Source organism: Stegodyphus dumicola, chromosome 10 (assembly GCF_044657685.1).
Source record: "Stegodyphus dumicola isolate Sdum_Otavi_A_Nest chromosome 10, ASM4465768v1".
Taxonomy (NCBI): domain Eukaryota; kingdom Metazoa; phylum Arthropoda; class Arachnida; order Araneae; family Eresidae; genus Stegodyphus; species Stegodyphus dumicola.
In genome coordinates this window covers 91,822,484-91,966,662 of record NC_140777.1, presented here as the reverse complement: position 1 = coordinate 91,966,662, position 144,179 = coordinate 91,822,484, and the positions used below count along the sequence as shown (strand labels likewise).

At 33.0% G+C, this 144,179-nt stretch overlaps 2 protein-coding genes across 2 annotated transcripts; both read left to right on the top strand.

The window, feature by feature from the left end:
* Positions 1 to 43,756: 43,756 nt before the first annotated feature.
* On the top strand, positions 43,757 to 101,228 carry LOC146995032 (techylectin-5A-like). The gene is made up of 6 exons (XM_085825245.1): positions 43,757 to 43,923; positions 54,308 to 54,439; positions 61,321 to 61,507; positions 82,087 to 82,140; positions 92,662 to 92,767; positions 101,091 to 101,228. The coding sequence occupies exons 4-6, from the start codon at positions 82,108 to 82,110 to the stop codon at positions 101,150 to 101,152; spliced, it is 201 nt and encodes a 66-aa protein (XP_085681371.1). The 5' UTR covers positions 43,757 to 43,923; positions 54,308 to 54,439; positions 61,321 to 61,507; positions 82,087 to 82,107; the 3' UTR covers positions 101,153 to 101,228.
* LOC118205137 (techylectin-5A-like) lies at positions 101,150 to 121,744 on the top strand. Its single transcript, XM_035377425.2, has 6 exons — positions 101,150 to 101,305; positions 102,405 to 102,541; positions 106,252 to 106,415; positions 108,948 to 109,053; positions 114,612 to 114,776; positions 120,305 to 121,744. The coding sequence occupies exons 1-6, from the start codon at positions 101,292 to 101,294 to the stop codon at positions 120,556 to 120,558; spliced, it is 840 nt and encodes a 279-aa protein (XP_035233316.1). The 5' UTR covers positions 101,150 to 101,291; the 3' UTR covers positions 120,559 to 121,744.
* The last annotated feature ends 22,435 nt before the right edge of the window (positions 121,745 to 144,179 follow it).

Here is a 144,179-nt window from a genome sequence, read left to right as displayed (position 1 = left end):
AACACAGCTATAAACTTTTTAAGAAATTTTAATTCATATGAAAGATATCTACAAAATATTTACAAGTTATAATGATTACAAGCATAATTTATACGGAGACGGTCTATCGTTATACGTCTGTTAGACGCGTCAGCCGTTCAACTGACTACTTTTAGTCTCTTTCGCCAGAGGGCGTTCGTGAAAGTAAAGTTCTAGTAAGCAAACGTGACAATGCCCATCGCGGCTTTGTGCGTTCGTATAGAGCTATTTGCAACAATTACAGAGATCTCATTTACTATATCAGGACAGTCGACAAATAATTTGTTCATTATTAAGTAGTAGTAATATTCTTAGGTTAAAAATACTTATATGCTTAAGCATATTATTTAAGAAAGGCGATGGAGACAAAGAAATAGAAAAAGTTTCTATTTTTGTTCCAAATGTGAACGAATACTAACGCGAGGACAGATATTGATAGCGATTGACAATGCATTTCGAAAAATATTTCTAGGCATTGATAACTTTATTGGAAACGGTAGTGGATGGACAATAAAGCGTCTGAACTACATCGACATTCAAGTAGGCAATTTAAGGGAAATAAGAGGCGGATGTAAACACATAGAATTGCCAGCAAAAATTAGAAACAAAAAAGCGGTTTTAAACATTAATTGTTATGATAATAAATGCTTTTTGTATTCTGTTATCGCAAAACTATATCCAAGGAAACAGAATAAAAACACGTTAAGTTATTATAAAAAATATTTGAGATGTCTTAAAATTAACGGGATAAAATTTCCGATTTCCTTAAGTGGAATTCAAAAATTTGAAAAACTGAATGATTTAAAAATTAATGTTTTTGCGTTTGAAGAAAATGAAATCTTTCCTTTAAGTATAAGCAAACAAAAAAATATCGATTCAATGAAATAAATTGATTTACTTTTTTTTAAATCATTTTTTTAATCACAAACTTAAATAGATTATTAAATGTTCGTAAAGGTATTCATCACTATTGTAAAAACTGTTTGTTAGGGTTTCAGTGAGAATGCAGTTTAGAAACCCACATAAAATTGTGCGAAGGCAAAGAACCTCAGAAAGTAAGCATTCCTCAAAATTTACTAGTTAAATTCACTGACTTGTCTAAACAATTATATCATCCATTTTGCATTTTTGCGGATTTCGAGTCTCTCACTAGAAAAGTTTCTTCATCTTTTCCGTCTGAGTTTCAGAGTTTTTCAGTAGCAGTAGAACACCACGAACCTATCAGCTATGCAATTCTTGTCACAAACATTAACGATGAAATAATATTTACAGAATACTACTGCGGAAATAATGTCATTAATAACTTTCTAAAAACTTTGAAATACCTATCACATAAATTGTTACAGAAAATGAAAAGGATTCTACCGATGGTGGAGACGAAATCAAATTTTTGGATTCTTATCAATTTTTAGACGCCTCGCTAGATACATTAGTTGAGAACTTAAAAAAGTCCGAACACAAGTTCGAGATTTTTAATAGTTTTTTCAAAGATGAAACAAACAGTTTTTTACTGCTGAGGAAAGGAGTATTCCCTTACAGTTATCTGGATTCAGAAGCAGTTTTAATGGAAACCTGCTTACCAGATAAAAGTGCTTTTTTTAATATTTTAACAAATAACCATATAACAAACAGATGATGAATATGAACATGCACAACTCGTGTACAAAACATTTCACTGTGAAACAATAAGAGATTATTTAGAGCTTTATCAAAATGTTGATACTGTTCTACTATTAACTCAGAACAGAAAAGTAAAGGTTTTGTTTTTGCTAAATATTGTAAACTTAAGAACAAAGGTGCATCAAATTTTGAGCGACTAGACTTTAATTTTTTAACAGCACCACAAAAAAGTGCTTCTACTTTTTTATCATCACTACAATCTTCAGCTTCGAGCACTTTGTTAACTAAATCAGTGGATTCAACTTCAAGTGCTACTGTATCCCATTCATCACTTTTCACAGTTTCTTTTTTGCTTCTTTCGGCGAATGTCCATGACGTACTATAATTTGGATCCCCTCCATTTCGTGACAGGAGCGAATCTCACATGGAATGCGGGATTTAAATATACAAAAGTAGAATTACAGCTATTCAGCAATGCCAACGATTACATGTGGATAGAATCACAAATGCGTGGGGGGATTTGTGTATTAGGCAAGCGACATGTAATGGCTAATAATCCGTATACTTCAGATTATGACCCATGCAAACCCCATAATTATATTTTAGCACTTGATGCTAACAATTTGTATGGATATGTCATGAGTCAGTCGCTACCATATGGACATTTCACATGGTTGACGACTGACGAAGTACGACATTTCGATATTTTGAACATCGATCCTAATTCAAGCGTTGGATATATTTTAGAGGTAGATCTCCTATATCCATCTGAATTGCATGATATCCACAATGATTTTCCGTTGGCCCCGGAACATTTAACAATAACATATAACATGCTGTATCCGTATGCGAAAAAGGTGTGCGACAAATTAAACATGAAAAGTGTTTTACCCTGCAAAAAATTGACACCGAATTTTATCGAAAAGAAAAATTATATATGCCATTATTTAAATTTAAAATTTTATCTTGAACAAGGACTTGTTCTACAAAAGATACATAAGATTTTGGCTTTTTTCCCAATACAAATGGTTAGAAAGCTATATAGCTTTTAATAACGATAAAAGAACGGCATCCGAAAATGATTTTGAAAAATCGTTCTTTAAAAAAATGAGCAATAGTTTTTACGGCAAAACATGCCAAAACGTAAGAAAGCGTGTTAATGTTAAAGCGGCCTTAAATGAAATTCAAAGCAAAAAATACTTGCAAAGTCCCTTACTGAATTATTTTGAAGTGATAAATGAAAAATTTATCATTATATAAAATGAAAAAAAAATTGTGTTTAGATAAACCAATTTATGTATGTGGGTTTCACTGTGTTAGAATTGTCGAAATTGCATATGTATAATTTATATTATAAGTATTTTAAGAGAGTGTACAATGATAAATGCGAATTGATTTATACTGATACTGACTCATTATATATGAATATTGAAACTCACGATATTTTTAATGACATGAAAAAGTATTTCAATGAAATTTTAGATTGTAGTAATTTCGAAAAACATCATTTTATGTACAGTATAAATAATAAAGGTAAATTAGGGTTTTTGAAAAATGAAAACAATTTACCCATCAAAGAATTTGTGGGGTTAAAGTGCAAAATGTATGCACTCTCTTTCGGAAATACATGTAAAAAAAAGTTAAAAGGAATTGAAAAAGCTAGTGTCGCAGATCTGACCATTGAGTCATATAAAAAGATTTTGTATGATGAAACATTAATGAGACAATATCAATATACAATTACTTCCAAAAAGCATGATATATGCAAAGTAGGATTGTCGCCATTTTACGACAAGAAGTTCTTACAAGCAGACGGCATAAATGCCAATTGCTATGGTCATCATAAAAATCTGCTTTTAGAAGATGAATGTATAGAAAACACATTTTTTAAAAAAAAGTGTATGTAATTAATAATTATTTTTATATAAACAGCAGTCATTTCAAGAAAATTAAAAAAACTATTTCATGTATTTTTTTCCTCTACTTAGAATATAAAAAACAACGTTCCACGAAATGTTGTTCCACGTCGATTATTCGACCCCAAATTTCTTACATCATGTAAAAGAAAGAATCTCACTACGAAAGAACTAATCAACATATTTGTCAATGGATTTTATCCACTCCAGTGAAAAACAGGCTACACACAATACGTTTTTTTAATAATTTTTTTGTATGTATATTTTTGAATGCTATGTTTTTTCATGTTATTTTATGTTATTCATATTCTGTTATGTATTATGATTTGTATAGTTACTTTTTTCATGTAAACTAGTTTTTACGATAAAAGTGTAAAAAACAAAAAAATAAATAAATAAAAAAAAGGGCTTGCATATTCACGATGAAGAGCAATCTGTCGAAATATATCAGATACTTTTTAACGTGAGTATGCCAGACAGAGGGAAAAGATGTGGTATGAAACTTATTATAGTATAATTTGTATATTTTTAAAAATATCTAGTCTGTGTGATTATAAAATAAGAGTGAGTAAAAACATGTTTTGTTAAATATACTTTTTTTTATTTATTGCAGAAAAAAAGAGATTACATAGTTTTTTTTTTTTTTTTTTTTTTTTTTTTTTTTTTTTTTTTTTACATAATAATTCTTTACAAAAGAAGTTCCCGAATAACTTCGTCGTCGGGAAGGATGATGAAGTATCCAATCTTCTTTTTAGTGCAAGGAACTGTATCTGGAACATCTTCACCGCCGCGTATATTTTGTTTCCCCATCATCACACAGTCAAATAAATTGTTAAACAAATTTAGTGATGAATCATGCAATAACATTTTATCGCAGGAGAGTTGCAGTAGTAAATATCCATATTCATTTGCTTTCGAATGAGCATGAATGTGATTCATCACTTTCGAATTGTTCAAAATTTTAAAATAGCATCGTTTTCCAATCATTTCATTTTCAATTGAATTCCTGATACAGCTAGTAATATCTTTAAATAAAACATTATGCACACAATAATATTCTGTGCCATTGGAATCAAACAACAGATATCCGTAACGTTCCATGTTTCATCGATGAACTAATGTTTGGTGGCTTTGCTCATATATATAAGCGCAGTACAACGTTGATTTCCCCGATGAAATGTGTGGTGGCAACATCTATTCAGTTAAAAATTTTTCTTCACTAATAGTTTGATAAATTTTTCATTTTTTCTTGTATTTCTTTTGTTAAGATCCTTTAATGTCAAATTTCTTGAATCGAAATCGAAATGGAGTCAATGGCTAGGCGGCAATTAGTAGCCAACCGCTACTTTAACCGTCTCTGTTGGTAAATTGCCCTAAGGCGTTGGTACTTAAGTTTTTAATTAAGGCGATTTACGCCGCGCCAACTAGGCGAAATTTGTCAAATTTTGTGAAAAGTAGGTGAAGTGGAGGGAGATGATTGGCAGAAGCCTGTCACGTGGGTGGTCACCCACCCAATTTCAGACTCCGAGCAAAGCAGCTTACGCGTGCAATGAGAAATATTGGATATATTAATAATTATCAAGTTTTGAAACAGGTTATCCAGATTAGAATAATTAAACTAATATCGCGATCTAAATGAAGACAAATGGCACAACTAAGTGCAACCCGGTAGATTTTGAGAATCTAAATTCACTATAAAGCTTCTAAATTGATTTTTTACTTTAGGTAAAATATCCGATGCATATACTCCGCCGAAATGTTCCTTGATTTTTAAATCACTACAAGCTAATCTACACAAACTTATCGTATTCATTTCTCCTTTCGTCACAACATATTTTTTTTAGTAATCCGTAAATACGCTTCGAGATTTATCAATCTCTATGACATTACGATATTCTGCAAATGCCAATAAAGCGACTGTCTCTGGTAAACTATTCCGATATTTCCATTTTTATTCACGCTTGTATGTGATTCACTCGCCGCATAATCAGGAGTCAAATCAAAAACATAAAGCATATATCCATTTTTATATTCCTCATAATTAATATTCTGAAAATTATGGTAGCGATTTAAATCAGTAAAAAGATTCATATAACACCTTGCATAACAATCCTGTTGAAAATCAGGTTGGAGAGGCTTAGAAGGAATCATTTGGCTCCCATTTAATATACAGAGATAATTTAAATTATAATGAGAAAATTGAAAAGGATTTTTTGAAACGTTCCCGTTATGTGCTTCATTTGATAAAAAAAAACCTAAAATGATGCGCGTTGATAACTGCCCAATAAATGCATTCGCTATTGTTGTCGATTGTAGCCCATATGATAGAGCAAAGGTCTTAACTTCTATTCGACCGTATTGGCATTTTAATCACGCCACTTTCTAACGCTTTTTCATGCGCCAGAAAAACGGAAGGTGAGACGTTTACCTTACGAACGTATAATTTTCACTAAGTACCTAAATCTAAATGAAGAGGTCCTATTAAATCCATTAAATTGCTTTTAGCACAAATTTCGTGTCGCTTCTTGTATCCTGAGTTGGTTGAATTTTTGCCAAATACATTATGTTGTGATGCCGTATCTTTATGAAACAATGAGAATGTTAACATATTCTCTTGGCTAGATTTAGAAGAAAATAAAAGGCTTTCGAGGATTGAGCGATATGAGTAATTTCCCTGTGACGAAATTTGTCTGTCATTGAGGTAAACACTGCACTCGGAAAACATAGTGTTTAGAAAATAATTAATCGGAGCAACATCATCTGTCTCTGTTAAATCGTGTCCGTTTTTTTTTTCACAATCTTTGCCTGTATATGTATAAGAGTATGTGCCAAATCTAGATAATGCTCTCCATTTCCACTTATATAAAACTCTATCGGAGTTTTATCATTCAGCGAAGCCACAGGATGAATTTCTAAAAATGAGGATTCTTCAATGGCAAGTTGTGTTGGTGAAGATGTAAAAAGATCCAGTTCACTTTTTAAGCACATGGATTCCATCGTGAAAAATATCTTTATGCTGTGTTTTTCGACGTTTTGTTTTAGTAGACTGAGTAGATTTTTTGTTTCCCTTTCTTTTTATACCCTTTCCTTGTTGTAATTGGTTAAAAATATCACCTTTTATTTTTTTGTTGTCTCACGTAATCTAGAGCGCACCGAGTCTTTTAGAGAAGCACCAGATGCGACGTCTGAAAGAACATTTTTTCCAGTTTGTAGCAAATGCCTGCCTAAATAGCCTGAAGCTTTTAATGCCAATGGAGTAATATATCGCCTCAAATCTCCAAAAATTCCACAACCTCGTTGATGTGCTATAACTTGAAAGTAGGGACCTCCTCCACCAACTTGGGAACAGTAATAAAATTCTTACTCTTTTGCGCTCAAATGAGGCGCATTGGCATGTTGTTTCGTTATTTAGGCAGGCATGTTGTTTCGTTTCGGAAACAAAGAATGACAAAATTGCGCTCAAACTATTTAATTTATAGAATGTTTCTTTTTTTAAAGGATAGCACTACAAACGTTTTTCCACCAGTAAATATTATATTATTACCACTACTTGTTTTTAATTCAATTTCAATTGTGTCAACAAAATTCCTTCTGATCGGAAAATAAAGCGGTTTATGATAGTGTTTCACTACTTGTTCTTTCTTTTCATTCATACATGGTATAACTCGAAGAAGAGGCGAGTAAGAATCTCCGACATGATGTGGATGTATTAAACAAAATATATGTAAGTCTATAATAAATCAGACTGGATCAAATGTAAAGTAATAAACAGAGGAGCATTATTCCACACAACGTTTATTGACGAACACCAAAGACGAACTGATACATGTACATAATTATGTCATCACAGTTTCTTTTTATAAACACTACCGCCATCTATTCGCAATCTAACCCTTTCAGGGGCGGTTGTTTCGCCTTGAAAACGCATTTTCAACATTTTTTTAAATTTATTAAATCTGCGTAAACAAATATTTCAGTTATTCCAGCATCCAACTCTAGTGGATAATTACTGATATAATTTCCGGCCTTAAAATGCAGGACATTAAATCCTTACATGTCTGCCAGACCTTTTCCGAAATTTACTTCATGTTCGGAAGGAACGTTTAAAGCAACCTTTTGGTTCGGTAGCTGTTGCAATCGAATGTATTTAAATTCTTCGAATAATTTTAATGCATTTTTATACATTCCCACATTCACTGATAGATGTTCAGTTTGCATTTCTGTCCTTTTTGCTTGATGATATTCTTTTATAATTAACTCCATTTGTTCTCCCTCTGCTATTAAAATCAACGTGTTGCAAGCGAATCGTTGAGTTCTTTCTATGACTGTATCATGATTCAAATTTAGTTTTTGCATTAGTGAATTAGCGTTGCTTTTTTTCAATACCAATTTGACATAATCTGAAAGTTTATGTTCCACTTCTTTTTTTATTTGTTCATATAAAAACTTAACATAATTCTGAAGCTCCAATAATGCGATATTTTCATTTATGATGCTGTAAGCGTCTTTTTCATTATTTACACCACGCTTGATAGGTGTTGCTGGTATTATATGCGAAATTATATTTTTTGGATTTTTAATTATGATTGTAAATGTTTGTTGCATTTGTCTCTGAACTGTCGGTCTAAACTTGAAAGTATGATTCTTTTTTATAATTATATCTTTAAACGGCAAATTCAACATATAAAGTATTATGGGAGCTTGTTTTGTTGTAATATGGACTTCAAATCCTTCTTTGACTTCGACTGTAATCCGACTTGGTCTCCATCGGAAGCAAATCTTACATTCAGATAGACTGTAATCCGACTTTTGTCTCTATCGGAAGCAAATCTTACATTCGAGTTCACACTATTTGTCTTTTCAGTTTCTCCATTCACTTTTAACAAAAAATTCTCGAGACTATCTTTTTATTCACACATTAAAGATATGTCATATTGTATATTTTCCATTACTATGCTTTCCTCTTTTCTAAAAGAAACATAATATTTGTTGTTATAATCACGAATGTTAAACCAATTTCGTGGAATGAATATCTCAGAAAGTCCTACAACATAATTATTATCATTAAAAATAAGAGGTTTGCAGAGTTTGGTACGATATGAAGATTGAGTGTTTTGTGGGAAATATTTTATGCTGGAATTGCTTGGTAAGGTAACATAAAAATCAGTTACTGCTTCATCCATGATGCTTTTACCCAAGAATTAAAACGATGATCAAATCCTTTCCACTTCACATAGAATTCTTTGTTTGCTCCTGTTCCTTTCGTTTTCAGAATCTTTTCTATTCGCCAAAAATCACTTGATCGCTTGTTCACTTTCTGCAGCTCTTCCTCATAGAACCTTCCTTTTAAAATTTCTTTTTTCAAATCTTTCAACACATATGTAAGAGGATTCGAAGGATATAGTTTAACTATGGTAAATATTTCATCAGTCCAATTAGGTAAATATCCACGACGAACAGTCTTCTTTGCTTTCGAAATTCTCACTTGATCACCAATATTGAGCTTATATTCTGACTCTATTTGAAAATTGTAAAATTTTTAAAAATTTCAGGTTCCAGTTCACTGCAGCGGGAGCAAAGCCGGTACTGCGGTGCACACTTTCATTATAACTTTTTAAAACAGATTTTAAGATGTCTAAATATTTATAGGAATTTCGATGTGTAAATATGCGACATAATTTAGATTTTAGAGTACGATTAAATCTTTCTACAACACTAGCTTTATGCTCACTATATGAGGAATAATGGTGTATCTTATTCTTTTTGAGTAATGCTTGTACTTTTTTATTATAGAATTCTTTCCCTTCGTCAGTTTGCAAGTTTACTATTGCTTTAATTGTTTAAATAATTTTTTAAAAGCTTCAACGAGTGCATCAGCATTTTTAGATTTTATTGGGATCGCATAGCCATATTTTGAGAAAACATCTATCGCAGTTAAAAGATATTTTACACCTTTATTGTATCTAGATACTTTTGACATGTCGACTAAATCACACTGGATCAGTTCACCAATTCCAAAAGATAAAACTGTTCTCTTAAACTTGTATCTTATCGGTTTATGGAGTGTATAAGTGTCTTGTGTCATTAACCATTCTTTAGTCTTTTTTTATGAGAATGTCACTCGTTTTTGAAAGACGTAATACACCCCCAAATGCTGCTGGATTATTTATATCATAATATATTTTTTCTAGAATTCTAGCCACTTTTCCGTTTTTTTATCGTGAGCTTTCCATGTTCTTGAATAGGGTCCAAGAAGCGAAGGATGACTTTTAATATTCTTCTTTCCTTTTAATATTCTACTTTCCGGTTCTTGCAAAATTTCTTCACTTCCTCTTTTCTCTCGTGTTAGTTCGCTTTTTGTTTCGCGCAACTTCGATACTAATTTCTTATTTCCTATCCAAGACAGGGGAATATTTATTTCTTTAATAGTTTTTAAAAATTCACTAAAATCATCGAGTTCAATTTGAGATTTTGTATTTCGAAACATGTAGGAGAAGAAATCGGCTACTCTGCTGCCTCTGACAGGAATACCATCATGGGTGAATTCTCCTTTTTCATTCCAGTAATATTGTCTTGTTTTAAGTTTTTCAACAATCAGCGGTACATATTTGGAATACTGATGAGGTGATGAAACCACAATATCTCTCACCTTGGGATCGTTGTCGTAATCCTCTTTCAAATGTCTCTTTTTGTCTTCCTTCTCATCATCTAGTAGTTGTTCATTAGTAATGCTTACCCGCACTGGATTGCAGGCGTATGAATAGTTTTTTGATAGCGAGTGATAAGTTGACTTAATAATTTTACTTTCATATCATCTGGTAATTTGTTTCTTTCTAATAAAGTTTCAATATCGTTCTCAATGCGAATTTCTGGTTTGTGCAAATGATACGATGAAACCAACTCTTCAGGAATAAGTGCTACCTTTCTCGCCATGATTCCCTTTTTCTTTTTTTTTAAACTGTAATGATGTATATCATGAAATTTTTTTTTTTTTTGCTTATAGTGTTTGTTCAATATGTTAATAATTTTTCTTTATATTCTTTTACCAATAGCACTCCCAGCAATACCAGCTAAAGCAGAAATTATAGCAGGAGCTATCAGCGGCAAAAAAACCACCAGTCTGATTTATTAAAAGTCTTTTTTTACTTTGAATCGAAGACGATCGTTTGGCCAATCTTCTCACGATATTTTTATATTTTTGAAGTTTTTTTTACGTTTACAGGAAGATGTCCAGCTAAAATGTTTAAACAAATTTCGCACAAAGAAGCGATTTGTGCGTTATTTGCAATTCTCAGTAAGGCTCGTTTTTGATTAGGAGATGATTTGGCTAACACTTGTAGAAAATGATAGTTCTTTTTCAAATTCTTTTTCATTTTGGACGGTAAATCCAAAAAACTCCTTCATTAGTAGGAAATAAATTTCCTAGCAGACGATACTCTTCCTCCGTCTCGAGAGGTAAATCAATAACTACATATTTATATGGTTCAGCTGTAGCTTTTATATAAGCATCCAATAAAAATTGTGAATTACGTGGATATATTTGTCTTCCTAGACAATTACTTTGGCTCATATCTCCTGCATTTTTAAATAAAATAATGTAATGAGAATTAAGACTGATGTCTCTCATAACTTTTAAACGAAGAAATAAATTTTGTATTATTATTATTACACTGATATTGCAATGATGAGATGCGGCTGTGAATAAATCTGCAATTTTTTCATTTAATCGATGCATTAAATCATCTATGATTATCAAATCTCCATTTTCATATACTTCTGGCAACCCGTGTATAAATTCAATATTTGGTTCTTCTAGAAACCACGGTGCACTATATAAATAACACCACTTAATTTTTTGTTTCGGAATATCGAAGATATTATTTTTTATCATTTGTCGAACTAGTGATGTTTTTCCAGATTGACTCGGACCAACAATCAAACACGAACTTGGATGTTTTAACTTTAACATCTTCTCAACAGTGTTTTTTTTTTTTTATATATATATATATAAATTATAAGTTTTTTTATAAATTGTTTTTTAATACCGTTTAACAACAACGGAAGGTAATGTATCTCATCTCCGCATAATGTTTCCCGAATAAATAAATTTTTTGTTGCTATATATCTGTTTTTATCACTGTGGATTTCTCTCTTTTTAAAAAATGTTTCAGACCCTATTCCTTATTGACTATTTGATTGTATATGGTTTTTCGAATTTTTTAGGAAAAAAAATAAATGTATAATTCCAAAAAAAAATGTTACTGTAGAATGAAAAGTGTGCTTTTTAAAAATAAATAAATAAAGATAGAAGAGAGTAAAGAAAAACAACACAAGAGTTTTGCAATTTATCCATATCTTTTTTATTATTTTTTCTTTAGATTACATTGATAACAAACTTTCTTAAATTCATTTTGGTTTAACTGTACTCCAATAATGTCGGGTTTCAAATAATCAATTTCATTTCTCCAAAAGTAACGCAAATCGTATATCCTTTTCCCATCCTTAATACAAATATGTAGAAATATTCTTCTCCCAACATGTTCAGAATATATGCAAGCTGTTTTGTTCAAATCTACTTTTGGTTCCTCTTCTTTCTGTCTTTCCACACAGTTTAAACATATGTATATTAGAATTTCTATGATACAAACACAGAGACAAATTAAGATTATTTTTTTTTTCGATCTTGTAACGTCCACTTCATTTTTATAGTCTTTCTATTACGACAGCAACAACTCAGATGAACCTTCTCCAAACATTTCATGAAAATTATATTAAAAAACACAAGAAAAATCATTTTTTTTCTTTACAATTTCTTGCAAATATGTGCTAAATATTTAAAACCAATCGCTTGTATAACGTATTTATTACATTTTCAGAAAAATGCTTGTTTAGTATTACATCGCATTCAGATATTTTATGCATATTTCTTGAGATAAACTCTTCTGATATTTCTTGATGAATTAGTACTTGATTCCAGTCTTCTAGCTCCTCAATTGTATCTTCATCCAGCTTTTGATATTTTGCAATATGCGACATATCCAAAACTGCTGCATTATCTCTGATGAATTTTCCACTCAGATCCTGATACTCAGAAATTTCTTTCCAATCAACTTTGGGAGCAAACTGAACCATAAAATCTTCTGATAAAGACTGACATCTAGATATAAATTTCCAATTCACGACATATTGATGGGCTTCAATAAATGATTGAGATAAAGTTTGATATCCTGAAATGTTATCCCAATCCACCAGGTGTTGAAATTCAAGAATAAAACTTTCACTTAATTTCTGAACAGTCGACCAATTCATCATGTTCTGTAGATCTCTAATAATCTCTTCGCTTAGTTCATTTTCCTTCCCAAAATTTTCCCAATTCATTTCTGTTTTCGACATTTTCATTAATTAAAAAGCGCTCGTCAAATCATGTTATCTAATCGTTACACCTTATTAATATAGTCTTTTTTCCGAACATTTCTTCACTTCTTTTCTTTCTGCATGTCAAACATGTCTATTAAAAAATATTTCAAATTCCGCAATTCTTTGACGAAAACGCTCAGCGTCTATTTCCCAAAAACCTCTCCGTTCTTCATTTTCAGGGATATAGACCCCATCGACATGATCCGAAAATCTCACACATTTGCTCATTTTTTAATATATTTCTATGATATGTACAAAATTAAAAAAAATGTATTCACTATGCAGCAGTCAAATTTTGTTTCCCTTCCCATTTATAAAACATCAAAATAAATGTTTGTTTTGCAGAGCGAATACGGAAGATTTCATGAAGATGGAAAAGGAAAATACAGAAGGAAAAAGCGATATTTTCCAACGAATGTCTACAATTAATATGCGTTTCTTTTCGTGTCAGTACACACATAAATTTGATATTTGAAATAGTTTATGTGCGTACTGGCATGCCAAGCAATGCACACATCAACACTCCATCCAAGACGAAGATATCTCCATATCGAAAAAAAATCTTAAAGTATTCAGAGAAGAAGAATTTCACAGTTAATATGCGTTTCTTTTCGTGTCAGTACGCGCATAAATTTGATATTTGAAATAGTTTATGCGCGTACTTGCACGCCAAGCAATGCACATATCAACAATTTCTCCAAAACATTCCCAAGAATCGAAAATATAAGTATGTCTTATTATGCCAATATGCTCACTAAAAGCTTGATATTCGAAAACAGCTTTGTGGGCGTATTGGCATGGTTATACATGCAACAACAACTTTGTGCGAGGAGGGGGGAACCTCGGTGCATTTCCAAGAATTTTGTAAGTATTCTGATTTTAGTTTTTCCTTCCAAAACTCATATATACGTCTAACAATACAACCGCTTTTTTTTCATACTTAACAAAATGTACTTCTCCCACCATAAAAGCATATCTTTCTTTTCATATAAGTATGATCATAAAATCAGAGAAAAAGAGAGTATGTATCTTTTCACACGACTGGATTTCTAAACAATTTGAAGGGAAAAAACCTGAAATTATTACGTATTTTAACTTATCTCCGACAACAACTCCATAGCACACACATCCACATATCATCCGCAATCAAGTTTCCTTACACACCATCGCCACCATAGCCACCATCGCCAGCATAGCCACTAAAGAGAGTAAAAATCTATCTAGTAACCATCAAGGATATACTACGTTTAATAAACATCGTACTCTCGTTGTTAATTGAATCCAGAATGTTGGGTGTCGTTTATATAATTATTCTTACTTGTCCACAGAACCTGCTAACTTATCCATCCATTAAGTAGCTGCAAATCATTTCTACATAACCACTGAACTTCCATTAATTCGGTCTCTAGAGGGTTGTATGTTTATATCATAATTTGACTTTTATAAAAATGATTATTCTAGATCTTATGTTTCTATAAAAATATACTGTGCTTTAAAAATATGGGTGATAGGATCAGCCGCTCTTTCAGCCACTTCAAATGCAACGGCTTGTTTAGAAATAAATTATGTAGTTAATGTCATAAAATTCAAATAAACATCAAACGAAAGTTCTCAGCTTTAGACATTTCGATTTAAACGAAGTTAAAGTAGCAGACGATAAAACGCCGCAGATAAAAATTTACTCTCACAAATATTTTTTTAAAAAATCTGATGTGTACACCACATGACCTCCTTGTACGGAATATTAAATGGTGCTACTTTGGTAGACGGTTGCACGGATTTTTGACGATTTACATTGGCGCAATTGTTGGCGCGGTTTTTACAGTCGTCTTCCATCTTGAAAAATGCTGTTTTTACGTATTTTACGCATATAGTAAATTATTCGAAACTTTAAAAAAATATCTTTAAAAATAATGGATTAATTTTTTGTTGAAAATCTTGTTTTTTAAGATGGCAGGCAAATGTAAATAAATACATTTACTAAGACTATAAAATGCTAAAGTAAGGTTAAATTATTACTTTCATATAATAGAATAAAAACACCGCTATAAAAACATTGCGCAACATTTAATTGGATTAAAATATTACTTAAATTGAATATCGAATTAAAAACATCATACCAACTTTTAAAAGAATTAAAATATTACTTAAATACTTTAAAATAAGTTTTATAGGATTTAATTATTTAACATTAAAACATATACGGCAATAAATATCTCAGGAATTTTTTAAAACATTGTATTAATTTTTTAATAAAAATTGAAGTATACAATTATAAAGTAAAAGAAAATTGTACTCACATTTTTTAACCTGTCGTATATTGATACCAAAAAAAAGGTCCGCTAACGATCTTCATATGTGTGATCCACATCTCTCACACTTCATTGAAGAAGCAATTAGGCAGGTTTTCTCCAAAAATTTAAAATAAATTTTCTCTGACGCTATTAACAATTTATAAATTAATCTTGATTAGGAAAGCAAGGTTGGCCAAAAAAAGGTCTCAAACGGCATTTTTTTTTATTCTGATACCAGTAATCTTGGTAATTACCAATAACAACATTCATATTCGAAGCGGACACATCCATTCGCTTTGAAATCTGAGGAATTCGAAAAGATGAATAATAAAATTTTTAAATTGCGCGATAATGCACAAATATTCAGTAACCAATCAGGGAGCTGATTACATCACGCATAGAATTAAAAATATTTAAATAGTCATTCATAATACAATCATATTTTTAAAAAATGCAAAATTAAATTGTATTTTAATATTTAATAGCCATAAATAATGTTTAAAACATTTTATGGCATTGTTTTTATGGATATTGGTTTTAATATCTATAAACATTAAATTTATAGATATTAAAACCAATTACTTTAAAAATAATGTGACATCATTCATTACATCATTCACAACATAAAATTCCATAAAATATCATAAACAATAAAATTTTTATTTCAAATAAAAATGAAAAATTAAATTCATTTTTATTATTTTGAAGTCATAAATAATATTTAAAACACGGAATTTATGCATAATAAAAGGCATCATTTTTGAAATAAAATGACAACAAAACATCGGTTACCATAAACAGCTTGTCTAGCAATGGGTTTACCATAAGTCGTATTGCTCGCCAAAAAAATATCGCCCAAAAATCGCCAAAATCCGTGCAACCGTCTACCAAAGTAGCACTTATTAAATTATATGCATTTTTTCTTGCATTTCATTTAAACTTATTGGACTGAATTAAATCTACTTCGCCGACAACGCATAAACCACAATAGAATATTTGCATTCTTTAAAATTCACTCTAGTATTTGTTTACCATAGCGACACTCTGGAGCTAGATTCACTTAACAGTATTATACTTCGTTCATATTATAACTCAGAATGCACAAAATTTATATCATTTAAAGAATAGAATTATCTAATCGTTGCCATATGTTTTATTCAAATACTATAATAAAGCTAGAATGATGTATAAAAGAAATTAAGAAAACAAAACAAAAAAGAAACAGTTTTTCACAGACGATTGAGTATTTCTCATTCAATTAATTCAGTTCTCATTTCGCGAGAAGGCAAAAATACATAAAAACTCAAAATATCCATATTAAAAATTACGAAGTAAATCTTAAACACTTATTTCCTCGAAAAAATTCCAGAAAGGATTAAGCATAATTTAATTGGCAATAATAAACGAAGGCGTTATCTTTGTTGTTTCAAAGCTAAGTTTCTCTAGATTGGCAACAAATCCACTATTCTGCTGTTTCAAATGTAAACAATCAATGGCCGCTGTAAAAAAAAGGCTTAGCGGCACTTAGACAACTTTAAAATTGATGATAATTCTAAAAATATTGCACACGGATTTACTAAAGGCATAAAAACCTTAACCGGAAGATAAAAACAACATGATTCAATTATTTTTAAAGCAAAAAATGTACAATTTACAAACATATAGATGTAAAACGGTGTCCGCCGATAACATCGCGGCAAAATCATCGCGGGCGAAAACGTCGCAGAGAAAACAACGCAAGGCGAAAACGTCGTGCTACAAAACATCGTGGGAGAAAACATCGCAAAGAGAGAACATCGCAGTTCTAAAACATCGTGGTACAAAATATCGTCGTCGAAAATAAAGGGGTTCCAAAACTTCGCAGTTTAAAAACATCGTTGTCGAAAATATCGCGGCAAAAAATAATGTATCAACAAATCATCGCAGGACGATAACATCGCAGATCTGCTTTTTTCAGGCTTTAATAATTGTAAATGGATATTCCCATAATGATTTGTGAGCGCGAGATGGAAAGAAAGATAATTTTTACTTTCATATTTTTTATTAACTAATCAATTCTTGCTAAAAAAGTAAGAAGGAAACTTAATACTTAAGAATAAACTGAAGCAGCAGAAGAAATAATTTTCATTAAGAGTATTAGATTGATAAAAGTGAAGAAAATAATCTCATAATTAGCAATTTTTTATAGATAAGTTCATGCAGTTACGTAGCTTCCTTTTTCTAAACATTTTTAGATTATACTTTTAATGAAAAATTACCAGTACAAACTTTATAAAAAAATGATTTATTAATGACCTTTGTTAGTTAACTATGTCAGTTTAAAATTATATTAAGTGCTATAAGTTTCCTTGATTTTCTATGCTTAAATTTCCTTCTTACTTTTTCAGCAAAAATTTATTAGTTAATAAAAAATATGAAAGTAAAGAATGTCCTTCTTTCCATCTTGCGCTCACAAATCATTATGGAAATATCCATTTACAATTATTAAAGCCTGAAAAAAAAATGTCTGCGATGTTATCGTCATGCGATGATTTGTAGATACTTTATTTTTTACCACGATATTTTCGACGACGATGTTTTTAAACTGCGAAATTTTTGAACCGCTTTATTTTGGACGACGATATTTTGTATCACGATGTTTTAGAACTGCGATGTTTTCTCTTTGTGATGTTTTCTCCCACGATGTTTTGTATCACGACGTTTTCGCCTTGCGTTGTTTTCTCCGCGACATTTTCGTCCGCGATGTTTTTGCCGCGATGTTTTCGGCTGTAACCGAGTAAAACAGATCACTGAGCCGGGTAACAGAAATGATATATATATATAAATATTTTTATATACGTTTGGTGCGGCCGATTGCAACCAAAATACGAGGTGCACATCTACATGTTATAGCAGTCCTATATACAAAATTTCAACGTTCTGAGGCTACTCGTTTTTGAGTTATGTGAGATACGTACGTACAGGCGCCATGAAAAATTCTCTTCAGAATTAATTTTAAAGCAGTTTTATAATTTTTTTCGAGAAAGCGAGTCTTTTAATCTGTCCTTACGTGCAGATATCACGCGAAAACATCGTTAAATTGCATTCGATAGCGGTCAAAATGGATATTTTCTTTGAAATATGCTGCCTGAAACTTTTCACGATTTCAATACTTCCTTTTTACTTCGTACAAGGAAGTAAAGAAGGAAGAAAGATAGAAATTTAAAATACCTACGTTAGAATAGTGCTATATATAAATCTAATATATATCCTAAGTCGCGCTTTCGAGACATGAAAAACGCAGTTTGAATTTTGTCAATCGGCCGAGTTTTTTTTAGCAGTGTACATTCACATAAAAGTGAAACAAAAAAATATATATGTACAGGGAGCATGCTTTAACCCTTTCCGGCGCAGTGTGTTCGGTATGAACACACCAAAAATATTCCCTCTTTAGACGCTGAAAATAATCCATAAATATCACGAAAACTACACTAATGGTTACTGTTTGAAATTAATCAATTTCTTTACTTATTTAATAACTTCGGACGAATGGTAATATATTTCACAGAGAAAACCTTTTTAATTAACAACGAACTTATTTATTTAGCATTCTAAATATTACAAAAAGAATAACAGTCCATGCGTTATCACGCTCAAAGTAATACATAAAGCAACATCACTGTTGCCACAAAAAATCTACATTATAATGAACATATTAAATTATTGTGTACTTCTTTGGCAGGTGCTACTCTTGATTTACATAATACCAAATGTACTGAAGTTTTGACCTCAAAATATGCACGTAAGAAAATGCATGCTGCATAAGATACCTTACTAGCATCACTAAAAGAATGTAGAGAGATAGAGCAGTCATCGTAGGATCCAATCACAAGTCTTCTTGAAATTTTACAATAATTCAAGAAGTGTAGTCTTTTGAGCCAAGTCTGAAATTCTCTTTTTATACCATGTGGAAGATTTTCATCCGAGAAAAGTTTCATCTTCCATGTTTTTTGCAGAATGAGTTTTGGAATTAACGTAGTTGGACTTGTACATCCGATGGTGTCGATTATCCTCTGTGAGACTGACAGAAGAGATCGTTTTCTGTGGGCACTCTCCGAAAACGTCAAAGGTTTTAAATTGCAATAAATTTCATCATTCTCGGTGTCCCATGAGAGTCCCAGAATTGGAATGATCTTCTGATAGGAAGTCATGCTTCTATATTTGAATGGTGCGGCAGTCCACCCTCTAATGTCAAAACCTCCTGAAAACATTAGAGTTTGGGACTCTTCTTTGAACTTGACTACTACTTCTTCGATTTCGAAACTAGCTATACAATTGCCGACATAAAAGGATTTCTTCAATCAAAGTGCCGTTTCTCTTAAATCTTGTGGAGCATTATCCAAATGGTAAATAATCGTTGCTCCCAACAGGAATGGACTCGAAGAAATGCCGAACACGAGATGACAGTGTCTGTAGGTAACAATCTCGGTTTTATATGAATCTTTCTACCACAGGAATTTCAAAAAGTCTCTGTCTCTGGCACACAAATTGATTTGTAAGAAAGCTTTTCTCATATCGGCAGTAACACCAATTGCATATTGCCGGAATTGTATCAAAAGTTTTGGAAGCATTTCTATTAAATTCGGCCCCTTTTCAAGACAAGCATTCAAGGAATTCCCATTTTTATCCTTCAATGATGCATCGAATAGAGGTCCACTTTCTTAGTCAAACTGGAATCCTTGATTACTGCTTAATGAGATAAATAGTGACTAGTATCACTATTATTCGGAGCTATTTCAATTATAACTTCCTCGTGCCAGCCTTTAATAATACCATTATATTCATCGAAAAATCCCATCTTCTGCAGTCTTCGTGTATTGGCGGAAAGTCTTTTTCCACTTTATCTTTATTATCTCCAAGAATCCGATGACTATCCTTCCAAGGCAAACAGACTTCACACCTATTGCCGTCAATTACTTTAATGTTCTCTAGGAAAAATTTGATCGTTTCAGTGGCAATAAGTTTTTTGTCAATTGGAATGATATTATTCGTCATCAACAGTCCGGAATACTCGGCTCCTATTAACAATCCGATATCTGGTGTAACTCTACCAGAATCACTGATTTTGATTTTATGTTCTGGAAGTGAGGAACATATATGTTTGAGTTTCACTCTAAGAATGTATACACAAATCTTGTCTTTATCTAAAACCGATAATTCGTATTTGAATTTATTTTCCGTTCCTTGTATTTCGATATCAAAAATACCATGGACCTGAGATTCAGTTTCAACTCCACCAAACAAATTATGGCTCAAAGTCTCTTGATCTAATGGGACTAAATCGATTCTCTTTATTGTGTCTTTCTGTAAGTAAGATCTTTGCAACCCACTGTCAAAAAGCGTTCTCACAAGCTTCTTTTTTCCATTACGGACAATCTTCACCATAATAGTTTGGAGAAGAATTTGCAGTTTTTGGTTAGACAATAAAGTCTCACTCGTTTCGTTAGGTACTTTAGGTGCTTCCTTTTTTGAACTTCTAGAACCTTTTAGTTCTCTGTATATCACCGTTACATCACGTCTGTTGCAAACTAGGCATTTCACAGAACGTTTACACTTTTCGGCAGCATGCCCAATTTTTAGGCAGTTAAAACAAGCTTTTGTCTTTCTTAATAAATTTTTCTTATCTTCCAATGAAAGGCTGTGCAGCTTAAAGCACTCATAAGAATTATGTATTTCCTTGTCACACCAAACACAAAAATTAAGCTGTTTCTTCTTTGAATCTCCTTCATAATTACAAGCTGCTGTGGCTGAAACCGAGTCATATTTGTCTGGAGCAGAAAAACTTGTACGGGCCAACTGAAGACGCTCTTCACTTTCAACTTCAATTCGGAGAAAATGCAATAAATTTTCCAAGTTTTCAGTGTGTGCAACAGTTTCCCTACGCTGGCGAGATCGCTCCCATGCCCTCAGAATTTCTTCAGGTAGTGAAGACTCTACAAGGGGATACAGCATAGCTGCATAAATCTCACTTTTTACCCCCAACGTCTCCAAAGCTCTGAGTTGCGTCTCTAACTTATCATACGAGGCGTATTCGGAAACTAAGTATCGTTTTGAAAAAAAAATATAGTAAAACAATTTTTTCGAATCCAATTTTATTTTTACATGAAAATACATGTCTTAAACTATTTTTCAACATAGTTTCCGCCAATGATCAAACACTTGTCAAAGCGGGTGACCAGGTTTTGTATACTATCGTCAAAAAAACTTCCCGCCAGTTTCGATAACCACGACTCCACAGCATTTTTCGTGTCATCGTCAGATCCAAAGCGCTTGCCACCAAGCTCGGCGCTTCATGTGCAGGAACAAGTGATAGTCGGACGGTGCCAAGTCCGGGCTGTACCGCGGGTGATCGAACTGCTCCCAATGAAACTGTCGAATTAACGATTGAGTGACACAGCAGTATGGGGCCGAGCATTGTCATGGAGCAACACAATTCCTTTACTGAGCATTCCTCTTCGTTTGTTTTGAATGGCACGCCTTAGTTTTGTTAAAGTCTCACAATATCGTGCCGCATTAATGGTTTCACTTCTGGGAAGAAATTCAGTGAGCAAAAAGCCTTTCCTATCCCAGAAGACAGTGTACATGATTTTTGTGATGACATTGTCACTTTGAACTTTTGTTTTTTCGGAGAATGAGCGTGTCTCCACTTCATCGATTGTCGTTTCGATTCTGGTGTGAAATGACACACCCAAGTTTCATCGCCTGTCACAATTTAGTTTAAAACGTTTTCTCCCTCATCACTGTACCGCGTGAGAAATATCAGGGCACTACCAAGTAGCTTTTTTTTGTGAACATCAGTGAGCATTTTTGGAACCCATCGGGAACACAGTTTGCGATAATTCAAGCGGTCAGACACAATTTCTAACAAAACAATACGTGAAATTTGTGGAAATGCCTCTGAAAGAGTTGTCATTGTGAAGCGTCTGTTCTCATGAATTGCTTCAACTTTCCTTACCAAATCATCGGTGACAACAGAAGGCCGACCACTCCGAGCCTTGGCGTGGACATTTGTTTGACCTGCATTAAACATTCTTACCCACTTTCTCACCATTCCATCACTTATCGCATATTCACCGTGAACTTCTGTCACTTGACGATAAATTTCGGCAGTTTAACATTCCTCGCGTTCAAAAATTTAATCATGGCACGAATCTCACAGTCAGAGGGAGAATTAACTGTTTTAAACATTTTGAATGTGCACAGCAAACTGAAAACACAACATAGAGCAACCAAAATGGCGACAATTGAAAGTCAATGAACAAGAAAGACTAGTGCGCATGCGCGGGATGCCTACCACAGCGCTGCGACGGCGCTAGAATGAAACGGTCCTTAGTTTCCGAATACGTTACGTATAAGTTGGATAGAATCATATTTCCTTTTTTGCTAGCTTGAGCCAAAACCAACTTTAATAATTCGCGAACATAGATTTCTACGAGTAATTCGTCGCGTGCAAATCGAGATTTTAGCTGCTTGATAGCTTCTTTATAATTCGCGCCTGAGGGAGGATAACTATCTATGAGCTCTCTCGCTGGGGATCCAACGACCGTTGCCTGCAATAGGTACTGAAATTTATCATCGTCATCTATATTTACATCTTCTTCGATCTTCTTAAACTGTCCCCATCCTAACCAATTTCGGGTCTCCCCATTGAATTTTTGAAGCTCCAACTTTGGTAATTTAAAGTTCCTTTTCGCGGAATTTTCTAAAGTTCCAGGTGTAATTACAGGAGTGGAATTCAACATTTTATTTTCTACTTTTGTTTTTAAACTGATATATTTATTACGATATGTTTCATTCGTGTCAAAATCAGCCAAATATTCACTTTCGTTTTCACTTTTCAACAAAAGTTCGGAAATTTGTGATTGAATTTCATCTAATCTGTTGAATTTTCCTTCCAACTGTAAGCTCAATACTTGGAGTTGATTAACCTCCACGTCAGGCTTTAGAATTTCAGCATCTAAAGCACTGACAGTAATCGTAAACGATTGCCTTAGAGGCTTACGCTTTCGTAATAAAAATTCCATGATTTTAAATTCAATATGTCCAATATAATCAGATAATAATAGATATAATCAAATAAATCATAAACTCACTTGATAAGTTCCAATACGAAATCAATGTTTCGTTTTCAAACCGTTGTTTCATTTTCTTCAAATAGCCATTCCGTCCTGTCACCGGACGCCAGTTGTTTGAAATTAAGGTGCTACTTTGGTAGACGGTTGCACGGATTTTGGCGATTTACGTTGGCGCGATTATTACAAACGTCAGCCATCTTGAAAAACGATGTTTTTACGCATAGTAAAGTATTCGAAACTTAAAAAAATAAATATCGTTAGAAGTAATTGATTAACTTTTTGTTGAAAATGTCGTTTTCTAAGATGGCAGGCAAGTGTAAATAAATACATTTAGTATGAGTATAAAATACTAAAGTAAGGTTATTATTAATTTCATATAGCAAAGAAGAGAATAAAAACACCGCTATAAAAACATTGTGCCAACGTTTAATTAGATTAAAATATTACTGAAATTGAATATCGAATTAAAAACCATCATACCAACATTTAAAAGAATAAGAATATTATTAAATTCAAATACTTTAAAATACGTTTTATAGAATATAATTAACATTAAAGCATATGGACAATAATTATCTCAGCAATTTTTGAAAATAGTGTATTAATTTTTTTAACAAAAATTGAAGTATACAATTATAAAATAAAAGAAAAATATGTACTTACATTTTTTTTAGTCATTTCACCTGTTGTTTATTGATAAGTACTAAAAAAAATCGGAATCATAATTTAGATAACATCTTTGAAGACATCTTTGAAGCAATTCGAAGATAAGAATTAAATTTTAAAACGGCGCGGAAATGCACAAATTGTCAGTAACCAATCAGGGAGCTGATTACAGCTTGTTAATGCACAAATATTCTATAACCAATCAGAGAGCTTATTACATCACGAATAGAATTAAAATTATTTAAAAATTCATACATAATAAAATCATTTTTTAAAAAAATGCAAAATTAAATTGTATTTTAATATTTAACAGCCATAAATAATGTTTAAAACATTAGATTAAATTTATACATATTAAAACCAATTACTTTCAAATCACAGCCAACTCTATAATGGCCTTGAAGCGCAAAAGTCACGTGATCGAGATGGTCGATGTGTTGTTGTGGTAGTGTATGGTTGTGAATCCGTGGTCGCGGATTTTTTAGATGTATATTTTGCTATTAAGTGATTTTAAATCACTTACGCTAAGGTAAATAATATTTTTATCTATACTTCGTTTTATACTTTTTTAATTTTTAGATTTATTTGGGAAAATTCGTAGCTGTTCTCAATCCTATTCAAGTAATTTCGTTTTAACATATCATCGAATACATTAGTTTGGACGTTTCGCATAGTGTTGTTTTGAATATTTGTTTGGAATAGTACATTAGGAATTCCTTATTTTGATTATTTCTTTCTAATGGCATATTTGACATTCTGGGTGCTACTTTGGTAGACGGTTGCACGGATTTTGGCGAGTTCTTGGCAGTTTTTCTTTTGGCGAGTAATACGACTTATGGTAAACCCATTGCTGGATAAGTTATTTATGGTAACCGATACTTTGTTGACATTTATTTAAAAAATAATGCGTGTTATTATGCATAAATTCCGTGTTTTAAATATTATTTATGGCTTCTAAATATTAAAAATCAATTTAATTTTGCATTTTTATTTGAAATAAAAATTTTATTCTTTATCATATTTTATGAAATTTTATGCTGTGGATGATGTAATTAGTGACGTCACCTTACTTTAAAAGTAATTGGTTTTAATATCTATAAATTTAATCTAATGTTTTAAACATTATTTATGGCTGTTAAATATTAAAATACAATTTAATTTTGCATTTCTTTTTTAAAATGATTTTATTATGTATGATTATTTAAATAATTTTAATTCTAGGCGTGATGTAATCAGCTCTCTGATTGGTTTCAGAATATTTGTGCATTAATGAGCTGTAATCAGCTCCCTGATAGGTTGCTGAAAATTTGTGCATTACCGCGCCATTTTAAAATTTAATTCATATCTTCGAATTCCTTCAAAGATGAATGTTGTTTTTGATAACTACCAAGAATTTTTGGTTTCGGAATCAAAAAATTGTCCTTTGAGACCTTATTTTCGCCAGCCTGGCTTTCCTAATCAAAGATTTATTTATAAATTCTTACAAGGGTCAGAGGAAATTTATTTTAAATTTTTGAAGGAAACGTCGCTAATTGTTTCTTCAATGAAGTGCGAAAATGTAGATCACAGATGAAGACCGTTAGAAGAGCCGATTCTGAGACGGCCGTATATGATATTGGGGTCATGTTGGAAGAAATAACCGCTGTAACGGTAAGAAAATTATTAGACATTCCTCCATTTTTACCAACAATAAACTAATTGCTGTCATTTTAGCTCTAGTGTACGAAGCGTTCTTATTTACTTATTTTAAAGTATTTAATTTAAGTAATATTTTAATTCTTTTAAACGTTGGTATGATGGTTTTTAATTCGATATTCAATTTACGTAATATTTTAATCCAATTAAACGTTGGCGCAATGTTTTTATAGTGGTATTTTTATTCTATTTCTATGCTATATGAAAGTAATAATTTAACCTTTCTCTAGTATTTTATACTCGTAGTAAATGTATTTATTCTATATAATACCGTATTTATGCGAATCTAATGCGCCATCGAATCTAATGCTCATCCCCATTTTAAAACTTTAAATAATAAAAAAAAAAATTGTTTGTCGGCGAATGTAATGCGCATCAATGATATAAGGAATTTATTGAATCTTATTTTATACAACAATGGATTTGTATATAAACTACCAATTAATGGTATGATAATTTTATTTAAATTTAGATACCATATTTTATACAACAATGGATTTATACATAAAGTAGCAGAACATAGAATTAACCTATTAGTGGGCTATTGTCATGTGAAACAATCATTGTTAATTAGCATTACCGTATATACGGTACCTATAGTAAAATATGAACATGAAATAAATCGTAACATTTCTATCTAGCTAACAGTTTCTACAATCAGTGATTAATAGTAAACGTCTTTATTCACTAATGTTTTCATCACATTGTTGTACGGCGTTTTAGAGATAAACCCATCCGCTTCATAAACCGATCCACCCATCCACGGCTAGCCTTAAACTCTTGTTTCGGTATTCCAAGAACTTCAGCCTCCTCTTTTGCTTTACTTCTTATGGTGTCACTAGTCACAGGTTGTCCATTCTTCCTCCTTTCATGTACAAATTCCAAAACGTTTTCTTCAATTTTAGGGTGTCTTCCTTTCTACTAGCTTTTTCTACTAGCTTCTTTCTACTAGCTTTAGTTACAAACAGTGCCAATTTCTGTTGCCGCCACAAGCGAACATTGCTCTCAGCTACGTTGAACTCTCTCCCTGTCTTTCTATTGCCATTTTTTTTTCAGCATAAAGAATTACTTTACGTTTGAAAGTAGCGTCATATGACATTCTTCTCTGTTTGTCCTCCATTTCGTGACTACGTACTCTGCAGTTTGTATCCTCTATGCAATAATGTATCAACGATAAATGTAACAGTAAACGTAGTCGAGAAATTTGGTTGACGTCATCGGCGAACTTTGCACTCGAATCTAATGCGCCATCGAATCTAATGCGCACCCCAATTTTGAATACTACATTTGGCCAAAAACGATGCGCATTAGATTCGCGTAAATACGGTATATATATATATTCTATATAACGTATTTTAAAGTATTTAAATTTAATAATATTCTAATTCTTTTAAATGTTGGATGATGTTTTTTATTTCGATATTCAATTTCAGTAATATTTTAATCTAATTAAACGTTGGCACAATGTTTTTATAGCGGTGTTTTTATTATCTTCTTTGCTTACTTTAGTATTTATACTCATAGTAAATGTATTCATAGTCTTACTTTAGTATTTTATACTCATAGTAAATGTATTTATTTGCACTTGCCTGCCATCTTTAAAAACGACATTTTCAACAAAAAAATTAATCCATTATTTCTAACGATATTTATTTTTTTTTTTAAGTTTCGAATACTTTACTATGCGTAAAAACAGCGTTTTTCAAGATGGCTGACGTTTGTAGAAATCGCGCCAACAATTGCGCCAACGTAAATCTCCAAAAATCCGTGCAACCGTCTACCAAAGTAGCACCACATTCTGTCCCAATAAAATAAACTTTATCACCACAAACATTTCAGGCATTAATAACAACTATAGATGCATTCATTCAATTGATTCCATGTTTGTTTCAAAAGTATGAAGCTGAATACATATTGTTAGGAAAATTTCAAACTGATGCTCCTGAATCACGTTTTGAAATGTATCGGCAAATGTCAGGTTCAGATTATTAAATAAATGACCTACAATTATTAGAAAATGAGAAGAAGCTTCGTTTTATAATTTCATCATCAAATATGAATGTCTCTTTTACCAGATTATGATAAGGATTCTATCTTTACTTTTGCGAATATTAATTGATTATTCAAATTTACTTATTAATGATTTTTTTATAGAAACTGTTTTTTCTGATATTTTAGCAGTGCTAGTTTATGTTTCAGGTTATGATGCCATGAAAAAATTAAGGGTGATAAAATGCAATATTTGCCAGGACTTGTTGCAAAGTACTCATTCAGTAGATACAGCAGATGATATTTTAGGTTTTCTTAAAGAATTAGATAAGGGAGAAATTAAAAATTTTCCATCTGAAGTTACTCTATTAAAATCTTCAATTGTATATTTCTTATTTGGTGAAATTCTTAAAAACATGGAAAACGCATTTCTTATGTCAGGAAAGCAAATGGATATTTTATATAAGTTATCTTGCATACGGTTAGTACACTATACAGTTACTTTAATTTAACAGATTCTTGCACTTGTGGAATGACTTTACAAACTCGGTTAGAAAATATGTTTGATAACTTGTAAAATAATGTTAAATAATTATACAAAATATAAAAATGACAAAATTAATATAAAATGTTCATATAAAAATGTTAAAAAATTTAATTAATTTCAGTTAATAACTCTTGTTTATTTTGATTTATGCTTTGTTTCTGCATAGATTATGTATAATATGTAGCATGTATGTATATGGTACAGCTCCAAGTTTTATGAATTTATTTTTAATAGTGGTATAGGCCTGTAGTTTGGGGAAATCACTTTAAAAAAAACCAAGCCTAATCACTTATCTGTTGGATGGTTTGGAAAAAGTGATTCAACATAAAATTGGAACTGGTACAAATAGATGGCTATCCTTTTTATGAATGCAATTAGCATTTAGCTCTTTGAAATTATCTTGAAAGATTTATTTATAGTATAACGTGCATGTAATTTCATCTTTATATTCAAATTTTCTAGCATTTAAGGAATTTTAATTCATTTTCCTGTTTCGATAAAATTGAGATATGCAGATTTTATTAGTGAATGGAGTGAAGAGAGATGACTATGGGTATTTGACTTCTAAAAATTTATATAGCTGATGCGATGGTAGCGGCATGGAGTTTTACAAAATAATTCTTCCCTTAATATTTATCTTAATATTTATTTTACTAGTAAGAAAATCTAAAATTTGCATCCATAAATCTATTGAATTCCCCACTTATGCGGATTTTATATTATTTTGGCAATAAATTTGATTCAGATTACATAAATGAATTTCATTTTTATCAAAATTACATAAATAAAGTTCGCATGAGGTGATTCTCAATGATATTTTTAGTTACATAAACGAAGTACAAATTGTTTAAAAAATTATTGAAGATATGCATTTTTACCGCCTGTAAAAATATTGCACTATGAAAAATTTAATGTTAATCATACGACCTACTCACGTTTATTAATTTTACTTATATTTATTTTAAGACAAACTACTATTTTCGGTAAAGTTTAACTCCGGGATTATGGTAAAGAGAAAGAAATCGACTATTTCGATCACGTGACCTTCCGAAACTGATTTCGCTTCAAGGCCATGATACAGTCGGCTGTGTTTTAAAGTAAGGTGACGTCATTGATTACATCAACGACAACATACAATTTCATAAAATATGATAAACAATAAAATTTTTATTTCAAATAAAAATGCAAAATTAAATTGAGTTTTAATATTTAGAAGCCATAAATAATATTTAAAACACGGAATTTATGCATAATAAAACACATTATTTTTTGAATAAAATGACAACAAAGTATCGGTTACCATAAATAACTTATCCACCAATGGGTTTACCATAAGTTGTATTACTCGCCAAAAGAAAATCGCCAAAATCCGTGCAACCGTCTACCAAAGTAGCACCGAAATTAATCAATTTCTTGACTTACTTAATAACTTCGGACGAATGGTAATATATTTCACAGAGAAAACCTTTTTAATTAACAACGAACTTATTTATTTAGCATTCTAAACATTACAAAAAGAATAACATTCCATGCGTTATCACGCTCAAAGTAATATATAAAACAACATCACTGTTGCCACAAAAAATCTACATTATAATGAACATATTAAATTATTGTGTATTAATTGAGTTCATGCACGTTCCTGAACAGTTACTACTAATCTCTTTTATGAATAATAGATGGCAGCACCACACAAGCAAATCATTAACATTAAGATGTATTCTGTTTTAAAGACACTGATTTTTCAAAGAAATGTTTCAGATTTTTTTTAAGTATAAAGAATATAAATGAGAAAAAATCTTTATATAATTTTGTTGTTTGTATGCTAATCTGCCTATTCTGTATTACTTTTAAATTTTATCTTTGAAATGTATATAGTGAAGCCATTAGTGTATGGTGTGATCCAAGGAGGTTAGAATAGATGGAGTAAGCCTTCTCCGTATATCCCCATGCAATGAAAATGAAGCCATGAAACGTCACGATGTGACGTCACGACTGATAATGGGACCGGACTTCAGAAGTAAACAAAACGGCGTGCCGGCGAAGGAATTCTATCAGTAGTCGTATTGGTAATCTTTTACTGTGTCTGAAGCTTCGAAAAATTTATCAAATATAAAGATGGATCATGTTAGATCGCAAGACAATGATCACCGTAATTCAATTCATTCCTATTTCTGTAAGTTAAGCTTTATTTTTAAATTTTACTGAGCTTTATACTTTAAAACTGTGGTATATATTTAGTATAGACTTTAAAATCGATAGAATACTTTGCACAGTTATTATTTTTGATTCTGAAGCTCCAAAAATATTTTTTTCTCTCATCATACAACACAGCAGATGGATTTTCATTCTTAAATTACTTAATACATTAGCTTTGCATTATATTATATGAATCATGTTATTTTATGTAATCAGTAATCAGTTTTTTGAAGCTGTATTGCTAATGTAAAAGTCATTTTTTAACAAGGTTAAGTTTATAGTGATAGTGAAAATAGTAGCTACACTACTTCTGGTTTGTTAAGATTTAGCATAGAGTATTCTGAAGAGCTATCTTTAAAACAGTTTTATACAGTTTTAACGCATAAAACTGTTTTAAAGTTATGCAGTTTTAATATTTGTTAATGCGATGTAGTAGCATTAACATACGCCACAACATACGGGTAAAGTTTTTATGCATATGAACCAAAAAAAAATAAGACAATTAACTAGCCAACTTTCTTATTTAGAAAAAAAAAATACCAATGAAGAATAAATCACTCTTTTAAGTGATATACGCCAGATGGCTAGATCTAGTGTATGTAATTTCATTAAAGGGCAATTAAGAGCATCCTCTGTTTCAAATTATGGATGATGTTGGTCTCTGGAGGACAAAATATGCACATATTAACGATTTTTTTTTTTTTTTTTTTTTTTGAAATTCTGAGCATTTGTTCCATTTTCAGTAAAAGTTCTTCAAAACTCAGTAAAAGTTCTCCAAAGGCATGCAGTTGCTTTTGGAGCTTTCTGTTAACTCATTTTGAATTACAATCCTTTTGTAAGCGCTCATGAATTGCCTAACTGTAGGATTATTATTCCATCCACCACGTGCACGTATCAAGCCAAAAAAATAATTCAATGTGATTCTGACTGATTTTATGCGCAGGCAAGTAATTTAGTACTAGTTCTGAACACTGTATAACATTTCCATAGAGTCCCAGGATACTTTCCGCACATACAATCAAACCCAGGAATCCAGTTCTTCTGTTCGTTTGTACCAAGCGAATTTTCTCTGGATGTGTTTTTAAAGAAGAAAGGTATTTTATAGCATCTCTTAAGTATTCAGAAACATTCTGAAAATTCTGAGGACATAACGGCTTCTTTCATCCTTGCTGATGCATATTTCGAGAGTTCAAAATATCGAAAATACGATTGATGTGCCTAAGAAATTTCACTGTTGCTTCTGAATTTTCAAAATTTTTTAAGCCCATACTTTGGCACTCTTCAGTTGCATCAGCAACTGAATCACTCATTAGTTGTGCTGCAAGTTTTACAATCATTTTTCGCCGGAACCATTCGAAATGGCGTTTCCGCAACTTATTTGATAGATGCAATCCTTTTGCATCTTGTAGTTCTTGCAGTTTCACAAGGAAATTCCAATTTATCAATTGATTTTCATTATCTATTATACATTTATTTTCTCCTAATGTATTCCTTACTAATTTCAACATGTGACATGGGTCCAGAAATACAAAAATTTTATCTTCATTGGAAGGATGCTGAAAAGAAGTTAACAAAGATTTGTTAGTATCAAAGGAACATCCTAAGTGTTTGGCCATGCTCATTTTGCATGCAGCCCCATCAAATGTTAATGATACTACATTGATACCAGTGTTTGCAACTAATATTAGACACTGCTTAACTAAATTGCTTAACTGAAGTCCAGAAATACCATCTACAAGAAAATAACCTAATGGTAATTTCCAACTGTCATTTATGCACACAAGCATAAAAGCTACGGCTTCCTTCGCAACAGGCAGGCAGTCATCATTTAGATCTGTCCCCATATCGACATAGCCATAACATTTCTTGCCATCCCACTCTACATGTTGTCTAATAGCCCTTCCATCAATAAGCAAACTGCATACAACTGGGTATTTAGCAGATAGTGGTTCATGTTTAAGTAGTCCTAAAATTTCATCACTGAAGCCTGGTGAACCATAAACACATTTATACCAATTGCAGAAAGTCTGTGGATGTGGCAAACACGTGTCAAATATTTTCCTAACATAAATATATGCCTTAGGAGAGTAAAAATGTAACGTCATTGCAAAAGATCGCAACTCTGGTGTATATTTAGTAAAGGCAGGGTTTCCTTTCATCTTGGCTGTCTGTCGTTTCAATATTTCTTTATTTGCACCCCCCAGTCTCTCTAATATATCCACAGTATCTTCCTCTAAAAGCATTCCTTTTCTAAGCTCAGAAATAATAGTCTTCATTTGTGCACTTTTTTCTTTTGTCGACGACACTTTTGTTGCAATAATTTTATTTTTTTGGTTTTCATTTCATTTATCTTTGTTAATTCATTAATTATCTTTGTTAATTCATCATTTATCTTTGTTAATTCTTCTATTTTCCGTTTAAGTTTCCATTTCCGTGGAGTATCCATTTCGGAAATTTTTGGATTTACATTTTCTTGATCCTGAATTTCAATTTCTTCTTCATCACAAATTGGTGTATACGTTGTCTGTTTGATCATACTGTCTTCATTGATGTGGCTTCCTTCTTCTAATGAACTCTCTAAAACATTAAAAATATGATCTTGCTCAGAATTCATCCTTTCATTTGAAGGATCTTTTGCCACTTCCGCCTGTAAAAATAAAGGAATTAATGTATTATATATATATTTGCATGATGTTTTTCTATTGCATATATATATAAGATAAAAAGTATGTAAATCAAAATTATAATTTAAAAAGTCTCTATTCTAAAAATTGTAATAACTTCTCTGGATTGCATCATTTCTGGCTTGCGTAACATTGATGATGTAGCTAATTGGGAACCTAAGCTCAGAATTTTGAGAACTGAAACCTTTCTGACTTAATACTAAATCTTCCGCTTCCTGAGCTTCCATATTGGATAAATGCACGTTTTTAGCTTCACCCTCTGTGCTGCTTGGGCGGAATTTTGCTGTGCTTGCAACAGTGTCAAAAATCTGTGGCGCAGTGAGGGGGGGCAAGGGGTTGTATGATGCCACGGACGCCGCTCACAGAGGGGAGCCAAATGGCCAGATTTTCAAATAGACATGGTTAGAGTGCAAAGAGAATTGTGGCATTTCATTTTTATTATTATTATTACATTTATTATTTTAAAACGGCTACATAAGCTATTTAGAGAATGAAGCATCAAAATTAATAAAAATCAACCATATACTAACTTTTTCTGATACTTTCAATTTTTAATTTGGCACACATTTTTTATAAACTATCATTATGTACTTAAAACTATCATTATGTAAATCAAAGGAAGAAATTTAAATATAAAATAATAAGTTCTTTCTCAGCCTTTAAATTTGCAACTATGGAATCTTTATTAAAAAAAGCTATGAAATTCATAATGTAAACATTAAAATGTATTAACAATGAAATAAATTATGAAACGTAATAAAGTAAATTATGAAATTATAAAAGGTGGTTGCAAATATGTATCTTAATGACATAAAACTGTATTTGGGAAAAGCTGTATGTATGTCAAATTGTTATTTCGAAACTTTTAGTATGCTGCTGATCATCTTCAGACTATGAACTAGCAACCTTTATTGTCATAAAAACTATCATTATCTAAATCATCTGGTATGTATTCCGAAGATCGATTGCATATTTTTCCTTCAAAATTTTGAATTTCAAGAAATATGTTGAAATAGTAAAATAATCAATTTATAAGGTATTTCTCCCGCTTTCCAAGCGTCCTTCGTGGTGTAGTGGTTCTGCACGCTGGGCCGGTATTCCAGAGGTCCGTGGTTCGATTCCCGGCGAAGGCGTTTGCTAATTTTTCATCTCTCTGGCTTCCAAAAAATCCTAATGACTCTACAAGTGGCGCCCGAACTAAAAGGGTTGTGGATGATGATTCTCCACACCCAGGATTTGGCGACTAGGTCCCCTAAAACCCTAGTCGCCCTTTAAAAAGGGGAGTAAGATATTTAAGATATTTCTCCCGCTTTCCAAGCGTCCTTCGTGGTGTAGTGGTTCTGCACGCTGGCCCGGTATTCCAGAGGTCCGTGGTTCGATTCCCGGCGAAGGCGTTGTTAATTTTTCATCTCTCCGGCCTCCAAAAATATCCTAATGTCTCTACAAGTTTATGGCATTTACCTATGAAATGTAACATTAGATGGTGAATAGCCGGAATGATTGTTGCATCCTGGAGCAGTGCACTGACCCATTTTATTTCGCTGAGCAGTTTCAATGCAAATATAAACAAAACTTTCGTCTTATCCCCACGCTACACAGCGGCCATTATCATCAGTCGTGACGTCACGTTTCTGACATTTCTTCGGCTTCAATTTTGTGACGTCATGCTTACTCCATCTATTCTAACCTCCTTGGTGTGATCGGTATGAACACACTGTACTGGTAGCGGCTGTCACGTGGGAGTGAGTTACAGAATCTGGTCTCGTGCTTCAAACATGGGAGAGGCTGAGAGCGCAGATTTATTTATATTTGTTTTTATTCTTTTCTGTTTTTGGTTTTGAAGATACCGGTGCTTTGCTTTCACTTAGCTATTTGATTTTCAGCAACAACAGACCCTTTTTTTTCTCTTGCTTCCATCGGGCGTAGTTTGCTTAGTTTTGATTTTTGTAGATTTTTTTTTGTATAAATATTTAATAATTACTTTTTCTAGTCAATAATTAATTGTAAATATTATAGTATTTTAATTATTTTTCTTATAAATTTTAAAATTGTGTAAATGGCTCGGAGAGACCTCAGAATTTCCAAAACAATGAGAGTTTCCCTTTTTCCCCCCGGTTTTTTTGGGGGTGTAGAAGAGCAGGCCTCCTCGTGGTGCACCCTGGGTTATGCTAAATCTGCTACATAGATCAGGTTCTACTGTTTTTAAATCATAGGCAAAGTATTTTACTGTAATACGTGCTTCACAGCAATGCTCACCTATCGCAGCTCGTGCGGCTCAGTGTGTTCGCTTCGGACACACCCACAAAATGGAAACAGTTTGTGCAGTCTTTGTAAAATTATACCTGCATATTCTCCTAGGCCTAAATAGACTGCCTAAAAATTTTTCTGGTAAAATTTCAACTTTAAAGAGTAGCGTGCCGGAAAGGGTTAAATTTGTATTATATAATTTTCAAAATAAATTTCTTGCAGGGAAAATTTAAATAAATAAGAGCATGAATAAAACATTATATTTACTGCATATAATAATATAAGAAGCTTAGAAAGTTGCGGACAGGGTGGAGAAAGCGTACAGGATTCGAACTCATGACCCCAGAAGTTAAACCTTGTTGCCGTTAACTTTACCACTAAAAACTATCATCATACGTGTATGACATGCAATTTTGGCTTATATACATCATCAAGTAAATGAATTCTTAAAAACTAAATTTTTTGGTCCTATTCCAGTGTGCTGTTGTCTAAAATATTTACCAGAGTTTGTTCTTCAGCTTCTAGGACATTTCTTACAAAAAACATTATCTTTTAAAGTGGCGTTCCAATTAAACTTAAACAGGCTTCTAAAAATATATTTCAGGTGCTTACAAATATGTTAGCCAAAAAGGTATATTTATAAATAGAGAAATACAAATTTAACATACTCTTTTGCAATGTAATGGCCTAAATACTAGGTTATTTTGTAACAATTCAGAGTATTTTCTAAAAATTTCACAAAATACACAAAACTTAAAAAAAATTCTATGCTAAATGCAGCATTTCCTGAAACGTTAAAGAAACATGAAGAATGGTTGAGTAATATATAAACCTTTTTTCAAAACGTTAACAAAGATCAAAATTTTTTTCCTAAAAAGTCAGAAAATCTAAACAAACAAAAAAAAAAAAAAAAAAAATTGCAGACTAATCCTACCAAATTATAAAGTATCTTAATTTGAGTGGTAGCCAATAAATAGAAGAAAAAAAATTAAAGGAGGGGAGAAGAATTAAATAAAGGGTGTTTGTCTACTGTAATGGTATCGATGAGAAAGTTAACTTGGTATGCTTCTGCATAGGTGAAAATTAGATCGTTGCCGATTTGCGCATGTGCAAGATACAAACGGTTAGCGGTCTAACTAGTTTTTTGTTATAGCATTGTGTTAGTGATATGATACGTACTGCGCGAAATTTATTTGAAGATCCCCCCTTTATCTAATCCATGAATTTCGCAACGTTTTCCTGTCCCCTCTTTCTGAGAACCTGAATTCGCAAGAAGATGGGTGCTACAAAAAGTCATTTATTGCCATTAATGGGACATTTTATTGAGACTACAAGCATCTATTTTCGTTTATCAGATTTTGTAAAAATTGTGCATACAAAACAAATATTAATTTAAAATCTGGTGTGCGCTTAGTGAAAATAATTAGGCTTAGCCGTACTTAACCTTCCAGCGGGCGCGCATATGTGTGAGATATACTACATATTAATTTCGCATTTGTTTCATAGGCCAGAGGGCGGTATGACCGCGTGTCCTTCGCTATTCTCTCCTCTTTATTCTCCTTTCTTCCAGTCGTCTGCTGGATTTCGAGGGGCTAATGGGAGTCTGCAGATTTACTATTTGTATTCCGGAAATACGCGTGACCCTTGAAGTAAGTTTTTGTTACAGCTAATTTCCTTTTTTATTATAGAAAATTTTCTTTTGCATCTAAGTCTTATGATTTTATATAATTTGTGTGCATAATTACTTTTAATGATAAAATGCAAGCACTGTATGCGTCAGATACGCACGGCTATGTTGTTTGTTTTTGTTCTTTTCTTTTTAGTTATAGCGAATAAAAGTAAAATGCTCGACATGAATGATCCGAAGGATCTTGAGATTATAAAAAATATGCTTTTATGTGACAGTGGTGATGATGAGGACATTATTTTAGATGAAAGCATTACCGATGAAGAAGAGCGAATTTCAGAAAGAAAAGATGGTTCAGAATCAGAGATAAGTGCAGAGAGCAATTCTGAAGAGGAAAATAATGATGATAATTCTTCCGAAGTGTATATAGCTCATCAAAAGAAAAACAGAAAAGTCATCGATTTTTGGACATGGCATAAAGAACCGTTTAAGAAAACTAAACGAGCGCCTCGTAACATATGTGTGTTTTTGTTAATGTTTCACAATGCCTAGTGATCAGAGTACTTTCTTACAAATTATAGGCACGTGTTTTCAGCCGTTTTGAGTTTCATATTGAAATTGTGTTTACGATTAAATTCTAATTGCTACATAATATATTTTGTAAACATTATTTTAGATACTTTTCTAATATCTTTGAACACAAATATTATTTACGTTACAGGTTAGCTCAGAAAACCTTTCAGGAAGACATTTATCCTATGAACAGATGGGCATCATGTACATCCATGCCTTATCTGGTATTCGAACTTGAGCCCTTCTGTACGGCAATCTGTCACTAATCACTTACTCGTCTCTGAGGCACTAATCAGAAATATCAAGTTATAAAAGTATTCTATTAAATTCCTCGATAGTTCTTAACATAGAAATAACTATACTTTGAAACTGCAAAAGAAAAAATACTTTTTGATCTGTTACACTATTATATTAGTAATGAATGATGTTTAGTGCTGTGTAGTAATTAGTAACAATAACTTTTTTTTAACAAACGAAATTTTAGTTTACAGACGCAGTTAAAAACTAGTCTGTACGAGGTTTAACTTGCTTTAATTTGAATTTATAAACAGAAGAATAATTTTATTGGGCTAAAAAATTCATTGCAGTTTCTTCGTTCATTTTCTGGTAAGTTCTTTAATAATGAGAATTAGTCTTTCAAAGCGACTGAGGTAAAATGTAACTTATTTTTTACCTCTCTGTAATAAGAAAATGAGGTTTAAGAATGGGAAAAACTAACATTAAGTTCTTACTCTCCTCAAACCTCACTTTGCTACCTCTTTAACCATATAAATATTCGATCTTTGCTAAACAAAGCGCGAAAAAAATATATCCAGCGCTCTGCAGTCTTATACGTTATGCCGGCAATGCTACATGACTCCTCATAATTTAACAATATTTATTGCTTTATTAATTTATTTGTAACATCCAGAAAATGCAGTAAACACGTTTGTTCAAGGTATATAACACAAAGTTAAATGTTGTTATGAAAACTCAAAATTAGATAACAGATTATATAGATGTTCAAACTTTAAATTAAAATGATATAATTTTAAAATTAAACGCGTTCTTTAAACTCAGCAGTTTTATTACTTTATTTTATACTATAAATAAAAATTGAAGTTGAAAATCTTAAATCTTTGTTTAAATTATTTATCATTGTTTGTAAAACTGCTTCTCAACTTTTCTTTGCTTTTGAGAAACCGAGCTCCGCTAAGAATGTAACACCTCTAAGCACTTTTTCTGTAGCCGATGGCCCAAGAAGATTTCTCTTTTGTTAACGTGGCAGATTTATGTGTCAGACTTTCCTTCTTTGTATAACCCTACAAGGGAAACCATGGAGGTAGGAACCATGAGGGAAGCATCCCTTCACAACAAAGGACGCAGAATGCCCCCAACGGTTTTTATTGCTTCGTTATAGTGATATCCTTGAAGAACCCCACAAAGTGGAAAGTACACGTGCTTACTTTCTGATTTCCAGAATTCAGCTATTCTGCTAAACGTTAATGGCCGTCTTTCCAAATTCTCTTTTAGTTACGAACTGACTTGCTGACGCTTGCAAGCGTTACATTGAGAGAGTGTGAAAAGTAAGTTTCAAAAATTTTCCTTTATTCTACAAAAATGATCAGAACTAAAAAAACTTATCTCAGATATCTAAAAGACGGATTTATAGCAGAATAAATCAACGTATATAATCGGATTTGTCAGAAGATGAAGAAGCATTTAATTATGAAAAAAAGCCTGTGTCGAATTTTCGCGCTAGCAAATATTCTTTTCAAACTGTGATTCGAAATATGAACTTTTATGTCTCAAGAAGAACTGACTGATTACGATTACCAAAACGATTATCCCATTTTAAGAAATATTCCAAATATAGGACTAAAAATATTCCGTTAGACTTTATGCTTCTTGTGTGCTTAGAAGTAGTACAAAAAATGATTACTATTAGGATAGGCGGAGGCACCTTACAAGCACGATTACCACATAAAAATGTTAAACTACCACATAAAACTGGTCTAAAACTAATTTTTTAAAAAAAATTAGTTTTAGACCAGTTTTTAATTAAATTAGACCAGTTTTTAAAGCCTTATGTATCAATTGAATTTGCAAAAAAATCAAGGAACCAACACTAAAAAAATTGAAACACTGGAAAGCTACAGAATACCGTCAATTTTTACTGTACACTAGCCCACTTATTTGTTTTACAAAATTTAACAAAAAGCTATATGATCATTTTTTACTACTTCACATTTCGATTAGACTCATATGCAAAATACAGAATTAGACGGCAATTGATGAATACGCACAGTCTCTATTAAAACTCTTCGTAGTAAATTTTGGGATTTATTATGAAAAACAGTATATTTCTTATAATGTTCACGGCCTACTGCATATTTGCGAAGATGTAAAAATGTTAGCGCCGTTAGATAATTACAGTGCATTTAAATTTGAAAGCTATATATCTTCTATAAAAAAATTGATTAGAAAATCTTTCGTTCCATTACAGCAAATAGCAAGACGAACTCATGAACTGTTTAATTATACTGTAGCCATGAATAATGATTCAATCAACGTTCTAATTTCTTACAATATCCCTTTATCCCTTTTTCGACTTAAGTTCAGAATTTCAAAATTTACACACATCTGGTCCACTACTTAAAGGTTATTAAATGCTTAATTTTATTATTGAATTTTGAATACAAATTAACTGAAGTCAGAACTGAATTTGTAGAATAATTTATATATCGAAGAATTCAGTTTTGGGCTGTTGAATGGTTAAGAATGATCGAAAGATTTTTAATATTTTAAAGCAAAATTTTTTTTATAATATTTTGTATTATTAATTCATTTCAAATCTCTTGCTCAATTTTAGTTATATTTGCAAATTATTAAATAAATTTAAATTCAATTTAGAAAAATAAATTGTATAAATATTCTTAACATTTCTTATTTTTCCATAGTAACCACAGATGGAGGACCTGAGACTATCTGTGAAAAATAAGTAAGTTTCAGGTTATCACACCTTCACACACTTTCACTGGAATATAAAGAAGATTTCTGGGGATTTACTGGGATGTAACATCAAGCAGTTGAGAGTATGTATTTAAGAGGTTAAAGGGATATTGTAACTAGTATTTCAAATCCTGATAACATCCCATACGCTGTCAGTGGGACCTAGATAGGATGTCCTAAAGATATACTGGGATGTGACATAAAGCACTCGGGAGGTTGAGTTTAGGAGGAAACTGGAATATTACGGGGTGTCCTGAGGATGTAGCAAGTAGAACTTTAAATCCTAATAACATATAACATCCCATACGCTGTCGATGGGACATAGATAGGATGTTCTTAGGATATGATGGGATGTGTTTAGGAGGTTAGTGGGATATCCCGGGATGTCCTGAGGATGTAGTAAGTAGGAGTTCAGATGCTAAAAACATCCCGTACGCTGTCGATGGGATTTTTTAGGATGTCCTGAGGATGTACTTGGATGTGACATTAAGCACTCGGGAGGAGGTGTTTGGGAGGTGTTACAGTTTATGTAGCTGGCCACGAGAGGGCGCAGCGTTTTTTACTTTTAGCTTGTTATATTTTTCTTACCGCATTGCGGATTTTTGAGATAGATGTAGTGGCAACCAAAAAAAAAAAAAAACATGACGAATGTTCTAATGTAGGCATACAATTCTTGTACATAGCTGTAAATAAAGCTTCTGTGTGATAAAAATGAAAAGGAATTCCAAGCGTTCCTGTGGATATTCATTAAGAAAGGTAAGCAAAAATTTCACTTATCGATGTTGTTAAATGTAAATAATAAGAATAAGAAAAAAAGATCATAAGTTGCAACAGGAGGTTTGCGGGATATTCCGGGATGTCCTGAGGATGTGCGCATATCCCGCGAGCAACATCCTCGGGATATCCCAAGGATGTTTTTGTGCTATGTGGGATTCATAACACTGGAAGAAATGTAACCACAGACAACTGGTTTTTCAAATTTTGAGTTAGTACGAGATTTAGATGAAAAAGAAAAAAAAAATGTCATTTTTAGATACTTTGAAAAAAAAAAAAAATAAACCTCAAATTCCGGATCAGCTCAAGCTGACGAAAACTCGGGAACCCAATACAAGTCTTTTTGGATTTAGAAAAAAATATGACACTTCTCTCCTATGTACCAAAGTTATAGAAACGTCATATTGATTTCAAGTCTTCATGATGACGTAGCAATAGATGAAGATACCCAGGATAAAATAAAGCCTGATATTATCACATTTTACAATAGTACCAAAGGAGGTGTGGATACAGTGGACAAACTCTGTGCTTCCTACAATGTTGCCAGGAACATCAGGCATTGCCTCTTGTAGTTTTCGTTTCTATGCTGAATATAGCAGCAATCAACAGCTACATAATTCATTCAACGAATAAGAGTAAAAAATTATTTAGAAGGCAATACCTGCGAAAGCTATCAAATGCTCTTGTAAAGGAAAACGTTGAAAGAAGAAGCCCTACCTCTCTTCAGACTGAGCTGAAATTAAAACTGTTAAAAGCAGAATTAGGTGCAGAATTGTTAAAAAGCAGAATTAGGTGTTGTTGAAGAAATGACTTCAGGGAAGAAAAGATGCAAACTCTGCCAAAATGACAAGCGCACTAGAATTCCGAGGTTCAGCTGTGAGATTTGTTTAAAATTCATTTGTCTAGAGCAGGGGTAGGCAACACGACGCACGGGGGGCCATTGCGACCCCGATCGATTTTTAATGCGCCCTCGCTGGACTAATGTAAATGTATGATAGCCAAAGCGATTTACTTACTCTTGCCAAACGGCGATATACAGTAAGCAGTGTCTGACCACGTATTCCAGATCTATGTAAACATCCGGTTTGGGGCGGAAGTGGGCACATCTATCAGTTATGTAGGGGTGAGTAGACACTAAATGTCCCCTGACCTTCGATTTCACCCACACCCTTCGACCTTCGAGAGGGAAAAATACCCGCGCTTTTCGCCCACACACCCCTTTAATTAAACTGACCCATCTTGGCCCTCAGCCAAACTGCTCTCGCTAGCGTGGTTAGACAGTAGTCAGTTGAGTTTAAGATTGTGTATAGATTAGCAGTTTGCTAACCTTGAGCGTATCTAATAACATGCACGTATTTTTTGTTAGTGTGTGATCGTATTTCGAATAGACCACGCGTAGACCGTGCATTTAAAACTACCAAGTAATCCGAAATAATTCTTTCTTTCAAAACCCTTCATGGATAAATGTAAAAGAAAAAGAACATATTATTTTAACGATGAATGGGAACATCTGTATTGTTTCGTTGATTACAAAGGGAAGTGTATTTGTTTGTTGTGTAATAATAGTGTTGCGATTCCCAAGAAAAGTAATATTGAACGACATTTTAAGACCGTTCATACCAATTTTGATAGTGACTATCCAATGAACTCTGAAATTAGAAGAAAAAAAAATATTTCTTTAAAATCTTCAATAATTAACCAGCAAAGTTTTTTTACTAAACCACTGCAACAACATAAAGCAGCAACGATCGCGTCATATAAAATATCGCATTTGGTAGCTAAGAATAAAAAAACATTTACAGATGGAGAATTAGTGAAAGAAGCCATGTTAGAAGCTGCTGATTAACTTTTTGAAGAATTTAAAAATAAAAAGGAAATAGTTTCAGCTATAAACACGTTGCAATTATCAGCACGAACTGTTACTAGAAGAATTGAAGTAATTGCGGAGAATTTGGAGGCAGAATTAGCAAATGATATGGAAAATTGTATTTTCTTTTCGCTACAGATGGATGAATCGGCAGACAGGGCCGACGGAAGCGGGCCCACAAGGCCTTCTTTGCAGGCGGGCGCCGACCAGCGAACGACACAGAGCTTTTTTTAATGAAAAAGAATGTGCACTTATCGGGGAAGAAGAAAAATATTCCTTGAATGCTTACACAGGACAGAGGGGAGTTCGCGCCCCCTCCCAACACCTCCTAACAGAAGGTGTTGCCCTTCCCCACCTTTCCTCTCCAGCTCATCCATCAATGCCTTGTCACCCATCCGTCAATCGTCAGGGATAGTATCATACAAAGAAGTTCGAGTTGGGAATTCACGCTGTGAGCAAGTTTAAATCTAGATAATACCCTTAGACGTTGTTCATCACTCACAATGATCCTTCTGCGCATCTAGTACCAGATAACGGTCATTTTCCATGTGTCTAGAAAGCCACGTGTTATGTATCATCTACACATTCCATTTTCGTATTTACTGAGTATCACTGAGTGGTTGGCGAAAATTTTCGATGCACAATAACCTTACTACCATTGGAAAAGAAAAGTCCATTTGATGAAGTACGTTCTTATTTTATTTTACTTAATATAATTTCTATTTATCCTTATTTTATCGTTTTTATTATATTTTATTTAAAATGTATACAGTGAACTACGGCTTTTTTTTTCTTGAAAATTTCTGTGAGGGTGGGAAGGGGGGAACGGATTAGCTCTTTCTATCAGGGAAAATTTGCCGTTTTGCCATATGTAAGAATGAACACAGGCACCAAATTTTCATATTTTTCACGGGAGTTGGAAGGGGGGCAAGATTTGCATGGACGAAAACGCAGAAGTCTATAGAGAAGTGCTTCTCAACCTTTTTTGGTCTGCTGACCGGTAAAACTTACGAAAAAATTTCGCGGACCAGTGTGTTTTTTTCCCTCCCCCCCAAAAAAAAACTTTACAAAGTATTCAAGAATTACTACATAAGTTAATTGTAATATTCTTATTACCATTTGCCTACAATCATATTTAAATATTTCCTTCTCATCCTGGTTATTGATTTTTAATCTACGTATAGTTAAAGAAATAGTAGTTATAGCACAGTATTAAATTCCATGGTTATTAAAAACTTACGCTGATGTATAGTTTTCAGTTGTCCAAGCATGCAGAAGAATGCAAGCAAGATAAAAAGCGAAACCTAACTTAAGACGCCTTAAACACTACGATAGATATTCATCGTTCAAGTAATCAGCGATACTCAAGGTAAACAGGAGCACACTAACTGGTGTACTAAGTGTACGGCACGGCAATTTATAAAAGGCAATTAGGTACCTAGTTGCGGGTTGCTATATTTTTCATCACCGATCATATTATTTTATAAACTAGTAAACTATTTTTATTGTAATGTTGCGTGCGTACGGGTTCGTTACGAAATGAATGCACAAGTCCGATCAAAAATTAAGAAATTTATTATTATCACAACAAATATGATTAAATGTCCTCAAATAATTGCGCAGTATCACAATATATCACAGTAGTATCTTCTAACTACTCAAACGTTCAAGAGAACTTAATTCAAAACAGCTAAAGAAAGCTAATCCGCGAATTCGCTACAATCAACAAGAGCAGTTTTCTAAACAAACTCTTAAAACAACAACAAACTAACTCTCGAATTGAGAGGTTTTTCTCCTATTTATATGATTTTAAAATCGCGCGCGAGAATTTTCTAGTACTTTCTCGAAATCAAAAAGAGATATTTATTAAATGTTACATGCACGCGCTCTTGTATTTTCAATTTTCCGACTTAGCTTTCTTTTAATATTCGTCACGCGCTTCACTGCGCGGGAAATAAAACCATTTAATTTACAATTCAACTAACATTAGCTATTTAAATACCAAATCCGTAACACTGCCCCCTTCCCAAGGACTTCCAGTCCCGGGCAGTACAATCCCTGGGCAGGAAGCCAAACTTACAACTGTGGCATAAATACAATAAACAACATAAACACTAAATGCAACAACTAACTTAAACAAATCAAAGGCTAAGTACAAGTCAAATCAAATACAAAATACAAGTCAAATCAAATACAAAATACAAGTCAAATCAAATACAAAATACAAAACAAATACTAAATACACATTTAGAAACAAAAAGGACCATGGTCTTACACTATTTACAATTGTTTACATTACGTACTATGGCCATAGTAATGAGCTAACCTGTCGTAACGAACGACTTTAGGTTTAGTGTTCTAGAGTTCGAAGACTTACGGATCCGAACCACGACGTTATTCAGCCTGTTTAGGACTGTGTACGGACCATCCCAAGATGACTGTAATTTCGGACCGAGTCCCTTCCGTCGAGTCGGATTCCACAACCAAACCTTGTCTCCATCGTGGAATTGATGTTTAGTAGCTCTTGTGTCGTATCGGGTCTTCATCTTCTCCGTCGCCAAGTTGACTCGCTCTCGTGCAAAGTTATGCATCACTTTAAACCGGACCTGGAGATCTTGAATATATTCCTCAGGCGATGAAGGAACATCCAGAGGACGACCAAACAAGAGATCACAAGGCAGACAAAGGTCACGACCGAAGAGCATCTGTGATGGGGAATAGTCGATAGTCTCATGGACATCACGCCAATAAAAACAGTGGTAATTTCTTGTCCCAGTCCTGTTGGTTTCTGGAAATCACTAATGAGAGGTTATTAAGGATGGTTCGATTGAACCTCTCTACCATGCCGTCCGACTGGGGATGTAAGGGCATCGTTTGGGTTTTGTCAATGCCGAGTAGTTTGCAGAGTTCTTTGATTACTGCCGACGTAAAATTCCTTCCTTGATATCAACTAGGACCCTTTAAGATATCAACTAGGAGAAATATATGATGCTGTCTTTGAAATATCCGAAGGTGAATGCTTTTCAAACGAAGTGCAACATGAAGCACGAAGTCTGTGCACCAAAATCAAGGATTATAAATTTGTTGGTTCCTTGATAGTTTGGCACGATTTGCTTAACAGAATTAATCCTGTCAGCAAACAATTGCAAGAAAAGGGTCTGAGTGTTACACTAGCCTTAAAGGCAATAAGTAACTTAAAAACATTCATTGAAGAATATAGAAGTGATATTAATTACAAAAGTATTCTTGAGAAAGCCAAAGAACTTAGTGAAGAAGTGGATGGCGAGCTACAATTTAAAACTGTTGAAGAAGTCCGAAGAAGGAAAAAGAAATGTCACTTCGATTACGAACATGCTGACGAATTTCCCCAATGTCCAGAAGAGAAGTTTAGGGCAAATGCCTTTTTTAGAATTTTGGATACTGCTTGGACATCATTAAACGAAAGATTTGATTCAATGAAAAATCACTACGATAATTTTAGTTTCCTGGGTAATTTATCAGAAATCGATAACGCAAATTTGAAAATAAAATGTGATAAATTAGAAAATTTGTTACAGTGTGGTGACAATAAAGATATTAACGCAAAAGAACTCTATGACGAAATAATAGCTTCGAAAGACATTTTTACAGCCGGTATGAATGACTCATTCGATATTTTGAACTTAATTGTGTCAAATAATTTGTGCTTCCCGAACTTGAAGATCGTACTGAGAATACTACTTAGAATTCCTGTTAGTGTTGCTAGTAGCGAAAGATCATTCTCCAAATTAAAATTGATCAAGACATATTTACGTTCAAGTATATCGCAGGAAAGACTCATATAGTATTTAGCTTTGATTGCCATTAAAAATGAAATCTGTCAAGAACTAGGTGCGAAAGAAATTATAGAAAAATTTGTAAATATGAAATGCAGAAAAAAAAATTATTCTCAATAAATTGTTAAAATCAATTTCAACAAATGCTTTCTTCAAAACTTCCTTCTCCCGATGCGTGAACGAAGTTCAGGTGTCAGTGGGCTCCTGGGTTAGAAAACCCTCATCCCAGTCGAATGCATGGATCTGTTTCCGAACTTTGTTGATCGTGAATGAAACAAGGATTAGCATTGAGGTAAGGCATAAGTTCTTTTTCATGTATGTTGTAGAAGATCTTGAGATTCAGTTCGAGTCTGGGAAGCAGAATAAGCAATATGGCAACGGGAACGTCAATTAAGGATGGTTACCATCGGAGAGTGTCGATCGAAGGAGCTCGCAGGCTGCAGTGGTGGCGGCTGAGGGCTGAATGAGTTAAAGTCAGGAAAGCATCGAAGTAGACCAGGAGAAGAACGTTGATTGGGGTGCGTTAGTCACGTGTGCTAGGGGGGAGGGGCAAAGGCTCTTTCCAGTCCATACGAAATTTTGAAGGGAAGGCCAAAAAGTAATGGGGAAGGGGGTTAAAATTGAGGAAAGCCTGCTGGACTTAGAAAATAATTTGAGCTGAAAAAATTATTTCTAACTTTCATTTTGTCTGAGGAGGAATATTTCCTTTAAGCATTACTTTGAAATCACTTAAGCGTTTGTAGTTGGTTGACAGTGCATTTAAGTTATAATTATTTATGTATAAATATTTTAATTACTTTTATTTATTTATTTATTTATTTTTAATAATATTTTTATAATCACTAATTAGTGATAGTTTCTTAATAAGGCACCTGGCCTCCTTCTGTTGCGCTGGTCATTAACGTTATACTGTAATGAGGGAATGGTAGGATTGTTAACGTTAATGATGTTTGCAAGGAATCGCTTTGAGATTTTAATCATAATCTCAACTAGTTGAGGTGTGTTTGTTTCTCTGTGTAAGGCTTCGTTTCTTATGTAATAGTGCTGTTGGTGATTTGTCTTAATGTGATGTTTTGAAGTCGTTGTAGTCTTATCAGTGTAGTGTTACAGACATAGCCCCATACTGGGCAGGCATAAGTAATTATTGGAACGAGCATGGCTTTATAAATGAGTAGTTTTTGATCTAGTGCTAAAATGCTGTTTCGAGCGATTAGGGGGTGAAGTGTTATTTTACTGACTCGAAACTTTGTAATTATGTGTTTAATGTGGGGCTTCCATGTGAGTCTCTGGTCAAGTACAACGCCTAGGTATTTGACTTCCTTGGCCCAAGGGATGGGAGTATTGTAGAACACTAGATTTCCTCCAATTTTCCTTTTCTTGGAAAACATGACAGCAACAGTTTTGTTGATGTTTACTTTAATTTTCCACTGAGAGAGCCAGAGTTCAAGTGCATGTATGTGTGTTTGTAGCTGTTGGATAGATGAGGTAGGAGATGCATTTTGTGCGAGGATCGCAGTATCGTCCGCGTACATAGCGAGTGTTGTGTTATGCACGTGTGGAATATCGTTCGTATATAAATTAAATATAAAGGGATCGACGAGCGAGCCCTGAGGCGTGCCCGCGCGGATAATTCGCTTAGTGGAGAGTGTTTGATTGATACGAACGATAAAATATCTATCGGTTAGATAGGAGCGAAGTGTTGTTATGATGAATTCTGGGAATCCCAGAATGATTAATTTGTAGATAAGGCCATCGAGCCAAACACGGTCGAATGCCTTGGCTATATCTAGGAAGATAGAAGCTGTGCAGAGCTTATTTTGAATTCCAGATGAAATTAATTCAGTCAGTCTGAATAATTGATGAAATGTAGAATGTTTGCTGCGAAAACCATATTGTTGTGGGATGATGATTCTTCTGTTTTCGGCAATTTTTTTTATTTCTAGGAGGATGATATGCTCAGCAATTTTGCTACATAATGGCAGGAGGCTGATTGGCCGATATGATTCAGGTTCATGAGGAGATTTTCCAGGCTTTGGGATCGATGAGATAATGGCAATTTTCCAGCATGAAGGAAAGTGGCGTAAGTCGATGATGAGTTGAATGATTTTAATGAGGCGACAAATCATCAGGAGTCCCATTTTTTTAATCATAATGTTGGTAATGTTATCATATCCAGGGCTCTTTTTCGTCTTTAATTTTTCAATATAGCCAAGAACATCCGATGGGTTGACTGCGATGCTGTTGTTAGCGTGTGTTTTTGAGAAAAATTGGGTAATGGTATTTGTGACTTAAGTTTTCAGTGTATGGGTCAGAAATGTTGTTTGTGACAAATTGAGTAGCATAGTAATCTGCTAGAAACTGAGCTTTCTCAGTTTCTGTGTATGCGATCCTGTTTTGGCCTTTAAGGGGCGGAATAGTTTTGTAGCATCAAGTCGTTTAACTCATCACTCGGATGTATTGTGGGGGTAGAGTACTGGGTGTTGTTTAGAGCTTTGGTATAGTTTGACCAATTCGTGAGAAGGGCTCTTTTGTCTGGTGTGCTATGGCAACTTATGTCTAATTCAATTTCGACTGGGCCCACCAGCGGCCGAGCGGTAAAGTCGCTGAACACTGGTAGTTCGGTCCGAGGTTCGAATCCCGCGAACGGGCTGGCTGCATGAATGTTTTCGTGGTTTTCCCCATGTTAACGTGTATACGAACCAGTTTCCCTTAGAAAGTCCTCCACGAAGGCATCCCTCCTCTTAGGCATATAGCCCTCGAGGCTTTGCCATAAACACACGCACACAATTTCGACTGGGTTGTGGTCCGAGGAAAGCTTATCTAATGTTTGATTTTAGATGGAGCTTGGATATTTTTTAAAATGAAGAAGTGGAGGGTAGAAGCATAAGTAGATCCATAGCATGTTGGGGTGGGTGGAGCTGCAATATGAAGGTTGGCTGTATTAGCAAATTTTCGTAGTGTGGTGCCTAGGAAATTAGTAGAACTGCAGTTCCAAGCGCGGAGTCTGGCGTTAAAGTCTCCTCCAACAATGATTCGATTGTTGAGTTTGAATATCATGCTTAAATCTGCAATGATATCGGTTGTAGGTTTGGATGGTGGTACGTAGAGAGAGACTAAAGTGTATGATGGTGTGGCGGGTGGTATGATAGTGATAGCTACTGCCTCGGTGGCTAAAAGCTGTGGAATTGTGATTCAGTAATGAGTGATGGAGCGCTTAATCAAAATGATGACACCTCCAGCTGTACGATTCGTGCGTGGTCTGTCATATCTATGTAAATCATAGTATGCAACGTGAAAAGTGAAGTTTGGACCAAGGATGTGTTCCTGTATGAGGAGTGCATCAGGGTTATACTCATTTATAAATTCTTTTAGTTCTGAAATTTTCGTGTTGAGGCCTTGCGCGTTCCAAGTAATTATTCTCGTATCTCTGGTGTGATTATTCATGATCGGGTTCGTTAAGCTCTTCTATTATCAGAAAAAAAATGTACATTTTTTTCCATTTGTGTTTGTGCTGATCTGAGGTTGTTGAGGTTTTTCTTGAGTAAGTTTGTTAGTTTAGTGATTTGCTTTTGGCCAAAGATGGATTCAATTTCTTTCATTATTTGGAAAAGTTCTAAAAATACAGACGTGTTTAAATTTTGATTTCCTTTGGAGTTAATTTGTCCTGTGGTTTTATTTGAGCGATTATGTTCAATTTTGTTACTGTTGGGGGTGTGTGTAGCCGGAGCTGTGTTCTGATTGGTTGATGTATCAAATTGTATATTTTCTTGTGTTTTTTGAGTTTTTGGATTTAGAGTTTCGGAATAAAGTTTTCTGGGGCCTTGTGAATTAATGTTTCGTGGTTTGGGAAATTTTTCGCATCCTCTGTAGCAAGCTGGATGTGAATTTTGGCAATTGGCACATACTGGATCTTCAATGAATCCTTTTTTTGGACATGAGATAGATTTGTGATCCCCTGCGCATTTGACACAACGAGGTGTAAGGAAGCAATTTTCGGATGAGTGGTGCCATTTCTGGCAGTTGTGACATTGTGGTATGAGGTTTTTGTTAACATATTTTTCAATTTGTACTATGAATAGTGATATGTGTGTGATGTAAATTTCTTCAATGTTGGGTGTGGGTATGAGTTGTGTTTGAAATAGAGGCATGGGCTGTCGTGTACGGTTTCGTGTCATCTGAGTAATTTTATGTACTTTGGATCCTTGTTCTGTGAGAATGTCATGAATTTCATCCGTGTCCATGTCTATGGGGAGTCCTCTGATTACAACCTTCACAGGTTTGAGATGTCGTGCGTTTATGATGTAGTGTTCTATGTTTTTGTCTTTAAGGAATTGTGTGAGTATTCTGTGATCTTCGGATGAGTTTGGGTGTATTTTTAGAAATTCGCCGTTGATACGGCCAAAGAACTTTGCTTTGGATTGGTCTGCTAGCTGTTTTAAATAGTTGTTGTATTTTGTGTTATCTGGTGGTTTCACCATGACTGGGGGTACCGATTTGTGTTGTGGAGGTGTAATTGTTTGTTGAGTGTCAGAATCATTTTGTGTTTCTGGATTGTTGTCATTTTGGGAAATAGTGCCGTCAGTATTGTTATCCAGGGGGCTAAATATAATTTTGGTAGCAATGCAGTTTGATGCGTCTTTTAAATTGGCAAATTGTTTGGTATGTTTGCTAGTTCTGGATGGTTTAACAAATCCTACATTCTGCTCATTGCAGTCATCTGAGTTTTCTGAAATGTCATGCTGTTTTCTTTTTTGATTCATGCTACAAGTATTAGCGTTAGAATTATCTAAGTTTCACTCAGGTGAACAATGATTTGGGTTATTTACAGGGGTTCTAGCACACAATGACATAAAATGATCGCACTTACCCCTAAGGTGCTCCATTTCCAATTTCATCTGTCGTATATTTGTTGCCATTAGAGGAGCCTACTGGTCCGGGTCCGGGTCCGAAACAGCACGAATGGCGTCCATTTGCTTCTTCAGGGATTTGGTCATTTCGATCTTGGCTTCGAATGCGTGAATTTGGTTCTTTATCTGCATAACGATGAGTTCGGGTTTTATATCCAATTGCTTGGTTTCCGATGCTGTCGAGGTGTCCATGGAATCTTGGTCAGTAGTATTAGCCATACTCCAGTCGCTAGTAGGTTTGTCCGGCGGTATAGCGGCGCAAACCGGCGTCAGATCATGGGCTGATGCCATAAGCAAAAAGAGCGTTCTTCACCCACGAAGGCTGAAGGCAGATCCAACTTCCTTCTCCTATACAAAAATTTAGAAAAAGGGGTGGGGACGACTTCAGGTACTTTACAGGCGGGCGCCGGATAACCTTGCGCCGGCGCTGCGTACATTGGTAGAACAACAGAAACTGCTATAATTTCATGGCCATTCCTTCTATCTTCATTAATGTAGCAGGATTGCAGCGTATTTTTAACAAAAATTGCAGTCCCTCCTCCATTGTAACTTAACCTATCGCATCGATGGCAGCGATAATTAGCAATTTTCATACTAATGCCTAGATTAGCATGTGCCTCGGATATGAGAGCGATATCAATCTGATTCGTAATGAAATAATTTTGAAAATTCTGAATTTTGTGCTGAATGCTTCTAGCATTCCATATCATCATTCGTATGGGTGCTCTGCTAATAGAGTTATGACCCATTGTCAGCAGTATTATTAGAAGATTTTTCCTGATTTTTGCTATTTAGTTCTATCATTTGTTGGGTAATTTGTAGAAAGCCTGCGCTTTCTATAACCGTAACTAATTCGGCAAAGTCTGCAAAAATCTTTTTAGCTTCAGTGATTGTGTCTGAATAGACCTGAGGATAAGGGCTGTGAAAAAGATTTGCCTTCTATAATTCTGCTAGAAAAGAGTTTTGGCTTGTACTCTTTTTTTTTTCCTTGGGAAATTTACTGCAACCTTTAAAACTTACGGTGTGCGCTTTTCTTTCTGACTGACTGACTGACTGATTAGGTATCGCCGGAATACCACACGAAGTGCGGTTTCTCCGGCTCAGTCAATTTATTGCCACATGGGCGCATCACGTAAGCCCTTTTTTTCTTATGCTTATGCTTTACGTTTACTATAGGCATCAACTTCTTAGAGTTTAAACCTGATCATTCTAACTTGCCATACGGCCATTCACGGTTGTAGAAAAAATTTAGGGCGCTATCACGTCATTTACCCGAAGGCGAAAATAAGAGTCTGAGAGATCAGACAATTAGAGCTTTAAGGTGGCAAGTCAAGGTGGCGTACACTAACATAATAAAATTTCAAATGACTTAAAAATTTCAATTTTCAAGTCATGAAAATCATCTGAGTCCTGACTAAAGATATATCTAAAACTGCTTTGTGAGAGATTCGAGATAATAATATCTACTTCTTGAGAATTCATTGTATGAGTATCACGTGACCGGTACTAGCCAATACGGTTGGATCCACAGTGGTAGGCATGGTGAGTTCAATTATTTACACTTTGTACAAATAACACTAAAAGTCTTTGCCTGTCGAGGCACTAAGTCCATATTCTTAGTAGTAAACACAAACACAAATTCACAAACATGAAATAAATCTTGGTTAAATACTTGGATAAATACTAGGATTAAATACTTGTTTAAATACTTCAATAAAATGAGATACGTTGGATAATACTATATACATATTTACAGCTACCACTTTACATTGCGGTGAATTGACCTAGGTCGTTTCACGACGCTTTCCACAGTGGGATCATAGTTCGTAAGTTCTCTCAAAGTACTGACTGGCGAATTCTCCATTTTCTCAAAAACGTTGTGAGCATCCATTAGGATCTGCTTCGGTATTGGTTTAATTTTTAAATCTTCATAAATGATCGTATTTCTAACATACCAAGGCGCATTAACCATCGCTCTTAGTATTTTATTTTGCAGGAGGTTAACTTTCCTTCGTTCAGTCTTTAAGCTCAGGCCGGGGCTGCATAAAGCAAAATTGGTCTAATAAGTGCTAAATACAGAGTACGTTTAATTTTTAAGGCTAAGTTTAGATTTCTGACCTATGAGATTATAGAGAGACATGTAAGCTCTATTTGCTTTGGTAACTTGGTTAATTACATGGTCTTTAAAGCTAAGTCGTTCATCAAGAATCACTCCGAATATTTAGCGGACGAAGAGACTGAGATGATATCATTTCCAATTTTTATGTCACTATTTGTTCTCTCATTTTTCCTGTAACGACGAAAGTGAACAATATTGCATTTTGAGGTATTAATTTTTACCTTCCAGAGCTGACACCAGGCGGCGACAACATGTTCATGTAGAGTTGGAGGTTGTTTAGAGCTAACTGCGGGCTTCTTGATTGCGACAAAATCACTGTGTCATCTGCATATTTTAGTGTTTTAGACCCCAATGGATTAGGTAAGTCATTTATAAAAATATTAATATAATAAGCTTTGGTGCGATAACTGAGCCTTGCGGGACCCCACTTTGTATTACTTTCTTCTGCGACAGAGTATCTCCAACCCGAACTTGAAAAGTTCTTCTCTTCAGATAAGAAGTTATGAGCTTCACAAAACTGATGGGAAACATGTAATTATTGATTTTATAGATCAGGCCGTCGTGCCAGACTCTGTCGAACGCTTTCTCCAGTTCTAGGAAACACGCCGCAACTCCTGTCTTGTGGAAAAAAGCTCTGGAAATAAATTCTACAACTTTAAGTACTTGGTGGGTCGTGCTGTGGTGCTTTCTGAAGCCGAACTGCGCTGGGTCGATCAGATCAAGGCGTCCTATGTGACTTGTGATTCTTGAGTTAAGAGCTCTTTCGAATACTTTGCCAATCGCCGGTAAAAAGCTGATGGGACGATAACTGGTAGCTTCCGATGGATTTTCCCCCGGTTTTTAAGATCGTAATAATTATAGAGTGTTTCCACTGAGAGGGGAAGTAGCAGTTTCTTATGCACGCATTAAAAATGTTAGCAAGTAATACGAAACATCTGTGGGGAAGGGCTTTCAAGGCTCTTGTTTATTACATCAAAACCTCTGGCTTTCCTGATGTTAAGTAAATTGATGATGTACTGAATTTCACGTGGTGAAACAAATTTAATAAAATCTTGGTTATCTCTGCCTTTGATGCTATTAATTTCATTGTTGATCTCCTCTTCGTGTTGTGGGTCGGTTGTAGGGTTTGGCTGAAAAGTCTCCTCCAGCGTATCAGCGAAGACATTCGCAATGTCAGCTTCGGAGTGGTGGGTCAAGCCCACGTGATTTAACGCCGCGATATGATTCGTCTTTTCTTTCCGCATAGCATTAGCAATTTTCCAAACTGTGTTTGTATCTGCGCCTATGTTATCCAATAAATCTTCCCAACTACTTGATTTAAAATCATTAATATCAATAGAAATTTTTCTGCTTAAATAATTAATTTGCCTTTTTAAGGTAGGGTCTTAAGTGATACTGTGACTTTTCCTTAATCTATTCCTTTCTTTTATTGTATTTAGGATATCGACTGGGAGTTTTCTAGTGTAGGAATTCTTACATTCATAAGACGAACTTTTTGATTGCATTTTGAATTTTTAAGGGGAGGGAGTAGATTTCGCTTTCGATTTCACCACAGTCTCTGAGTAGGGGATTGCAGGCCAGATTGTTCATATGTTCCGTGAAACGATTCCAGTTAACTTTAGTGCGGATTTTTGGCGGAGTAGGGTAGAACCCATAAAAATCAAAGATCACGGGAAAATGATCAGAAGAAAGCTCCTCCAGAACTTCTAAATATGGGGTCTGGGTAATTCCCTTGAACAAAGCAATATCCAGGATGTCTCCATTATTCCTCCAATAATGAGTATACATATTAGGTGCAACAAGCTTAATATTTCTTGGGTTTAAATAATTTAAAAGTAGTCTTCCATTTCTGTTATTTCTTCTGGCTTCCCAGGAGCAATCTTTCGCGTTCAGGTAGCCGGCCAGGTTCGTCGGAAAATTAAAAGTCTTGCAGATTACTATCTATCGGGGGTTATAAGCCGCTATAATTAGAAGATTTTCATTTGAGGTGATATTTACAAGTATTGCGATATATTCTATCCTAGCAGTACTCTGCAAATTTATTGTGTTATGCTTTATATGATTTTTTATAAGAACTGCAATCCCTCCTCCTCTGCCTCGGAGTCTATCATTTCTAATACGATAGCCATGAATTTTAAACTTCTCACTAGGCCGTAGACGCGTTTCACTTAGTAACATGACATCAACATCGTGATTAGTCAGGAACTCAGTTAATTCAAGGTTTTGCCTGAAAACGCCATTAGCGTTAAAAAATGCGATTCTGAGATAAGAATGAATTATATCGATATTATTATTCGCTCTCGTATGGGCGTTAAAATTCATAGTTTAAATTGGTAAAATATTCAATGGCTTCCATGCCGATTTCAATTTTAGTCATCAATGACCTGGAGGTTTTGAACCTTGTAAAAAGTTCTTTCGCTTTAGATAAGTGGGTCTTAATCCAGTCAAAAACGTTAGCTTCGTTATTAACCCAGCTCGATTTATTGGTATTCTCTGTACTTTTTCCTGTCGGAAGGGCAGGGAAATCTTCCTTATTTAAGCTAATTTTTCCTTTTTGCTCGCCCGCTTTGGGAGGAATTTAAGCTTTCCTAATTGTTGGGTATTTCTTGCAACCCTTATAGGACGATACATGAGAACCATCGCAGAGGGCCCAGCGTGTTGGTAGTTTTTCCTTCGGATCTTTTCAAGTATACGTTTCATGGGGGCCTGCACATTTTAAGCATCTGACAGCGTAGTTACATAGTTCTCTCGTATGTCCGTAACGCTGGCACCTGTGGAATTGCACAGGACAAGGTTTTTTCTTATAGAGTCTTACAAGAATATCCAATCCTCTCAATTTTTCTAGCTTACATACTTTCTTTCCTGCTTCATTTTTCTTAGTTTCAACTAGGAATAGGGGTGTGATGAGGGGAATATGCTTGGCTGTCTTTTTGGGGGTTAAGAATTCTCCCTCTTCTGTGCTATCCATTTTATCATCGTCAAGTAATTCCGCAAATTTATTTTTCTGCGGTGGCTCGGCTATTTCACTTTCCGAACGCGTTCGTTTTAGCGTGCTTCTTGGGGAACTAAAACCCTCATCATCAATTACTTTTTTCCTTTTAGTCTTAGAATTAACTCGTTTAATTTTAACATTTTCCTGATTCGGAGCTTTCATTGTGCTAGTACTTTCCTGATTTTTGGCTTTAAGCTGAAAGTCATTAAGTTTGATAGTTATGAATTCTCTCAGTAACCTGCGGAGCTTTTAAACCTGAAGTTATTAGCTGTTCACGTACTTTAACGAGATCGTACAGTTGACTAACTTCTGTCGGCGATAAATTCTTTCCGCCTAAATCTCCTAAACACTTTCTCAATTCCTCTTCCTTCATAATTTTAACAAGCTCTTATTCTACACTAATGTGCTGGCTGCATCCTGATAGAATAGAAACATGACTTACCAATGCAGGGGAAAATATAGTGTTAGATGTAGCACGTGGCTATGTTTTTTTTTTTTTTTCTTCAGGAAACCACTTTATATATCTCCTTGTGTTTACTTGCGTTGAACTCCCAGGGGGGGGGGAATGATTCTGTCACTCATGCATAACAAAAGGTCCATCTCCTGACCTTGATGAAAAGACTTCTTTTACTTTGTCCACTGAAGTGAGCAACAAGTCTGCAACCGGAATTATTAACAAAGGCACAGGATTGCAAACCAGATATGAGCGTATTGCACTCTGAAAACTCATCCTAGAAAAAGAACCTTTATGCCACCTTATCACAACTACCTCCCCTCATAGAAGAATTTTCCTAGACTATGAAAGGCAAAATTCTAAATACTTTTCATTGCTTTCAAAACACTAAGTGGTAACCATTTAAAAACATAAAAATTAGAATACAAATAATAATAATAATAATAATAATAATTTAAACTACTTCTAATGTCTCCTTCATACAAAGTACATTCCTCAAATTTTACAAAATGCTAATACTTAAGATAAAACATTTAATTCTAACAACTTTGACAAAGAAACGCACAATGCAAACAAATTTTAATCTGAAAAAATATAATTCAAAAATACTACAAAAATCATTTACAGCAATTATCCGTTTCCTAAAATCTATGTGCGTAGGATCAGCCAAAGGATAAAGAATATAAACCTCTCTCTCGGCCTCTACCACAACCTCCTCCATCATAAGATTTACAAACTCATTTTTGCATCTAATGGTTCTGTGAGACTAAATAAGGTGCATCCAAGAGGTAATAAAAGGTTTTGTAAACAATAACATTTATTTACAAGAAAATATATAAAAATTTCAAACAGTTACAGATATATTATTAGGCATCTCTGCTTTCCTTATCCTACACCTTTAGTATCCTGCCTGCCACTACTAGCGTCTACATCCCAAAACGACAGCCTATGAGAGAGGCGATTCTATTATTTTCATCGGGGAGTTGGAAAAGTTAGAATGGTTTTTTGAGGAAAGCAACGGCAGTGGGCGATCTTTGTTTACATTAGGATTTCAATATTAGTTCAGGGTTCAATATTACATAGAATCAGTTAAATTAGGTTTCAATATTAATTAGAATATGGCAAGCATATGCATCGCCATGAGTGCCAGTTTAAGGGTGGCACCAAGAATGAAAAAAGTGTATATGTATCTGAATAACAACGACGAAAACCAAATGTTAAAAGCGGCATCATTTTACATTTATTTTGGCAATTCACTTAAAACATTTGTGTAAAAGTTTTGTGAAGAGAAACCCTGCTTTAGATCTCATTCTTTTAGAAGAAGTCAAAGACACTCAAAGGGCAACTGTAAGTCATTTTCTTCCTCTCACTACATTCTAGGTTCTAATAACAGTTTTGTTTCAAGAGTGGCATCGAATGCCATAGTAACTTATAAATTGCTTCATTTCCAATATTAACGTTCTGAGACAGTGAAAGTATTTTTTTCCTTTTTGGTTCACAATTTTTATCTAGTCGATAGGACATCGTGTGCTTTCAGATTTCAGATAGAGTTTTAAAAGAAAATGTTAGGCAGGGTATGTTTTAAATAACATATTTCAATAATAAAATGTATATTTATGTTCGTTAACTGTCTTTCGCTTGCATTTTTCAAATATGAGTATTACTTATGTTTCTTATTAATGTTTAATAATATTTCTGATATTTTTTTTTCTTATATCCAGTTAATGTATAAGAAAAAGTAGTTTGTTCACTTATAATTTAACCTAAAATGAAATAATTTTATTTGATGAATTAATTAATTGAAAATTTATCTATCGCCTTAATTTTATTGACTGTATTTTTAAAATGGAAAGTTGCAATAATTAAATGCCGTAATTGTTACATTGGTGAAAAAAAAGCAAATTATATTACTGTTAAGTTTGAGTGGTAGAAAGCTCGAGCTTCTAATCTAAAACTGTATCTCAGAGGAATGTTTAATTGCATTATATAAAATTTAATCTAAATTTATTTATCTAAAAATCAGAAAAAAATTTCTGGCATTTCTGAGAGTATATATTATATAATAATAAACACATTAATAAATCTCATCCAGCAATGCGGAATTAAAATAAATATATTTTTAATTATTTGAATAATTCATAATTTATCCATTATCGTCAAAAGCAAGTTGCTCTCAATTTCAAATTCTTTTTTGTTCATTTTCAGAGTAAATCGGCCCGATTGGGCCAAATCGCCCTTTATTCCGCCCTGATTTACAAATAGTTTGACTCTCTATTTTAAGCGGAAATCATGAACGCAGAGTATTTTCCCTTTTACTATGGCGGAGGCATTTAATACGATTAATGTACAAAATATTTGTTAAGTCATTCATTCAAGGCAATTTTTTTATGCTTGTTAAATTTTCGTTTTGCTGTACGGTAGTTACGTATTATCCCGTCAGTCATGAAACTGTTGTCAAGCACTGCGACTTAACGCCAATTATGGATGAGCGTCTCATTTAATCAGCGCTTTGGTTTGATATTACACCGATTGATTGGTTTGGTTTGATTTAGTTGATTATGGCAAAGAACTCGAGGTTTATTTGACTAAGGAAAGGGATGCCTTTATGCAGGACTTACTAAGAGAAACTGGCTCGTAAACACTTTACACATCAGGAAAACCATGAATACGCCCATGCAGCCAGTTCGTTCGCCGGTATTCGAATTCCAAATCGAACTAGCAGCGTTCAGCGATTTTACCGCTCGACCGCTGGTAGCTTAACCTCAACTGATTCTGCATAAAGCTTGGGATCTGCTATTTGCAGAAGACTATTTTCGAAGTTATGAAAACCTACCACCAGAAAAGTATGTATTATTGGACACGATGGGGGGTGGTCAGTTGAATATGGCAGACAAAGCAGTAATAGATTGGAACAATTACCTTTGAGTAGTTTGTATTCGTAGCGTTCTAAACAGAGCTTCCGGTAAAATCAAGAGGGCTAACAAAATAGTAGAAACTGACGAAAGCCTTTCTATGAAGCGCAAAAACGAAGGGAGTTCAATACTAATTGTTTTTTAAATAAAGAGGCGTCAGTTACGTCAGAACTCCGCAGGAATGATTGGCGTAATTTTGATAGGATCTTCTTCAGGTTTTATGGTCGACATTATAATATGTAAGTACCCTTAAAATATAGCTTTCGGGTTTGCTTTCCACACAAAACAATTGTTAAGTGCAGCTGTTTTGTCAGGATAGATAAAGCAGTAATGCAGCCTACCAGTGGTCCAGTGAGTAAGAATATAGAAAACTGGTCATTTATCTCGGTTCAGTTTCCAGTAGCGGTGCTGACTGCCTTTGGCTTCATGCTTATACACAGCTTAACATGTATACGAGCCAGTTTCTCATGTAAAACCCAATACGAAAGCAGTCCGTTTAGGCTAAAGCATATAATTTTGCCGTACTTTAAATAAACACTTAACGTGTAACGCTTTGAATAATGAGTATGCTTAGCAGACCTGAGCTTCATCTTGAAAATTTAATGATCAGTTTTAAAATACCAAAAATATAATTAAAAATATAGTGATTCATAAAACATTTTTCTAGAAGTGTTATGGATATCATGAACAGTCGATTGCACATATGTATACACAATTAAAGTAAAGAAAATGAAATATTATTAATAAAGACATAATTATGTTAATTTATGAAACAGTTCAATTATATGCAGCTATATGTAAATTATGTGTAATTATATGCATTTAAGTAACTATAGCTTTTACATAGTGGTATTTCTTCATGGCTTCTGTTATATTATTGTAGACAATTCGAAAATCTATGGACATAACAGCTACATAAAATCATCCTTCAAACTTTAGGCGGAACTGAGCAAAGTTGTATTGTCACCTGTATGGTGCTCAAGGCTATTGCCAACGACAGGCGCAATCTTGCACTTCTTGTCACGATGAATTTCATGGGCTCAATCTGATGTTACAGTCAGACAAGTGAGGTAAGTGCCAGGAACAACAACCAAAAATTAAGATGAAAACTAAAGTTTATTCTTTCATATTATATTATTCAATTTATTATTATTTCAGTTATTTTAAACACAGAATATTCTATGGCATATTTTTTCTTTATTTTAATTATTTCCACTGTGTTTCTATCATTTTTTCATTTCTATTTTCAGTATTCTAAGAATGATATTTTAAACTCTGTATAATTATGTAAATTTGATTTTTAAATAAATGTCAGTAGTTTCCTTCACCTAGTGAGCAATAACAGCTAAAACTTCCGGTGGTACAGCTGCTCATTTTATAGTAACTAACTAACAGTGAAATGCCCGTTTTTTTTCCCATTTCATCTTTCTGGGTTTTGCTTCAGCAGCTGCATACTTTCTATGGTATAATTGGAAATTCTAATTTTTTACGGTGGTCGCTTCCCTTCAACAGTGAATTTACTTTAAGCTATGTTCGTAGAAATTGTAGAAGATAAACACAAATGGGAAGTGTTTAATTACCCTTTATTCTTCACAGTTTATAGCTCGTCCCGCACTTCGGGATACAAAGACCAGTACTTGTGGTCTGAACGTAATAAAAAAAATAAGAACTACAAATTAACTAAATTAAGTAAGAATTAAACTCAAATGCTTTACAAAGACTATTAACGGGAAAATTGGACTTTTAATCTTTACGGAAAATTTCAATACGTCTTCAGTATCAAGAGGACTAAATTTCTGGCCTTAAAGGCGGACAGCAACTGATTGAAAAGCGCGCGTGAAATAAGGTGACGAGAGGTCTCTTTCTCAAACTCCTTCTTGGCTAAAAGCCACAACTTAAATACTTAAGAGTTTGCAAGCTCAATTTGCATACTAAAACTAACCGCGTTTATTCTGGCCGGAAGTGGAAAACAAAAGGGTCAGTAAAGTTTTAAAATAAAATAAACGTTAGTAAATCTTAAAATCCTTGCAATGTAAGATATTTATCTTTAAAATTTAATCTGTCTCTTTTTATTAACAAATTAAGCTGTTTAAACACAACAGATGCACATCTTAAAAGTATTATTGTTATTATTATTATTATTTTGTATTTTGTTCTGATTCATTTAATAAAATGCATTTTGTTCATGATATATCTAAGCGAAAATATTAAATATTTTTATAGAATAACGTTACATATATTTTCTCTTTTCAAATACAAGTAGTTTTTCTACAAAACGGTATCCTGGAACACTGTTTCGCTGCAATACTATTAAAAAATCGCCGGAACCTTCCTATAATACGGCATTCTATGTATAACATGGTTTCTCTATAATACGATAAGAAAATTGTTCAAGAAATCCCAAGAGATTAACAAATTCTGCATGGTTTTTCCACATTGAACAAAGCACCCATATAGTCATTTAACACGTAAGAATCCTTGTTTAGTAAGGCCAACTAGTAGCTTAAGATCCGGTTCCCGTTAGAACAAATATCCTCAGGAAGTCTAGCCACGTGGTGGAAATCAACCGTTGAATTCTTAAACGCTAAGGGCAGAACATTGTTTTCCTCCATGACCTTCAAAGTATAGCACAATAGAAACAATACACAGTCTCAAGAGAGCACAGTCACCAGATAATAATGAAAAATATCTCACTGTCGCACAAGGAGAGCAACATGAGGTCACAATATGAGCTTCAAAACACACAGCCTACACGTTTAGTTTCCAAAATTCGAATCCTCAATTCCGCGGCCTGAAACCAAAAGTGTCTCACGCTGCTAATCGGGAGTCTGCGTCAAGTCACGGTGGGTTAAATAAGAACTTTTTCGTCTTTAAGACAGAAAGTTTCGGTCTCATACCATGTCTGATAAGGATGAAAAACAATGTTAAGGAGAAATTAATTGCTTTAGAAGTAAAGATACAAATCTTAGATCATCTTATAAATGTAAAAAAAAAAAAAAAAAAAGTGCATCTTACATTGGAAAAAATCTTTTAATTTGAATGAAGCAGCAGTCCAGACTATTAAGAAAAATGAAAAAGAAATAGTAAGTGCAATTGCTGCAGGATGTTCGACATCCGCAATACGTGCAGCTCGCCGCTGGTTGCCAGTAGCTCATAAGCTAGAGAAGGCAGTCAGCATGTGGATTGATAATAACTGTCAAAAAGAATTCCATTGGATGGTAATTATCATTAAACGAAAAGCACTCAAAACTTACAAGTACCATAATTATGGTACATGTAAGTTCTTTGTTCTTTAAAGAACATGGAGAATCATCTGTAAATCCAGATTTTGTGACAAATAAGGGTTGGGTCGAATATTTCAAATCCTTGCTAATTTATCGATCTTTAAATCCTCGTGTACTTAAAGGAGTAAATAAAAACACCTTACTGGTATATAGGAAAACAAATTCAAGAGTTTGGGTAACTGGAAATTTATTTAAAGATTGGCTTTTAAATTGTTTTTGCCAAACGCTTTTTTAAAGCAGAAAAATTTGAGCTTCGAGGCGCTGTTGATTATTATATAATGCTCCATTTCAGCCACAGGATTTGAATCCTGCCAACGCCAAAATACTGTTCCTATCACCTAACACGTTTAAAAGATATAAATAATACCTTGATCCAATGGTTCGTTGCTTGAACTATTGGATCAAGGTATTATTTATATCTTTTAAACGTCTTATATAAGAAGAGCGTTGTAGTGTATTTTAGACGTAACCAATTCAAAATCATTTAATGTAATGGAAACTTGGAAAAAAATTTTCTATCAAGCACTGCATCAACATCGTAATTTTGTAACTGAATGAACTGAAAACATCAACGTTAAATGCGTGTTGGAATAAGATATGGCCCTCTTCAGCCGAGAAAAACGTGCGTGAATTGTCAGAAAATGATTTGGTGGCATATAAGAACTTATTAAATCAATCGGAAATGTAGTTAATAATTTAACGTTAAAAAATTAAAAGAAAGCTTAGCTGAAAATCTCAAGTCAATTTTCTTGAATGCATAATCTTCTGCTGAAGGAAGCGAAAATTCGAAAGGGAGGTGCAAAACAGTCTAGCTCCATTCCTAGAAAATTACAACGAGCTGGTGAGAACCAGCAAACTAAGTAAAATTACAGATTTTTAAAATAAAGGAAGAAGATGCAAAAACTTTAAATGAAGAAAAAAGCTCTGAAAGTGAAAGCAATGTCATTCCACCAAAGAAACGTTCTCGGTTGATTATACTGAAGAGTGACGACGAATAAATTTATTAAATGAAAGTTGCTTTAAATTAAAATAAGATTTATTTTATTTTATATTGTACATATATTTATTTTTAATAAAAATTTAGCTGTTTATGTAGAATTAAAAAAATACTTTTTTAATAAGTATTCGAAACGTAACCCCTCTTTTAATACTAGCTCTGGATTTCATATAACACGATTTTCACAACACAGCATTTTCTAGCAGCCTATCTACCGTATTATAGGAGGGTTATTTGTATTCAGAACATATATAAAGTTCCATGTTAGTCTAAACGTATACTCGTTTAGTGTCCTATCAAATGTTTCACTATTCAGTTTGGGCCCTCTCATTTGGTAATGTATAGCGATAAATCATATTAAGTTTTAAAAAGCCTTCTAAAATGTGATAATTAAAATATGATCCCTCTCAGAATCTTTAGTTTTCTTCTTGCGATAACTCACCTTTACAACTGAGCCAGATTAAACCATTATCCTCAAGTTTAAGACATGTTCGATGAGTATAGAATTTAAATATAGAGCAGAAAAATGTTAGAAGCAGGAAGATATACATGTACAACACGGTATTGTATTTATCTGTTCCTAATTACAGAGTCATCAGAAATATTTTCCTGATTTTAAGCCACTTTATTTAAGATTTCGCTTTATAAGAAATTAATCTTTTTAGTTTTTATACCTAAGTAGTTGGAAAGTGTCCATGTTTCGACTTGTAAACTTTCCAATCATATTTAATTTTCAAAAATATGACGAGTAAGATAATTTTAACATGTTCAGGAGTTTTTCATAAGAGTAATAATGTAACCGAGCGAGTTCACATGAAGATAGCGACGTTGCAACAAAAAATGGTGCATTAATAATCTGAAGTTTGTAATCTGTAACTAAATGGTTAATGCAGTTTAGGTTAATTTTTATGAAATACAGCCAATTGCTGCAAAATTATCAGTCGTTGCTTTATCACAGTTAAATGAGACAATATCCTGCGTACGCGGTTGGAAATAAAATGACACTTGATATCAGCACGACAATCTATATTGTTCATGGTAGTATGAGTGGTTGCATGAGAGCAGCTACTAGTCAATGCGACTGAAGAAAATGGCAAAGGTTTAATTCACACGGACTGCAATATCGCATACTGCCATCCAAAATGCCATATCTTGGATATTATAATTTATTTAGTTACTTTGTTAATTAAACGACAATTCAGTTAAAATAAATCTGATTTACTAATGTTGCCATCTAATACTGAAAATATGGAAAAAATATAATAACCGACAATACAATATATCCTTGACAAACGCGGCGCATTAAAACCTTGTGCGTATGGGCAAAATCACTCGCCACAGAGTTAAATTTCTATGGAAAAAACAAGTTATGTTTCAGATTAAGAAATTATGTATAATTTATACAAATTAAATGTTTTTGTAATTAAAAGAGTAAAAATTAAATCTCAATTGAAAGGATTTGTATTACTCTTTAAATAAAATTCTTGTAATGGAAAAATTAAATTTAGACAAATGCATTGTCTATTACGAGAAATTCAATCATTCGTAGTACGCTGCACGGTTTCGATCGCGTTGCGATAGTGCTCTTTAATAACTGGTTTGAAAATTCATTCATCATATTACTTAGAATAGCAAAACCTGAGTTTTAAAAATTCTTCTAATTCTGGATAATGGACACGGCACTGAAGATCTCAAACATTCCATCCAAATGCAGAGGTTTTATTCCTTTCATCGAACATCACTTCCTTAACTTAAACATTGGATGAAGGAAAGATAAAAATATTCAAAGCCTATTATGTTCGCACGTTTATACTTATGCAAATAAAGTGCTAAACGCTGGTGGCATTTTGTAAGTAATCCAACATACGGATGCACTTAGAAATGATTAAACTCTCATGGGAATACGTGATCTCATTAACAATGAATGCTTACTGGCAACAGCATTGCCTAGAATTTGTCAATAAAGGATAGTTTGAATATGATATCTGTAACTGAAACTGCAAACTTGAGAGAATACAGCACTATTTAATTCATTTTAGATTTAGATTATTTTTATAGTAATTGCATTGTTGTGCAGAGCTACATTCAAAATTTTCTATGTATCTATAGATTCCCTACTTTTGCGAAAAGCTGGCTCACGTGAGCTCTATAACTTAGTAGAATGAGAAAAGAAATTTATATTTGAGAATTGGTGACTTTTTACTACATGCGATACAAAAATATCCAAATGAATGTCAGATATTATAAGTGCTGAAACAAGTGGTACATGCGCTACATGTAGTCAATAGAGAATTTCCCTGCAAAATTTATTAGGGAAGCAGAAATATTTTCTAAAGGATGCATTTACTATTCATTCTCCGAGATGAAGTCTGAATATCATGCAATTAAATGCATACACAGAAATAATATATTAAATTTATTACTTAACATATTAAATGCAGATACCAAATTTTGACAAGCACGTTTTACGCGCATAAAGGATTGTTTTAATTACCAAAAAATGAATCATATTTTACGCAAACTAAAAAACAAGAGCTGATTTAAAACTTTTAAAACTAGCTCAAAGTTGGAAGAAATGATAACATTTACAGAGGAATTTCCTTGGAAAATATTAACATGGTAAGTTAATTGGAACCTTTTATTTGTTACCAAGGTGTCTTTCAAGCAGAAAAGATTCTGTATTTCAATGTCAATTGTTCGCTTGTGGCGGGCGAAATCTGTACTAATGTTCATAATTAAGATAATTTACATATATTTGGGATTTCACGAAAAGTAATAATGAAATATACAATTGTACTTGAAAAAAATGCAGATCTTTAGCTGCGAACATGAAAGCGTGCACCTGCATGAGCGCGCAGTATTTAAAGGAAATGTTAAAAAAGCGCGTAGCATTTTCCGCGTTTCGTTCGCTCTTAAAAAGCGTTATCACATTAGCTGTTTGTTGCCGGAACAAAACGTTTGCAGCAACAGTTCTGAGAAACGGCCTTTGGCGAAATAGGTTTAATATCTTCAATTGGTAAACAGGCTGAAAGCCAAACAAGAATCAGTTATCGCTCAGATTGGCGAAAGTTTCCTTTCAAGTGACATTCGCTTCTTCGTGTTGTTTTGTATCGCTGACACGCTTTTCGTTTTAAACTTTATTGTTAGTAATGGAAGATAATAGAAAGGTGATTGCTATCAAGTTAATCACTTTGATCTCCACTCTGGCACTTCATGTAACAGATAAACATACTTCTGGTTATAGCAATCAATTACATCAGTAATAGCCAAATTCTGTATACACTAAGAATAGTTTAAAAACATGTGCTGGATAAGTCTATTTTTCACACATCGCTTATGTGTATTTTCTGTTGTCTGCATTTCAATGAAATTTGATGGCTCACTGGAAAATTTGTGAATTGGTGAAAGCATTTTCTGACTAACTTTATGGCTCATAATTACTGTTCTGTCCATTCAAACAAACAGACAAAAAAAAAAAAAAAAAAAAAAAAGACCTATGACAAAAATCTATATGGCTGATATTTACCTCTCACAGCCAGCAGATACTATTCAGCAAAATGAAGATCAAATAAAGCATATGAATACATCAGCAATCAAACATGTGCGAGTTGTTTACTATCCCATAGAACACTCGGTAATATACCTAAAACACATTAACTATACCAACCCTAGAAATTAGGTGTTCACATCATGAGTTTGTTTTATGGTTTGGTTTATTGAGATTACAGCATATATATATTTAATGAATATACACACATTTAAAAAATGACTCAAGCAGTTGTATTACAACAAAACAGCAATAATTAAATCGGCCTCTATTTCCACCGTCCATCACTTCACAGTGAGAGCCATCGCTATATTGAAAGTTACCCGTGATCCTTCAGAAGCAGAACTTTCGTCTGATTGGTTGAACGTTCGAGGAACACGTCTCCAGCCGGAACATTTTCGGATAAATTTTAAAATGTTGCTCGTAGCAGAGACAGGTTCCTCCAAGCTAGAGGAAACATTTCTCGGAAGCCTGCCGCTTAAAGCCGTGCTTCTAGAATCTCGTTTCTCGGAATTGTCCCGGGTAAGCGCGCGTGTCCATAGAAGTGATAGGACCAATACGCTTCCGCCTCACTCTAAGAGTTTCTTTTCAGCATTTAGGAAAATTCAAAAGAACACTGGAAAAGTGAATAACCACCAACATTTGGATTATCCAAGGAAATGAAGAATCATTAAGAAAGCGTTATCAATAGAAAGATTTGAATGTATCCCCCTTCTGTTTATATCTATATCCCCTACTATCAATTGATGGAACGATTTAAGAGTACTGAATCCGCATATAGAAAGTTTAGCCAGAATCACCTATGAGCCAAAATGACCAATGAAGATCAATACTTGTCCATTTATGCTAAGTGTAATAAGTATGGAAGAAATTCTTACCTCCATGCAACCACAGGAAGCCGAATTTCAATGGTCACTTCTTCGTAAAGGTTACATCAAAAGAATCTGTTTACAAAAAGCCATTCTGTTTGAGTCCGGCCCAATTCTATAAACAAGAGAGAACTTGTAGGAGTACGAAAAGATTAACTACTCTGGATTAAGCATCCGTAATAGGCCATTCACTTCCGAGATGAACCCCAATGGTCAAAACAAGCATCATGTTGGACGGACGCTTAAGACCTTTATATCTCGAACAGAGGCCCTGTGACTGCTGCGAGATATAACGAAGGAAATTTAGAACTTTAATTTTGCATTTACAGGGAAGCAGTTGGAGCTCAATTCCTTTTTATGGACAACAAAGATCGTCAATAGAAGGAAAGTCTAAGGTAAAATGCACCGTCATTGAAGCACTCCTCGATTAAAAAAAAATGCATCTTAAATGAAGGCTTTCCTCTCAAAGAATAAAACATTAAAATTTTATTATTTAATTACATTCATAAATTAAACTTGTTACTTAATATATATTTTTATGTGTTCGGCTTTTAATGTGTCCGATTTCAGTTTGGATGTATATTAGAAGAAAAGGGATCAAGGTATAAAGTGAAAGAATCATTTTTTAAATGTAATTAAGATAATAATTAGTGTATCGTTTTTCTGTATTTTCAATTAACTTTTCAGTTGGTGAGAAATTATTTTCCTACAGGAACGCTTTAATGCTAATAATGAAGTAAAATGTCTTGCTTTCATTTCTTTTATTATACATTCTAGTTTTTTTTTCCCAGTTGCACTTTAATCACGTAAAGACAGTTATTTAAATTGGACCTAGTAAACCAGAATTCAGTTTGTTAAATTTTATGCAAATATCGAACAAGTAGGTTCAACATGGAAACTAGAATTCTTCGGTAAAGAAATTATGGAGTTCAGATTTAGATTCTGTCAGGAACACTTGAGAAACGTAAGTGTGAACCACTGTATTCAGATCTATTTGTGTGCATGTATTTTACTAACACAGTGCGAGTAAGGGAAAAGTGATGATATAGTTCACCAGGTTAAATTCTTTGAAAACTCTACTCCTACTCGTTTCAATATTAATTAGAATATGGCAAGCTTGGGCATCGCCATGAGTGCCAGTTTAACGGTGGCACCAAGAATGAAAAAAGTGTATATGTATCTGAATAACAACGACGAAAACCAAATGTTAAAAGCGGCATCATTTTACATTTATTTTGACAATTCACTTAAAACTTTTGTGTAAAAATTTTGCGAAGAGAAACCCTGCTTTAGACCTCATTCTTATAGAATAAGTCTAGGACACTCTTGAAAGGGCAACTGTAAGTCATTTTCTTCCTCTCGGTATATTCTAGGTTCTGAAAACGGTTTTGTTTCAAGAGTGGGATCGAATGCCACAGTAACTCATAAACTGCATCATTTCCAATATTAACGTTCTGAGACTGTGAAAGTATTTTTTTTCCGTTTTGGTTCACAATTTGTAACTTCTCTTTTCCACCTTCCATGCCGATGAGTGTTACACATGATCTTGCGTGTGAACCCTGTCTTTTGTGCTATACATTAATTTTTGTGTTACAGTACAGTGCCCTTTCAATTATCTAAATGCGCATTAGCCGTTTTGCGTGGCTGTATTTACTCACGCACACTCAACGGTATGCGCGAGAATGTGTAGAAGACGAGTAAGCGCAAGTAAGTGCTTGCATCTAAATATCGCTACATTGCATCTATAGGTTTAGTTTCACTGATGACCTCTTACAATTCCTTCTGCGACTGTACAGTCGACCAACGGACCAAAGCGGATTCGAATATGATGATAAAGTAGCACTTCAAATAATACACAGTGAAAATTGGTTAAATATTTTGATGTTCTCGAAAACAAAATAAAATTACTAATTTTTTTAAAGAAATAAACATATACGATATGTTTGTAAAGTCTAAAAACAATTATAAACTATCAATATAAAACTGATAGTTTGGATTATGCGCGTTTTTTAGTTATCCGCAACCTGCTTCCGCGGGATTAGCCTAGATAATGGAGAGTGAAATGTATATCGACTCATGTTAATATTAAATTTCATTGAAATCTCTTAATGAGTTCTTTGGGTAATCGAGAGATATGGAAATTATATTAAATTAATGTACGAGTGTGGTACATACTGGGTTCCTTATCAGCTCTATAATTTAGGCTATGTAAGTTTATTTGAATTTGGGAATGGCTAAAAATGCTTTCGTGGAAGAATTCTAAAGACAAATGGGTAGAGTTCACATTACACACGCACAAAATCGCGAAAACCGAAAATATAGACAGTCTGTTTTCCTACGACTAAATACGAACAGGTCAAACCAATAGTACTCAGCGGGAAGATTCAGCATTGAATGTAGGTTAGAATTTATCCAGTTTCATTGAATATAGCAAAAGAAATTATTATGAAAACTATTCATAAAGATCCTATTCAGGTTCCGAGGCTCTTAAAGAAGATCTTATCTATCCGGAAAAAAAATTATTTGCATAGAAAGTGTGTTCCTGTGAAATTATTACAAGTCTTATTATACTGAACTCTTGCACTCTGGATCACGAGTCGATCAGCTTTTGCTGTGACTGTTGGAAGAGAGATGATATTCTTCTCTTAAAATTTGAATGATATATTTTGTCGAATTTTAAACTTGAAAGGCAGAACATTTCCTTCGTCGTGACGAAATTCTCTTCGGAAACATAAAAGTAAACGTAAATTGGGTAATGTCTTCAAATTAATGCAAATGAAGAATTTCAAAATATTTTTCAAATTTCAAATTTAAGCGTACATGACACCAAATGCAAATTTCTGGAAGTTTGAAAGTTATCACAGTTCTCTAGAAGTAGTTCGGGTTATGAAAATGTAGCATTCGAGTCAAGTTTAATTTGCGCACAAAATAATTGTATCACAGACTGTCCCACGTGTTGTGGTGGCTAAGTCCATTTGTCTGACCTAATAAAGAAATTCTCAAGAATTTTATTATGGCGAGAAGTGCAAGATTGCATCAATTGTTGGCAGGAGTTTGTACTACGTATATAGATGACAGTACACAGTTCCGCTCCAATAGTGAAGAAGAGCATTCCGGCGGACGGGCCGGGGATCTGGCCCCCTCCTTCTCTACCACCAAACTACTCGAAAAGATTTAAAGCTCACTCTTTATTTTAAGTGCCCCTTGTCACGCAGGCGCTAAAACATTTACCAACATCCACGCCTTCTCAGATATTACAAGTCAGGTCCTTCGATACGACAAGTTGCTTCACTGAAAACTATCCTGTCTTAATAAAAGCAAGTACATCAAAGAACAGCTTGCGAAATACAAATATTTTTAAAACGGCGGAACATTTTGTATCAGATGCATAAGCAATCACATTTGTAAGGTATTTAAGTTATTTAACCAGTGATTTTATATTATGAATCTTTACTGTTACTTCTGTCTTTCTGTTTACCTACTAGAATGCAAATTTAGCTCGCACGTTTTAAGTAAGTTTTAAAATTGCTCACAATTCTGCCTGTAGGCCGCAATACTTGTTGTTCTGCGATAAGCTTTCCTGTCTAAGTCGCAGCTTTGTTACTGTCGACGGTGCTGTCACACTGGTGTAAATTCAGAGCCAACTTATGCGCTTAAATATCTCTGAGTAGCCGTTGGCTAAAGAAGATCTCTGGATCACGAGTCGATCAGTTTTTGCTGTGACTGTTGGAAGAAAGATGATCTTCTGCCCTTAAAATTTGAATGATATATTTTGTCGAATTTTAAACTTGAATGGCAGAACATTTCCTTCGTCGTGACAAAATTCCCTTGGGAAACTTGAAAATAAAGGTAAATTGGATAAGGATTTAATAATATCAAATTTAAAAAATCACTAGGCTGCTTTCCATAGTTTCTGAGAGTGACAAAAGCTTAGTCTTCTTGATAAATTCAGCTTTCTCGCTTCAGTCAGCTGGTAATAATATGAACCTTGCGATGGAATTCATGACAACGAGATTTTTTTTTTTTTTTTTTTTTCTGGAATGTTTTTCTCGGATAGGAAAGAATCTAAAAATTACGTTGTCTGAGGAGCAGCTCATGTAAATCAGACCCAGATAAATAATTCTGAGCTACTAACGTTCAAAGTCTTAACAATGCTTTCAAACAGTCCTGTGAAAATCTGCGTCCAAAATCTTTGGTCTTTTGTGACAGTGAATGGGAATAGCTAATCATGATTACCATGAAGGATAAGAAAGACATATTTGCAACTATGTGGTAGAAGTGTGATTTACACTGGTGTGCAAAAATTAAGGACGAGACGGTTTTTTCAATATAACTTTGTACAAAAGCTTTCCATTTAATACCGTAAGATCCTCAATACGTAAGGACATGAGTAATGTAAGCAACACTTACTAAAAGAGAAATCAGAGAGATAAAAAGAAGCTTTATTGAAAAAGTAGCATGGAGCGCAATGCGACTGAAGGCCGAAACATCCCTGTGATGGGCGTCCAGCAAGAAACATTCGGTCTTTAATAGGGATATGATCTCCCCTGACTGCTAGGCAGGTTTCACAGCGTCTGCCCATACTGAGAATGAGGGTGTCAATGAGTTGTTGAGGCATTGCTGCCCATTCGTCTTGCAGCGCCAATCGAAGCTTCGGAATCGTTACTGGTGGTAAGGTACGAGCTGCCAAGCATCTGCCTAGAAAATCCCATACATGCTCGATGGGATTGAGATCCGGAGATCGTGCCGGCCAATCCATACGTTCAATATCCTCACTCTCTAAGAGCTGTTCGGCAGCTACTGTGCGATGACATGGTGCATTGTCGTCTATGAAAAGGAACTGCGGACCCATAGCGCCTCTAAAAGACGCACATATGGAAGAAGAATCTCGTTACAATAACGGGTCCCGTTGACTGAACCTGCGTCGAAGATGTGAAGGTCTGTACGACTACCAAGCATGATGCCTCCTCAAACGAGAACACCGCCACCTCCATACCTATCCCTTTCAATGATGTTCGAGGGATGATTGCGGCTTCCCCGCTCTCTCCAGATGAGTATGCGATGAGAATCGCTACTCAGACTGAATCTGCTCTCATCTGTAAAGAGTACTTGTCCCCATTCATTGTCTCTCCAATTCCGGTGTTCCCGGCACCACAGAGAACGCCTTCTCCGATGGGCAGGCTTTAGACCGTACAGGTCGTACAGGGCCGTACAGGCACACCGTACAGGCGTCGTGCAGACAGACCACCACCATGCAGTCTTCTGGCCACGGTAAAACGCGATATCGGTCGTCCAGTCGCCTGTGTCATGTGTCTAGCGATTTCTCCCTCTGTCTGCCGCCTGTTTCTTCTGGCCTGTAATGCAATATACCGGTCATCTGCGGGTGTGGTTCCTCGTGGACGACCACTACGGAACCCCCGGATAGCTGTTCCTGTAGTTTGAAATTGTCTCCAAAGTCGTGAAACGATGCTGTGAGCAATTCCGAACTCTGCAGCCACACTTGTCACACTGCGGCCTTCCTCCAACTTCCCAATGATTCGACCTCGAGTAAAAGCATCCAGATGTCGTGTAACAGATTGATTATTCGCCATTTCTCGCTGAGGCAGCAACTCGGTGTGATTTTAACTGCTATACGGCGTGCAATCTCTTTGCCAGAAATACTGATCCTACACCGACAACATGCTTTATACTACTCAGACACTCCCCCATTACGTCTACCTGCATATCTGCGCATGTCCTACCGTACATCACCTTACTTAATCTCCTGATTGGTCTTTCTGTCCGCTCTGCCTCTTCGTTCAGCTGATATGCTAATTTTTCGACTTCGTCCTTAATTTTTGCACACCAGTGTAGTTTCATGTTAAATGGAAGAATGATAATGGAACACTTTACAGCATACTCATTGAATCAGTTTTAAAACTTTCCAATTACCCTATGTAAAATTATGAAAATTCTTATAAAAAAAGTGCGTTATAAATTTAATTTCTTGATAGATGACATATTTTTTTATACTGACCTATGAACTAAAAGAAACTATACATTATGGTAACTAAGATAAAGTGACTTTCATGAATACATACCTTACACTTTGAAATATATATTGAGCATAATAAACTCATTAACATATTCCTAAAAATCGGAATACATCATAACTTTAAATACAATTGGGCTATTATTTTATTAACAAAAGATAATGAGCTTATTATATTTACACAATTTAATACTTATTTTAAAGAACCCTATAATCTTTTGCACTTAAAGTAATATGACAAATTTAGAATACTATTTAAAGAGGATTTTAAAATTTAATTAAAGAAAATTACTCTTTTATTAAGGCTAATAATTTTAATACAATGCATAGCAACACTAAAAATTATTTTTGGTTCTTACCAAACTTTTTGACTGAAATGTTTGAAAATAATTCGTTTAGGAGATGTCAAAAAATTTTTCCAAATTTCTAAAAAGATATTAAATTATTTCAATAAAACTTGAAATATTCTATTTTGAAGCGTCTCTGCGATATACGTATTTCGTTAAAATGTCCGAAGCATAGCTAAATGATAAATAATATCCTATTATCAAGAGAAGTTTCATTTCCAAGCACAAAGTTTTTTGTCAGCTTACTTTATGTGAGAAAATGGATAATTCTTGCGACACTTTCTTGCAAGAAATGTATTAATTGATAAAAACATATTGATCGCTTAACTGGAAACGTTTTTATGAAAGGGAATACTTTAGTAGAATTATTTCATCATCATTTAGAAAACTCTGAAGTGTACTTGAAATTTTATCACCAGGATGTTCTATTGCAGATTAAGTTGCTATTGTTTTTTCTACTTACATTTTCAGATAGTGAAAATTTCTACTTGGTAGAAACCTTGAAAATTTACGTGCTGATATTAGTAAGAAATTGCTCCTTTAAGCTCACATTTTGATCCTTGTGCAAAAAGATGTAATATTGCAGTTTTCCTATTTAGCATTTTTTCTTACGAATGGTAATTTTAAACTATATGCAAAGAGTTACATATGCATTACATTAAATATTAATACATAATAACGATTCAGAATTTTTTTTTCAACAACCGTACACTTACTTGAAACTTTATATCGAGAATATTACGAGATCGGTGTCCAAGGTGCACTACAGGGACAAGATCGATATTATATACTCGAGAAAGACAGAGACAGAAACAGCTTATGTGAGATTCGAAGTTTTGCTTAGAAAGTACCCCACGAAGGTATCCTTTCCCTTAGACAGATAGCCCTTTGCCATAAATAAATCAAACATCCCTACCAGCATTCACGTTGGAGCCTGTTGGGAAGGTCTACCATAGCCGTTGCTTGGAGAGGCAAGAGTGACTCTTTTTCTTCTGAAAATTAGCTGAAATTTGTCAGGAGATTATGTATGGGTTGCAAACAAATTCTGAAGTATTTATCGCCTAATGATATAATGTTAAGATTTAAGGAAAATTGCAAATATTTCCCCTTAATTTCTTAGTTTATTAAGATTCCAGGTGTAACTGGAAGCCAGAATCAATGCCCTGCAGTCTCTGCTAGACAAATAGCGATTATTGCCCCCTCTTAAACAACTAACAGAAAACAGGAGAAGGTAAAAACTACCTTTTCATTTCATCTTACTTTTTGTGCCTATTTCAACAGAATAGGCACAAAAAGTGCTGCAGACGAAACGTCTATCAATTCTGGATCTTTAAATTAACAAAATACACAGTTCAAATTAAACTGTGATTAAGTAGTCTAGCATTGCACATTAGGTAATCTAGAAATAAGCTGGGGTGCGTATTTAAATCATCGGTTAATGAGAATATATCCGGAATTTCATATTTAAGCAAAGCGAAATTAGTAATAGCAAAACACGATTTGCCGAAGCTCCTTCTTAAAGAATCAAAATTTCTCAGGTTAAGTACAAATAAAACTAATTTTTATTCTGGTAAGGAATATGGAAAGGATACGTTATAGTGAAGATATAGAACATAACAACTGGGTAATTAACATAAGACGTTTTATACAGTGATGGCCAAAATTGTGGACACTTTTGGAAATTTTTAGGTTTTTGAACTTTGTATGCTTATAAAAAATGTTACGTTTCGCAAAACGCAAACTTGTATATGTCATTTTGAAGAGAATTTATGACTGAATTCAATACAAAACAGAAAATTCAATTATTTGCAATACAAAAAAGTTATATGTATTTTATAATGGGGGGAGGGGGAGTCAAAGATTTATTTGCTGTTTGGAGCCAATTAAAAAGAATGCATAAAGACAAAACTATAAAGAAAAAAAAAGTTCCAGTATTTCAGTCACAGGCTCTTACTTTTTGGGCTTTATGGCTTTTTGGGCGATATCACTAGCGTCTCGCTCTGGCAATATTTTTTTCATAATTGTAACTTCCATTGTTTTGCGACGAATATACAGATTTTAGCCACTCATAGGTAAACACGCAAGTCTGTGTCCAGTGTTTTAATAATGAGAAATTTAATGGAAATGCATTTAATATGCAAAAAATAGATTTCTGAATGATATTCATAGGCCAAAATTTTACTGTAACATTTAATACTGTTTGAATTAAAAATTACACTGAATGAAGTCTTATATACTGAACTCTTGCACTCTGGATCACGAGTCGATCCGTTTTTGCTGTGACTGTTGGAAGAGAGATGATCTTCTTCCCTTAAAATTTGAATGATACACTTTGTCGAATTTTAAACTTGAATGTCAGAACATTTCCTTCGTCGTGACGAAATTCCCTTCGGAAACATAAAAGTAAACGTAAATTGGGTAATGTCTTCAAATTAATGCAAATGAAGAATTTCAAAATATTTTTCAAATTTCAAATTTAAGCGTACATGACACCAAATGCAAATTTCTGGAAGTTTGAAAGTTATCACAGTTCTCTAGAAGTAGTTCGGGTTATGAAAATGTAGCATTCGAGTCAAGTTTAATTTGCGCACAAAATAATTGTATCACAGACTGTCCCACGTGTTGTGGTGGCTAAGTCCATTTGTCTGACCTAATAAAGAAATTCTCAAGAATTTTATTATGGCGAGAAGTGCAAGATTGCATCAATTGTTGGCAGGAGTTTGTACTACGTATATAGATGACAGTACACAGTTCCGCTCCAATAGTGAAGAAGAGCATTCCGGCGGACGGGCCGAGGATCTGGCCCCCTCCTTCTCTACCACCAAACTACTCGAAAAGATTTAAAGCTCACTCTTTATTTTAAGTGCCCCTTGTCACGCAGGCGCTAAAACATTTACCAACATCCACGCCTTCTCAGATATTACAAGTCAGGTCCTTCGATACGACAAGTTGCTTCACTGAAAACTATCCTGTCTTAATAAAAGCAAGTACATCAAAGAACAGCTTGCGAAATACAAATATTTTTAAAACGGCGGAACATTTTGTATCAGATGCATAAGCAATCACATTTGTAAGGTATTTAAGTTATTTAACCGGTTATTTTATATTATGAATCTTTACTGTTACTTCTGTCTTTCTGTTTACCTACTAGAATGCAAATTTAGCTCGCACGTTTTAAGTGAGTTTTAAAATTGCTCACAATTCTGCCTGAAGCCCGCAATACTTGTTGTTCTGCGATAAGCGTTCCTGTCTAAGCCGCAGCTTTGTTACTGCCGACGGTGCTGTCACACTGGTGTAAGTTCAGAGCCAACTTATGCGCTTAAATATCTCTGAGTAGCCGTTTGCTAAAGAAGACTTAGTATTAATTTAAAATTCTACTTTTAAATTCCCACAATAAATGCTGGCTGGTTTGTAAGAGTGCCTTTTGTTCAACTTCTGATTTGAGTTCTTAATAAGAGGGTCTTTTACAGCCTTAGTTACCGTTTTGTTAACTCAGCCATAAGTTGCATATGTTTAGATAGTAGTCTTGACTTAGTGTATGTTACCAAAAAAGTGAGACTGTAAACATTGATTAATGAATTAAAAACGTAAAAGTTTGCAATTATAAGAGAAAGAAATGGCATGAATTTTTTAAAAACCATAACATTTCTTAACGTTTTTTGCGAGACAAATATGTAATATCTTTTCATAATCTTTCAAAAATGTCCGCTATGTTGTGGACAGACATGAATATATCTATGTTGTTTTTCTATGTTGCGCTGTGCGGCAGTTTATATCTTACAGCGTTTTTTGATTGGCATCTTTCGCTACATTTTTAATATTTTTTTCTAATAGTTATAAATTTTAAACCTTAGTAACATCTTTATAAAATTAGAAATACCACAACGAGTCCACTGTTATAAACATCCTTTCTGAATATGCCAATAAATCATATTTCACGTTTCCATTGCTATTTAAGTTGTAAGCGTTTTACCAGCAATGGTAGTAATCCGAGTTGATTGGCATATTTCGCTACGTTTTTAATATTTTTTCTTATAGTTATAAATTTTAAACCTTAATAATATCTTTATAAAATTAGAAATATCACAACGAGTCCCATCTTATAAACAACATTTCTGAATATGCCAATAAATTATATTTCACGTTTCCATTGCGGCCCACCAGCGGCCGAGCGGTAAAGTCGCTGAACACTGGTAGTTCGATCCGAGGTTCGAATCCCGCGAACGGGATGCCTGCAAGGCCGTTTTCGTGGTTTTCCCCATCTGTAACATGTATACGAGCCAGTTTCCCTTAGAAAGTCCTCCACGAAGGCATCCCTTCCGTTAGGCAGATAGCCCTCGAGGCTTTGCCATAATCACATACACACACATACACACTTTTCCATTGCTGTTTAAGTTGTAAGCGTTTTACCAGCAATGTTGGTAATTCGAGTTGATTGGCATCTTTTGCTACATTTTTAATATTTATTCCTAATAGTTATAAATTTTAAACCTTAGTAACATCTTTATAAAATTAGAAATACCACAACGAGCCCACTGTTATAAACATCCTTTCTGAATATGCCATTAAATCATATTTCACGTTTTCATTGTTGTTTAAGTTGTAAGCGTTTTATCAGCAATGGTGGTAATCTGAGTTGATTGGCATCTTTTGCTACATTTTTAATAATTTTCTTAATAGTTATAGCCCACCAGTGGCCGAGCGGTAAAGTCGCTGAACACTGGTAGTTCGGTCCGAGGTTCGAATCCCGCGAACGGGCATGGCTGCATGGGCGTTTTCGTGGTTTTCCCCATGTGTAACGTGTATACGAGCCAGTTTCCCTTAGAAAGTCCTCCACGAAGGCATCCCTCCTCTTAGGCAGATAGCCCTCGAGCCTTTGCCATAATTACGCACACACACTTAATAGTTATAAATTTTAAACCTTAGTAACATCTTTATAAAATTAGAAATACCACAACGAGTCCCATGTTATAAACATCCTTTGTGAATATGCCAATAAATCATATTTCACGTTTCCATTGCTTTTGAAGTTGTAAGCGTTTTACCAGAAATGTTGGTAACTCGAGTTGATTGGCATCTTTTGCTACATTTTTAATATTTTTTCTTAATAGTTATAAATTTTAAACCTTAGTAACATCTTTATAAAATTAGAAATACCACAACGAGTCCCATGTTATAAACTCCTTTCTGAATATGCCAATAAATCACATTTCAGGTTTCCATTTCTGTTTAAGTTGTCAGCGTTTTACCAGCAATGTTGGTAATCCGAGTTGATTGGCATCTTTTGCTACATTTTTAATATTTTTTCCTAATAGTTATAAATTTTAAACCTTAGTAACATCTTCATAAAATTAGAAATACCACAACGAGTCTAATGTAATAAACATCCTTTCTGAATATGCCAATAAATCATAATTCACGTTTCCATTCCTAATTAAGTTGTAAGCGTTTTATCAGCAATGGTGGTAATCTGAGTTGATTGGCATCTTTTGATACATTTTTAATATTTTTCATAATCCATAAATTTCATAAAAGCAGAGATAAGCATAGAAATGCAAATGATAAATATATTTAAATATGATAAATATATTAAATATATTTAAACAGAGTTGTTAAGCCGAAAGTTTCATTGATTCTTCACCCCTTGAAAAACAAAATTTGCCGAAGATCGAATGTTAGAAATTTTTTTTGGGGCGGGGAGGGGAATCAAAGATTGGTTTGCTGTTTGGAGCCAATTAAAAAGAATGCATAAAGCAAAACTATTAAGAAAAAATAAGTTCCAGTATTTCAGTCACAGGCTCTTACTTTTTGGGCTTTATGGCTTTTTGGGCGATATCACTAGCGTCTCGCTCTGGCAATATTATTTTCATACTGAAGCATGGTAACTTTCATTGCTTTGCGACGAATATACAGATTTTAGCCACTCGTAGGTAAACACGCAAATCTGTGTCCAGTGTTTTAATAATGAGAAATTTAATGGAAACGCATTTAATATGCTAAAAATAGACCTCTGCATGATATTCATAGGCCAAAATTTTGCTGTAACATTTAATACTGTTTGAATTAAGAAATACTGATTTGATTTTCAAATAAAATTTAAGCAAATTTAGAAATAAATTGTTTTCTTTTGACTCTTGTTTATGTTTTTGAATTGCTTTGTTTATCTACAGTTTTATACCGCAAACAATAAAATATCTTTAAATAATGAAACCTATTAATTTTCTTTAGACGTATAATGCTTTTGTGATCCCCGATTATAAAACTGTAGATGAATTGTATAAATAGAAATATTTAATATATTATTCCTATTAAATTAATATAAATAATTTTTCTTCTTTTAGTGTATAATTTATTATATCTATTTTAAATACAAGCTTACATTACAGAAATTTTTTTAATTATAGATTATGAAATTTAAAAAGATGACTTTTTTAAAAATGTGTATCTAAATCACATATCCGTTATCCTGTAACTTATTAACATTTTTATTTAGCGCTCTTCAAATTTTGCTCTTTAAATTATAAAGTGCTTTATTATTTTTACTAGCTATTTATTTCCTTTCGACTTTTCATAGGTCTCTGTTTCTTCGAATTGTATGATGCAATATCTTAACCGTAGATATAAAACCGTAAATATTGTATTACTATACAATATTTCATCGATGGAATACTATTCCGAATAAATAACAGGCTAGAAAGCTTCTTCATTAAAACTATTTTTTTTCTGCGAAACTTCCTAACGATATTACGCAAAGATTAATAAGAATGTAACCAAATATTTCGAATAAAATAATTGTACCATTAGTGTAAAGTTCAATTTTTCCTTCGCTCTTAATTAAAAAAAATATCTAGAATTTTCTCACTGCTATTATAGCTGCTCAGTGCTTTATTGCCATAAACTGTTACGATAAAATATACAAATACTTGATTTTGTAGAGATTAAAAATTTAATTTATTGCTCATGAATTACAGATTTCCTCAAAATGGGATAGGTAATTTTAACAAAATCATTCTCTAGAAAGTTTCCTAAAAATGAAAAAAAAAAAAAAAAAAACAAAAAACCCTAACGTTTTATAAATTAGTAACGAATTCATCAATAAAAAGCTTCGCACCATTAAATACTAATTTGATAACATTACTGAGACTGAATTTATTTATACGTCATATACTACATAATAATAAGAAAACTGGTCTTTACAAAACTTACAGACTATCTGCCTTTGGCAACAAAATATAACTTTGTGAAAATTGCGCTCTTATGCGTTATAATATCAAAAAATTCTGTAAAATTTACTTCTAAAATTCTGAAATATTTTGAATGTACCTTGTACAATGATCAAGAATAATTTAAGATGTATGAAAACAAGGTGGAATTTTACGTTTTCACATTTATGTAACATTTCCTCTCAATGCTGAGATTTGTTTTCTTAAAAATCTCCAGGTATAGCAAAAAACTTTATTATAAAAAAACGTATTTTAAACAAGAAACTAATTTTAAGCACATATCAGCGATAATCCTCTAAGGAAACAAAGGGAGTTTATTCAAATATGTATGCTTAATATTTATATCCACGTTTTTTGCGTTAAAATTTAGAACTTCAGAGAATAAAAGGAGGAAACTTCATACTTATTTTTTATGAAAGAAAAATAAAATATTATTAAAAATGTTTTTCTGCAATAAGCTTTGTTTTCAAAAATGGTATGATAATTAATGCACTAAAAGAAAACAAATTAACATAGAATTTAATCGGAATAGTATGTCTATAATGCGTCTAAAATTTTACATTGCGAATAATAAAAGCTTGGTTAGCCTAATTAACGAAATTTATTAATTTAATTGCATTGTCAGATGCAGCCGTTATATTTTTAAACTTGATATTTATATTTTAATTTATCATGGACGCCCTCAGCTTTTATTAGTCGCGATCTAAAACTGTAGATGAATTCTGTAAATAGAATTATTTAACCTATTATTCTCATTAGACTGTATGATTAATTATTTTTCTGTTTTCAGAATATTAATTACAATATGCATTGTAAATAAGCTTATTGCATAAAAAATCTTTTTAAATTACATGCTATTTTCTGTTTTTTAATCTCAGTTACACATTATCAATAAAAAAAAAATGTACAAAAACGAGTATCTCTTTATCGTCACTAACCACACCAACGCGGCAACGTCGTGTATTCGTCGGAGTAAACAGTAAAATACTGAAATGTTTAGTTTGATCGTTAAACGAAGATATGTTTGAAAAATCAATAAACATTAAATAAAAAAATATAAATTGAATTTTTAAAAAACATGTCTTAATTGTATTGCATTGTCGTCGATCAACAGAATATGTGTATAAAATTTGAACTCGATAGGAAGTGAATTAAAAACCGATGATAAAAATCCCACTCACAGTGAAGCCTCAATTTGAATCTCCGGAAGACAGCAGCGTGGTTTGGCCATTCTCTTTGCTTGAGATACTGAATATTAACATCAGTAATATGACGCCACGATAAGAAATTGCTATATTACGGGATTACTCTTTCTCGATTAATATGCTGTCTTTCGAAAAATGGGAAAAGAAGCATTTCTAAATTTTAAGGAACTACATTTGCAGATGTAATTTTTAAAAAAATATTAAGCATATTTATAAGCATTTAATAACTAGCTATTATTTAGTCAGGGCATCAAAAAGAGAGAAATATGCAATGAAACCTGACACTAGTAAGAATAATTAACTTTAGACTACGTTCAATTTATTAGCATATTTCACACCACGTATTTCTTCCTGCATATATAATTCAAGGCAAAATAATAACTTTCCCATTTGCCCTGTTTTACACGTGCTTTGAGCAGGAAAGTATTACAAGCAAAATTTAAAAGTTTTCTTTTATATGATGGGGTAGGTTTTTGCAAGCCTTCCTAGAAATTATATGCAACAGAACGTGGATAGCAGCATATAGTTTCCGAGAAACTATATGCTGCTTTTGCAAGCCTTCCGAGAAACTATATGCTATGAAAGCAATCCGAGAAACTATATGCTGAACCGCATTATGGATAATTACGGGTTTCTTTATTATATAATTGCACATGTTTCAACGTAGCGATAAATACCTTTGAAATAATATGTGAAATTACTGGTAGAAACTCCAACACACTTTAGACTAAATTTCCGTATATTAGAAATTTAAAAAAAATATATATTTTTTTATTCCTGATAGAGAATTTTTCACAGTGGCAATTCAACAATTTCAACCAACGGGACAGTATTTGAAAACCGCTTATTTATTATTATTATTTCATTTTAAACAGGAAATCTTTGAAACTGGAAATCCTCTCGCCAAGACTGTAAGCCTGAACTTCTCGAATCATATAACTTCTTAAACAAAACTTGAGAACTTTGAATAAGAAAAGCAATTAAGATCATTTTGGACGTTTTCCTGTTACACAGTGAAAATATTACAAATCGAAAGAGCGAAAAAAAATTACGAAATCTCTCCATTTCATAAAACACCTCGTTTAACTATAACTTATTTTCGAAGGAAGCGGAAAATGAAAACATATAATTCAAAAATATAAATACCACTTACAATAAGAAATATTTTCACAATTTATATTCCAGTGATAATATAACATATTAATTACTCATGAGAATAAATAACTACACAAATTAGGCTGCTACTGCCCGCAATAATTTATTCAAAACCACGTGGTCTGCATGATATATTTTGGAACACGTGGATATTTCAATGCATAAAGCTTTCATTAATGCGTGTCGTGGCAAAATAAAATGTTTTCTTAATTAACAGAAATACTCCTATTTTTGGAAATTTCATGGACAAGTGATCCAGTAAAATCGATGTAGATGCATTTAAAAATAAGTAAAACATTCCATAATTAAACAAGGAAAAGAATTCCCACGTGGCATAAATTTACGAAACTATAATACCACAACAAACATTTCTTAGTTTCCAGTTATTGTTTTAAAAACTATTTTTAAATGCATTATTTTATATTATTCTATATCTTGATTTTTCTCGCCGATAACTTAAGCTGGTAAGCTAGTAGTTATTTGTTTATTTGTACACATTTTTCAAAATTAGGGTATCGAACGTAGTCGGATACCTTCTATTCTTCCCTTTGATCAATATACAAAATAAAATTTTAAAACTGCTGAATCATTTGACTTTAGAAATTTCAGTAGTGGAGTATTTTCAAAATATTTGAAGCATTGCGTTTTGTTACACTAAGAAGCACATACCTTATTTCCTTGTTTACTTTTCCCTTTTTTTAAAAGAGTTTTATCGTCCAAAAATCGAGGTGGGGGAATTATGCGAATAAATTTATTTCCGACGGTCTACGTAACAGTAAGAACATAACAAATAAAAAGTAATCATGAATAAACCACAGATAAATATCACGATATTATTTCCTTAAAAGATCTACTAATAATTAAATGAAGTAATATTAACAATATAATATCCAATAAGATATCTTCATTTCTACTTTTTTGACTTCTGACCGTCTTATTATTAAAGTTTCTGCTACTCCTGAGGCCTCAAACTAATAATTAGGGAATGAATAATGAGAAAAACTGAATGCGCAGCTGACTTGGTAAAATTTTAGAGTGAATGTGCATTCTTATTTGCTCCATTGTGATTGGCCTGTTCTTGTATTAGACTGGCATAAATTTTCAACAGTTAGAAGAAAAAAGTTCGGCGTACAGTATTATCCATTGCTTTGACGAATGTTTTGAATCTACCATATTTTTCATTTTGTCGTTAATTTTAAATATTTAATTAAAATTTTCTGCACCGCCCTACTCCATTGATGATATGGGATGACCACCAATGTTCATAACTGATCGGAGAACGATGTAGTATGTCACTAATAATTTGCGTCTTTCTGGTATACTTTAGTTTATTTTGATTTCAAACTTTCTTCACATTTACTCCACTTCTCAATACTAGGGGCCTACACGTTGACCTAAAGTGATTGTCAACAAGTAGGTTACAGATAACCAGCAAACTTAATTAGCTCTGGTAGGCTTTATTTTCATTTTAATTTTTAAGTTCATCTAAATTTAATGCTCCATATTGGGGGATCCGTTGGTTACTGGTTAGGGTGGTAACCGTCAGCATTAATTTCACTCGACAATGGGATCAACCTATAGGTCAAAGACATACAGCCTTATCCTGTAAATTTGCGCTTCCTTTAATTTAAACTCTATCAAATCTACAGCTCACCTCTCACTGGTAACCCACTGATTAACATAAAGTAACCACCCTTAGTCTCCACAATGACCAACGATTTTAATAAGATTTTGGAAACTGGCAGCTTTCAAGGGCACCAGCTTTTTAAATTTACTGCACTGTAATGGACTGTAAATCTTTATCGCTGACGTATATGCTGATCGCTAGCGAAGTAAAACTGTAAGTTTCCAATGAACAACATCTTTGACCATTTATTTATCTATTTAGATTTACACTATATTTGAAACATTTATCCAAATCTGCTGCATTCCAAATACTGATGACATAGATTTGACGGGATGGGTTGACTCGTCCTTCGTTAGGTGGACGTAACCAAAAACCTTGATGGACACTGATGCCTTTCGATTAAATTTTTATATAAAAAATGTTAACGGCTTACCGGCCGTTAACATTTGTTACTTACCGGCCGTTAACAAATGTTTACGGCTTAACAAAATTATATCCATCATTTTTTATGTTAGAAGGAGAGTGTTTCCAAACACTTTGAATCGTTACGTTATTTTCATGAACGTATTCATTTGGGATCGTTACGTTATTTTCAGTTACCATGAGCAATATCATCAACAGCTTTCGTAAAAATTGCTATTGTGGAATACATAAATCGCTCGTTTTGACTTGGTTGTCTTGTAATACTGTTTAATATTATATATAAGGCTCTAAATGGATTTTTTCTATATAATTCTAAAAACCAAATCACTCTACACATTGACAGTTTAACGTAGACGCAATTGAACATGAAATTATTTGCACGTTACTTCAAAAGCTTCAAATTTTCATAAATGTGAAATGTGTTTTACAAAGAAAAAGCACAATATTATTCCGCAAGGGGAAAGAAATAAATATGAAATGAAGAGAATGACTCTACTCTTGAAAGGAGCAGAATTGAAATCTTAAATTAAAAATTTTATTATCGTCAAAAATTGCAAAAATGTCATTCACATAATGAGCGCAGACAGGTGACAGGTGAGAGCGGGTTCGGACATCCGAGCGGCTTCTTAGGACTATTCGAGTATCGTCATGAGTCTCCAAAATTTTGCGTGTAAATGTCGGAACATACTGTATTGCGGCGATTATATATAAGATAATCTTTAGTCATAGTGGTTTTGGAAAGCGAAGGAATTCTGGCTCAGAAAGGTGTTATTACGGAGAGAAATTAAATTCTCATTTTCAGTTTATGCGAAATAATCTTCTCAAAATTTGGTTTTGAATATATTTACAATGCTCATGGTCCAGGTTTCGATTTCCGGCAAACAGGCTGGCTGCTTCGGAATTTTTGTAATTTTCCCCATGTGTAAAGTGGATACGAGCCAATTTTCCTTCAAAAAGTCCTCCACGGGCATCCCTCCCTTTCCTTATGGTATCTAAAGGCGAAGCATGTAATAGTAAACAATAAACAATATATTTACAATCAGTGACGTTCAAGGATTTACAACCTAGACTATCTCAGCTCTCTAATTCCAGCCTATTATTATTAAAATAAATAAATAAATAAAAAGTTTATGAACGTCAAAAGCGCAATATATCTGCCAAGCAATCACCCGGCTATGCAAACTACAGGTATAGAACAGATTTATTTCGTTAAGCTGTAGAATAGATCTATTTCATTAATGCATTCCTAATGATATTTCGGAAAATTTATTTACAAAGTGGTTTTATTCATTCATTTGTAATAAATTTATAAATTAACAGTAAACATTTACACATATTTGGATTTTATTGTCCTTTCGTTTTTTGTTAATTTAAATATAAAGTCTTAAAGATTTTAATCATAGTTTTATTTTCACGCTTATTCTAATGTTCTTTTTTATCGATGAAATAATAACGTCCGTCGGACTCTCTTATCGTTTTGCACCCTAAATTTTTTCTACTTATAAGCTAGAATAATACCAGTGCTATTCTATCTGCATTAGATTCAGAAAACGCTGCAATTTTTTTTTCTAATTTGTTTGACATTGACGCACTTCAGAAATAGCAGATAACTAAATTTTATTTGTCATGTAAGGTTTCCCTTATTTTGCATAAAAAATTGTTTTAAGTTTGATACCTTTCCTGAACTCATCAACTTCCCTCCTCACTTCCTCACCAGGATGTAAATTTAAAGTTAAGTGAAATGAGTATTTAAACGGGTGAATCTGTGAGTTTATTCAGAGCGTGTTTTCGCTAGCCAGCTCGCCTTTCGTTGGTATCTCGCTGTTACGCTAGTACGCCTCTTGGCCACTTCGGATTTTCGTCGCACCTGTTAGGCTTTGTTGAGTCAACCCAAGTGGACGTAATGTAACGTGCTACTCCAGCACTGTTCTATTTTAGATCTGAATTGGCTTCTATTCTACTTGTGAGTTTCACCGCAAGTTGAGGGTGTTATTGTAAAATACGAAGATCGTGTTTTTCTTTTATTTGTTGGAATTAAATAAAGGGTTATTTTCACACTTCTTCTATGCTGGTACTTCATTTACGCTTGTGAGAGAATTCGCCAGTTTCACTGTAGGATCTGGTTTAGTTTATGTGGAATAGAACAGACAAATCTTACAGTCATACGCCATTTCATTAAGCAAAATTCAACTTAAGATGTCTCAGACATCTTAAGATTTGATTTAGTAGATCTAAGGAATAAACTAGTAAATCAAATAATATATTTTTTCTTTATCTACGTGCAATAGATTTCTATTTTATTTTTTATATTTAAAGAATAAAATTTCTTTGTCTCCTAAATATTTAAAAGCACTATAAAAGACAAGGAGATTTTAAAAACAGTATTTACTCTCAAGCAATAATTACTTTTATTCCCTGTGAAACTAAAAGTATTAACCAAGATATCTGTCATATAACTGATTTACAAAAAAGAAGTCCATCACTGCTTTTACTTTGTGAAGCTAAGCTAACTAACCCGAAAAATATGTCAAAGGTTTTAATGCACACCACCTGAACATTATTAAATAGTGATTGTAATTGAACACTTGAGAGAAATAACCAAATATATACTTTTTGACTATTTAAAAAACTTGACAATGTAAATATTGCTACAGAGTAATAGAGGAAATCTGAAAACCAAATTTTCTAAGCTGTAATTATAGAAAGAAATAGAATTATAATTCTGTTAATTTTGGAGAAAAAAAAAAGTTATATATGGAATTTATATAAACGAGTTGGGAGCATATGCGATAGCTTAATAACGGTTTTAAACTTCTAAAGAAGCTGAAAGATGTTAAGTTATTGAGCAATAAATGTTCAATCCAAATGAGCCTTCAACAATCAGTTAGTAATAGTTCATTTATCAATTTAATGATTCATCAGTATATTCATTTTCTATCCATACCAACACCAACAAGCTATTTGTGCTTGTCAGCTTTGAAAATAATGCTGTTTCGTTTGGAATCAATTTCACGTACTGTCTTATTCTCCTTCTGTTAAAATTAGAAATGAAAAATTTGTTATAAAGTAAAAGCAGTGAGTAATTAAACGACGAACTGTAACTTTTGGAGTTCCGCTGAATTGAATCATCGCCGAGGATAGAGTTATCCACTATCTAGTGAATGTGATATTTGAATGAATCATCAATACCTGCTCAAACCACCCGCAGCTTGATGGAAGGCCCATTAGTCACTTCCTATCCAGGAACTTTGCTTCCCCTCTAACCTATCGAGGTGGAACCTGACAGGGGATTCTCCCTTCCATACCATTAGCGTGGTATACGCTAATAATAAGACACCAAAAATCAGTAAAAGCATACTGCAACATGGATATTGACGGTGGCGGCTGAACGGTAAATATTTTATAAATGTTTAGCTAGTATTTTTGACAAATTTTTTAATAGATCACACATGATAACTCAAAATATTATAATATTCTTGAAATCGATGGGGTGCTATTAACAATAGATGAGTTAATGCATTAACAGCCTTTTGTTTATTTGTTTGTGATTTTAGAAAAATCTAATAATTAATATAAGCAGACAGTTTAATGTGGAAGGATTTATTCGCCTTATTTTTCATGACGCCAATATTACGCTCTACAACATGTATACTATTTTTACAAATCTTAGTAGTTTTTTAGTAAGTTATGTTCATATGTAGACTATTTGCTGTTTAAAATTTATACACCAAGAATCATCAGCTTCCGGTGTTTAGAAATCAGTAATAAAGTTCTATAATTATGTGCTTTATTGCTTGAATAAATTGCAGATGAAAAATTGCTACTAACTACAGAAAAATATGATTATTTTCTTGAGAAAGATAAGGTTATTTATTTTTTCTTGGCTATTACATATCCTAGAATAATTACGGACCTTTTTTATGAAGTCTAATATAAGGTATCCTGATAACATAAAATTTGGTCTAATAGTTTATGGTAAAATTGGCTTTTAGTTTTACTAGCGTCGAAATCTGTCAGTTTTTTGTCAATTTCTGGATATTCAAAATAAAAGTGTAAAAAAATGACGCAATTGTGCAAAAATATTGCACCATCCTTTCGAAATTGCTGAAAAATGAGATTTTAGTAGTCCATTTAAGTTAGCTACATTTAACTCCATAGTCCATTTAACACTGAGCTGAACTAAGATAAAATTGAGGAAAATTGAATTAAAAATTGAGGGTTTCTCGCCAAAGCATCAAGCTGACAATAGTTTGAGCGATAATGTTTATCGCAAAATTCGGGAAGAAAGCACCAAAAGTCATGAAACTTGGTCCGATCTATGTCACCCTAACTGTATCCGGCTCTATGTAACAAAGTGTGTGTGCCTTCCAGCAATTTCATGAAATCTACGGTAATGAAAATTTCTTGGGGGACGCGATTAAACTATGTAAGATGGAACAATACATCAATTTTCAGTTTAGTTCGGAGTTTAGTCCAGAATTCAGCTCAGAATATTGGGAGTTCAGAATACTGAGAGATCAGTTACCAGTTAGCTCTTATTCACTCCTGGTGTGAATTTCTAAGAATTTTAACCAGTTCAGTCAGTATAGGCCGTGTAAGGCCATTCGCGGTAGTGAATTAATTTAAAGGTGTAAGAACACCTCGCCCGAAGGCGCAACAAAAGTCCATTAAAGTGCAATCTGCCTAAGGTGTTAACAGTCGGTGGCAAAGTCAGATATCGAGTCACATACGGAAAAACTGCACAGAGTCCAAACATTGTAAAAGCTCAAAAGTCCGTCTAAATGCGTTCAAAGTAGAAAGGTTATTCAATGCATTCTAGAAGGAGTCGCTGAGAGAATTGAGATCACGTGAAGCGGCGAGCGAAAAGGATTTGAACCACTGCGGTAGGCGTGGTGAATTCATTACACGTAGCATAAGATAGTATTTACACAAGTAGAGTGTCCTGCTAAGTCCATTTTTTAGTAAAGACACGAAAGAAAATAATAAACACTAAACACAGCACTAAACACGTCACAAAATCTTGACTAATATCTTGGTTAAAAAGGGTGAATAAGTAAATAAAATATTTATACTATATACAGTATATACAATCACCACTTAACGTTGTGATGTATAGACCGAGGCCTCTTCACAACATTTTCCAACGTAGGGTCATAGTAATTTCACGTAAGGTACTAATCGAGGAATTTTCCATCTTCTCAAAGGAATTATGCGCTACCATTAGGATCTGCTCCGAGATAGGATTGATTTTTAAGCCAGCGTGAATGATCGAGTTCCTAATGAACGCGCGTTGGTAATGCATCTCAGAATTTTGTTTTGTAAAAAGTCTAATTTTTTCCTTTCAGTTTTGTGCGACAAAACATTTTATGAGTCACATTCAAATATAGGGTTGAATTTAAGATGACAAATAATTAATAACATATTATTAACGTAAAGTTTAACTATAATTATTTCTTAATAGCATCATTATTCATAATGTTACTATTAACAATGATTATTTTACATTGTGTTTTTAGGTAATTCAAAGAAGGGGAAATTTTTCAAAGCAAGAAGACTACTTCTATAGGAACTGGGAGAACTATAAAAAAGGATTTGGAAAATTAGACGAAGATTTTTGGTTCGGTAAATATTAAAGCTGCTCTAAAACGTTTCAGAATAATCATACTCATAAACAGTAACTCATTTTTATTTGGGTATTTTCCCATTTCTGAACTGGTTTTCAATATTTAGTGATGTAAGAACTTTAAGTATTATTTATTGTCTGCTAGAAACATTGATTCGTTTTATGAACTTCTGTTCATGCTCAATTAAACTATATTTTATTCTTAATAGTATTTTTTCCTTGACATAAAATTACTCGGTTTACAATTGTTCTGGATGCTAATGCGGAAACTTATCATAAAGCTTGTTAAAAAAACTTTTAGTTTAAGACCTTGTTTAATGTGCAAAGTTCAAAATCTTATAACCAATCTGTGTTAGATATTGAAAATTTAAAATCATGAACGTCAACAATAGAAAAAATTTGAGCAATTTTCTAAAATTCGCTAAAACACTCAGGCGTTAAAACTTTGATACAATTTGATATGAAAATTGCACACGGTAAATTTCTGAGATTTTTAGTTAGTTCGTGATATTCGCTAAAAATCGTTTAAATGTTAAATTAAACTAAATCTAAAGGAAGTTTTGAAAATCGTTTCACCACATTGCATTGCAATTAACAAAAAGTGTGTACAAAATTTGAAGTGGCTAATTTATTGGGGAAAAGTTAAAAATTGATACGAAACTTCTGACCATAGCGACAAAAATCATGAATGATGTAATTAAAGCTTATAATCAATTCAAACAGAAGTTTTTCTCGGTAGATTTTGTATAAAGTTCTAATTGTTTTAAAAGTGCTATCTGTATACGAAATTAGTAATGGAACGGAAAAATTAAGATATGATAATATTAACTTTAAGAAGTACTGAAGATAAATTTTTGTGAATGTATAAAGCTTTGATGAATATTCAGTTCACTTACAGAATAAGCTTTATGGAGAATTTTTGGCTGAACCAAAGTTAAAACTTTGATTAAATCTTTGACTGTGATCAGCATAAGCTTATTTTTTGTTTCATTTTTAATTTCATTACTAGGTAGCGTAACATACGTGTTCGCTTTTTCTGGCCTTAAGTTTCCAGGTTTCATTAATAGTTTCGACGACAGATGCCGCTACATTCGTTTTATCCTTGCTGCGCCCATTGCTTTCGATACAATACGGTCATCGCTCCTCCTATCTTGCAGATTTCTTTTCCTTTCTTTAAGACTTCGTCGTTCAACAAGATGGAGCTCTATCTTAGATTCTGCGGGTTGTGCGTTAGTATCTTAACGCAAAATTAACTCGACGTTAGATTGGCGAGCTTCTGAAGATGGTGTACTTCTTTGGCCATGGCCCTACGCTCACCGGATTTGACACCGTGTGACTTTTTATCGCGCGGCTATGTAAAAGTATTCGTTTTCTTACCTCCTTTGTAGCGTGATTTGCAGCTTGAAATGATCACACGTGCTATCAATATCGTTGATTGTGCCATGTGGGATAGAGTCTGGCATGAACTGGACTATCGCACTGATGTATGCCGTATAACCAAGGGTTCACGCATAGAACTCTTGTAAGGGATTTGTTTCTGTATTTAGGGCAATGTTCACGTTTGCTGTATTCGTCTTAGGTAATTTAATATAGCGTTCGGAAACTCCGGAGGGTGTTAAATATAACCGGGTTAGTATGCATTAGACTCCTTTTGCTATCATTTCAGACGATTCTCGAGCTATAAACGGCCAAAAGAACTTCGCAAAGCCCACAGACGTTGCTAAAGTTCAAACAACTTAATAGGGGATTAGAGATTTTAAAGTTAAATATTCTACAAAACATGTAGTACCACACCGCAGATACTCCCAGGTTATCCCGCAGAAGAACAGTGGGGATACATTAATAAAAGCGATAACTATTTTATGACCATTCTATCCAACATCCATAGAATATACCAATGGTGTCAAACAGGTGGCACCCGAAGCAAATTTTTTACTTAATTAAATAGCATTATTATGACAGGAATATAAAGAAAGTCTTATGATTTTAATGATTTAGAATTCACTTTTTATCAAAACATTTCATTACCATAAAAAATGAGCGTCTCCCAAAAACAATCTACGAATTAATCTCATTAATTAGCATTATAGAAATATACCTTATTCAAATATTTAAAGAGGCAAATTTGATTAGCTTTTTGTCCCACTTTTTAAAATATAAATAACCTAACTACGAAATTTGCAGTAAGAATAATCGCTTAAATACGTTTATGCTTGAACACACCTTTTTCGAAGTTAAAAATTTATAAATCTAAAAACAAGATTTTTTTTATTTGCACTTAATCTTTGAAAAAGTAAGAGAAAATAATGTTTTCTCTTTACTTTTGTGGACACATTCAGTTGATTTCCGCTGCGGGTTGCAACAATTTTCAGGGTTTAGCGCATATATGGTCCAGACGTCAACAAATCCCAAATTTCGCCAAGTACCACTAACGAAAACGTCCCTTATATTTATACCCTATTTTTCACATATTTTTCCCCCATAGCTTTTAAGCTCTACGTGCTGAAAATTTTAAAAGTATTTGCATAATTTCCCCCTTCCTTTATTGTATACAGCTTTCCATCTGAGAGCTAGTTTAATAGCAAATTGTCTTTCTTAGAGTATTAGCATTTTATCCCTTTTATTTTCTCTAGAATTTATTATATCATACGTATTTTGTGCAGATTCTTTACTAAGACACACGGACATGGCAAGTGATCTCACATTTAAGAAACTTTCGAAATATATGATTCCACCTTACTTCTCTTATTTAAGTTGCAGCTCATTATAGCCTTATCTATTGCTGTTGAGTTCTATCTTTTGAAATCTAGGCCTTTTGTTCGTCCTATGTCTTTTTCCACAGCGAACCACGATTAAAATTGGTAAATGAGCAAGACAAGTCGCGCACCAGCTCACTTACCGTTAGATGTCCGTACGATAACAACTGAATAACCATCGGATATTGTAATGCTAATATTCCTGTGTATTCTGATTGGAATGAAGGTTTCTTTTAAAGAAATAATATTGTGATAGTTTATCCATGACTGCTTTTTATTACGTCTTTACTGTAACTTCATTCATCGGAAATTAAATTACTCGCAAAATTTTCCTCCCTTGCTTTTCAGAAGATAATATGAGAAAAAATCTGATGTGACACCGCATGATTTCCTTGCAGGACTTTTTAACTATACACAATTTTTGCTGCGTTTCATTTAAACTTATTTCCTCGAATTTAATTGGAGATATATTTCTCATTGGAATAATTCAGTACTTATTTCATGGGAAGGCAAAAATACATAAAAACTCAAAATATCTTCATTAAGAATTTAAAAGTATGTGAAAACATAAAATAACAAATACAGTTACAATTAATAATTAATAATTACAAAAAAATTTACATTTAAAATTAAAGTTTCTACAAAAAATAAATTCTACGATTCGACAAGGGAGAAAGGAGGCAAGAGGAATTCTGTCAGCTTCGTATTTCTGGCTTAAGAATTTAGTTTTAGTTTGTGAATATAAGCAAACTACTTTTATTCAAGTTAGTATTTATCAACTTGAATAAATGTACGACGATTAAAGCGTAGAATAAATTTATTTATTTTTTACATTTTCTGCACTCTTTGTATTTAACTAACAGTTAAAACATCATCTAAATATATATTTAGTTTTCGAATATTGGAAAGGAGTGGAATGATCTTCTTGCAGCTGTGAATGGGTGCAGGGTTTAAGAAAGGTTGAGAACTCTAATATAGAGCTTTATAGTATGTCTCTGTTTCCTTAAAGCCCTTTATTATAAATACATCATAAAACAGAAGTCCCATGGATCCAAAATCCACGAAGAAATCAGTTATTAAGGCGAAAATAACCACTATCTAGAGGAATTTATTCAAAAAATGTTTGGAGTTCAATCTCTGAACGTTTTCAGGATGGGAGTTAAATCAATATTTAAAAAGTTTTCAGAATGTTGTATTAAAAAAAAGTTAAGGGGAGGGTACAAGCAAGTAAATAGGGTAGGCAGGGAAATGCATGCTTGCTTGTCCTAATTATGCATCAAATATAAGAAGTAAAATCTCTTTCTTTAACATACTACTTTTTGTTCATGATTTCAAAACATTCTTCATCCGAAAAATTATATGTCATTTTATCACTGATACAGCATTCAGCTATAATATTTTATGGTATATGATTTACATTAACTTAAAGAAACACGTTTTATACAGGTCGTCCGTTGGCATATTGTTAATATATAAACCTACTTCGTCAAGCTTCCATTCCACTATTAGCAGCATCTGTACTGTACAACGGTACCTCGATATACGTCATTAATCCAGTTCAGATCGTTCGATGTATACCAAAGCAACATTTTCTATAAGAAATAAAAGGACAATAATCAGTTCGTTCGTATAAAAAATCCATTTGTTTTCATTTTAATACTGAATATAAATGCAGTAGTTTCGTGTTTCACTCACTACATTCATAATGGTTATATACTGTATATAAATGCAGCATGGTACACGATACTGTATACAAAGGTTTTGCTGCTATCCAAATAAAGAGCAATACGTCTTTGATCTTTGTTTGTAAATCGATTCTCCATCTTCGTAACGTTAACCGATTTAATAGCATCTTTTCGTTTCATATTTCTAGGTACCATAGAATTCAATAATCAAATCCCAGGGAAGCATGCCGCCCTCATATTTTTCAACAATCTCTTTTTTCTCCTGCATGATAATGTTATCGTTAATACTTCTTCGTTGACTGTGCATATTAACTTTCTTAAAAGTCACTGTTAACGAATTTACAAAAAACATTACGCGAAAACACAACACAAAATCTCCTGAAAATTTGGGAGTTATCAATCATCTAACTGAAGTCGTATTCCAAAGAAATGTTTTACACTAAAGAGATTTTCACTCTAGAAACGTAGCGTTTCAGTCTAGCTAGGTTTCTACTATGGAAAATACTGTCTTGACAATGATATGAACTGTTAAATTATTAACGAAATAAAGAATTATTAGAAGGTTCAGCGTGACTGTCCGAATTTGACAAATTCCCACCTGGATTATTATCTCGGTTGTGTTTGGATTTTTTGGGATAAAAATGTTAACTAGACAGATCATAGAACTTGAAGCTACGTGCGAACTTTACTTAGCGACTACTTCCAAATTGACAATTTTTCATAATTCTGTTGCCAATAGCTTTTAGAGCCTTAAACGGCTGCACGTGGTTCAGGTAAAAATAAAAATTGGAAATTCAGATTCTGATTTAACTGATAACGATGGTGATTTTAAGAAACCAAAATAACTGTAAAGCCAAAATTTGCTAAAACTAAGAATGTACTCGTTTCACATAGTTTTGATGTCTTGGCTAATACTGTTCATGTAAGTAACAATTATGACTGAAATGTTCATATGAATAATAGTTGTAATAGCGGTAATAATTGTGATTTTAATTGTCAGGCGAGTACTAGCTTGAAGAAGAAAAAGCAATAAACATTGTCATGTTGAAAACAACAGAAAATGAAAAATTTGAGGATTTTGCGAAACTCTCACAGGAAATCTATGTGATGTAAAATTTTTCTATTGCCTCGGCGGTGAGTTTTTGAGAGTTTTACCAGAAATTGAGAATGGTCTTTGTACTATTAGTAAATATTTTGTTGAAAATTCCGTTGATCATTTTGTAGTCAATTTTCAGCGAGAAAGCCTATTAAAGGTTTATTACGGGAGTTTCATCTACTATGACTCTACTATGACTAGCATTAATAAACCTGCACTTGAAGGAAACATTTTGAGTTATAAAGTGCACGAGGTAGTACAGTTAACGAAAAATCGGACCAAGGTACTTAGGCCTTTATTTTAAACCTAGTTACTTAGAATCTAATGAGTTGAGGATATTTATAAGCTTACTGTACTTTTGAAAAATAAACTGTTTAAAATAAAATAACTGTTTTTAATATCAAATACCCCAATAATTTAATTGCCCAAAGAAGCACCATTCTTCGGAAACCTCACATGGCGCCAAGTTGTGTGAAATGTGGGGGGTTCCATGAAAGTTTTAATTGTGACATTAAATGCAGAAATGGATACATACTATTCGATCTGCAACAAGTTCAGAAAAAGTTGCAAATATGTTTTGTTAATTTGTTTGACAGCGACATATCTCAGTATAGCAAATAACTGAATTTTTGTCATATGTCATTTCATTATGAAAAATTCAACTTAAGTTAGCTTAGAAATTTCTAATTGTTATTTTAGCGAGTAACTCTAATAGTATTAATATCAATATATATTGCAGTTTATATGGTCAAACTTATACAGCAGAGATAAATTGAAATCGGATCATAAGTCAATTAGAATTATAGCATCTCTCTAAACATGACTGTTCGATGATTTTTCGGACTCTTTATGATAACTAACTGCTTCCTTAGAAATAAACTGTATCAAACAATATTTGCTTTCCTTTCTTTAAGTATTATCTATGCGAAATCGATTCCTATTTTATTTTTTATATTTAAAGAATAAAATTTCTTTTGCATCCTAAATATTTAAAAGCACTGTAAACTTTCAAGAGACAAAAAGACTTTAGAAACAACATTTAATTGCAAACAATAATTACTTTTATTCTCTGGGAAACTAAAAGTATTAACCAAGAGATCTGTTTATAATTGATTGACAAAAAACAAGCTGCGTAACTGCTTTCTCTCTGTGAAGCTAAGCGAACAAGCCCTGAAAATATGCCACGGGTTTAAATGCTCATTCCGCCAGAACATTATCAAATAGTGATTCAACATAAAAAAAAATTATAATATAACTCTTGAGAGAAATATCACGAATAATAATTATTAAATATTCTAAAAACTTTTCAGCGTAAAGACTGCTAGAATGTAATAGAGGAAATTTTAAAAACAAAATTCCTAAGTTGAAATTATAAATCTATTAATTTTGGAAAAAAAAAAAAAAAAAAAAAACATAAAATCTAGTATAGTTAGCCAGAAGTGAAATAAAGAATTTATTTTATTCAGTTGGAAGCATATTAGAGAGCTTAACAACGGTTTTAAATTTCGAAAGAATCTTAAGATATTGAGCAGCAAATGTTCAATTCAAACGAGGTTTCAACAATCAGTTAGTAATAATTCCTTTATCAATTTAGTGACTCAACAGTATAGTATGCATTTTCTGTCCATACTAACAAGCTAGCTGTGCTTGTCAGCTTTGAAAATAATGCTGTTTTGTTTAGAATCGATTCCACCTAAGGTATTCTTCTCCTTCTGTTAAAATTAGAAATGAAAAATTTGTTATAAAGTAAACGCTATGAGTAACTAAACGACAAATTGTAACTTCTGAAGTTTTGCCGAATTTAAAACCATTTTCAATAGAAGCAATGATTTTTAGAACAGAAGCTTTGCTATTTTTCAGAACAATTGTAGAGACATTAGATACTTTTTTGGAAGCAAAACAGATGAAAGCCACGCCTTCGCCGAGAAACGAACCACGGACCTTTCAATTTACGCGCTGAGCGTAATTGAACCATTACACCACGAAGGCACGCCAAGAAGGTGGAAGAAATACCTTATACACTGGTAAAAGAATTGCCCCAATGATCACTGAAAAAGACTTGAGAACATTTGCCGCTTTGCTACACAAAGACCTTCTTCTATTACAAATAACATTTTATTTGCAATGCACAAAATTTACTCACTTGTGACATATAAACTAATATCTAATCAAAATGCTGCAATTTTTCATATTATATGTTTGAATTACTTTCTAATTCCACATAATGGCATTTAACGTTAGTGTGAAATTTATTTCAAGCATTATAGGAGCTTAACTGCTCTTCTAATTTTCCATCGTTATTTTCAATATGTTTATAAGTCACAGACGTTTTAAGTTTTCTTACCACCTTTAGAATTATTTTGGTATATTTTTTACGTAAAAATGGTGCTTCCGATTTGTGTGTACATTGACACTTCGTAACATTTTAACTCCTTGGTACTTCAAAAGTATGTGTCATTCAAAAGTCTTACATTTTGTTTCCTTTTCTTCAACTTCTTTTTTTTTAAAAATACGAAGTAAATTTTTTTAAAAATTATTGCTATAACAGCAACAACAGTTTTAAATAGAGGACCGTTTATGAAATAGTGAAGGAGAATATTTTCCCCTCCAAAATGCTTGACTAAAAATACGCTAAAATGTACAAAGTAGTTCCTGGATTTTAGTCAAAATACTAAAATAATTACAATAACGATCAAATATTAATCTTTTAAAAGCTGTAAAGCTTACAAAGGCATCGAAGTAAAAGTAAATAACATATGATATCATTTTTCTTTATTATCTACAGGAACTGATTTTGAAGTGGAGGAGTATGTTTCGAGTACTCGACACGTAAATCTACTTTCATAGATATCTTTTGTGAAAGAATATTTTAATCTATTAGAGCTTATCAGTCCGGTATCTGAAATGCATATAAATTAAGTGCACTAATCAACAGACTTACTTGACAAAAAGCTGTGCAGCCAGATCTGAAAATCATATATTCACGATGCTTCGATATACGTAAGTTTTCCATTCACTTTTTAAAATTAAATATTACGAATGCTGTAAATTTCTGTTAAAAGATAATTTAAAAATATTTTGCATAAATAAAAATATTTTTGCTTAAAAATGATTTTACTAATAAACGACCAGGTTTTAGAATTAGATATAATTAATTTTTTATTAAGGATTTGCTGATATTTTATTTGCTATTTAAGTTTTATAAAATTAAATTTTGTAAAATAAAACTGAACTGCAATTAATTTACGTAATCGCAGAAATATTTATGTTTCTTTTTGCACAGTTGTTTAATTTACCTTTGCATCTGTTCGAAGTTTGCTTACGTAGTGAACATAAGTTTTGATAGTTTGCAAATTCTTTTACACATTTTAACTTAGATTATAAAAAGTTTTTTAGTAGGATTTTTTAAAATGCTGAATTAGTAAAATTACCACTACTAATTAAAATTCATACATGATATAGTATCGATAAAATTATCTATGCCAGTTCTTTAAATGTCAACATTCATAACTGCATACTTTACGGCTAACAGGGATAAGATTTGATAATAGAAATTCATACGGGAAAAAATTTAAAAAATCAAAAAATATCAAGATTAAGGAAGTTATATAAAAACATTTTATGCATTTCCAAAAGTAAATATGTAAAATCATTTTTAAATGGATTATGTAACAACTTTTATTCGCGATATTTTAAAACGCGTGCAAGAAAATTTAAGCTGCATAAGTTAATCTTAGTTAATATGATGAACAAATTATAAATTTCATTACTATCTTTATAAAACGTACCCATCACATCTACAAGCTATTTAAGTAAAAGAAAATATTGGCGTTGACTTCGGATTTTGAGAAGAAAATATTGGGGGTTGGCTTCGGATTTTAAGTGACATTGTGATTGTTTCAGCGATGTGGATTCTTGGAGGTAAGGCTGAAGTCTACGTCTTTGCAAATTCAAATCTAAATGGTTATATTCCTTATATGCATCAAACGATAAGTAATATTTATTTAAAAATCGCTCTTGAACTTGAAATGTTTCTGAAATTTAATCATTTTCAAACAGAAAGAAAAATGATTTAATTAATCAATTTTTTCTTTGACAGGTGGTTGTTGTGTACTTGCATGGTATTCTTCATAGAATCTGAAATAGGTTTCTGTGAAAATACAAAGGAAGGAAAGAAAAATTTTTTCCAAATTTTAGAGAATGCTGTGTATCCAGCAAAGCAAGAAAATCGTCCATGTAAGTTCATACTTTTATAATTATATATATTGATCAAGAAAATATTTGCAAAGAAACTGAATTTTAAAAAGCAGCCAAAGATTTATGAATAAAATTTAATTACTAATAGTACTCTGCTACGATATATTATTCACTAACTAGATGTTTATTTATTTCCTTCAATAAGATAAAATACTGAGAGGGAAGGAATGCTTTTGTGAAAGTTTCCGCATTTAAAATACACTTGAAGAACAGCACGAAATTTCCAGCCAACGCATTAGCTACGATTAGAGCCCCTATCACTATACAGAAAATACTTGCGTTTGTGATCATAACCACCCTTGACACGAATTATTTCAAGTATGCAAATAGTAAATTTGAACTACTCAGCAATTTCTTTTATATTGCCACAGATACTTTCTCTATTACACGCGTATTTTCATTGCAATGCATAGTTATGAATACCACACTTAAGTATGTACGTCTGTCTACAGCGTTACAATAAATGTATTTACAATTGCAATATCTTAGAAAGAGCCTCGAAACAATAATTTGCATTGCATGCAATTATACGAAAACTGGTCTTATTGTCATATGTTTCTTACTGAAGTCATATTCCTTAATTATTGTCTTGGTTACTTAACTGCATTAAAAAACGCTAGGCTCTTTCCTCATCGATAGATATATCTTTTAGTACCCTTAGCCTTCATAGCTGACATAATCCCAAGACTTGTTTTTCCATAACGACTAAAAAAAAAATGTTCCTAAATAAGCATAGGCAGCGGGAGACCGCATAAAGTTTAGATTTCTTTATTTGTAAAAAATTAATTTTTTTTAACTGGGCATTGCCGAAACATGAATATTTCCTTCATTTAAAACACTGCTATAACTGGAAATATACGACTACTATCAATGCTTGCAAAAACTGAGATCGGGGGAAAATTTTTAAGCCGGGTAACGGGGATGGGCATATTGGTAGTGTAGCCTGCAATAAAAAAATGGAAGATGCACAACTAGATGTTATATCAGTTCCATACACAAAATTTCGACGCTCTGCGGCTAATCCTTTTGAGCTATGCTAGATAGGTAAGTACAGAAGTCACGAAAACATCCATTTTGAATCCATGTTACGATCCGTTTCGGGTAAAAGGGTTCTTTATTCTCTTCGTACCCACAGCTGTCAGGCAAAAAGATAGTCAAAATAGATTCAGAAACTATCAAAACTGTTTATGAGAAAATTTTTGTTGAGAAATTCTCATCTCAACACGTCATATTCTCGCCTTAACTCCGTTTGTCTGCTGATATATATATGAAAACAATTCGTGTTATTCCCGTGGCAATGCAAACACAAAGTTTTGTTCCGCTGGACAACGACATGTTATAAGTTCGCTTTTAATACTGTGACATGACTTGCTTCATTCGGTGTTACCAGATAAAAAGATTTTCAATGTTGTACTTGTATACGATTTCAGTAATAATAAAACGCAATGGAAAATGTCTGTATCAATTCTTAAAGTTATGATTCCTAACTGAAAGGTTAATATGAAAGATTAAATTAATGTGAGATTACCGGTGAAGCTAATGCATAACAGACAGTATGTCCGGTTATAAACAGTTTAAGTTCTCTTAAGCATAAAAGGCAAAGAAATAAGTTTCCGGTGGACTCGTAAGCATACAAATTAAAAAGTAGTTGATTGGTCCTAAGTAGTTTTCAGAGATGAGTAAAGATTTACGACGGGATATGTTTATCTGTGTGTGAAGATTTGAAGACACTAATGAACACGAAACAAGTCTAATAATGAAACTGAATACTACACTTTTAATTCAATCAAAACCAAAGGTGAGGACTGGACAAACCTAATGTGTGATTATTTCGAGAAAGAAGACATTTATTACATGGAATATTCATGATATTCGTATGTTATCAAACACATACAAGGCCTTTGAGATACCTACGGATGTGTGGTGTCTATTCCTGCATTCTTCTCCGATCATTATTTAAGAGCTTGAAATGACTGCATGAGATAAATGGCAAACATTATTCTCTAAGGGTGTACTTTAAAGTAATTTAAGTATTAATACTTAGTTGATGAAATGCAACTCCGTTACCGAATCTACTTAAAGTTCAGCAATGTCATATTACTTATCAGTTTCGTTTGATTGTAAAAACTGTGATGCACATTTATAAATATATTTAAATAGTTTAATAGTTAAATATATTTAATTTAATACAAGTTTTCGGTCACGGATGCATAGTCCATTTGGTTACTTCATGTGAAATTTTAAGATTAACAGTGCATTAACCAGCTATACTGAATTTACTGTTACATTCATAATGTAATAACAGTATAGTTAGGGACTCCTGTTGTCATACACGCAAATCTATCGGTTCTCCAACAGTTCAGTCTAAATATTTGCAAAAGTGCGAATTTTATGAAAGGTTTAATATTTCGAAAATTGGTTTGAGGTTGCTATAGTAAAGATATGAGGTAAAATTTGACCAGATGGATTTATGCGAAAGTCTTTCCTATATGATACCACTATAGTATTAATCGCTAAATGTAACACAATGAAGGAAGTATCTAAAAAGCTTTAAATTTTCTTCATGAGCAGTTCTCGACAGGACATGAAAATGTTTACTATTGCAATGCAACTCCAGATCATATACGTCAGAAACGCCACCTAGAAATACTATAAAATGGAAAAAAACTAAGCTGTTCTAAGGATCGAAATTATGTCTATTGGGGAAATTTTCAGGGAAACTTCAGAATGGTTTGTTGAAAAACACGACAGTAATTCGTGCACGTTTCTGAGTTTGACAGAGGAAGAATTGCAGCTGATAGAGACCACTGGTAATCCTGTCGAGATAATCCGTAGGACAAGATGGAGTCTTTACATACTTGTGTCGAACAAAATTAAGCTACACTAATGTGGATATGAAATAGATGGATACAAGAAACACGGATGACCAACGGAAAAAGTGCACCAGTCTCCTCACAGCACCGAATGGGAGAACAAGCATGTTCTCCGTAATCCAGTAACTGTTGGAAGAATAGCATCGGTAATTCTAGGGCATGGATTACAATCGTTTTAGAACAACTGTGTGAGCGTTTACCAGTCGACTTTGTCTGAACCTTTGCAGGGCGTCCTTTACTGTCTATGATTACCGCTGATTTTGCACCACACGTGCATGCGACTGCAATGGTGCATTGAAATGGCATATGAATGGGTCGACATTTTACATTCAGATGAATATTGATTCTCTCTACAACATAGTTGTCTCGCAGTTCCGTTAGTCGCTCCCCGTCCCGTGAAAGTTGCCACCCCTCGAAGGAGTCGAGGTGAAACCTCAGAAGGGGGATTCTCCTTACAATACCACTTTGGTCATAAGACACAATGTTCATAAGACTCCACGTTTGGCAAATCAAACAGGTTGTAACTTTTATTAATTTGCTATTGTACTTTATACTTTATACTTATATTTGTCAATACCTTGTTCTTCATGGTGGTAAATTTTGGCACATTGGCTATCGATGTATATACAGCGATTCTTACATGCAAATATTTGTTAAGAATAATTTTAATTTCGAATTCAAGTGAATTTTTGCAAACATACAAACCTCTTAGAATTGGAAATTAGTCCACTTCGTTGGAATTTATTTATACATAGATCTATTACAGGAATTATATCAAATTAAAATGTATAAATGAAAACATTTTTATTTTAACAGATCCATGTCCAAAAGTATTCGACAGACCTATGGACTGTGCAGAAATTCGATTGAATGGACATAACACTAGTGGAGTGTACACTATTTGGCCTAAGAGTAGAGTTTTGACTTGCGAATCAGTAAAAGCATACTGCAACATGGATATTGACGGTGGCGGCTGGACGGTAAATATTTTATAAATGTTTAACTAGTATTTTTGACAAATTTTTTAATAGATCACACATGATAACTCAAAATATTATAATATTCTTGAAATCGATGGAGGGGATATTAACAATAGATGAGTTAATGCATTAACAGCCTTTTGTTTATTTGTTTGTGATTTTAGAAAAATCTAATAATTAATATAAGCAGACAGTTTAACGTGGAAGGATTTATTCGCCTTATTTTTCATGATGCCAATATTACGCTCTACAACATGTATACTATTTTTACAAATCTTAGCAATTTTTTAGTAAGTTATGTTCGTATGCATACTATTTGCTGTTTAAATTTTATACACGAAAATTCAGCAGTTTCCCGTATTCAGAAATCCATACTAAAATTCTACGATTATGTGCCGTATTACTTTAATAAATTGCAACTAAGAGAAAAATGTCATTATTTCCATGCAAAAGAAAAGGATATTTATTCATTTTTTTCAATTTCCTATTTTTTTATTATCCTAGAATAATTGCAGACCTTTTTTTATTAAGTCTTAATATAAGCATAAACTTTTTTCCGATAGTTTTATCTGATGGTGTAATGGATTTTGGTAGAATTGCCTTTTAATTTTACTAGTGTCGAAGCTATCAGTTTTTTTGCCAATTCCTATATATTAATAATAAAAGTATAGAAAAATGACAAAGTTGCGCAAAAATATTGCAACATCCTCATTAAGCTGCTGAAAAATATGATTATAGGATTAAGTCCATTTAACTCCATATTCCATTTAACATTGCGGAAAACTGAGGCTAACATTGAAGTAAATTGAATAAAAAATTGAGGGTTTCTCGCCAAAGAACCAAGCTGGTGATAGTTTGAGTGATAATTTCTAGCGCAAAATTTGGGAAGAAAGCACCAAAAGTTATTAAACTTAGAGACCATTTGGAGACATTTGGGTTCAATCCCTTTGTAATGGTTACTGGTCCAATCTCTATGTCACCGTAAATGTAAATAAATAACTGTGTGTGCCTACCAGCAATATCATGAAATTGAAAGTAGTGGACATACGAAGGAAAATATATAACATGGGGAAAAACTATAAAAGACGGGGGAATCTCTATAAGTCTGGAGAGAGCCTCAGTTTTCAGTTTAGTTCAGAGTTTATTCCAGAATTCAGCTCGAGTATTGGGAGTTCAGAATACTGAGAGATCACTGTGCAAGTTTAGGCATTTGAAGCTTTTTGTATTGCCTTTGAAGTGGTAACTATAGATTGGGCTGTGGTATACTTAGAAGAACTATACGAGTATTTTTGTGGAGAAATGTTCCAGAACTGGAAACTGTTTTCGGAAAAATAAATTTCATCAACCAATTATCGATTCCGTGTGCATACAATCCACTACGAACCCATATGTACATAACAAAAACTAAACTTTATCTACTGAGACTAAATATGCGACGTAGAAAATTTAGCTAATTGTCAAAGACAGAATGCAAATTTTGCATACCAATCAAACTTTTGTTTAATAAATAGATGAGGAGTGTATCGCAATTTCTGAGCCTGTGAATATGCTGTAGTGCGGTTGTATTTAAACCGCAGCTCAATTTGCCAGCCTAACCAAAATTATTTAAATAATAATTATGCTACTTTTTGACTGAAACAAAATTACTATCTCATAGAATGTTTAATGTAAAGCAAGAATAAATTTTACAAATGAACGAGAAGCATTCAACTTGAAATAGAAATTTAACAAAATGCAATCTCAAGTTGAAACTGACTTTAATACAGTATTTTGATAGAATATAGTTTATATCTTATTCTTCTCATTAGTGAAATGTATTATTCATTTCCTAGAAAACGTAATTCAGATTTTAATACTTGCGGATTATCTAATATCTCTTGTTTATGCACTATGCTAGTCAAATTAAAATAGTGGTAAAATGTATTTTTGGGAAAATGAATGTTATAGTAAAAAAGGCAAATTAATGAATTTTCCTTACAAGTTCATATATTATTAATTATTTTCTTAAATGCTAAAGCTATAAAAGAAAGTTACTCAACTACCCAAAATTATTGGAAAATTTTACAGCTAATGTATTCACTGTTCTTGATCTTCTTTTTATCATGTCATCAAAATCTATCATCTTTCATGATTTTGAATAAATTCCAGCTGTTTCTGATATTAAAAAAATCCACAAGTTTTCATTCTTTTGTTTATATTTTATTCAATAGATGCACTACAATCATTACGTTTTCCTTTTTCTTAGTTTTACTTTACTTTTTAAATTGTAAACTTCTAACTAAATGACTCAAACTTTTCAGTTCTTCAATACGAAGGACTGTTGTGTCATCCGTTCTCGAAATGCGACAACAGATTTTATGAATTCCATTCAAATATAGAGTTTATTTGTATGAAATTTAAATGAATTTAGGATGACAAATAGTTAATGAGATATTACTATTAACATACGAAGTTTAAGTATAAATATTTATTAATAGTATTATTGTTCATAATGTTTCTATTAACAATAATTGCTTTGCATTGTGATTTTAGGTAATTCAAAGAAGGGGAAATTTTTCAAAGAAAGAAGACTACTTCTATAGGAACTGGGAGGAATATAAGAAAGGATTTGGAAAATTAGACGAAGATTTTTGGTTCGGTAAATATTAAAGTTATTCAAACAATTTTAACAGTAGTTATACTCATAAAAATAACTCGTTTTTTTAGTTGGGTAGTTTACCATTTCTAAATTTGTTGTCAATATTTAGTGAAGAAAAAGCTTTAAGGAATATTTATGAATTGCTCGAACCATTGACTCGTTTTATGGACTTCTTTTCACCTTTCAATTGAACGCAATTAATAGCGTCTTTTCCTTGACATAAAAATACTCGGTTTCGAATTATTTTGGACGCTATTGCGGAAAGGCATCAGAAAATGTTAAACGTGTTAAAAAACCTTGATTTAAGAGCTTGGTTTATGTGAAAAGTTCAAAATCTAATAACTAATATATTTTATACATTAAAAATTTAAAATCATTACGTCAAAGAATCGAAAAAATTCGCTAAAAAATCAAGCGATAAAACTTTCATTCAAATTGATTTGAAAATTGGAAACAGCAAATTTCTGAGATTTTTACTTGCTTCGTGATATTCGCTAAAAATTGTTTAAAAATTAAATTAAACAAAATTTAGAGGAAGTTTTGAAAATCGTTTCACCGTATCGCACTGTCATTAACAAAATGTGTGTACAAAATTTGAACTGGGTAATTAATTAGAGGAAAGTTAAAAATTAATGAGAATCTTCTGACCATAGCGACAAAAATCATGAATAAGGTAAACAAAAGCTTAAAATTAATCAAAATAGCAATTAATAAATCATATACGTAGGATCGGTACTTACAGTTTAGGAATATGATGTCTGTAAACTTACTTCCGATGTGGCTGTCTAGGGGTTTGAAATCACTAATCCGACTTATGAATAACTCGAATATTTAATGAAACACGAATAATTGCTACAAAGTACAAAATGATTACATGTGTAGAAAGAAATAGATGGGATTATTTGCATATGAAGAGAATCAGCCATCTTTTACATGCAAACGTCTTTCAATCGCGTCATCGTCTTAATGAGAAATCGTCTGACTTCTATCATCGGGAAAGTCAAAGATTTATTTTCACAGCTTATCGCGTCATCGGATTATAATGGACGATGTCATCTTACATATATTTTGAGTAAAATTATATCTGTTTCAAAAGCGATCTGACAAAGATCCCTCTTACTAAGGCAAAAAAAGTAAAATTCTGCAAATGGAAGGAACGGCAACCGTATTTATATCGAAAGTAATGATCATGAGTGGAGCAAATTCAATACGAATATAATCCTATCTGTTGACTAAATTAGTAATGGAACGGAAAAATTAATGTATAATAATATTATAAATATTTAAAAGTACTGAATATAAGTGTTTGTGAATGCGAAAAGCTTCGATGAAAATCCACTTCACGAATAGAACAAGCTTTATGGATAATTTCTTGCTGAGCCGAAGCACCAAGTTAAAACTGTGATTAAGTGTCTGACTAGCCATCTTGCAGATGTCTTTTGTCTCCTTTAAAAAAGTATTGGTCTCTTAATGTACCGGTTATTCACAATTCTCCCCGGGCTTCAAACGCTATAACAAAAAAATCTGATGTGTACACCACTTGACTTCCTTGTACGGAATATTAAATTAGGTGCATTTTTCCTTGCATTCATTTAAACTTATTGGATTAAATTAAATTTACTTCGTCGATAGCGCATAAATCACAATAGAATAAATGCACTCTTTAAAGTTCACTATATTTGTTTACCATAGAGACACTCTGGTGCTAGATTTACATTTCGTTAATATTGTAACTCAGAATGCACAAAATTTATATCATTTGAAGAATTATCTAATCATTTCCACATGTTTTATGCAAGTACTACAATAAATCTAAAACGATGTATAAAAGAAATTAAGCAAACAAAACAAAAAATAAACAGTTTTTCACAGACGATTGAGTATTTCTCATTCAATTAATTCAGTTCTCACTTCGCGAGAAGGCAAAAATACAGAAAAACTCAAAATAACTATATTAAAAATTACGAAGTAAATCTTAAACACTTATTTCCTCGAAAATATTCCAGAATAGATTAAGCATGATTTAATTCGCAATAATAAAAGAAGGCGTTATCTTTGTCGTTTCGAAGCTTAATTTCTCTAGATTGGCAACAAATACACTATTCTGCTGTTTCAAATATAAACAAACATGGCCACCATGGTAATCAAACATTAGTCGCACTTAAATAACTTTTAATTTGTTGATAATTCTACAAATATTGCTTGCAGATTTCCCAAAGCCTATGAAAACCTTAAGTGGAAGATAAGAACAACATATTTCAATCATTTTTAAAGCAAAAAATGCACAATTTACAAGCATATAAGTGTAAGCTGAGATCACTAAGCCGGTAACAGAGGGGATATATGTATATATATTTATATATTCTTGGTGCAGCCGATTGCAACCAAAGTACGAGGTGCACATCTACATGTTATAGCAGTCCTATATATAAAATTTCAAAGTTCTGACGCTACTCGTTTTTGAGTTATGCGAGATACGTACGTACACACAGACGCAGTGAAACTTTTTTCTTCAGAATTTATTCTAAATTAGTTTTATAATTTTTTTTCGGGGGGGGGAGAGTCTTTTATTCTGTCCTTATGTACAGATGTACAGATGTGTGTACAGATGTTAAATTGCATTCGATAGCGATCAAAATGGATATTTTTTTTTAAATATTGATGCGTGAAACTTTTCGCGTTTACAATACTTCCTTTTTACTTCGCGGAAGGAAATAAAAAATTAAGATGAATACAGCAAAAAGGAACCTTGCACTAAATACAGAAACTATTCAAGTTTTATTATAATTACAGCTGGCAGCAGTCATATGGATTGCATTTCCCACATTTTGCCAAGTACTGCTAACGAAAACGTCCTCTGTATGTATATCTTATTTCCTCAGGAATGTTTTCTCCTAGCGTTTTAGCGTTTTGAAACGTTCTGAAAATTTTGCGCTACGTTCTGAAAATTTTTAAAACATTCGCATAATTTTCCCCTTCTTTTATTTGATAGAGATTTCCCTCTGAGAACCAATTTATTAGCAAATTGTATTCCTTAGATTATTTTTACAGTGTATTCAATTAATATTTGCATTTTTGTTTTAGACTTTTATACCTTTTATTTTATGTTGAATTTATTACTTATTTTGTACTTCTTTATTAAGCTACACTGACATGGCAAGTGATCTCACACTTAAGAAACTTTCCAAACATACGATTCCACCTTACTTCTATTATTTACGTTCTAGCTCATTATGACCTTATATACTGCTGATGAGTTCGATCTTTTGAAGTCTGGGCATTTTGCTCGCCCTCTGTCTTTTTTCATTCCTCCGATGACTCTTTTGGGAACCGAGGTCAATTCATTCATCTGATGCTTTACAAGGTAATTGAGCAAGTTAAGTCACGCACCAGTTCAGTTACCGTCAGATACCTGTCAGGCAACGGCTCATTAACGATCAGATATTATAATGTTAATATTACTGTGTATTCTGATTCGAATGTAGGTTTGTTCTAAGGAAATAATATTTTGATATTTACCCGTAGTTTATCTATGAATACTTTTATTATGTCCTTAATGGAACTTCGTTCTTCAAAAATTAGTTTATTCTCAAGATTTTTCTCTCCAGATTTTCAGACGATAAAATTAGTTGAAAAAGGAGAAAATTCGCTAAAAAATAAAGTATATCTTATAATAGAAAAGCTGAAGAAAAAAAAAAAAAGGTGTATTTAGTAAAAACACACTCGCCGATCAGTGTTTAACAACGTTTGAACCCGAAACATTGTTTATTATACAGTAACGTTTTCGATTAATTTCATGAGTTGATTTTTTTAAATTTTACTACTCATTGTTTGCTCATTTTTTATTTTTACTGCTAAGTTTGATTTATGCTGTGAAGTAGAACAATAAAAGAACAGATCCATCTTTGTTTTTTAATATTATTTATTTATTATTTAATTTCGTTTAATTTTAAAATTTTATTACAAAGCTTCAAAGTACGTATATATACAGCTTTAAAGTTGGATTTATTCTCTAGGTTTTAATTCCTCTCATTCCCATGAAACTCATATAGTAGCCAGTTTTAACGCATCCGCTTATTGGATTTGTTAGAGAATCCGGGATTTAATATGATGTATGTATAAATATGAACAATAATAATACCATATAAATATGGTATTACCATATAAATATGCCATATACCATGTACATGGCAATATCGTATAAATATATAATATAAATATGCCATATAAAGATGCATACTGAAATACAATACGCACTTTTATATACACTGACTACCAGTAAGTATTTGGACACCTATGCAAATCACGATATCTGCGGTCCTAAGTACGTCACGGACTCCGCCGGTATATATCGTGTAGGAAACCGCATCGGCTTTAGTCGCATGCAAGATGCCTCGCAGTTCGGAGCTCTCTGATTTCGAGAAAGGTATAATTATCGGGTATCACAAATGTGGCCTATCCTTAAGAGACATATCTAGCGATCTGAAGTATCCAAAATCGACAGTGGCCTATGTGATTAAGAAGTGGAAGGTGAGCGCTGATTGTCGGAATGTGCCCCGATTCGGCAGACCAACGAAACTGGGAGATAGAGACCGACGAGTGCTGTCCAGAGAAATTCGGAAGAACCGCACCCAACCGATGGCCCTCATCCGCGAGGAGTTTCAACAGGCATCCGGGAGTATTGTTTCAATGAATACCTTCCGTAAGGAAGCACATCCGCTTGGTTTTCATGGTCGTGCTGCTGCCCTTAAGCCTTTGATCACAAAGTCCAACCGCGCTGCTCGGTTAATGTGGTGCAAAGCACATCGAAATTGGACCGTAGATCAGTGGAAACGGGTTCTTTGGAGTGACGAATCAAGGTTCACCCTTTACTGTTCGGATGGCAGGATGTGGGTCTGGCGTCTACCTGGAGAACGTCTCCTGCCAGAATGCATTACGCCAACAGTCAAGTTCGGCGGAGGTGGAATTATGGTCTGGGGGTGTTTCTCCTGGTATGGGCTGGGACCCTTGGTCCCCTTTCATGGTAAGCTCAACTCCGATGCCTACTGCACTATTTTGGATGACAATGTGCTTCCTACGTTGTGGCAGTTTTACGGGTTGGACCCCTGTTACTTTCAGGGCGACAATGCCAGTTGTCTTGTTTCGACGTTAACCAAGGCTTAGTATGGTGCCAATGGAGTTCATCGAATGGACTGGCCTGCCCAGAGTCCAGACCTGAACCCTATCGAGAACCTCTGGGACGAGTTGCATCGCTGAATTCAGGAGTGCACTACCCGTGAAAAATCGGTGAAGGAACTTCTATGTCTTCTCCAAGCCGAGTGGAAGAAAATACCGCTAGCTGTCATACAAAGACTTGTGGAAAGTATGCCCCGGAGGGTCCACGCTGTAATTACCTCTCGTGGAGGCTCTACCAACTATTGATTTTGAATAAAGTTAGTTTTTCTTTTCTATCACAGGTGTCCAAATACTTATTGGTAGTCAGTTTAGTATGCGTGTGTGTACATAGGCAAAATATATATAATAAAATATCTAAAATAAAATATACATCTTTCATTTAGGTAATGAAAACATATACGCTGTGACTAATCAGAAGTTATATTCTGTCCGTTTTGATCTCACTGATTTCGAAGAGGTGAAAGCATATGCCGTATATGAAAAGTTTTGGATCGATAGGGAAGACGAAAGCTATCTTTTACACATCGACGGATATTATGGAGATGCTGGTAAGAAGTTCACTTTATTTCGATAGACATCTAGCTTTAGGCCTTTTAAAAATAAAATTTGGTTTCTAGTACATTAATAGATAATTGAAAGCCCAGTGTTGAAATATAAATCAAAAAATTACCTTCAGATTTTTAATAACGAAGTACTTAACGTCCACATCAAATAATATATATATATATATATATATTATGGTGATACTTAGATTATTAAAAAAGATGGAATATGTTTTAATGCTATGATGAAAGGGGGAAAATGGCGTGATTGATTATTTCGAACGGGGAATAGACTGAAAATGTCAGATTAAAAAATACCGGCATTTTGCAGAAATTTGTTATTACGGAAAAATATTAAGGTTTTTATATGTTAGAGATCAGAAAAGTGTCTGAAACAGTGATTAATCATTTAAATTAATTTAAAGTGAACGAGAGATATCTGAGTAAGAAGGGCTATATGCATGTTATACTTAGGGAAAGAGCACAAACAACCCTCATGCAGCCAAACTGTTTAGCGGGGTTTCAAAGCAGTTCGAATTAGCAGTGCTCAGCGATCTTACCACTCTGCTACTGTTGGGTCATAGATACAACATATCTTCATTTCATTAGCGTAATTTTGTAATAAAACAACTTGTTTGCACTCTTAAGTTCTGTCAAATTTCGTCAAAAATTTATCGATACTAGCGAAATTTAAAAACCACTGGGAAAATTTCTCATAATTTAAGTTTAAAAGATCTTTCATGGCACTTAATGATTTCAGATTAAATAATTATTTTAAGGTTCCGTTATTAGTGATAAAGGGAAAAAACAAATCTTTGACTAATTTAGATCATTGCCGCGGCGCGATCTTGCAAACAAATATTTATTTTTTCTCGGGTATCACATGATAGCAATCATGTTTTATCGTTTGTGATAAAACGGTGCAGAAAAGAAGACATTGGTTTAGAGTTTTAATTAAAATGACATCTTTATTTTGAAATAAAATTACACATTATGTGGTATGGGTTTGGACACACAGTGTGACTACCCTCACGGCTATTTGATTATAGATAATCAAGAACGATTTGCGCACACAGGGCACTGAGATGTTGAGCTAATCAACAATGTTGCTAATCGAATGCGAATATTGTCTGGAATCAGAGCTTCAGCAAGATAAATATTGTAATGTTCGCAACATAATTTGCAACATGAACTTCAATTTGCTGTTCACGAAACTTTACTGACGAGGTTGTCTCGAGATCCAGAAAATTCATCACACTTCACTTTAACCGTGTTTTCCTTAGCATACACATCTTATAACTGATATTTCATTACACTGCTGCAACACTTTGCCGTATACGGGCGGCGTTCGAATGTTGTGGTCATTTGCTGCTATCTAGGTGGGATATTTGAATTACAGAATGCTTGTTACACTCTATACAGTTCTTGTTACTTTATTTTTCAACTGCTGATACATTTCGAATAAATGGAAATTGGAAAAGGAATTTTTTCGAAAACTATATTTAAAACTACCTAGGATTTTAGATGAATTTGATACATATATACACTCATGGAAAATGAAACCCCAAAACCTTGAAGAAATCAGTTCAGAGGAAGGGAATGGAGGGAAACCATTTATTTAGGTAACATATTTATTTGTTTAATTAAGTCGCAGGTTAAAGTATGCACGGGAAAAGCCATTTCAAGTATGAAAATTTGAAACATAATAAACTCTATAGTCATCACGATGTTGGATGCAAACATGCAAAGGCACATGCGTTGTGTTGTACGGGTGCCGTTTGTCGTTTTGGGAGATATCCCAAAACGATCAATCAAATCAATCGATCAGTCAAATCAGCAGAGGTCCATGCTGGTTGTGAATGACGCTGGATTTATCGTACAATCATGTCGCATGTGTGTTCAGTGGGAGAAATATTGGGCGATTTTGAAGGTCAGTGCAAAATGTTCACACTCTGTAGAACAAGTTGGTTTATAGCACCTTCGTATGGACGAGCTTTATATTTATACTGTTGGAAAATGCCCCCTGGAATATTGAAGAATGGTTGCACAACGGATGAAATCACCAGTCTGGCGTATTAATTTGCTGTCAAGGAGTATCTTATAATGATGAGAGGGCTCCTGCTGTCATAGGAAATTGCTCCCCAGACTATAATTTCTGATATAAGTCCAATGCTTCTATATCACAGAAACGGCTTTGATCTGAGAGCATAACAGATCTTCACTTCACCCTCCAATGAACTCTGGTTTCACGCCACCGAAGTTGCTAATAGAGATGATTTAAATTAGTAGTATGGCTGCTACAGGGAGTCTGGTTCGGAACTGTCACTAAAGCAATCGATTAGTTACAGTTCGCTATGTGATTCTGGTGCAAATAAAAGCTCAAACATCTGCTGCAAATGCGGTGCGATGGGCTACATACATGCGGGGAATACCGTAATCTTCCGTTTGAATTTCAGAAGTGACACAATAGTAAACAAAGAATCAAATTTTAAATATGAAAAAGCGAGGGTTTCCCAAAGAATTTCTTTTTTTCTGCCACTCCATTAAAAGAACTCCAAATTGACTTTATAATATATAATTCGGTTACCTAGAATACAATTTTGATACAAAATACATTATTAATAGCTGCTTTCCGGGCTTCACGCTGACTGAAGTGGCTTCATTTAGGGGGATGGAACGCTTTTAGAACCTCGGATACTGATTTTCATATTATCTTGGCTCAAGCTGAGCTGTGCAAAATTTTAATAAACTCGAAGGAAACTGGAAAAGAGTGTAGAACTAATACAGCGCAATGTAACGATTTTAGTAAGAAGTCATAGTTGCTTTATTATCAATTATATCCTTTCGGAAATGAGCTGTCGGAAGATCACCACCCACATTGACCGATTTCATCACCTTTTTGGAAATTTTCGCAAAAGACCGATAGTAAGCGAAATTAAATTCTATTTTAAAAGTTCTGTATTATTTTGGAAATTTCTATACAGTTCTTAAGAATATCGAAAGGTTTAACAAGAACTGATAGCGGAAACATAATGGTCACGTGACGCATAAGATTAGCGATGGAATTTCAAATTCGAAATTTTTCAGAATTTTTTTTTTTTTTTTTTTTTTTTTTTTAGTGTGTGTGTGTGTGAAAAAAGGAATTATAAATCCCTTGCTCAGTATGTATGACTTCCACTGATAGCGGGAAGGCAACAGTTGTTAAGCCGAGTGTTGTGAGCGAAAGTTCTGATATATACGCTCTAGGTGTGTGCTCCCTGGAGTGGTTTCACGAATCTTATGCAGACAGTGATCTTCTTCTTGTTTTGAAGGCTAAGTGTGCAAAATTTGATCAGGATCGGAATAAAATCGTAGATTTGTTTTAATCACATACATGCAAATAAACAAATACAAAAGTACACTCTCCTTTAGATACATAATTGATATTAATTTATTCAGCTAAAGTAATTTCTCTCTCCCAACTGGCAATAAATAATAATATGAATTAAAGTGCGTTTATTGCTTTTAAATTGCTAAATTTGTTGTTTAATAAAAAATGAATTTGAAGGTAAAATGAAAGAATTTACTCTTTGCTGAACGACAACATTACCGCACAAAAGATGAAAATATCTGCATTACCGCACAAAAGATGAAAATATCTGCATTACCGCATAAAAGATGAAAATATCTGCAATTCGGCCATTAGCAACAAAATTGTTTTATATAGCTGAATTTGTTTATTAAATTTGAGGAACAGGTACACTCGTTTCGCCATGTGGCAACGTACATCTTTTATACGCCTTAGTTTCTTGCATTGATTTTAGAATAGACGGAGTAAGCATGACATGACAAAATTGAAGCCAAGGAAATGTTAGCAACGTGACGTAAGTCTTATTATGGCCGCCATGAAGCGTACGGGTAAGACTATAAAACATATCTTTCAATAAAATTATACTGAATTTGGAAACAAATATCAGCGTTCGCAGGCTCAGAAAAGTGATTTTAGGCACACATTGCATAAATACCATTGAAACTTCCAGTGATCTTCCAGGTTTTACAATGTAAGCATTTCTGTTATAATTATCATTTATACATTTTTATGCACCTAGATTTTAATAAATTTGAAAACGTTATTTGCAATCTTTGCGGTTTTTATAGAAGTAGAAAATCTTTTATGTTAAGTATTAAAATTAGAACAGGAGACTTATAAATGTTCAGTATTGAATGGCTAACATGCAAACAACGTCGATTAGAATGTAAACGTGCTGATATTTTTATAACAAGTTAATAAAATTGGGTTGATAAATGTATAAAAAATGTGGACCCCATGGAAAGGTTTGTTGAAAGGCTTATGTAGACACTAGCCTTCCTCTTGCTTTGAAGGTCAAATGTGCCTTCATTTATCAATATTCGAATAAAACTGTAGTTTCATATGAATTACAGAAGAACAAACGGGCACACTTCTTTATATATATGTGGATCAATTCAATAAGATGTTTCTATTCTTTGGTTAAAATTATTTGTAATCTTCATATATTTTTATATTGAGAAACCCTTGAGTCGAGAAAGAATAATGTCTTTGTTTATAAAGTATATAAAAATAAATGAAAGCAAAATGAATCATTAATGTACAGATTATAGTAGGATAAATTTAGTAATGAGCCATATATTTTTATAAGGCAGAGTTAAATAATTAAATATCGCCTTGAGTGAATCTTCATAAAATGTTTTGCAGATGTTTGCAGTAGAATAAGAAAGTTCATAAAATTAAACAAAATAATTATCAGATATCACTACGAATGGGAGAAAGGAACTGCAAATTTTATTAATGCAATAAATTTAATTAACTTTAGAGAAATAATTTCCTTAATAAAGGCTAAAAATAAAAAACCAGATGAATCATGATGGCTTAGAATTTTTGATAAACAGTCTCTCGCGCTGGAGATCAAACTGTTTTATTTTTCCGTACAGGATTACAGTCAAAAACATCGCGAAGAAAACAACGCAAAGCGAAAATGTGATACAAAACATCGTGGGCGAAAAGAAGGCAAAACGAAAACATCGCAGTTCTAAAAACATTGTAATACAAAATATAGTGGTCGAAAATAAAGCGGTTCAAAAACTTCGCAGTTTAAAAACATTGTCATTGAAAATATCGTAGTAAAAATAAAGTACTCGCAAATTATTGCATGACCATAACATGGCACACATACGTTTTTGAAATCTTATACTGACCTATTATGTAACTGACTTTCGTCATAACTAACAAATCGACAATTTACTTTAATTTTTACCACGATATTTTGTACCACGATTTTTTAGAACTACGATGTTTTCTTTTATTGCTTTCTTTTTGCCCACGATGTTTTGTTCTACGACGTTTTCGCCGTGCGTTGTTTTCTCCGCGATGTTTTCGGCGGACACCTTGGACAGTGTTGTATTCTTCAATTTTTAAAATGACATGAATTTATTTAAAAATATATTAATCTGCTTTCAAAGAAGAAAATTCTCTTTATGTCGTCTTTCATATTAACTATTTTTTGTTTATTCTTCAGGTGATTCTATGAAAATTCACGATAAGGAAAAATTTACCACAAGAGACAAAAAGAATGATAAAATAACCACAGGAAACTGCGCCGAGAAACAAAGAGGAGGTTGGTGGTACTACAACTGCGGCTACGCCAATCTTAACGGTCTGTATATTCGAGGAAGCAGTGAGAATGGTACCACGTGGTATAACTTCAGAGGAAGTAAAAGTTTGAAATCAACTGAAATCATGATAAGGCCATTTAATTTCGTAAAGCCTTAAGCACATTTCTGGACGTATGAATTTTACTGGATTCATACAAATGCGATCCAGTTTCGCAAATTTTGCATCAAGTAATGGAATTAGATACAATAAGAAGTCGATGGACTTTACACAAATGCCAGAAACAAAATGATTCGCCAGGAAAAATATTTATTTAAATGGAGTTAATTTTCCTTTACAGTGTGCTAGATATTAATTCAAGATACTTTAATCTTACTACTTATCTTCATTTTCAGTGTAATTATTTGTATCCTAATAGATGATGGCTGCATCCACTCAATTTTGTGTTTGCTAGCTGACATAAATATATATTCCTCTTTCTTAAGCACTTCACCGTTCTACAAAATAAAAATAATGGTTTCCTTTTAATCCCTTCAAAGACGTTTTGAGTCTAAAACTGGCTTATAAATGTTTCTTTTCCCATTTCACCAGTTCTTAGCATCCATTCACTCCTTGAAATCGGCCTACTCTCTCTACCCAGGAGAAAATTTCTTTTGTCTTCTCTAATATTTTATCTGAAAATTAATAAAGAAGATCACCTAAAAGCACGCTTTCAAACGAGCAGTAGTTCCTCTGCTATACCAGAGCAGGAGACCGGAATTGGATTGTTATGTCCTGCCTTTGTAAGTGAACTGCTTTTAGTATGATCCTGCCACAACGCCCCTCTGTAGATAAAGTGACCATTAATCACCGTTAATCAATCACCGCTTTTCATTTTCCCTGCATTCTGAAGGTAGTTGGAAAACGTTATGCGACAAGGTTTTCTAATCGAGGAGTTTGACTGTCATCTGCCTGATTCAGGGGAAACGATGAAGTGGTTAAATTACTGCTGTAAAATGAATCAGATATTTAACATTAGAAATCTTAAAAATTTATTGAATACATTTCTAGGATATACAAAATGGGACGTGTTTATTTCATGGGACGTGTTTAAAAGTAGAGTATAAGTTTTAGGAAAATAAAGAGCCTCGTTTTATAATCTGAAATCTGGTCTTAAAAAATTTATAATGTGTAAAATACCAACTTTTCATTTTGAAAAGTTTTTGCTAAAATGAGATATTACATACAAATGAATACTTATTCATAAAACTTGATTCATTTTAAAATGTAGCCTTTAATTAATTTTCAATAAAATGCATGTTTGAAATACACTGTTCTTTATACAATAAAATTTATGTTTTACGTTTGTTGTCTATTAGTACTCTGATCATCTGAAAATAAACGTACAACCTCATGGTAGAGCTTGACATTTAAACATCATGAGAGTGAGACAAGCATGCACATATGACATTTAGATATCACCACAACCACCTTAGTGGAAGTCGCCAAATTTTCAGAAAGTGCTTAAATCTAATACGTATGCGTATAACAGTTCTTCAGAAAAACCATACTCATAACAACACTCAGTCAAGCAACTTCGGCCTTTTCGAATTTGTTCTTTTTGTTGTATTCCAAGCTCCAACTTTTTTTTAATTAATCGGGATATTTTTTGCCTTAAAATTAATTTTAAAGTATTAAAAATTACTAAATTATTAAATTTTAAAATTTTATTAAATTATTAAATTTTAAAGTAATTCATTTTAAATAATTATTTTTGGAACTCGTTATAATGGACGAAACTACTTAAAACATTCTGGGAAAAATACAGTATTTTACCAAAAAACCGCTAAATGGAACAATTATGAAATGCATTTTGTCGATAGGAGGGCAGAAATACCGCATTTGTGCAGTTCTTGATCGTTTTTTTAAGCGAAAACCGATATCTGACCACACGAGAAGAAGGAAAGCGCTAAAGTATTAGAGAAAGATTTCACAAAAAATGTAAGAATTTTATTTTTTAACGTTTAATATAATCCTTATTTAATAATTAAAATGTGTATTTAAAAATTTTTAAATGTGTTTTCTTTTGATATATTCATAATATTTGCCGATTTAAGATAAAAAAGTAGTTTCGTAATGTATTTAGGAAAAGTAATGAAAATCACCAACTTGTACCCAGCAGATAGTTTTAACCGTTTCATCTGTAAAAAAACTCCATATTGCGCCAAGGGGGTTTCGTTAATATGTAAATACCGCACTTAAGTCTGAAAGTTCCTCTATTAAGCCTTTATTGTTGAAAGAATTATGCTGCGTACTTCGGCTCTTTTCATTAACTATTACTAACTGATCTTTAGTTAAGAAAAAAGAGCCAGTATAAAACATACAAATAAACAATTAAAAGTCTCAATCCCATCGTCCAAGTAGTACCATAATTTGTCCTTCGTTCACTTCAAGTCCTTCGTTCACATTCCACCATAACAATTACCGTTTCCTCACTTATACTTCGTTCTGCTACTATTACAGATTTTTTTTGGCGGTGATTGTTACATTGTTCTCTCCTACAGAAATATTCGGTTTCGCTTCTACATTTTTAAATTATTCATTTACGTTATTAAAGTAATCTATAGCGGTGAGCCCAAACTTTATTGTATTATGAGTCATATACACTGAAGAGCCAAACAAATTGGCACCGGCGTACATATGAAAATAACAGAGATATAGAACCAAGTTACAATAAAGAGCGGTGGTCGGCAGTATCTACGTGCAACAAGTGTCTGGCAAAGTTGTTAGATCGATTACTGTTGTTACAACAGCAGGTCATCAAGATTTAAGTGAGTTTGAACATGGTGTTATAGCCGGCGCACGAGAGATGGGTCATAGTATTTCCTAGGTAGCGATAAAATTTGGATTTTTGTGTTCAGCATATAGTATCTCCGAGGAAGCGATAAAGTATGGATTTTTGCTTACGATCATTTTATGAGTGTACCGTGAATATCGGGAATTCGATAAGAGACCAAATCTCCAATATCTCTACAGCCGAGAAAAGCTCGTAAAAGAACAGGAGCAATGACAACTGACGAGAATCACGAAACTTTACAGGCGTGTATTCTTCCTCAAATTACTGCAATTCTCAATGCTGGGTCATCTACATGTGCCAGCCAGGGTATTATTCAACGGATCATCATTGATATAGGCTTTCGGAGCCAAAGGCCCACTCGTGTACCATTGACTGACTATATAACACAAAGCTTTACACCTCGCCTGAGCCCGCCATCATCACCATTGAACTTTTGATACGTGACCTGTTTCCAATCCCAAACTCGTTTCCAATTGTATCGGGCGGATGAACGTGTGCGGGTATGGACACAACCTCATGAATTTCTGCATCCTACATGTCAACAAGGGATTGTGGCAGCTATATTAACATTACAATAATTACACAGTAATATTAACACTACAATATCTTTTAAAATGTATTCGTTTCTTCTTCCCGCATCGTCAATCTCGCCATGTCTGCAGGTACGCTGCAGGCTTCGAATTACTCAGTGTTGCTGGAACTTGTCGTTTATTACAACTTGCAAGTCGTAGCCAACACCACTGTCCTCATCGTTTTCGTTACTGTATAATCTGTCTTCCCTCGTGCAAGGATTTCGCGCAATGACATTTAGAGCCATATAGAGCATAGCATGCAAGAACCGTGTAGCGCAGGGTTTCTCAACTCAAGAGGTTATTATATTTTTTTGGGGGGGGGAAATTTCAGTTTCAGGGGAGAAATGCTGTCATCTTCGCATTTCTCTCAAGAATTTAGTTTCAGTTTATGAATATAAAAAATATACTTTTATTCAAATAGTATTTATCAACTTGAATAAATTTATAAAGATTATAAGATACAATAATACAATATTTATTTTAATTTATTTAAAGTTTATTTATTGTATTTAAGATACAATATTTATTTTTTATATTTTCTGAACGCTTTGCAGTTTAATTTACAAAGCAGTTGAAAAATCCTCTAAATCTATATTTATTATTCGAATATTGGAAAGGAGTGGAATGATTCTCTAGGAACTATGAATGAGTGCAGGGATTAGAAAAGGTTGAGAACTTTGATATAGAGCATTATATATCTCTGTTCTCTGGAAGCTCTTCATTATTAATGCTTCATAGAACAGAAGAGCAACCAAAATCCACGAGGAATTCAGTTATTAAAACGAAAATACCCACTATCTAGAGGAATTTATTTACAAATTTTTGAAGTCATTTTCTGAATGTCTTAGGAAGGGAGTTAAATGGATATTTAAAACGTTTGCAGGAAGTTTTATTTAAACAGTTAACAGGAGGATATAAGCAAGTAAATACGGTATGCAGGGAAATTCATTTATGGTTGTCACCACTATGCATCAAATACAAGAAGTAAAATCTCTTTTTAGAACATTCTAGATTTCCTACTTGATTTTGAAACATACCTCATCCACAAAAAGTATAGGCTACATGCCATTTCATCACTGATACAGCATTCAGCTATCATATTTGATATATGATTTACATCATCTTATAAAACACGTTTTGTACAGGTCGTTCGTTGTCATGTAAATATATGTTCCTTCTTCGTCGAGCTTCCATTTCATTACTAGCAGCACCTGCACTGCACAATGGTACTTCGATATACGCCATTAATACATTCCATATCCTTGGCCGTATACCAATGCAACTTTTCCTGTAAGAAATAAAAGGACAGCAATTAATCCGTTCTTTTAAAAAAATCCTTTTATTTTTATTATTGTACTGTTTACTACTAAAATACAAATGTAGTGGTTGAAATCTGTAGTCTGAAAAAATGAGGTACTGCACATGATACTATAACACCGAGGGAAAAAAAGACAGTTCCACTCGTGCGAATTTTACAAAACTGGGCAGCCTGACATAATTTGAGCCGTAGAATCGAAATATGTAAACAAATTGTATGTTATTTCAGAAAAGGCCGACTTTGTATCAAAATACCTATGTTAGAATAGTGCTATATATAAATCTAATATATATCCTAATTTCGAGACATGAAAAACGCAATTTCAATTTCGTCAATCGGCCTAGTAGAACTGCCCCCCCCCCTTTTTGGCGTAGTGTACATTGCACAAAAAAAAGGGGGAGGGGACAGTTCTATATCTCCCATTCAACTGGGTCTATTGATGAAATTCTAATTCCGTTTTCGATGTCTCGTAAACGTGATTTAGGATATATATTCGATTTATATATAGCACTATTCTATCATAGGTATTTTGACACAAAATCGGATTTTTTCTGAAATAGCATACCAATTGTTTTCCTTATTTCGATTCTACGATTCAAATTATGCCACACTGCCAAGTTTTGTAAAAATCACAAGAGTAGTTTTTAAAAAATTAGAAAAAAATAAAATACTCTTAAATTAAATGAAATTAATGAAAATTAGCTCTTAAAATTTTACCTTCTCCATGTTAATTAAATTTGGTATAAATTTAGAAATCTCTCTTTTTTTATTAAACAAATTTACTTCTTCCTTTCACATTTCAAAATTTAAGTTCATTCCAAATAAAATTCGCCTATTTTTTATGATTTATTTTCAAAATTCGTATTTTTAAATAATTTTTATAAATTTTTCGAAAATATTTTCGATAAAATGTATAATTATCTATATAATTCTATATAATGATTATGTGTTCTATATAAAATATCTATACAATTTTTACCATCATCTTAAAGTAGATGTATTTCTAAGCATACCTGCAAAAAATTAGAGTTTTTTATTCAAAATTTCCGAAGATATACGTGAATATATATATGGGCGCGTTTTGAAATTTGGCATATTTGTTGAAAGCGATAGAATGATAACATCAATGTTGAAAGCAGTAAGATGAAATGTGGTTTAGGCACCTTGTTAAAATTATTTGAAAATAGGGTTTCTGAGGAGAAAGTGATGAGCGCAAATGGCAAAAAACGCACCAAAATAAATTTTTGAACTTTTCAGTTAATTTCGCACCCAATGTTACAAAATTTAATATTTTGGCATAATTTGAGTAAAAAAAAAATGAAATAGGGAAAAAGTTGGCATATCATTTTAGAAAAAGTCCGATTTTGTCTCAAAATACGATGCTATATATAAATCTAATTAATGATATGTATATGGAATGTCAATCTCTCGAACAGCAGTTCAGTCTAAACTTTTCAGCGGTTTATATGAGATTATTAAACCTTTCGACGGTTCTTCTGATAATTTAATAACATCTTTTTTAAACGGCATAAAATAATTATTTCAACTGAATAGAATTACGAACAATGTTCACAAGATTATATTTACAAAAAAAAAAAAAAAAATATTTATCGGGCTCGCTAAAACATTTGTAATGTCAATATCGCCAAATCCTGAGTGTACCGTGTACTATTATTAAACCAAGCATTCTTAAATGCATGGAGATGGACAAAAACGTAACAAACAGTTCATCAGAACTTTTATAGGTAATGAATTTCGTATTTTTGTTCACAGTTTCTCTAATTTTGATATCAACATTTATTAGTAATTTTTTCAGAGCCATTAATTTTGTCGTTTTCCACTAAAAGTGTTAATATTTCTTTCTCCTTTTCCATTAATTTTTTGTTCTGTTTCTCCTGAGATATTCTGGACAGCCTTTAAATATGCATGGATATGCAACGTCTTTTAATATTGGACGTCTTCTCGGAATTCTTAAAATCGCCCCATTTATAATCGTGAATACAGCTTCACTTACAATCATACCTTCACGAAAATTGTACTTTTTGCTCTGTATGCGGTAAAAATGTTTCATAGTATGTCAGCATATTAATTCAAATAAATTCGTCCTTACTTCAAAAATAATAAATAAAGTCATATTTCAGCAGTAAAATAATTGCTAACATGTGATTTGCATTGATTTCGGAAATATGATTTTTTAATATATATAAAATGCATAACTCAATAATTTACTTTATAGATTAGTTTTATTTTAAAATATTTTGCTATAATATTTATAAAAAATATTTTAAATATTAATTATTTTAACAAAATTTTAACAATAATTTAGCACGCATTTTTAGTACTAATTAAATTTAATAATTCAAGTATTTTTACTAAATCTATATTTCATTAGATGAATCTATTATCTTATATTAATATATTTAGATGAAATAAAGTAAAGAAACATTGCAAAATAAATCTTATGCCGACTCAGATTCTTGAAAGGGCAGATTTAGTCTCTTTTCATTCTAAAAGCAACTCTGATGAACTATGAAAAAGATTCTGAAACGAAAACGTCTCAAAGCGGTCACATCATGACTTTTCAGCGGCGTCGGCAAATTGCCAAGATGCAACTGCTAATATTTTGCGTCTTCGCAACATTGTAAAGACGTCGTAAAAGTTACCACGACCACTTTCCAACCTCTCGGACCAGTTTGCAACGTCGTTACGACGTTGTCGTGCTACTTGGGATATCCTACGTCGTGCTTTCGACACATGAAAAACGCAATTTGAATTTTGTCAATTGGCCCAGTAGAACGGGGGATGCAGAAATGTCCCCCCTTTTCTTTTCTGCAGTGTACATTTCGTTACTGTGTTCAGCGAGTTTTTGTTCTACATTTACCACCGTCGGAGCAATTATGCAATTTCGTATTTTACATTTCAACTTTAATTCAGAATGTCATACAGTTATCAGTGGATGAATTAAATGTCTATTTGGACAAATAAAATTAACGGATGTTTGGAGTCAGGAAAAGTTTTTGGTCACTCTATAATGGAAAACATTCTTGACCAGCGAGAATCTTAAAAATACTTCGAAAAATCATAAAGGAAATCATAAGCATAAGGAAATATAAATATAATATATCCAACAATATACGAAAACGAAAAGTTTAGAGATATATCTTGAAAAACTATATATTATTTATTTAACAAAATTTCAGAAAAACGTGAAGAAATGTCGTTAACTGGAAAATTAGCTAATTGAAGATCATATTAAATTGCGTTTTAAGAGAACATTTTAGACCATGATATAAATATGAACCTATAATCTATATATAATTTTAATCATATAAATATGAAATTGAAACACAAATAAAATTTTAATATATAAATTGGGTACGTGTGCAACAAACTTCAGAAGGAGCTAATAACTTTTTTACAATTCCTTTGAACCAAGGACTATCTTTTACTGCATTAGTCGCCTTTGAATGGAAGTATTTCCTAAAAATAATACTAAATTCTTCCAATTCCTTCTCTTTCTTATTGTTAAGATCTGTTAAAATTTCTTACTTTATCTAGTTATTAATTATATAACGTATTTCAGTTATTGTCAAGTATTTATTCCCAATTACTTATTCGATATGGGTAAGGTCTTTTACCTACGGTCTGCGATGTTACTTTCTCTCGTGATTCTCTTTTCTTTCTTTAATTTAATAATGCTGCCATCTAGTGTTGAAAATACAAACATGAAACCAATGAGACTGTTTTACTTATTGCATAGTGCTGCCATCTAGTGGAATAAAAGGGAACGATATAGAAACAATCGTTGATGAAAATGTTTGGATGGACTGCAGTATAAAGTTACCAACACTTCTTTAACGGAGCACTAGTTTAAAAGTGTCCCGTCTGTATATATTGAAATCCATACAATTTAGAGTGAACGTAGTAAAGCGAAAAAGAAACTTTAGATAAATTATTCTACTTGAAAAGGATTGTTCACTTCCCCTTTCCCTGAAACTGAGTTAATGTTCGTTCGGGCAATTCGGCAATATTGCTCGAAGCTATAATATCCAAAAATCTGAACGCTGTTTACTCATTCGTATAGTTTAATTGCTTGTCAGCACACTTCAGTACACCACCACGAGTGATCTTATTATTTCAATCTTTATTTTCATTTCTTCTTGTGGCTTTTCTGCTGACTCATCTGGAATCGCGACACCAAGAAAGTCTTCATTTAATGACACAGTGAAGTCTTACACGTCTTTTGCTTCAGTCTTAATGATTTCTACATTTTTAGTTCTAAACACACAAGCACAAGAAATAATTTTAATGATAATTCTGTTACTACACTATAGAAAAAAAATTCCTACTTTATGAAATAAATTATCAGATTTTACCTAATTCCAAGTCTTAGCAACGAAATTTACTGCAATCAAGTTATCACAGATTTCTTCCAAAATGTTGCAGATCTTTGCTTTTCTTCAAGTGCTACTTGGTGAAAAAATCAGTAGGACGTGCATGGATAATTCACAACACGTAGAATCTACACACGGATAATCAGAATCCAGTGTATTTAATAAAAATACCCAATATTTATCCGTATTATTTACAATATATAAAAATGGGACAGATATTTATTGCTGACTCAAGCATACACTAGTTTCAGTCAAGCATACACTCAAGCATACACTAGTGGACGGACTTATTTGTAATTCTGTAAACTTATTGTAAATCTGCTCATTCCGTACCTAAGATTTAGAACACAGCTTATCAAGCATCTTAAGGGAAAAACCCCATTCGAAAGGAATATTTAAAAGCCCATGTAGACAATAAACGTCATTTCGAGATTCATGGGCTAACGGTATGATTCTTCTGTAAATGTAATAGAGAATATTGTCAAGTTTAAGTTTTCAAGCAGAAGTAGTTGCAAATACAGTATTTACTCGCGTATGTTTTCTACTAGGCTTTTAATTCAAGGCTCTGAACATTTTCTAAATATTAATATACTTTTCCTTTCCTTAGGGCACTAAGTAAACAACCTTCCCTGAATTTTAATATGGATTCGTCCACGCAAAGATTAATTTCTTCTGACTAACTGATTTCCTTATGGATTATGGGTACATAGGCTCTGACTAATGACTCAGTTATAGTGAAGACCTTCAACAAAATAAGGTTATCTAATGTTCTTTATGGTTCTCAAAATCATTGTACTAAGAATCATTATACGAGTCTGAATGATGACGAAAGTAACGACAACGGTAACAATGGCGAGCACTTGCAAACTATAGTACACGACGCTTTGAGGCTTAAGAATAGTAATAAGAGCTATGATCAACAATAAGAGCAGACGAGATTCAAAACACAGAAACGTATAAATGAAGATAACACGTTAGATATTGTAATATTAACTATGTATTTTTATTAGAATGTAGGTTTCTTTTAAATAAATAATATTGTCATAGTTACAGGTAATTTATTCATGAATATTTCTAAGTTCTTTCTTATTGTAACCGCGTTCTTCGGAAATTAAATTATGCGTATAACCTTTCTCGCTCATTCGAACTTCGTATGATAAAATAGTAAAAAAGGTGAAAAAAGTACGCGTGTAAGTAAGCTATAAAAAGAATTTGGTTAGGACTGAGCTTGCCTAAGGTTTTGGCTCAACAGTTTTTCAGGAGCAAACAAGACACAGTTTCCTCTTATGGAAAGCAAGATTGCTATTTGTTTTTAAATATCGTTAACATATCAGTTTGACCTTTTGCAAAATTAACATAACACAATAGAAAAAAAGCAATAAATGTACCTAACAATAGTTAAAATTAATACGTCTTTCAAATAGATGCAAATATATGATTACGGCTTTCTATGCTTGAATTTGCGTTTGCATATTTAGAAGCTTATTTTTACTACAAGTAGAGTGAGTAGGCTTCGTTCTAACTTTTAAAGTTTAACTTATAATACTATAATGTCTAGTTCTCTTAAGGAGAATACACTATAGACTTTAAAACGACAATTGAAGAATTATATTCCAGCCATGTGAAACAAAAGAAATTTAGAAGAAGGGTGTATAAAACCCTTTTATTCGAACACAAAATTAACAATTACCCAACCTGGATTTGCACAACCCAAGCACTTCTGGCCTAACAGAAATACGTAACGTTGAACAATTCCAAATTAAATAGATTAATCTAACGGCTCACAGAATAATTTAACGCTCAGAAAAGGCTCTGGTTTGTAGAAAACCGGCAAGCCAAAGTCAAACGGCTAAAAGCACTCAGCGCCTCAGAATCAAATCGCTATAAATCACGGCACAACGGGACCTGGAATAGGCAGACACGCTCTAAAACTAACATCCGAAATTCTTACTTAAGTTCTTACTTCTTTTTACCTTAATCTGGATAAATTCCCGCTATCTCATTTACAGTCTGGCATGAAAAGCGTGGGTGAGGAGAGAGTGATAGGAAAGTACTAAAACTTAACTATTAAGTTAAAAATAAATAGATAAACTCACATCACTCTAATACCTAACTTATATACTTCACACAGCTTTAACACATATGGCACATAACAAATTCCCTCCAAGTACCTCCAAGTATTATGATGGTTATTATGATAATCCAAAAATTATTGCAAGATGATACTTGATATCCAGTACAATGAAATTGCAAAAATGATGCCGTTTTTTAAAACTTTTATTTTGTACATCTGTAAACTAATATTCAGAAAGGGTTCAGTTAAAATGTTTAATGGAATTTTAAATTAGAATTAGAGGAATCCGCACGACGGAAAAAAAGAAAAAAACCTTCGAATTTCAAATTTCATATTCGTGGGATTTAAGGACTCGAATGCCTCATCTGTAATTTTTCGCATATGTGTAAGATTAAGTACATATACTATATATGCAGAAAGTCTGACATCGGAAAGTAAGACAAGGAAAGGGGAAAAAGAAAAAGAAAAGGGGCAAAAAACTAATCAAGTAATATAATAGTACTGCACAGTCAAATTTAAAATATGTTTTTATTGCAGAAACTTCTAACTTTTCAGAATTTCATAAAAGCTTTTCTATTTATTTCAAACACAATTACTAAAATTTTCCTTTATTGATTTATTTTCATAAGTTACATTATTTTGCATAAATAACCTATTACTGTTAGAGTTCATTAGCTTGAAATGCAATTATAATCGAAGTTCTTCAACACTTTGCTGCTGGCATATTTCTGTTCGGCACTCGGCTACTATTTCAGAGATTTACTTTATAACATGGTTCCACTGCTGAAATATCTGAGTTTAATATTGTCCATCCTCTTTTATAGCTGCTAACTGTGTATGAAAAAATAAATGACAATTTAAACCAGGAATTGTATGACTGTGTTATATCCGAAAGTTTCTCAGTTTTTCGGAAATTCACTAAGCTGCTCATAATTACCTTCTTTTATAGCACCTAAGAGATATGTCATGAGGATTTTAAAAAGCTGTCATGTAACATATTTCATTCTCATTCAATATTTTTCAAATTTACAATTACTCGTTAGTCTCTACTTTACAAAGACCACCTGTTTAGCACCAAAGGTGTTATTAGTCTTGAAACTCACTTTTTACCTGTGTCATTTTTGTGTGCGATTCACTTTTCAAACTTTACTTCACATTTTGTATAAATTTAACAAACTCTGTGCTTTGAAAGCTGGAAGTGTCAATACCGTTTGAAATAAAACATTTTTATCTTTCGCATGCCAGACTATAACCATTCAGTAAAATGTAAAATATTTACCTTTAAATTTTAATCCGTAAATTCGGCGATTTGAAAGCAGTATATTTCTACTGCCTTGAATAGTTATTATTTCCATGTACTGGAGTATTGCTATCCAGTAAAGTGTAACAGATTTTTTATCTTTCTTTTTCTAAATAGCAAACCAAGTGATTGAAATGCAATAGAGGTAGTTCTTAAAAATAATTTTTCTACTTTTTTATTCGGATTCACTTGAGTAAAAATGCATTTAAATCACGAGATATTTAATTAGAATAGTTATATATTTTAATGAAATGACACTATCTGGATTCATTAAAATCATTATATACTTTTTCCTTTTTTATGATAACTCTTTCAGCCGGCTAGTCGATCGAGCGTTTAGTAGAAAACGTAAAAAAAAAGTATGGCAGCCCCTAACGCTTTATCAAGAATTCTAAAGATATGCTGCTTTTAAATATTTTGTTTTCGAATTTTATGTGGTGCGAAGAAAGTAATGCTTTTTTAATAAAGCTAACAAGACACAAAAATTGTGTTAACGGGAGTAAATCCAAGAGCAGGCTGGTATTTTGCGATGTTCAGCGAGAGCATTAAAAAACCTTAACAAATCCTCAGATGCGACACTAATATTTGAATTCTTTCAGATTTTCTTGCTTTTTATAATAAGTTCTTTTCATTTTCAAGAATTCTGCATTTCAAAACTGAAAATGCGTTCGTATCTATCCAGTGCCTAGTTACGATTTTTTTCACGAAATCTAGTTAGGTATCAATATACAGCCCGTTTATTTTCCAGTGACTTAACCAAAGGATTCATAAACAATATTTGAAAATCCTGCAATTCATAACTACCTTTTGAATTGGATATTTTTAACACAATCATTTCATTTGCGATTAAAGCTAAATGATTTTACTTATGTAAGTTGTTTTCCAGGGAACGAACAATTACTTTCAGATTTTCATAATCAAATTATAAGCGGCTTTCGCAGTGAAAAAGCGTCTGATTGTTTATACCAGTGACTCTCAACCTTTTTTTCCCTTCACGGCACGCTTTTAATAGTTCACAAATTTGGCCGCACACTAACAAAAACATTAATTTATAAGAATTTTACTTAGTTAACTGATCTATATTTAGAGTCATTAGATGTTTTAGAGAGAAGTAGGAGAGCGCGAAAAATGTGTAGGGTCTTCGCAGGGACTCTAACCCTGGACCTCTCGAATACGCGTCGAGTACACCAAAAATATAGGTACATTCCGCAAAAAAGTCCCAGAGAGCCGCTCTACATAGTGATTTAGGATATATAAGAGATAGTAAGTACGAATTCAACAGTGCATTTGCAAAGTGTGTACAGGATTACAATGTTGCGAATAAATATTACAGAACATACATATAAGCATTATAATAAAAGATTGACTAGAATGCAAAAACATAATTTACATATTGTAAGTATTGAGCACTGCAAGAGGTCTATTTAGATAAGCCATTATAATCATAGGCTACAGGATTGGCAGAAACGGATCAGTCATATGACCACATGATTCCCTTGGCCACGATCCCTCGACCTGACTCCCTTGGATTTATGCCTGTTGGGATACATGAAGTTCATGTTGTACGAGATGACCGTGACATCGGACATGGATCTCATCGCCAAGATAGCGGAATCTACGGCACGTGTCCGGGACACCTGTCCATTTTGAAAGGATCTGCGAATCCATGCGTCGATGTTTTGAAGCATACAATTTGGCAAATGGAAGGAATTTTGAACATTTTCTGTGATTTAACCACGTTCTTTAATAAAAGTCAAATTAATACCTCTTTCGACATCCTTTCTTTCTTCTCTTCGACGGTCGCCATTCGCATTTTCAGGCAGAAGTTCCTATGCAAATCATTTTTGTCATGGTATCATAACCCAGCATGGTAAGTTTGGCAATGACCTTTTGAGACACATTGTATATACACACATTGGTCAGTGAATTAGAAACCTTTCATATTTTCATTTGAACGCGTGCTAGAGATGAAGTATGCAAATTTTCTTTTATGACATGGGTTACACGTGGTTAGAACGCTAGTATAAGTAAGGTATAAGATGCGTTTCACGAAGAATGAAGTAAAATAGGAAAAACGACAGATCTTTCACTATTTGAAAAAGGGCTTATTGTTGGTTCCCGTTTAGCAGAAGCTTCGATTTCGAAGACAGCGAATCTCACTGGGTTCTCAAAAGCAGCCATATCAAAGGTTTTCAAAAGTTGGAATCAGAACCCACAGTTCTTCTCTAGAAGACGTAACTGCGGTTCGAGTACAGTTTTCTAAGAGAGTGATCGGCGTCGTCTCCGACTAATTGTACGGGAGAACAGAGACTCTACTGTGCTTCAACTGACACAGATCGTCAACGAAGGCTCTTCCCAACAGAGTATTGTAGAGGATAGGAATGCATAGTCTTAATTTATGTTTCAAATTCAATCAGTGTGTCGCTGATTAACAAATCGAGTGGTTTAAAATAAATATGTTGCCACCAAGCGGACCCAAGAGCTTCGTCGCACGAAATCGGCTTAAAGAACCTGCCATTCAACAAAACTTGGGATCTTTAAATTATCTTTCACATTAATTATTCTGTTATTGAATACGAAATACTTTTTATTTTCATATAATTTAAAATGTATTAAATAAGTAATATATCCAACTCATAATTTTTATGAACATTTGTAACTTTGTTGTATTTAGCAAAAGACGTTTCTAGTACCATACATTACCTAATCGGTATAGAATATTTATTTTTTAGCTTTTATGATATGTTCAATTTAAAAGTTTTTAAAATTTCAATTTAATTTTTTTAAAGCTATAGTGTTTTTGTAGTAGAAAAATCTTTGAAAAACATCTCTTCTTTATGTTAGCGTCCCAAACTTCAAACAAGGAGTTTATCCCATTGAACTGTGTAAGATAATCATTTTTAGAAAATAAGCGTATAAATTTTTACTGTCTTTGCAAAAAGGCTATGGAATGTTTTCTTTCTTTCTATAGTATTTAAATCATTCGTACCTCCTAAAAATATATTGAATGAAATGTTAATGTTGTTAATCTCAGTGCTAACACCTTAACATTAGATTTCGTCCTAAACAATTCTGAATCATGGCAATGTGCACTGCAGGGTTGAAGGAAAATCTAAATCGACGCTTCGAATGGAGCAAATAATTTTTCTTGAAAGACGTGTTAGCAAAAATTGATGTCAGATAAAGAAATTCTGATTTCTGGATGGCACTAATCTTCGAAAAATTCATAAACTCATAAATTTGTTGTTGTGGAGGAAAAAGCATTCATTAACATATAACCATTACTTTATTTTTCGTCTGTCTAGATTTTTCGCTGCGAAAAACATAAAATATCAACCATACCCCCAAAGGGTTCGAATACCCTATCTTTCAGTCTTCTAACTGCGTTTGTCTCCTTATATCTTTTCGCACTTAAAAGGCTCAAGGGAAAAACATGATGCCCAGTCGACCAAATTCATGTGATGACAAATTCTCATCCAACGCATTTTCATTCAAAAGTCACCGCGATTCGATCAACGAATCTTCCAGTTTGCTAACGGGTCATGTGGCACCATTTACGCCGCTAGAGCACGAATGGACGAATAAAATAACTTCTCGAAAAAATATTTTACGATATATTTAACTATTCTGTACAAGGGAAATCATTTCTTTAAAGTTACTGCATATTTGATGGGTACATAAATATAAGAAAGTTAGTGCACATAGGTTTTAAAAATGTGAGGTAAAAAGAGTGTAGTCTAGCACATTTAGCACCAACAATGGTGTGTAAAAAGGACTTCCTTGCTCATTACATTTGTTCTTTTCAGTTCCTAATAACACACTGATCTGAAAGTCAAATTGCATGCTGGCTAAATAAACCACCTGAAAACCCCTGATGAGAGGTTTTTTTTTTTTTTTTTTTTTTTTTTACAGAATGAAAATAATTTTATTGGCTAAATAAATATTTTAGGTAAATTTCAAATTTCGCTTCTTTTATCATGACATGCATAAATAATAATAAAAATAATAATACCGAAAAAGAAAAAAAATCAAAATTGTATTTATTTTCCATCTAAAATCTAAAGTTTCTACCAGCAAGCCATTTTTGTTGCTACACTTTGCAATTTCAAGTTCATTGAGAGCTAAATTTTTAATTTCCAGACTGACGTTTCTTTCAAGTAATTCTAACATGTTTAAATAATCATTAAAAGAATTACTTCAATTTAAACAAAGAATAAACAAATTATGCAAATTTTCTAAGTTTTCAGAGAAAATTTTCCTAGTGGAAAAACCTGAGAATAAATAATGATAATTTAGTCTCTTCCTCTTTTTTAGTAAACCTTTCTTCAAAGCATAAATAAAAATACATATATTTGCATGTAAATATTTATAAACTTTTCTATTTTTTATTAGAGCTTAATTCTTGATGGCGGTTAAGTTCTAATAAAATTTGTAGCCATAGAGAGAAATTACTAAAAATTTTCGCCATCACTGGTTCTTTTCTTATTCATTTTCAACTGCTAGAAAGCACTCTTCATAGTATATAAATACAATTACAAACAAAGCGATTATTCTTTGTGCAAAAATTCATAATTGTGCTTATCTATTTTCTGACAAATACGAAGAAAAGCTAATAAAATCCTGTATGTTCAAATCTTTGAACAAGCTGTATATCATAGTGCAAATTAATTAATTTTATTTGTAGATTATCTCGCATGATTTCTATGTTTATTTTTAATGGAAATAAACACAATATAAAGTCGGACTTCAAATAACTAAAATCTGAAAATCTTTTCAACACCATATTTGAGACAAATACATAAGAGAAACGTATTCGAGTGCCTCATAAAATTACTTCGTGGACGGCATGTGGCCCGGGGCCGCGGGCTTCCAGTTTGAGATCAGTGCTTTTATAAACTGCTATAATATTATGAAATCTCAGTTCTTTTATAAACTGCTATAATATTATGAAATCACAACTGCTGAAATTCTGAAGTAACAGAACTTACGTATTTCGTAGCTATGTTTCTATAGCTGTGTAATGGTCTTCATCCTCAGTTTAGTTTTATTGGTTTTTACAAACACAATATGTCGCTGTCCCCTCGTATCCTCGCCTACGGTGATGGTCCCGTTAAATATTTAATTAATGGGTAATAGCCACTCAGCGTGAGGATGTTTGATTGATTAATGGCCGCCTCGATGGTGTGCTAGAGTGGGGATGTCGTGAGAAGAGAAACGCCTCAAAATTCACGAGAAACTTTTCTGCTGTACGAGTAATGTGGCTTCAACTCCTCTCTCACGTGGAGACATAAAGCTGGATTTGTTTTTTAAGTTAACAACATATTGCAGTTAGAAAAAAATCGAATAATTCATAAATTTGATAGAACGTATTGCACTTTATTCATTATGGATAAGACTTCCAATCGATATGTTACTGGCAACGTATGAAAGTTAGCATTCTGTAGAATGCACAGGTATTTTATAAAATGCCAAAAAAAACTGACCGGCAATATTTTAAATGATTAACATTGCGTACATTTCCTAGGCATTTCAGCGAATCCAAATAACAAACCGGCAAAATATGGAAAATCCATGCCCTTAATATTTTCATATATAATCCATAAATTTAATATATTCATTCTATGTTTCCATAAATAATACAGTCATTTTATAATTCCATACAGTTAATACATTTATTCTATTAATTCCATATATTTTATACATTGTTTCCTTAAATGAAAGGCATAAATTTTGTATTTTGCAAATTATACATTCATATATATTGCAATACATTCTTCTTTACGTATTCTGAATATCAGGTTTTCAGTGACACTCTTTCATTATTTTTTCAAAATAACATTTGTATTTTTGAAAAATGCGTGTATTTTAAATAATAGTCTTGCCATGATTTTCTTTCATACTTTGCCTAAATAATATTTGTCATTTCTATAGAATACCTAGGTATTATATAAAATGCCTAGGGAATATGTATAATAATTCTTACATTCCAAACTTTGCCCAAAAAGGCCAGGCATCCAATAAACTGGCAAGGTATTCAAAAGAAAGCCGGCATTTCTGCAAGGTATCTAAATATTACCGGTAACAGCTATGTAAAACTCAAAGTCAGTTAGTTACCTAACAGAGATTTCTGAGACTAGAATTTTTTCATCTTATTAGCTCAAATTTATTAAAATATATAAAACAGTAAAACGCTGAAAAAAGTGTAAATTAAATTAAATCTCAAAGTACTTTTGTACTGATAAACTCTATTTCTTGTTCTGGCATCTCCCTGTTTCATTTTTACAAATTTCATTGACGGAAGCCGCCAAAGTCATAACCCCAAAGCCAATATAATAGTTTTGGAAATTAAATAGCCAAGCAATATTGTTTCTCTTCTAAACTAGTAAATGCTCCGTTAATACATTTTTATTTAATGTATGATATGATAACTCTGATTAGTTATAGTTTATATTACCTTAAAATTATTTATAAGATATTACTATTTTTTTAGTTCATGCTTTCTATGTCTCCTAAATAGTTTTCATGATAAAATTCTTTAAAATTAGCCTTAATGTTTTAAGCAGTAACAGGCGTTTTGCAATTTAAAAGGTTTGCTGATCGCCTGTTATGCTTTGATACTGTCACCAGTATTTTAAACACATTTAATGATGGCGATGTTCCAATCTTGAGTATACTAGTAATTATAATCTGTGGGATTTTAGCAAGAAATTAAGGAAATCTGCTTCAAAATTAAAGACATTTTCTGATGTATCCTTGTAATGCAGCTCTCAGCATATTAATCCTGTAGTCTGAATATCTGAGTTCGATATCCGGTGAGGACACAAATAAGTTATACATTCCGCTCCAAAAAACTTGTAATGTCTCAACCATGTCGTATAGCAAACTTATAGTCCCCTTTTTCTGTAAAGTTTAAAATTATTTCTAAATTTTGAAATGTTTATGTTATTACAAGTATTTATCTTACATCTATGTTGCACCTAGGTTTGAAAGCTACTGCAAATATTCCAAACTTACCGTTTTTTTCCATTCATAATGTGAAATAATTTGTAACAGAAAAGACTAAATTCATTTCGTAACTGGATGAATGAAAGTGAGCTGTGGTGACCAGGTAGAAAATATTCAAACATCGATACTCTATTATGTTAAATCTTAGAGTTTTTTTATTATAAATTTATTTAGCAAGTTTATTTCATTATCAGTATGACAATATTACATTCTAGACCAACATGGTTATTTATGTGAAGAATACCTCTGTGATACACCCTCTCGATGATGAAGAACTCGAATGCTCTCAATGGCGAAATTGCTAAAAGACGGATTTGCTTGACTATTTCGGACAAAACTTGAGAAGTATGTTTACGGTTTAGAGGGGCGAATAATTTAGAAAAGTACTTTTAGCTTTAAATTTTGATTACAAAAAATTTGAACAGTGTTAAGCTGCCATAAAATGGTAAGAGTCCAGGCTATAAAGTACTAATTTTAAAAAATTTAGATTTTTCTGAGCATCGACTTCGTATGAAATATGTTTCAAGTTTCCTTACGATGAATGCTTTAAATAAAATACATTACGAGTAATCACATTAAAATTCAGAACAACAGCCCACCAACGCAAAAATCAAGTACATCAACTCAGTGGGCTAAAAAAAAAAATCACGACAAGAAGGATGCTGGGGAAAGATACTGCGGTATTCGAATGAGCCAGTCAACGCTGGTAAATCTGAATTCTTGAAATCATCACATGAGAGCTCTTTTGTTACAACTGGTAAAGCATTGCACTTCCATGACATATACTCAGATTCTGTTCTTGACGGGAAACTTGCGAATTCTTAAAATCTTTCATGGTAGTTAGTTCTGCTATTTAAATTCTCTAACCGTCATCTTGGTTTACCGACATAACTTAAGATAGGATACGCAACTTTCAAAGAAAATTACAGTGAAAAGAATCATACAGAAGAGAACTGATTGATTTTGGTAGTGAACTACGAAATATGACAACATCAGGAGATATCAGACATCTCATCCACACGGAAGTAAAGAATCGTGGAGCATCCTTATCGAATTTTCATACTGAATTGCTATAGTTATGATATGACGATTCAGTGACATCTTTAGAGCACAAAGTTATTTCCAAGTGTTCCTTTTGCTTACAAAGATATTCTTGACAGTGAAACATTAATGTCTCAGACTACAATGATTGTGTAATCTTAGACAGCTGAATGAAAATTGGCAACAGTCGTATTGTTTGACAAATCTCGCTTTAATATGAACCAAAGTTATTATCGCATACACATTTGATAGTATTGTGGTATGTACACGATTTTCCAGCTTGCATCTTAGAGCGTCATATTGTAGGAATAGTTGGTATGATGATATGGAGCGCCAATAAATATCATACATGATACAGACTGCTATGAATTGCGAATTTTCTCAACAACAAAGATTTAATTTCAGAAGATGTAGACAGTGGAGACATACCTTTCTCTCATCGCACCGTTGCTGTTATAGTCTGCCAGGAAGATGCCCAGTCACATGCTGTCCATAATATTTAAATCTCTTTCTCAACGCAACAGATACTACTTTTCTGGTTTGCCCATTTGCCAAATGTCTCACATCTATGGCATGCAATCATAGCTACTGCAACCAACTAGTAGTCCGGAGCAATGAACTGAGAAATCGGATAGAAGCAGCTTGGTAGGTAATACCAAGAACACATTAAAATTCTTTTTGATCTGATGCTAATGTATAGAAATTCTTATTACGAATGTAAACAGTTTCAAGAAATATTATGTAAATTTGAGTCTTCTGAATGACTGATGTAAAATTAAACTAGTTTTTGTACGATTTCTCTGCTCATATGGCCATCAGTGGCCGATCGGTAAAGTCGTTGTAGTTCGACCCAGCGAACGAGCTGGCTGCAAAGGATTTATGCTATTTTTCCTGTAAGAAAGTCCTCCAGACATGCATCCCTTCCCAGGCAGATAAACTTAATGTGATTTGCAGTAATCCAATCAGAACAAAAGCTCATATTAGAACATTATATAACTTCCCCCTGATATATTCCGTCATAACTAGAGAGACAATATCCAAAGGATTAACCACAGTTGAACATGAAATTATTGATCACACTTTATGAAGACGAGTAAACTGACATAGAGCAAGACTTAGTTTTAATTAAAATATTATCAAATTAGCAAAAATGAAAAAAAAATTGATAATTAATTAAATAATTTTAATATAGATGATTATATGTAGTTTTTCATCTTCCCTTTTAAATTCTTTTACAATATATTTTTCATGATAACTTACCAATACAACTTTATAAAAGATTTTAATTAAATTATGCATTTTAATGGTTAACTTCGTAAGTTTAAAACTTTTAACTGCTATACGCAGCATTAATTTTCTATTATTCTAAGTTTTTAAATGCTTCAGTTTACTTCTGGTTTTTTTTTAACAAAAATTTTTTAGTTGATTCAAAAATAAGAAATATAAAGGCAAAAAAATTCCTCATTCCTTCTTGCGCTCATAAATCATTATGCGAATATAAATTTACAAGTTTTAAAACCTGAAACTCACATGTTTGAGATTTCATTGTTACACGATGATTTGTATGCTCTTTATTTTTTTAAGATATTTTCTACTATGTTTTAAAACTGAGATGTTTTTGAACCGTTTATTTTCTCGCTAATGATCTTTTCTAGCAGGATGTTTTAGAACTGCGATGCTGTTTCTATCTTTGCTTCCTTTTCTTTCACAAAGTTTTGAACGTCTACGTTTTCGTCTTGCGTTGTTTTCTCCGTGACGTTTTCGCAAGCGATGATTTTGCCAATATGCTTTCACCTAAAATAAATTAAGTTGATTATTCAAGCCACTAACTAAGCACAGATGATCCATCACAGAAGAGCAAAAGCGATAATTTTTTTAAACCTATACGGGAAACCAAATACACACACACACACACACACACACAAAATAATAATTAACAGTTATGTGAGATTACTCAAAAATGAAATTTTTGAGCAATCGCGAAATTATTTGCAAAGACCGCATCTCTTTCTCGGTGTAAATCAATCAATGCAGATAGAATCAAAAGTTGTATACGTTATTATAATTTTCACTAAATTTTACCTATTTAAAACATGTTTCACAGACATTATAATGGAAATAACAGTAGTAAGTTTGAAATTGCTAATCTGAATAAAAATAAATTCAAATTTCTTCACCTCTCAGCAAACTTCTTTATTGTATTAATTAGTTAATAAAGGACTCTAATATGATTTAATAATTGGCGCTAAGCGCTAGCTTATATGAATTAATGAGCAATCATACGAGCATATTATTAAATTAATATGCGCCTGCTATGAACTCAAAACTTCACAAGTTTTTCTGGCGCCAAAGAAGCCGGAGTAGAATTTTCTACAAAAGAACGCAACTATATCCTCATTACAGATCTTGGAAACAGTCATCACAATTCGAAGCCATCTTCACTGAGAGGAAAACATACAAACGAATCTCCATCGACAAAAGGATACTTTTCATCAAGGGGGCGGATTGCTTTGTGCATGCTTTGGCCAATAAGATACCGTTGGCTTTGTTCGGGAAATAACCACATCGGACGGAGATAGCCGATTCCTATCTGTCTGTCCACTCGAAAAGGTTGAATGCCATCAATTTGAGTCGGATCCCATTAAAGAGGAGCGTCTTTGTAAGTCTACACCGCACGTGGTGGCACAACGCGATGCATCTTCTATAATTGAAATGCTAAACAGGCTCTAATGTTTGGCCATGAATTTCCAGTTAAACAATGCAGAGCATTTCTGGGGAGCAGGCATTAGATATATTTTAAAATAGTATAGAATGAGGGGTTTTCACCTTCAGAATATTTATTCATATTGCATGTTCAATCAAAAACTGCTTCTGTAATACTATTCCACGGGTATTAGGCATTATATGGGTACAGTATATGATTTAAAGATCCTTTATGAAAAATATCAAAGCAATACTGAAATGGATCTGTAATGGTAAGTTGAAAATAGTTCTCTTGAATTTGAATAAACAATGTACATAAATGAATCTTTTTTTATTTTTTAAATCGAGTTCTAAAACACTAAACTATGGCTTTGAATTACCGTATATGAGATTCAAATATTATTTAAAAAATATCAAAATAACTTTGGAAAAAAAAAGAGCTACATAGGTATAATATGCTAGAGGATTTCTAAAATAATTCTGCTAGGTTTGAATAAATATTAAAATTAATCGGATTTGCTTTAATGTCGGTTTTGC

Bases quoted from the DNA above. Each gene is read 5' to 3' on its own strand.
- LOC146995032 (XM_085825245.1), top strand. From the start codon at position 82,108: ATGATGCAATATCTTAACCGTAGATATAAAACC. The intron at 82,141-92,661 runs GTAAATATTGTA...TTGTGTTTTTAG, and splicing joins TTAACCGTAGATATAAAACC to GTAATTCAAAGAAGGGGAAA. The intron at 92,768-101,090 runs GTAAATATTAAA...TATTATCTACAG, and splicing joins AGACGAAGATTTTTGGTTCG to GAACTGATTTTGAAGTGGAG.
- LOC118205137 (XM_035377425.2), top strand. The intron at 109,054-114,611 runs GTAAATATTAAA...TCTTTCATTTAG, and splicing joins AGACGAAGATTTTTGGTTCG to GTAATGAAAACATATACGCT. The intron at 114,777-120,304 runs GTAAGAAGTTCA...TTTATTCTTCAG, and splicing joins CGGATATTATGGAGATGCTG to GTGATTCTATGAAAATTCAC.